General features: G+C 58.8%; 5 protein-coding genes across 5 annotated transcripts; 3 read left to right on the top strand and 2 right to left on the bottom strand.

Annotated features, from left to right (window-relative positions):
• Positions 1 to 2,754: 2,754 nt before the first annotated feature.
• Positions 2,755 to 25,820, bottom strand: PCP4L1 (Purkinje cell protein 4 like 1). Its single transcript, XM_084614057.1, has 3 exons — positions 25,674 to 25,820; positions 9,754 to 9,808; positions 2,755 to 5,125 (listed from the first exon to the last, which is right to left on the bottom strand). The coding sequence occupies exons 1-3, from the start codon at positions 25,680 to 25,682 to the stop codon at positions 4,980 to 4,982; spliced, it is 210 nt and encodes a 69-aa protein (XP_084470183.1). The 5' UTR covers positions 25,683 to 25,820; the 3' UTR covers positions 2,755 to 4,979.
• Positions 25,821 to 32,642: 6,822 nt separating this feature from the next.
• Positions 32,643 to 54,606, top strand: NR1I3 (nuclear receptor subfamily 1 group I member 3). The gene is made up of 9 exons (XM_084614130.1): positions 32,643 to 32,725; positions 36,951 to 37,148; positions 40,146 to 40,276; positions 42,049 to 42,230; positions 44,512 to 44,747; positions 46,179 to 46,324; positions 47,088 to 47,204; positions 47,548 to 47,653; positions 52,547 to 54,606. Exons 2-9 carry the CDS (start codon positions 36,964 to 36,966, stop codon positions 52,674 to 52,676), a joined length of 1,233 nt encoding a protein of 410 aa, XP_084470256.1. The 5' UTR covers positions 32,643 to 32,725; positions 36,951 to 36,963; the 3' UTR covers positions 52,677 to 54,606.
• A 10,228-nt stretch (positions 54,607 to 64,834) lies between these two features.
• On the bottom strand, positions 64,835 to 74,864 carry TOMM40L (translocase of outer mitochondrial membrane 40 like). Its single transcript, XM_084613336.1, has 9 exons — positions 73,304 to 74,864; positions 72,789 to 72,856; positions 72,116 to 72,208; positions 70,373 to 70,474; positions 68,298 to 68,403; positions 67,716 to 67,838; positions 67,292 to 67,368; positions 67,106 to 67,208; positions 64,835 to 65,379 (listed from the first exon to the last, which is right to left on the bottom strand). The coding sequence occupies exons 1-9, from the start codon at positions 73,407 to 73,409 to the stop codon at positions 65,240 to 65,242; spliced, it is 918 nt and encodes a 305-aa protein (XP_084469462.1). The 5' UTR covers positions 73,410 to 74,864; the 3' UTR covers positions 64,835 to 65,239.
• Positions 74,865 to 81,394: 6,530 nt separating this feature from the next.
• APOA2 (apolipoprotein A2) lies at positions 81,395 to 84,785 on the top strand. The gene is made up of 4 exons (XM_084613097.1): positions 81,395 to 81,543; positions 83,290 to 83,366; positions 83,854 to 83,995; positions 84,513 to 84,785. The coding sequence occupies exons 2-4, from the start codon at positions 83,315 to 83,317 to the stop codon at positions 84,628 to 84,630; spliced, it is 312 nt and encodes a 103-aa protein (XP_084469223.1). The 5' UTR covers positions 81,395 to 81,543; positions 83,290 to 83,314; the 3' UTR covers positions 84,631 to 84,785.
• Positions 84,786 to 92,355: 7,570 nt separating this feature from the next.
• Positions 92,356 to 97,847, top strand: UFC1 (ubiquitin-fold modifier conjugating enzyme 1). Its single transcript, XM_084614129.1, has 6 exons — positions 92,356 to 92,514; positions 93,551 to 93,618; positions 96,018 to 96,081; positions 96,761 to 96,837; positions 97,357 to 97,447; positions 97,529 to 97,847. Exons 1-6 carry the CDS (start codon positions 92,392 to 92,394, stop codon positions 97,598 to 97,600), a joined length of 495 nt encoding a protein of 164 aa, XP_084470255.1. The 5' UTR covers positions 92,356 to 92,391; the 3' UTR covers positions 97,601 to 97,847.
• The last annotated feature ends 12,221 nt before the right edge of the window (positions 97,848 to 110,068 follow it).

Genomic DNA, 110,068 nt, shown 5'->3' with positions numbered 1-110,068 from the left:
TTGGGCTGCCTCACCCCCACCCCCCAGCACCCTGCCAGCCCAGGGCTGGACATTCGCTCAGGGTAGCATCCCCTTTGGGCAGTGCAGGGGCACCCTTAGTGGTTCTACTCGTTGAGCTGGTGGGCCGGTGCCCAGTGGAGCACCTCTCCCCCTGTGCAGAATGAGTCTGGTATGGGCCAGGGGAGCAGGGGCGGGGTGACTCTTGCAGCTGGCTCGTTTGCATCAGGGGGGTGCGTGCGCAGAAGCATGTGGCTGGGGGAGAGGTCTGTGCAGTGCGTGTGGTGAGAGGGGTGTGTGCATGAGTGTCCATGTACAGGGCTGTCCAGGCATGCGTGTGTGCAGAAACGTGGCTGGGGGGAGGTGTGTGCATGCACATATATGGGTGCAGTGTGTGTGCTAGGAGGTACGTGTCCATGTACAGGGATGGGGGGTTCATAGCAGGGAGTACGGGGGGGGGGGTGCGCGCACATGTGCTCCAGGCGGGGGTTGCATGTAGAGGTGGGCATGTGCATGGTGAAATACATGGGGGGGGGGTAAGGAGGGGGAGGTGCAGCATGTGCCCGGGGAGACATGTGACACGCAGGGCGCTGGCTCCAGCCCCAGGAAGGCTTTGGCTCAGACACACTCTGGCCAGGGCTAGGCTAGGCAAACAGGCCGAGCGTTGAACAAACACGACGTTAAGCAGGACGTGGCACCGTGGCTGGGCCATGCAGAGCGGTTTTCCCAGGTCATACTCTCTGCCCCCGGAGGAGCCTAGACTCGGGGGCATTTCTCAGGGGATTTCCCCTGGTCTCCCCCCAGTACTAAGGGCCACCCAGTCAATGCAGTGCAATTGGCACCATTGCAGAGCCCCAGGGCCGGGCACGCCCTGGCCCCATGAGCCTTACACCAGTTGGGCAGAGGGGCAGGCTGCAGGAGCAGAGCCATCCCCAGTGACACAGGACCCAGCCTCCAGGCAGGAGCTGCCACCTCATGGCCCGTACTGAAGCTAGCTGTGCAGCTCAGCAAGCGTGTAGGACAAATCGGGCACCCTGGGATGCTACGGCTGCACAGGGAACCACTGGCTAGACTGTCCATTCTCTTGTCCCTCCAGGGGCTCCTGCTACTGGAACTAAAGGAGACTCTCCCCCAGGTGTTAACAGTATAGGGCCTATGACACAGCTGAGCACCCAACCCAGCCTTCTTTTTCATTCTGCCACAGAAGCATCTCCTCCTCCACCTCATCTGTAGCTCAGGAGCGTGGTGTGTTCCACACAGACACGCCTTTGGGGCCATGGGGCCTTCACTGCGAGGGCCAGCCAGCCTCCTGGCCTGCATGAAACAAACTGACAGAAAGCACCTGAAATGTTCACCCAGGCCACCAGCTGGGGTGGTGGGCCACAGCGGGAAGAAGGCATCTGACTGCTATGCCGGGCATTGGGAGAAAGTAGCTGCATATGGCCTGGCTCAACCGCTGAGGCTTTGAAAGTGGCTTATAAATGGGGGCACATGTAACAAAGGGGCAAACTGCGATCAGGCTGGATCACGACCTGCCCAGCGAGTCAAGCGCAGTCAGCCCTGGAACCCAGGAACCCTGCTGCTGAGTCCTGTGATTCACAAGACACCATGTCAGGCAGGCAGCTCCTGCGACATGTTTGGAGGATAAGGAAGTAGGAGCTTGGATGTTAATCCCATGAGGAGCAAGAGCACAGGCCAGGAGTTGCATGGCCCAGGGCAGCTTCTGTGACTGTCCCGGTCTGTGCCTCAGTTTCCCCTTTGGTGCACTGGGGTAACACAGTGCTCACAGCACAGCTAGTTCAAACCATTGCCCTCCACAGGTGCACCATGCTGGGGCTCAGCCTCCCTACAGGGGCACCTGGCTCCCCCGCACAGGCTTGTGGGCGTTGTGTGTGCGCTATGCGGCACATCAGTCCTGGGGTGGTGACAGCCCCGTCATAAGAGCAGAGATGCTCGTCCCAGCTGCTACACCCCAGGGACGGCCCAAGGGACGATGGGACTGTGGGGCTCGTCTGCCCACAGGCCAGAGAAACCCTCAGCATGCGCAATGTCCCAGGGCTGCCTGCCCAGCCGGGCGAAGGGCCCTGGGCCACCCTGTGCCTAGCTCAGGCGATGGGCCTGCAGCGCGACACAGGTGGGCCGTGCCCCAGGAACCAATGCGGAGGGGTGCGCCCGGCCCCAGAGAGCTGGGAGTGTGGCCCTGGGCCATGGCAGCAGAGCACCGCTACGGGCAGCACCGAGGGGGTCTGTTCAGCCCTGGGTTGCGTGGCCCGAGGCTGGGTGGTTCTGGGGACACGGTGCCCCTGGTCACTAGGGGGACGTCTACTTGGCAACAAAACCCACCCGGCAGCGGCGCCTCTGAGTGCCTGGCTCTGCTGCTGGGCTCGCGCAAGGGCACTTAAGCTGGCAGGGTAGCTGTGCCTGGCGGGGTGGCAAAGGGGGTGCTCCAGACAGAGCAGCAGAGTCTATACCTGTGTCAGTGGCCTAGCGTGAGCCCCAGGCTGGGCTCTGAGACCCGCCACCACCGCAGGGGTTTTGTGGTGTTGACGTCCCCTCAGTGGCTGGGTCCCATCCAGAGCCCGGGTCCACCTGTGGGTTTTACTTTGCATGGCCACAGCCCAGACCAGCAGCGACTGGGCCCCTTGCTGGGGTCCCAGCATGGCCAGGACAATCCGGCTGGCCCAGGCGCTGCACCCTGCCACTGCCCGGCCTGTCTGAGCCAGCCCCAGCACCACACGAAGCACACGCCGGGCCGGCCACTGTTCCCAGGCGTTTTATTACGTAAACATGCTAAAAGAGCCAGTCCTCGCAGCAGCTGTGTCCGCACTGCGGGCCACATCGTCTCCCCAGGCAGGAGCTCTCCCCGCAGCGCTGCGGCCAGGGCACGGTGCAGCCTGGCCCCTCCGATCGCTCACAGCTGCACGGCGCTCCCTGGTGCTCGGGCTGCAGCTCCCGGTGGGCTGGGGTGGAGGCGGGTTGAATTCAATGCTGGGGAACGCCGAGGGCTTACAGTGCTGGGGTGGCTGTGCCAGCAGCAGGGGGCACAGCGGTGGGACGGTGTCAGCCCAAGGCTTGAGAAGGGCATGGGTGGAGGGGGACAAGCGGCTGAGATGCTGCATGGACTGGGGCCCTGGAAGGGAGAGAGGGGAGCCCCTAGGGTTCCTGCCTAGGCTGGGAGGGACTTGGTGCCTCTCTTAATTTTTTTTTGGGGGGTGGGGGGGTGCACCATGGGCTCCCAGTCCCTGGAGCTCCCCTCTGCTATCCCCCCTGGGGAATGCCACCCCCTCCAGCTCTGGCTCACTCGTTCCTTTCTCCCTACCCAGCCCTCATCTCCCGTCAATCCCAGCCACCTTCTGGTACCTCCTCTTGCTCACAGCTGTGCCCCGCTGGCGGCCTCTCCCCAATCCCTAGCGCCCCCAGGGCCCTCCCTCCCCACACCTTGGCACCCAGCCACACCCACTGTGCTCAAGGTGGGAGTCCCCACTGTTTGCAGTGGGGGAGGAAGGGTCCCCATTGTTCGCAGTGAGGGCAGGGGGCTGCATTCTTCCCAGTCCAGGGTGGGGAGTCCCCATTTTTCTCAATGGGGGAGAGGGGTCTCCATTGTTCCCACTCAGGGGGGAGTCCCCATTGTTCGCAGTAGGAGAGGAGGGGTCTCCATTGTTCCCAGTTGGGGAGGAGAAGGGAGTCCCCATTGTTCCCAGTGGGGGGTGGGGGTTTCCCATTGTTCTCATTGGGGGACAGGGGGTCGCCATTGTTCGCAGTGGAGGATGGGGGTCTCCACTGTTCCTAGTCGGGGGGGTTCCCCTTGTTTATAGTGGGGGAGGGGTTTCCATTGTTCCCAGTCGGGGTGGGGGGGAGTCCCCATTGTTCGCATCGCGAGAGGGTTCTCCAGGGAGCCGGGCGCCAATACACCCTGTGCTCGCTACGTGGGGCTCAGAACAGGAGCTCCCCACCCGACCGGAACAGATCAAACCCTGGCTCCTGCTCCCCCACAGGGCCTGGATATTCCCTCCTTTCCCCCCGCCCCACCTCTGTCCATGGCCCCAGGCAACACCAGCCCAGGGGAGGGGTCACCAGCTGCCTCCGGCCCCCATGCTGCCTAAGAAAATCCTGGAGGGAAAGGTGACCTTGTCCCGCTCCCCAATCCTGGCCCCAGACCCCCTCCCCTGCCTGACCCCAGAGGGACCCCGGAAATTGAGTGGGGCCTGACCTGTTTAGCTGCAAGTCAGACCTAGTCTCATGGGATTGGGGGCACCCTGCAGCACTCCCCATAGCCTAGGGCCCTTCCCCCTCCTGGCCTGGCCATAGGCCCTGTTCCCCCACCAGCCTTGCCTGCCCCTCGTGGTCCTGGGCCCACACTCCCCACTTGGCTCTGATACCCGCCCCCATTTGGCTTTAGGGCCCTTCTCCTCCCCCTGCCTGGCTCTGGACCCCTTCCTGACCCTCTCCTTGGCTCTGCAGCCCTGCCCCCCATCTGGCCCTGAGCCTCTGACTGTCCCGGTCAGGGTCCCTGGGGAATGGGCCGGGGTTGATGGGAAGCCCCTTAGGATGGTGGGTGCTCAAGAGCAGACCCCATCGTGCCAGCAGTCGGATTGGCCTGGGCTGATGGGCAGTTATGCCTGACTGGTGCTGAATTCCAGCCCAGGACTCTCCCAGGGCTGCCCCCATGCTGGCCTCCGGCCCGAGGCCCCCAAGAGACACTGTCCATCCTAGGGCCCATGGCCCCTTCATGGCTTTGTGAGGATGGCACCAGGATCCTGCTGTGCCGACATCATGGCTATAAGAGGATGCCCTGCTTTCCCAGACAGGAGCTTGGCATGTGGGTGCAGCTGGGTCTGGGGAGCCCCTCGTCCCCCGAAACCAGGTACATAGAACGTGCAAAATACCAACAGCCCACACTGGGCTGGGCAGGAGCGAGCAAACACGGGGCTGTGCTGGCAGAAGGGGGATGGGGGACTGTGGGGATGGGGCAGGAGAGCTGCTCAGGGGCTGGGGTCCTTTTTCCGTTTCTGGAAGCGGCGGAACTTGCCCTGGATAGCAAGCGCGGCCTTCTCAGTCTCGGGAGCGTTCAGGTCGATGTCTATCTCCTCCTCCTCCTCCTCCACCTTCTTGGCGTTCCCGGCTTTGGCTGCAGGGAGAACCAGCTGGCAGTCACCCCTGCGACTCCGCAGGGGCCCACACCGCTCAGGGCAGCAAGGGGTGCTAGCCTGCAACTCCTGCCAGCATCCAGCCCCCCACAGGACCAGCCCCCCACTGCCCAGGGTCCCCCAAAACTCTGGGTGCAATAGAAAGTACCCCACCCCACTCCCATGGGCTTTGCCTCCCCTATCAGCATCCTTGATTTTGCTCAGTTAATGCTGATGAATGCCAAGTAATGCACATTGGGAAAGTCAACGTATACACTGGCGGGGTCTAAATTAGCTACTTCCACCCCCAAACGAGGTCTTGGCATCCCCTCAGACAGTTCTCTGGAAATGTCCACTCCACGTGCAGCAGCATTCCCGTGGCTAGGGAGGTTGGGACCTACCGCAGCCAGGCTGCTCCCTGGAGGTTAGAGAGGCAGCGTGGGCCAGGTGATAGCTTTTCTTGCACCCACTTCTGCTGGCGAAAGAGACAAGCTGCCAGCTCCACAGAGCTCTTCTTCAGGGCTGGGAAAGGTCCTAGGAGCTTGGCTTTCCTCTCTCCCCAGCAGCAGTGGGTCCAACAACAGATATTACCTCAGCCCCCTTGTCTCTCTAGAAAAGGGACAGAAAATATCAGAACGCCACTACAGCAATCCAGGGGGTCCCCACCCTTGAATACTGTGTCCAGTTCCAGTCACCCCATCTCCACAAGGAAATAGTGCAACTGGGAAAGGTTCAGAGAAGGGCAGCAAAGGTGACCAAGGGTCTGGAACGGTTTCCAGCTGAGGAGAGACTACAAAGATTAGCACTGTTCAGCTCAGTAAAGAGACAACTAAGGGGGACCTGATAGAGTCTATAAAATCTGACTGCTCTCTAGGGAAGTGTTATTTTACTCCTTCACACAATGAACAGGCAGAAGGTTTTATACAAACGAGGGAACAACACACAACTAACCTGTGGAACTCATTGCCAGGGGATGTTGTGACAGCCAGAAGTATAGCTGGAGTTCAAAAACAACTGGCTAAGATCCTGGATGATAGGTCCATCAATGGCTAGAAGCCCACACGGTCGGGGACACAACCCTTTGCTTGGGGCGACCCAACCCCCTGACTGCCAGAAGGGGAAGATGGGGTGGATCACTTAATAATTGCCCTGTTCTGTGCATACCCCCTGAAGCTCTGGTACTGGCCATGTGTACAGACAGGAAACTGGGCTAGATGGACCACGGTGTCATCCAGTATGGCCGTTCTCACTGTCCCCCAGGAGAGGCACTCCAGTCCCCCAACCCAACCTTTTCCAGCAGCTGCCTGTGCCCAGAGGGCGTGGGCAGTGTCCCCCTCCCAGGCTCCTGGATGTGTAGGGGAGAGGCCCAGCGGGGACCCAGGACACAGCCATGGCCCCAGCAGCCAGGGATGGCGTGGCATGCAGGCCGGGTGAAGGGACGCTGGGGGCAGCTCCCCATGGTGTGTGGGGGAGGGCATGCTGCAGGCTGGCACAGAGAGGAGAGAGAGTGCAAAAATGGCAGCTACATGCCCCACACATAGGCGCCGACTTCTACTGGCGTCGGTGGGAGTTCGATCCCACTCTGCCCCTGGCTCAACCCCGCCCCCTCCCACCCCTGCCCTGCCCCCATTCCAACCCCTTCCCCAAAGTCCCTGCCCCAACTCCGCTCCCTCCCTGCCCCTATTGGACTCCTTCCCCAAATCCCCACCTCGGCCCCACCTCCTCCCCTGAGCGTTCCGCATTCCCACTCCTCCCCCCTCCCTCTTGGAGCTTGTTACACTGCAAAACAGCTGTTTGGCGGCGGCAAGCGCTGGGAGGTAGGCAGAGGAGTGGGGACCTGGCGCACTCAGGGGAGGAGGCAGAGGTGGGGTGGGGTAGGGAGGGGAGGGGAGCTTGACTGCCAGTGGGTGCAGAGCACCCACCAATTTTTCCCTCAATAGTCATGTGCTCGTCACAGCGATTTCCCTGTGCGGCGCTGAGGGCCCGGGTCAGGCTTGGCATTCTGCGTGCGCCTCGTTAGTGCCAAGCACTTAACGAGGTGCAACGGTGGTGGGGCAGCTCCAGCACTCAGAGGCTGCAGCCAGGAAAGAGGGTTCTTCCCCAGGGTGAAAGAAAACCAGGGGAGACCCGGGGCTGTAAGTCCCCCCTTTCCATCCCGCCTGTGCCTGCCTCCAGTCCAAGCCGGGTGCAGCTGGCAGGGAGGCTGCGCTGGTGCCAACCTACAGCATATGCCCACTGGATGGCAAATGGACTCAATGTTCCCCATGGCAAGTGCACGGAGTCAGGGGGAGGGGACGACTCTGCCCCTTTGCCCCATGGTTGGATCTGCTAGGCACGTGCCATGAAGGGCAGGGCCATGCTCTGCTGAGCTCTCATGCCACCAGTACCAACGCCCGGGCAGGGCTGGTGAGGCGCAGTGACTTGGCTGGCTTAGATGAGAAAGCAGTAAGACCGGCTGATCCCTGTCCCGCTGCCGCACCATGGGGAGCTGCTCGCTGGCCCCCTGCAGACGCGGGCTGGGGAAGCCAGGGGCAGCTCTGTCTCCCCCCAGGGAACGGGAGTCCCTGCACAACTACGCTGGGAATTAGCTTCCTCTTTCAAACCAGCTTTGCCCCAGGCCAATCAGATGAGAGTCCTGGGGTGTTTGCAGGGGGGTGTCCCTCTTTCTGCTGTATTGGATCCCCTGAGCCCTGCCTCTGGAAACACCCTGTGACATTGCACTCTATATGATTTTATGAAAATATGCTAATGAGTGTGAATATAATGTAACTGGAATATGTTTCATGCAAAAGGTCTCTTGTAAGGTATCATTACAAAGCTTATAATCCACTGAGTGTGGTCATCCTATTTGTGTGTATGTATCTTTTTGTATCTGAAACTAGAAATATGAAACATAACTGATGCCCTATTGTAATTATGCAAAGGGTGGGCCATTAACGGTGGTTTGGAATCTCGATGGCTCCCATCAATCAGGACAATTGACTGGATGGCTCTGGTTGCAGGCAGGCCTTCCTGTGAGTCAGGCTCTGAGGAATGAAGGCTTTGGGGTCTCGCAGTGCCATGTGATCATGTCACCTGAACTGGAATCCATCTTTAACCTGGTGCTTTTCCATTGAGAAGGAGGAGTGGGAACCCAGAGAGGGAAAAAGGATTCCCGCCTTATGCAAAGGATATATAAGGGAGTAGAACAGAATAAAGGGGGCTGCAGCCAGGAGAAATCCCCTAGCTACCCCCTGAGCTGGAACAAAGACTGTCAGGAGAAAGGATTGTTCTCAGACTAGGAAGGCGTCCAGTCTGTGATAGAAGCTGATTGAAACATCTGTGGGTGAGGTTTTATCTGTATTCAGTTTTCTTACTGTACTAGGCTTAGACTTGTGTGTTTTATTTTATTTTGCTTGGTAATTCACTTTGTTCTGTCTGTTATCACTTGGAACCACTTAAATCCTACTTTTTGTATTTAATAAAATCACTTTTTACTTATGAATTAACCCAGAGTATGTATTCATACCAGGGGAGGGGGGCAAACAGCTGTGCATATCTCTCTCTCAGTGTTATAAAGGGCAAACAATTTAAGAGTTTACCCTGAATAAGCTTTATACAGGGTAAAACAGATTTATTTGGGGTTTGGACCCCACTGGAAGTTGGACATCTGAGAGTTAGAGACAGGAACACTTCTTAAGCTGTTTTCAGTTAAGCCTGCAGCTGTTTGGGGATATGGTTCAGACCTGGGTCTGGGTGTGCAGCAGGCTAGCGGGTCTGGCTCAAACAGGCAGGGCACTGAAGTCCCAAGCTGCCAGAGGGAAAATGGGCTCAGAGGTAGTCTCAGCCCACCAGGTGGCAATTCTTAAGGGGGTTTCTGTAACCCAACCTGTCACACACCCGCTGGGGCACAGGGCTTGAGGGATGGGAGCAGCCAGAGGAGCTGAAAGCCTGTGTGGGTCTATGCAGTTTGGCTGCACATGCCGTGGTGTGGGGACATCGCATCCAGTGGCAGCCGTGCAGCGCTGAGCTGTGCTGAGGGACACCATGACACGGGAAGGAGGGCAAGGCGACTCCAACGTGGAGCTGGACGGGTCCAAGCACAGCTCCAAAGTTGTTGCTCTGGGAATTTCCTTAGTCTTGGAGAAAGCATTTGTCAGAGCCCTGCCCCGGGGGAAGCCACCAGATTGTTACATCCACTTATGGGGTCTGTGCCAGGGCAGAGTCTTACCAGTGAGTTTCTAAGCCCTGCCAAGGCCTGCACTTTACAAGGGCGGGGCATCATCTCACCCCCAAGGGCGGTTAACTTCTGCCCAGTGCTTCTCAGCGCCCAGGTGACCGCAGGGCTGATAGGTTTTGGAGGCCTGACCTCGAACAGCTGCTCCCCTGAAATGAAACCGGTTCTGTCCCCAGCTAGGTGCCCTGGGCCAGTCCCTGACATGGACACACCGGCATAGAGCAGTCAAGGTGACGCCCAGCCATGGTGCCAGCGACATGGACCCAGGAATGGGAGAGGGCGCATAGTAACTAGCGCTGGATGTAAGTTGTTCATACACCACACTGCCCCCCTGCTCCCCCCGGGGCCTGGGCACAGCGGCAAGCTCTCCGCCAACCCCCCCATGAGCTGCGGCAGGGCGGCCTCTTCACTCACCTTTCTCCTCGCTGACGGGAGCCTGGCTGGGGGCTGGGGACTCATTGGAGCGGAGCTGCAAGAGGAGAGAAGGCGCCTGTTAGCACATACTGTGCACAGCCAGGCTCTCCGGCACCCTGGCACTACCCGCCCTGGCACACAGCTGCCATGGCTGCCTGCCAGCAGCCCATACCAGGGGGCTTGGGGTAACAGCTGTTGGAGACGGGGCGTGGATCATGCAGCCAGCAAAGAGGGACTGGCACAGGCGGGGAGGGGACCATGGATCACAGCCTGTGGGGGCCACCCCTGTCTCTGTGTTTTCTAATCAGAACCTGAGAGCTCCCTGCCTCTGCTGTGATAATCTTCTAGCAGTCCTGGTCGTGAAGGGCCTCACCCCACGCGTGCCTGGAGGACCCTGCTGGCTTGCCCAAGCAGCAGAGTCTGTGCACACCCAGCAGCCGGACATACTGTGCAGCTGAGGTGCAAACTGGGACCTGCCCCATCAGCTCCCCATACGCAGCCACTCGAATAGCGGGACCAATAGGCAGCATCCTCCAGGCCAGGCAGGTAGCGGGGAGACAGTCCCAGCTGTGGCAGTAGAGGGCGCACTGAGCCAGTCCCAGCCAGGAGCGCCCCCTGGCTGTGCCGGTAGGGAGCGCACAGAGCCAGTCCCAGCCAGGAGCGTCCCCTGGCTGTGCCGGTAGGGAGCACATCAAGTCAGTCACCTCCACCCGATGAAGTGAGCTGTAGCTCACGAAAGCTTACACTCAAATAAATTGGTTAGTCTCTAAGGTGCCACAAGTCCTCCTTTTCTTTTTATGTGAAACTCTGTTATATAGCACACTCGTGCCTCCCCTCCCCCCCGACTGCTCCATCTGGCAGGCAGTTGGGATCCTAGGGGCTCAGCCAGGGAGGCAGCTCTGTCCACTACACGCCTCAACAGCAACTCCCAGGAGTCCTGCAGAGACCTGTCACGCATTCCAGAAGGGATCATTGTGTTCATCTAGTCTAAACCCCTGGGTAACCCAGGCCAGAGACCTGCCCCCAGCTAATTCCTAGAGCAGAGCTGTTAGAGAAACCTCCCAGCTCGATTTTAAACTGACCAGTGACAGAGAATCCACTGCAACCCTCAGTCACTTGTTCCAATGGTTAATTACCGTTCCTTCCAGTCCGGATTGGTCTAGCTTAACTTCCAGCCATTTCAGTGTTAGACCTTCCTTGGCTAGACTGAAGAGCCCATTGTCAAATGTTTGTTCCCCATGCAGGTACTTCTAGACTGATCAACTCACCCCCTAACCTTCTCTTTGTTAAGCTAAATAGATCGAGTTCCTTGAGACTGTCACTATAAGGCCCGTTTTCTATTCCTTTAATCATTCTCGTGGCTCTTCTCTGAGCCCTCTCCCATTTATCAACACCCTCCTTGAATTAGAGACACCAGAACTGGACACAGGATTCCAGCAGAGGTTGCACCAGTGCCAAAGACAGAGATAAAATCACCTCTCTGCTCCTTTCGAGATTCCGATTATGCACCCCATGATCGCTTTCGCTCTCTTGGCCAGCGTCCCACCTGGAGCTCATGCTCAGCTGATTATCCACCACAACCCCCAAATCTTGGGCAGAGTCCCTGCTTCCCAGCATTCCCCCATTCTGTAAGTATGGCTACATTTCTTCTCCTAGATGTGCACATTTAACCATATTAAAAACACATTGTTTGTGCCCAGTTTACCAACCAAAACCCAGATCGCTCTGTATCAGTGACCCACCCTCTTTATTATTTACCACTCCCACAATTGTTGTGTCATCTGCAGATTTTATCAGTGGTGATTTTATGTTTTACTCCAGATGTTAAATAGTGCAGGGCCAACAACTGATCCCTGCAGGACCCAACTGGAAACACCCCTGCACAATGAGAATTCCCCATTGACAGTTACATTTGGAGACCTATCAGGTAGCCAGCTTTTAATCCATTAATATGTGCCATGTTACTTTTATATCCTTCTAGTTTTTTAATCAAAATGTTGAGTGGTACCAAGAGAAAAGCCTTACCAAAGTCTATACATCAACACTGTTACCTTGATCAACCAAATTTATAATCTCATCAAAAAAAGGTATCCACTTAGTTTAACAGGGTCTATTTTATATAAACCCATGTTGATTTGCATTAATTACATTACCCTCCTTCAGTTCTTTATTAACGGAGTCTGGGTATCAGCCACTCCAGCATGTTGCTGAGGATTGCTGTCAGGCCTATAATTATTTGGGTCATCCTATTTGCCCTTTTTAAAAACTGGCACAACATTAGCTTTCTTCCAGTCGTCTGGAATTTCCCCAGTGCTCCAAGACTTACTGAAAATCAGCATTAACAGTCCAGTGAGTTCCTCAGCCAGCTCTTTGAAAACTCTTGGATGCAAATTATCTGGACCCTGCTGCTTTAAAACTGTCTAATTTTAGTGGCTGCTGTTCAGGCCTTGCCCCAGGCAGAGTGCTTCAGGATGTGCGCTGGCAGGGATATCAGCTGCACCATGGATCTTCCACGGATGCTGCTGGACCCAGACAGACCCTGTGCCCAGTGCTTAATTTGTGCCAGGGCTTAGCCACATCACCTCTGGGCTTGGCAGTTCATAGCCCTGGCACCTCTGGGCTTACTACGTCAGGTATGAAAGTTAAAAAAAAAAAATGCTTGAGCCCCGGCCCTTCTTTCATTACACATTAAACATGGTCCTCTGGCTCCCAGCCTGTGGCACGACACAGAGGCTCCCTACGGCCTGGCTTGGAGAGAGCAGTCCCAGCAGGGCTCTAGGCCCCAGCTCAGTCTTTCTGTGCTTCCCCCCCCCCACGCATGGCCCATGTGGTCAGCCAGAGTGTTATGGCACTGCTGGGGCCAAAGATGGGCCTGATCTGCACTCTGTGGAGCTAACGGAGAGTGGGCCATTTCTCCCTCCCTCGGCTTCTGCTGAATCCTCGGCCCTAGTCTAGCCAGCACAGGGCCCAGCACTCCCCAGTAACCTGCAGCTCTCTGCCTCTACCCACATGGTGTGCTGTAGAGTTCGGCTCCTGGTCAATGCCAATGGCCAGAAATCTGGATCCCACTGAGTAACCAGCCCCTCCACCAGTGCCCCAGCTCCTGGCTCCCCTGAGAGTGAGCGCCAACAGCATGATGTCCGGGAGGGATATGCATTGGGGGAACTAGATCCCCACCACCAGGGATGAGCAGCTCAGTGCCCAGTGAGACAGCTTCCACTGCAAACCCCAGCCAGGGAGAATCAACCCATCACCCAGCCTGGGCGGCAGCAGGAGAGGAGAAGCCCAGACACCCCAAGGACCCACCTGGGGCTGGGCGGTGGACGCAAGGCTTGACCCATGACCCCTTCTGCCTGCAGCACTGGAGTGGGGGGCTCTGCTATCCCCAGGGCAAGCAGCAGGGCCAGGCTTTCCCCTCACCCTGCTTTCCACCAACCTGCCTCAGCCCAAAAGTGATCTGGTCTCCCCAGGCCTCGCCCTCTCTGGTGAGGCAGCCAGTTGTGAAGGTGGGAACGGGACAGGGGCCCTGGGCTGCAGCTGGGCTCCTGAGGCCCCACAATGAGATAAACCAGGGGTTTTTGAATGGAGGTACGGCCCCCTTTGGACATCTCCAACATAGTCTGCAGACCACAGGTTGAAAACCACTGCACTAGGACAACAGAACAGACTGCCTGCGGAAGTCATGGAAACTCCTTCACTGGAGGTTTCCAAAAGGTGACTGGAGCCATCTGTCTTGGGTGGTTTACACCAGTGGTTTTCAACCTGTGGTCTACAGCCCCCGGGCGACTGCAGACTATGCTTGAGATTTCCAAAGGCGGCTACACCTCCAATCAAAATATTTTAGGGGTCCACAAATGAAAAAAGGTTGAAAACCACTGCACTACTGTTCTTACCATTAGGAAGTTTTTCCCTGAGATTTCATCTAAATCTGCTATGCTATAGTTTTAGCCCATTGCCTCTTGTCCTGCCCTCCGTGACAAGAGAGCAAATTTTCTCCATCTTTTTTATGACAGCCTTTCAAGTATTTGAATGCCTCTATCATATTCCCCCTTAATCTCCTTTTCCAAACTAAACATACCCAGTTCCTTCAGTCTTTGCTCAGATGGCCTGCATTCCCTCCCTCTGATCATCTTTGTTGCTTGCCTCTGGATCCTTGCCAGCTTTTCTACATCCTTTCTATACAGGGGTGACCAACTCAAAACTGGACTCACTACTCCAGTAGAGGCCTAACCAGCACGGAGTCGAGCAGTTCTATCACTTCCCGTGACTTGCAGGCTTTGCTTCTGTTAACGCAAACTAAAATTACATTTGCTTTTTTTGCAACAGCATCGCATTGTTGACTCATGTTGAATTTGTGATCCACCACCACAACTCTCAGATCCTGCTCAGCAGTGCTGCTGCCAAGCCAGGCATCCCCAAGGCTGTATTTGTGCATTTGGTTTTCCTTCCCTAAGTGTAACACCTGACATTGGTCTTTGTTAAATTTCATTCTCTTGTCTATAGCCCAGTTCTCCAATTTATCAAGATCCCTCTGCATTTTAGCTCTAGCCTCATAAGCGTTTGCCATCCCTGCCAGCTTTGTCTCATCTGCAAATTTGATCAGTGTGCTCTGTATTCCTACAACCAGGTCATTAATACAGATGTTAAACACCAGATCCAGAACAGACCCCTGTGGAACCCCGCTTGAGAGCTCCCTCCCATCTGACACCATTCCAGTAATAGCTGTGCTTTGTTTGCAGTCGCTTAACCAATTATGTATCCACTTAATGGTAGTTCCGCCGAGCCCACATTTCTCCCGTTTACTTCTGAGAATATCACGTGGGACTGTCACCAGCCCTTCTGAGGTCCAGGTATGTTACTTCTACTGCGTTCCCCCATCCACCCTGTGTGGAAAGCTCTGGGGAGGCGGTGGCCCCACTGCCAAGAGACTCACACACACATACAGGGCCGGTGCGAACTAGGCGGTCACCTAGGGCACCAAGTGGTTGGTGGTGGTGGAGGTGGAGGAGAGGTGAGCTGGGTCAAGGGGGCGCGGGGAGGGCCGCCTGCAGCAAGTACTGGGGTGGGGTGGCGCCCAGGGGAACCGCTTCCTGCCCCAGCTCACCTCTGCTCCTCCTCCTCCCCTGAGCACTGCCCCACTCTGCTTCTCTCCCTCCCAGGCTTGCGCGCCAAACAGCTGATTGGGGCCGCGAGGTGGGAGAAGTGGAGCGTGCTCAGGGAGGAGGCAGAGCAGAGGTGAGCTGCGGCGGGGAGCTGCTGCACACGGCTCCCCAAGCTGAAGGGAGGGGGCGGCGGAGAGCTGCCGCGGGGGGCTCCTGAGCCGAGGGGAGGGGGCGGCGGGGAGAGCTGCCCCAGGGCAGTGAGGTGGGGGGGGGCGGTGCAATGTGGAAGTTTCGCCTAGGGCATGAAATCTCCTTGCACCAGCCCTGCACGCACACACACACACACCATTCACAAAAACAGCTTCCCTGGGGTACATAACACCAGCAACAGAGCCAGAAAGAGTGGATGGTCCCATGCACCTCAGTGAGGGGCTCTCTCCCAATCCCCACAGGAGGCACTGGGTGAGGCCAGAGGCAGGAGAACAGTGGCCCCCAGCCGGCCACCCTGGCTACCATCCCTGGAGGCAGGGAGGCCCTGTTGCTGCTCCTAGGGGCCTATATGGCAGCCCCTCCCCCTGACACCGAATGGGGCCATGGAGCTGGGCCCTGGGATCCAGAGTGTCTGGAGCAGAGGGACAGGGATGGGTGGGGTGTGAGCAGAGAGAGCTGCCGGGGGCTGATGGAGAGAGAGGAGGCCAAATGGGCAGGGACATGATCCACAGCCATGCCCAAGAGCAGCGGGCAGCAGTAGCCTGGGGCTGTGGGCCTCCCCTTCCCTGGGGGCTCCTCCCACTCTGCCTGAGACCTGGGCTCCTGCCCTGCCCTACATCAGACACAAGCTTCTCCTGCTAGGGCCCCAAGCTGCTTGCACTGTGTTTACCAGCCTGGTCACTGCCCTCCTCCCAGGACCTGATGTTGCAGCCCCCTGGCCCCGCCCCGCACCCCAGGATGGGATGCTTCAGTGCCCCCAGCCCAGCCCCAGGATGGGATGCTGCAGCCTGGGCCTCCTCCCCCCCCCCCCCCCTGCAGGATGCTGTGTGGCTACAGCAGCTGGTTGTTTATTGCTCCCCTGGGGGGGGGGTATGATAAATGAAGCTGTTAACTCCCACTGTGCAAATGCCAGTGGAGGCAGAGCCAGAGCACAGCCCTGCGTGCAGCACACAGGGTCAGGGCTGGGGGAGCTGCACCGGGGCAGGGAGAAGAGTGGGGGGCACATGGCCCACATGGTCAGAGTGGGGGGAGCCACCCCTGGTGCAGGGAGAGGGGCTCACAGTGGAAGGAGATGCCCCAGGGCAGGCTGCCTCTGTCTGCAGCTCATCCCCCCCACTAAAGGCTGGGGAAGGATCCATCCCGCCCCTCCCTTGTGGCTGACAGGGCTGCCCTGCCTGGGACCGAACCGCTTGCAGGACCAGGGCTGGAAGGGTGGGAGGTGAAATGAGGACGGGGATTAGCCGGAGTCCTGGCATCCTGCCCCAGGGGAAGGCTGGGGCTATGGGTGAGGCTGTGGGGAGGGGTACCCTCTCCCCCACTGCTCTGCCTGGAGCCCAGTGCTCGGGCTCCGCATGCAGGGCCAGGCCCCGCTCCCCATCCCCCTCTCCGGCTCCATTCACCAGGCTCATTTCTAACCCGCTTAGCGATCTCTCTATTGGCTTTGATCTCATTAGAAGCCCGGCTCCCACCTGCCCCACACAGCTTTGGTCACATACCCAGTCACGTGGCAGGAGGTCCGTCTCTGGCTGTTGATCCACCCCCCCACCCGGCCTTGCTCTTGGGAGCACTGACATCACAGCGACCCTCTGATTTCTAAGAGTGCTTAAACCTGCCCTGTGCACCCCTGGGAGCCTGCCCATCCCCCTTTCAGCTCCCCAGAGTGGCACTAGGGTCCCTACATTACCGTCACTGAACGCAAAAGTCTACACTGCTCCCCGCAGTGCCCTCTGCAGGGAGGGGTGGGTGCTGCTGCCTTCTCCCATGAGTTGAGGGAGAGTGTGGCTCCCCTTTGTTTTCAGGGCATGTCCTCCCCCCCCCACCCCAGAAAGCGCTCATGAAGGAGTTTGGTTCCACTCCATTGTGACTCTCCCCCGGGGCACAAGCTGGCAGCTCCGTGCAGCAAACCAGCTCTTTGTTGCCTGTGACAGGCTCCCATTACTCACGCAGCCCCTTGCTGAGATAACTATCAGCCTCTGCACAGCCTGGGGCTCGACTCCACTCCCCTGCCCCACGGCCCAGCGCGGGGGACAGCTGCACCCCAGCACTAGGTGGCACTGGAGCCCTCCCCGCAGGCCGGGCTACTGTGCATTCGCTGCTCCTGGTCCTGCCAGGGAGCAGGGTGGGGTCTGCATGGGGCTCTTACCCCTGGCCAGGGGGTCGTGGAGCAGCACAGCCCCGATGGGCCCCCACTGGCAGCAACAGCCCTGCCTGGGCAGCTGTGGGGATCCCAGCAAGGCTCTGCAGCTACCTGAGCTAAAGGACCACACCTGTTAGCGCTAACTGGAGCGCCTCTCACCCCAGAGGGGCCTGAGCAATACAGGGGCATCGTGTGGGGCCATCCAGGTATATTACTGTGCTACGCACAGCCCCCCCAACTGAGACCAGGGTCCCCCCTGGCATCACATAGACACACCCCTGCCCTAGCTGTGGGTGCCCCAAGGCACGAGACACCCCACCTGCCAAGATCAGGGCCTCTCAGGACACCAGGCCCTGCACAAACACCCAGAGAGAGCCTGTCCCTGTGCTGAAGAGCTCAGAGGCCAATAGACTAAACAGACCTGGGGCCGTTCCCCTCCCATGATACAGCTGAGACAGTGGGGAAGGCGCTGCCCCAGGTCACACTGAAGGCCCAGGTCTCCCACATGCCCATGTGGTGCTGTATCCATTGGAGAACACTGCCGGCCACAGGTGCCACAGACCAGTGGTCCCAGAGATGGGCACCGTGCGCCACATGCATTGCTATCCCTTGGCGAAACCCCCTTCCTGACCGCTGGCTACCCCTGCCCTGAAACCTGTGGCACATGAGCCCTGCTGTCCCTGCAGCCCCCAGCCCAGCCCCCCACGGCATGGATGGATCCAGTGCAGAATTTTCCCCATGCCCGGGGCAGCGGGGGTTGGTTCGCCCCGTGACCACGTGAGATGAGCCCAAGCAGACCCAGTGCTCAGCCTAGTTCCCAGGGACTTGCCTCAGTAGCCCACAGGGAAAGGGCAGGAGCTTGGCCTGTAACGGAGAACCTCGGAGGCAGAGCCAGCCCTGGAGAAGCGCAGCTGAGCTGGGTAGGCTAGCCAGAGGCGGGACGAGCAGAGGAGTCAGCGATGCTGCTCCGGGGCGTAAGAGCCCCCCTCAGCAGCATACCTGGGCTGCCCCAGAAAAAGGGGTCCAACCCTGATGGAAGTCGCAGAGCCCTGAGCTGCTGTGAGCACATGTAAGGGCCGAACGACTGTAACAACCCTTTGCCCAGCTCTGAAGCCTGCCCTGACACGCCCCAGGGTCCAGACATCAAAGCTGCCCTTATATGGGAAAAGGGCCCATGCGTGGCACGGTGGATGCAGCATCCAAGACAAACAGTTCCAGGGAGAAGGGGAGGCCAAAAGGGATGGGGCAGGGGTCCCTCCGCTCTGCTGACGAGCACAGCGGAGAGCCCAGACCTGGAGATGCAGGGGTGTCAGCCTCCTCCCCCTGGGCACCATGCCCATTGCTCCCTGCAGGCTGGGGAAGCTCGACCAATAAGCCGCTCAGCATGAGAAAATCCCCCCTCCCAGGACAGGCTTCCTAATTACCCTAAAAGCCAGAGTGCACCAGGCTGCCAGCTGCTGACAGATAACCAACCCCCCCCCACCCCCCGGCTCCCCACTCCAGGATCCCAGCACTGCATGGCTGGCTCTTCATTATCCCCCTAGCTTCCCCCTCCCGCCCCACTCCAACCTGTCACTCACTGGGCCGGGTTTCACCTCCCCTGGCCCGGATCAGCCTCGCAGCACTGCCCCCAGGTGCTCCCAGCTCAGATGTATTTTTCCGCATGACGGATTGCTGCAGTTAGAGGCTGCCAGTCCCCCCTCCCCCCCACGTGCAGCACAGCCGGCTTCCCCTGCTCTGGGGACATGCTCTGCTACCTGCCTGGGATTTTCCATCTCAGACTCAGCTCAGTCACAGAACCGTTGTCTGGAGCCATTTGTTCTAGGTGATTAAAGACAGCTGTGTGCTTCCCAGTGCGCCTACTACACCAGGCATGCAGTGAGCTCTGCTAGGCCTGGAGTAGCCAGGAGCTCCCCACATGGCCAGTGCTCCTGCCCCACCCCCTACAGCAGCCCCTGCTGGGGGAGAGCTGAGTCTGTCCAGGCAGCCTCCCCCGCAGGCAGGGCCTGGGAACAGGAAGCCCCCGCCCCGGAGTTTGCAGCTGCCCATCACTGATGCTCACACCATCAGGGCCCTGGCCCCTGCTCCAAAGCCCAGGACCTGCCACTTGAACCAGAGGAGAACTCGCTACGCACCTGCTTCGACAAAGCAGAGTGCCATTGCCTACAAATGCCTTGTGCCCAGCAGAGCATGCAGAAGGGGTATTGCCCTGGCAGACAGGAGGGGCACTGGCTTTGGGCACCCCACAATGCCCTCCTATTGCACCCTTGCCAGACTGGGTGCTGCGGGGCTGAGCCAGGGCCAGTGGGCTCATGCCAGGGGCTCACATCCTGCAACAGGCAGCATCTTACCCCGCTTGTCTAACCCCCTGCCCAGGCCCACTACAAACCCCCTTCGGCACCAGCCCCTGGCTGGTGACCGCACGCCACAGAGAAGTTCTGAGCCCTCAGCCAGGGGCAATGGGAACAGACTTGCCAGCCAACATCAGCCCGCAGCTAGAAATGGGCCTCAGGAGCCCCAAGCACCAGGCTCTTGCCCTAATCATGAGACAACATTCCCTCCCTTCCTGATCTGAACAGGGCTTGACCACAGCTAGCCAGGATGAGCAAGGGCTTGCCAAGGGCTTTTCATCCCTGTTCATGGGGAACTGCAGGGAGCAGGGCAGGAGTGCTGGCGGGGGGGCTCCAGGCTACGCCAGTCCCAGCCTTTCCCAGCAGGGGGCAGCGTAAGGGGTGGGGCAGGGGACAATGTCTGTACAGTGTCTCTCCAGTGACAGCCCCAAGAGAGACCAGTGCTGATCAGCATGCAGGACACCACCCCAAACGAGGAGGAAGGTGGTGTGGGAGCAGCAGTGGCTGGCAGTGTTGGGGGAGCCTTTGAACCCCCTTTGTGAGCCCAGCATGGGGGGAGACAGCAACTGTGCATGTGCTGGTTGCCATGGAGATGGGCTCCAGCAGGTAACACCTGGGGCCCCCTCCACTCCTCTCACCAGGGCCTGTATGGGCAGCCCCCTCCCCCCACATGCCCTGTGAAGCCTGGAGAGCCCACCAGTGCTGGGGGGCACCGGGCACTGGAGTCTGAATCTCAGCACTGGATCCGGAGCCATTCCCTGCTGCTCTGCCAGCTCCCAACACTACAGTTCCTGCTCAGCCAGCCCTTCAGACCAGCCCTGCCTGCCCTCCACACATGTCAGCTGGATCCCCGGGGCATGAGCAGGGGCTCTGCACAACATCCTTCCCCCCACCCCACCCCCCGGCCCCACACTGCTGGGCTGTTGCTATGCACTTCTTGGCTGCTCCACCCCAGAGGCAGCTGCGTGCCCATGGTGCTACAGTATGGACAGAGCTGTTGGGACGTAGCATCCCACCCAAAGGCCCCCTTGTCAGTGCTGTAACACTGCCCCAGCCACCCAGCGTGGTCACTAGGCCACTTAGAGCCAGTCAGAACTTCACACAGTGGCAGTGACGGAGCGCCTGTCCTGCTGTCCCAACAGGAGCCAAGGGAGCATCTCTGGCAGCAGCAAGTGGTGCAGGGCCTATGACACACAAGGGATGGTTCTGATTCCATCCATGGCCAGACCCAGATACATGCCACTTCAGGCCCACCAAAGTGAAGTCCTCAGGCTTCGAGTTCAGAGACACCCATCGCCCCAGACTCAGCCCGATGCAAGCTGGCAGAGCCGTTACTGGATCCATTCCCGGCACGTCTTCAACACCACGCCGAGGCCCAGGCAGCACCAGGGCTGCATCGTCAGCAACTCGGCCAGCAGGAGAGAGACCGGCCCCAGCCACAGAGCTCAAGGCTGGAACCATTGAATCCAGTTGACCCCACGTCTCAGGCTGCTTCACCCCTGGAGGTCAGCTCAGGACTTTCCCCAAATAGCTGGGACAGTTGGGAGATTCTCTTCCCTCTGTCCCAGCAAGTGCCTGCCAGCACTCACGGTAGAGGAGCAAGCCTACGGGTGTGCCCATCCTGGAGAGTCCATAGGGGAGAGGACAGACAACCCGTCAGAGCCAGGGACACCACCACAGGGGAAGAATGAGCCAATCACAGCCAGAGTGCGAGACTCCTCTGAGGGAGCGACACTCAGCCCCATGGGGAGCCGCTCAGAGCCCCAGGCACATGCTGTGCTTCCCTGCACTGGGTCTCCCACAGCTTATGGCAGCTTTGGCACCTATGGAGGCGGCTGAGCTGAGCCACAAAGGGGGCAGGAGGCACCGGGCAAGCTCCACCGCTGGCCCGTAATCCCAACCCTCAGCCCCACTCTGCTTGCCTTCCACACCTCCTTCTCTGCCACTGCCCCACACTCCTGACCCACAGTGCCTAGCCTGGGACTCTACACCCCCAGCTCTACCAGTGCCCCTCAATCCCAACCCACAGCCCCGTGGGCTCCTCCAATGAAGGCTGCTGGCTCAGCCATGGCAGAGCAGTTAATGGGGCAGAACAGGTGAGCTGCGGAGGAACATGGCATTCAAACAGGGTTCAAAAAAGAACTAGATAAGTTCCTGGAGGATAGGTCCATCAATGATTATTAGCCAGGATGGGCAGGGATGGTATCCCTAGCCTCTGTTTGCCAGAAGCTGGGAATGGATGACAGGGGATGGATCACTTGATGATTACCTGTTCTGTTCATCCCCTGTGAGGCATCTGGCATTGGCCGCTACCGTAAGACCGGATACTGGGCTAGATGGACCTTTAGTTTGACCCAGTGTGGCCGTTTTTATGTTCTTCCTCCTTGCGCCATCCCAGAGCAGCAGCTCCCCCAGACACACACTGCCTCAGACAGGAGGAGGGAGGCCCCACCTGTTCCCTTCAGGGCTGTGGCTGTGATCAGAGCAGCTGTGGTCCAGAAGCAAGTGGGGCCAGGAGGCACATGGTATGGCAGGGTTCACCCATCAAGCCATGGGGACCATGCTCTGAGCAACCCAGGGATCAGCAGGTTAGGGTTGGGGGGGAGGGGGGGAGCATCCCATCTGTGAGGGAGGGGGTGTCTGCCCTGTAGCAGGGAGCGGGAGGAGCTGGAATTGCTGGGGTCAGAGCTGGAGCCCATCTGTAGCCAGGAGACATATCATGTGACTGGGGCCTCTGATCAGGGGGATCTCTGTGATTGGGAGACCTACATAGGCAGTTGCTCCAAACCCAGCCCTCCAGTGCCCTCACCCCCCCCCATGCACACACACCTCTCCCTCACCACACACCCCCCTCACTGCCAGGGCCTCCCCTTGGGCAATGCCAGCTCCTGCACATGTTACCACTGCCCTCTCTTAGATGGGCTCAGCCCTGCCAACCCAGGTCACCAGCTCTGCACTGCTAATGGTTGATGGGGATTCTCCTGCTCAGACGTCAGGGCCTGGGCTTTTGGAGCAGGGTGGTGGCGCTCTGGGCCCCTCTCACTGTGCCGCACAGCTCATAGGGAGGGCGCACGTACAGGCAGCTGGGAAGTCCCTGTGGCCAACACAGGAAAGAAAACCCCTGAGACACAGGAGGAAGAGAGTGAACTTGCTGCCCACCCACAGCACCTGCCACGCAGGGCATGGCGGGGAGTCTGAGAGTTTCTTGGGCAAAGCTTCAGCTTGCAGGGAGGCACCGCGCCCCACCCCCCAGCAGAGAAGGAGCAGCCCAGCAAGGGAGCTCACACAGTGCAAGGGACAGAGAACCCAGGTGTCCTAACAACCCTTGCTTGAGCCCCTCCCTGCTGCATGACCATGCAGGGACCGGCCCCAGGGTCAGCCTGGAGGGATCCAGGCATTTTGGGACACCCCTGTTTTTTTCTAGCCAGCTGTCAGAGGCAGGAGTGCTCCGTCCCCCAGGAGGCGCCGTTGTGCTGCTCCCTCCTTTACAGTGACAGGTACCTGGGATTTGGTGAACACACAGCCGGGAAGCAGCCTGTGGCCACTGGAGGAGCTGTTGCTAGTGGGGCTGGAGCAGGCAGCTGGTGAAGGAGAGCCTGGCGCATTGGGGTCAGGTACTGCAAGTGGGTCAGGCAGACTTTGGCACCAGAGAATCAGCCAAGCAGCCACCCTCTGCCCCACATGCTAAGAGGCCCAGGTGGGTCCACACTGCAGCCACACTTCGTTCCACCTCTGCATCACCCCACAGGCTCAAAGCTGCTACTTGACTTCAGCAGGACCCTACACAAGCTTCCTATAGGAAAAGCTTAATACCCTTGTGTGATGAAGTGGGACTGTTCTTAATGTTTCCTCTGAATAGTGTGGGGGTGCCTCCGTTTCCCCTATGCAGTTCTTAAGTATCTAGGTGGTGGGGTAATGGTGTATGATCATTGCAGAGCCCTAAAGGACAGGTGTGTGCAGGGGTCTGGACACAGACAATGGCTGACACCCTGTTTCCTGTCAACTGATGGCCTGGGCCCTTCCCCCCTGCAAGGTGAGAGCTAAAGGGTTGGAGAACAAAGGAATCAGGTGACCTCCTGGCCCAGGAAAGGGGAAAGCTCAGAGGAGGAGGGGCTGGAGGGAGTTTCAGTCTGGGGCTGTCTGGGACATGGAGTGAAGTGCAGACGTGGTTGTCTGGCTCACTGCCCCCCATAATGAACCCAGCTGAGGGGTCCTGTTCTCTGCACCTACAAGCTCTGTTTTAGACCATGTTCCTGTCGTCTAATAAACCTCTGTTTTACTGGCTGGCTGAGAGTCTGACTGCAAAGTTGGGGTGCAGGACCCTCTGGCTTCCCCAGGAGCCCCGCCTGAGCGGACTTGCTGTGGGAAGCGCACGGAGAGGCAGAGGATGCTGAATTCTCCGAGGTCAGACCCAGGAAGGTGGAAGCTTTGTGTCGTGAAGACAGGCTGCTCACAGGAAGGCGACTGCCCCAGAGTCCTGACTGGCTTCATGGGGAGCAGTTCCAGAGCATCACCCAGGGACTCCGTGACACCTTGTCTGCAAAGAGCTTCTGGGGGTTCCATGCCAACGGGCAGAGCTGGGTCAGAAAGCCCAACCCTGGGGCTTGCACTCCAGGTGCATGTCTCTCTCTCCATCTGTCCATCCCTATCCCTTGCTCTGATGGTCTCCCTTTAGAGACGCACCACAGCCTGGAACTCTCACTTCGTGTTTTGTTGCCTCATCTCCACAGGGAGACGCTCTGAGAACAGAGCCAGGAACAGACTCAGACCCGCTTCCATTCAGGGCCCCGGAGACCTGGTGTCACTGCAGGGTGCTCTTTGCCAGGCCCTCCGGCTGTGCCTGGGTCATGACGGCTCCCAAAACCACTGGCACTAACTGGCTGCACTTGCTGCCCAGGGCTGTATGAGCCATGCAGACAGAAGCCTCCTCTGCCCCTAGGACAGGATGTAGGGATCCTGAGCACTGCCCACCTGCTCTCGCCTCCCCAGGGGAGGGAGCCCCGTGCCCCATCAAGACCCCTCTCTCTGTATCTTCCTATCACCTGCACATTTACCTGCCCCTCGCCTGGCGCTGGCAGGACAGCATCGCAGGGCGGAGGCCGGCTAGCCCAGGGCTGCCTCTGCAGTTACTGCCCTCAAGGGAGCCCTGCAGAGTGACGTCAGCCTTATGTTCACCCCCCAACAAGTGTCAGCCCAGAAGTGTTCAGCTGCGGCTGGGAGAGCCCAGCTGGGGTGGGTCCAGGTTAGGGTGCCAGGGCATCCCCAGCAGCTCTGGGCTGGTGCTAAACTTCGACTTAAGCTGGAGTGGAGCTGTCCCAAGAGTGACCAAGCCTGGGACCAGCAGGACTTTCACACTGAGCACCAGAGCCATGCACACAGAGCCCAGGGCCGGCTCCACCTGGACCAAGCACTCTGGTCGCCAGGATACCACTAATCACACTTGCCGCTGTGTAGGTGGGGGAGGGGCGTTACCTGCCGAGGGTGTAGCTGGGATGGGAGGTCACCTCCCCACCACATGCAGCGTTGCCTAGTCAGGCAGGTGGACTCGGGACACAGCAGGCTTTGGGTGCTGGATTCCCCTGGCCCCCAGCCACCCACAGGGACTCATCCATCAGGGGACAGAGCCCAGGCAGTGATGGGAGGGGCACCCCAGGGTCTCAGAAGGGCTGCCCTCTGCCCAGCCGGTTTCTGACTGCTCCACGTCCAGCCATATGATCAGCAGCCTTTCCCCAGGGCTTCGCTGTCACCAGGTAGGGAAGACCTGGGGCCAGCCACCCCCCAGTGCCCACCTCTATTCCCCCTAGGGCACACTCAGCCCCTGCAAGGGGGCAGAGACACCAGCTAGGGAGGATCCTGTCTCCAATGGTGGGGCCAGAGCCCCAGAGCCACGGGGCTCACTGATGGTGATGCTAAGGGGGTGGGGGCTGAGCCGGGGGGCCCAGCCCTCTGGAAGCGGCTCCCCCACCCCCTCGACCAGCCAGGGGTGAAGGGGTCACCAGCCCCCGACGCCAGCATCTCTCGAGCCAACCCACGGAGCTGAGCGCGGGTGCCCGTTGGGGGGCAGAGGGTCCCCCGGGTTCCCCGCAGCCCCTCCGCCCATCGCCCGGCCCAGACCCTCACCTGGCTCATGGCGCTGCGCGGGGCGGGCCTGGCGGAGACGCTGCGCGACGATCGCGGCTCCGCGGGTCTAGAGCCGGCTGAGACCTCGCCGCCTTTATAGCATATGGCCGGACCCCGCGCGGCGCCCGACTGACAGCCCCGGGCAGCCAATGGGGGAGCGCAGCGCTCTGCTGCATTTCCAAACTAGGCTAAGGCGGGCCGAGAGTAAACAGGAGCCGGGAGGAAGGGGGGCTGGGGACCGAGAGGGGGCTGCGCTGCGTCCAGGTAGCTGGGGGGTGGGCGGGGGGTCTGTGCTGTGTCCAGGCAGCTCATGGGGGTGGGCAGGGGTCTGGGCTGTGTCCAGGAAGCTCATGGGGGTGGACAGGGGGTCTGGGCTGTGTCCAGACAGCTGGGGGGGTCTGGGCTGTGTCCAAGCAGCTGGGGAGAGGCTGAGAACTGGGGGGGGCTGTGTCCAGGCAACTGGGGGGGTGGGCAGGGCGTCTGGGCTGTGTCCAGGCAGCTGGGGAGAGGCTGAGAACTGTGGGGTGGGGGGCTGCGTCCAGGCAGGGGTTCTGGGCTGTGTCTAGGCAGCTGGGGGGGTGGGCAGGGGGTCTGGGCTGTGTCTAGGCAGCTGGGGGGGTGGGCAGGGGGTCTGGGCTGTGTCTAGGCAGCTGGGGAGAGGCTGAGAACTGGGGGGGGGGGCTGTGTCCGGGAAGCTGGGGAGAGGCTGAGAACTGTGAGGTGGGGGGCTGTGTCCAGGCAGGTGGGGGAAGGGGGCTGGGGATGGGAGGGAGCGGCTGCGCCCGGGCAGCGGGAGGGGGGGAACGGAGGGGGGCTGCCCAGGCAGGTGCCTCTCGGCTGGGTCAGCCCTCCCCACTCCCCTCTCCATAGACGGCCTGAGCCCCCATTCCCGGGCTGTGGCCGTGCCCTGTCCCCGCACGGGATCCCTTCCCCTGGGCTGCGGCCGGGCTGCCCCCAGCACAGCCCTCGGGCTCCCGGGAGCTCAAGCTCCGGAGCGACCCAGCTGGGGGGCTCCGGGAGCGGCTGTCGCAGTTACATAACCCTTGGGTACCAGCCCCTGGCTGGGGCGCCCCGGCCCGGATCCGCAGGAGGCGACTGAGCGGAGACGGAGAGCACCGCAGGGGCTTTTCCAGCCCGCGCAGGGTCCCTCTGCGCCTCCCCTTCCTTCCTGCTTCTTGGCACCGCCCAGAACCCGCCGATCTCCTCTGTGCAGGCAGCCCCGAGGGCAGACACCCTCTAACCGCCCCCGTGCAGCCCCCATCTACCAACGGGGCGCCCCTCTAGCTCCCCGGGGCTCCCCAGCGCTGCGGTGAACCAACCCCCCCAGCCCCTGCGCTCTGGGCCGGGTTGTCGGCCCTGTGCAGGCGGAAATGGAGCTGTGTGACTTGTTCAAGGTCAAGCACCCAGTGAGAGCTGGGAATTGAACCCAGGAGTCCTGGTGCCCCCTCCCCGCACTCCTTTCTGTCAGACTCGTTCCCAGAGCTGGGCATGGAACTCAGGAGTCCCTTGCTCGGGAGGGGCACCAGGACTCCTGGGTTCAATTCCCAGCTCTCACTGGCTGCCTGACCTTGAGCAGATTATACTGATTATATATTATATTGAACAAGTTACTAGATTAGATTATAGCACCTGCCAAGGAGGTTGGGGGATGCCAGGGGCTCTGTGGGCCCCCCCTGGGTAACACGTGGCTCCTGTTTGTCTTTCCAGCTGTTCCCTGGGACTCCCATGGGTGCTGGGACTGGAAATCACACTGCACCTCTGGGCTTCCCCAAGACAGTGATGAAACCTAGTGAAATCCAGAGGCTCTGACCAGCCCATCTCACCAGCTTCAATGCCAGCTCTCAGGCAGCAGCCACTGATCCTGTCCTTCTGCACAGATCCCGCTCCAAATCAATTAACTCTGCACAGGTGCCAGCTAGAACCTCAGTTGCAACCGTGTATCATCCTCAGGCACTTCTCGCCAATAGGAGCTCAGGCCCCAAAAGAATCCAGCACCCACCCACGGGCATACGTAATGCACCGGCTTAATATGTGAGAGCGTGGCGCCCCCTAGCGGCCAGTACCGATAACAGCTTCTGCTAACAGAGTTCGCCCTTTAGCTCAAGCTATAGGGCCAGCGCTCTGGGGACTGCAGGTTCAATCCCTGCTCCTGTCAGGCCCAGTTTCATATGTGCTCTGTGAGGTAATTAACCTCCTAGTTACTGAGCTCAATTATAATACTAAAGAAAACAAAGTGTGTCACTCTGGAGCACAGGACCCAGATGTCCCAGATGGGATGATTTAACTGGGAATTGGTCCTGCTTTGAGCAGGGGGTTGGACTAGATGACCTTCTGGGGTCCCTTCCAACCCTGATATTCTATGATTCTATGATTCTATGACCCTTTCCAGGGGTGCTCCAGAGAGTGGGGAGCCAAAATTAGAGCCCCATGCTACACTGCCAGGGTTGCTGTCCTGAGGTGGGAATCTCATCTCTGACAGCAGGGGCTGCCCTTCAGCAAGAGGGGGAAGCAATGGAGTCCTGCTGCTATGACATCCCCTGTCCTGAGACAGCCCTGCTTTGGATCCCCTGGGAGGGGGGTCTGGATCACATGGCTGGCATAAACCCCACAAAGAGGAGCCAGGAACCTCAGAGAGGTTGGAGCCTGAGCTGAGCTCTGTAGGCTGAATTGAGTGGAGTTGCCCTCAGGGGGATCCTGATCTCCCCTACTGCCCAGCAAACTTGCTCCCATGGCCCCTGCGTGGGCTGTCTAGGGCTGAGCCTGGCAGTGCTCTGCTGGCTCCTGCTCCCAGGTAGCACTCGCTCACCCATTTGGATGTGGCTAAGTGGTGTCTGGCTTTGGCTGCTGCTTTTGCCTCATGTTTAATTTAAGGCAGAAGCTGCAGCTGATAAAGAATTCATGCAGTGGCACCGAGGTCAGGGAAGGTGCCAAGGTTCCCACTGGCAGCAGCAGGCCACAGGGCTCCCTGCTATTGCCAGTGCCACACGCCCTGTCTCCTCCCTGCCTTGCTCCTCTGCTGTGCTCTAGCCTGGAGCTGCCGGGCAGAGGTATTCGGCCTGGTGGACACCCAGCCCTGGTCCCACCACTTCTGCTGGGGTATTGGGCTTGTCCATAGACAACAGGCTTTGTGCTGCTCGTCCAAGCCACTTGCCCTTCCCCTCCCCTCTGAGCTCACTGCAGTCACAGCTTCAATCCCGGCTCCCCCAGGCCTGGGCAGGTCCCAGTGCCCAGACTGACTTCCCCTGCCCTAGGCAGGCCCCAGTACCCAGCCCAGCCCCCCTAGCCCTGGGCAGGCCCCAGTGCCCAGCCTGGCTCCCCTAGCCCTGGGCAGGCCCCAGTGCCCAGCCTGGCTCCCCTTGCCCTGGGCAGGCCCCAGTGCCCAGCCCAGCCCAGCCCCCCTAGCCCTGGGCAGGCCCCAGTGCCCAGCCTGGCTCCCCTTGCCCTGGGCAGGCCCCAGTACCCAGCCTGGCTCCCCTTGCCCTGGGCAGGCCCTAATGCTCAACCCCAGCCTGGGCCTGGTGGGAGCTGACCCGCAGCACAGACTCACCCCATGGTACAAACAGCACAGTGGCTTCAAACTGACCATCACATTCACACTTGGATCGACATTCAACACTGACTGTCCTCCTACAAAGTGACACACATGGGCTCACTCTGGGGCTGACACACTCACTGGGGCTGACACACATGCTCTGGGGCTGGCACACACACTCACTAGGGCTGACACACACACAGAGGAAAAGACCAACTCACTCTGGGGTCTCCTACAGGCAGCGCTGTCTGCCCTCCGGCAGCTGCACGCCCCATCCAGGTGAACCTGGGGACAGACACATTGGCCACCAAGACCAGCAGGGCCGAACCTCCCCATGAGCCAGCTCTCTGAGCCACTGGAGGCCCAGCCCTGCCCCAAAGCTGGAGGGGTTTGGTCCTGCCCACTCTGCCAGCAGCTCCCCAGTCCCTCTCCAGTCAGGCATGCTCATTCTTGGCACTGCCTGCACACACACACACACGCACGCTGCACCTCTGTATTCATACACACGCTGCACTTGAACACACCTTCATACCACACACCCCCCCCAACACACTCATTCATCCAACAATCACTTAGTGTCTCTGCTTATCAGGCCTTCACACTCCTATGCAGCATCTCCCTCCCCTGAGGGTCTCAGAGCACTGGGCAGGCAAATGCTAATGAGCTGTGTGCCTCATCCTCTTGGCTCGATGTGGGAACCCCTCTGTGCCTCAGTTTCCCCTCTGTGGTGGGGATAATGCCCCGAGGGCTGGGAAGGTAAATCCATTCATGTCTGCAGAGGCACTGAGCTCCCCACATGGAGATGCCAGTGTCCCATGCCTGCTGGGTGTGGGGTCTACGTGGCTCTGGGCTGGCTCTGACAGATGCCCCTGCATCTTCACCACGGTGCCCCACCACCGCCGCCCAGGCAGGTAGTGCCCACTGTGTGCCCGGCCTTAACCATTCCGGGGGGGCTGGCTGCCCCTGTTAAAAGCTGGCCAGCGGCTCCTTTGCTGCTGCAGCGATCCAGGCTTCATGGCCTTTTCCCAGCAAAAGCGGAGTCCCGGGGGCCCATGGGGCAGGGGTGGGGGCAGGACAGAATGGGACTGTCATGGGAAAATAAAGACATCCTGTTCCAAACAAACTGTGGTCCTGGCCTGAGCCATTGCATCAAGGACGGGGGGAGCTAGGCAGAGTGGAACGGCCCTGAGCTGCTCGGTGCAGATTAATGAAGCTTTTCAAAGTTTCATTAGCAGGAAATTGGTCTTGATCGCCCAGGGATTGGAGCATTAATCAGGGCAGCCAGAGTTTGCTCTGCGCAGTTCTCCCCAGTGCCAGCAGAGCACTGGGCGGGAGCTGGAGCCAGGCCCTTCTCGGGGATGCTTATCTCCTGATGCAAATTGTAGCTGGAACATGGCTTGTGGGGGTGTCTCCACCACCAGGATGGGGCAGCTCCACCCCTACTGTTCCTCCAGCCTGGGGAGGGAGAGCTCAGTCCATGTAGTGGTGCATCTCTGGTGCAAGCACCAGGAGCCAGACTGGCCGCCCCCAGATCATTCCGAATGGGCTCCCAACGAGCCCATGCCGGGTGCTTTCATCACAACTGCCCCGGCCTGGGTTCAAAAAGGGAAATGAGAGGGGAAGGGCTCCGTACTCACAGGGATTGTCAGGAGATCCCAGCAGACACCTAGTGTGCTGAGCGCCTTTGGAAATCTGCCCACTCCCTCTCCCTCCTTCATTCCCTGGTCTAGATGACAATGGAGTGTCTGGGGTGGGTGTATGTGAGACAGACAGAGTGCTGCCCCCTAGTGAATGGAGTTGGAATTGCCCCCACCTTGTATCATGGCCCCACACTGATTCTCCATAGCCCAGGGCAGGGCCTGTGCTAGGGGAGCAGGAGTGTCTGTTCTCCAGCCCTGTTGCAGCTGCGACATTCCCCTTGCCTTGCTGTGCCACACCGGGACAGCCCTGAGGGCCACAGATTGGTTCCAGTCTCTCCGTGTTCCTGCATGGCCAGGACCTAAGCACCATGGCCCATTCCCACCCCCTGAGCCTGAAGCCCTTGGTGTAAACCTGAGATTCCTCAGAGCATGGAGTTCACATTGCGGACCCAGAGAGCAGGGCTTCAGCTCAGAGATCTCTGGGGGAGCACCAGTGCCCAGCCTCAGCCTGGCTCCCCCTACCCTGTGTAGGCCCCGGTGCCTGGCCACAGCCTGGCTTCCCTGTCCTGGGCAGGCCCTGATGACCAACCCCAGCCTGGCTCCCCCTTCCCTGGGCAGGCCCCAGTGCCCGGCCCAGCCTGGTCTGGTGGAACTGAACCAGTCTATCCTCATTCCTGAGCGGCAAAGGGAGTTCCTGGAGCTTCACACTCTCTGAGCTGAGAGCAATGGAAGGGCAGTGCCAGTGGATGCTGGGGTCTGCCAGGGGCAGGAGGCTGGGTCTAGCCTGCTGGGATGGGGGCACTGAAAACCCATGAGTGGAGACAGCCAAACACCTCCCTCTCAGACTGCCAGCATTGGCCTGGCACTTCCCCCAGTCCAGCTTCCCACAAGGGTCTGTGACTGGGGAGTGCCCAGGGGACAGGCAGGGCTGACTTCTCAGCCCTAGGACATTAAGGTAATGGGTGTCGGGCAAGGGTTTCCACCCGTCAGGCTGGGCTGAGTGTGAGTGGGAGGCTGCAAGCCCCAGAGAGTGTGTGTCAGCCCCAGAGAGTGTGTGAGTGAGCCCCAGTATGTGTGTCAGCCCCAGAGAGTGTGTGAGCCCCAGAGAGTGTGTGTCAGCCCCAGAGAGTGTGTGAGCCCCAGTGTGTGTGTCAGCCCCAGAGAGTGTGTGTCAGCCCCAGAGAGTGTGTGAGCCCCAGTGTGTGTGTGTCAGTCCCAGAGAGTGTGTGTCAGCCCCTGTGTGTGTCAGCCCCAGAGAGTGTGTGAGCCCCGGTGTGTGTGTGTCAGTCCCAGAGAGTGTGTGTCAGCCCCAGAGAGTGTGTGAGCCCCGGTGTGTGTGTGTCAGTCCCAGAGTGTGTGTGTGAGCCCCGGTGTGTGTGTGTCAACCCCAGAGAGTGTGTGTCATCCCCGTGTGTGTCTGAGCCCCAGAGAGCATGTCAGTTTCAGAGTGTGTATGTGTGTGTGAGTATCAGCCCCAGAGAGTAGTGCGTGTGTGTGTGAATCCCAGAGTGTCTGTTTCAGTCCCAGAGAGAGTGCGTGTGTCAGTGTCAACCCCAGTGTGTTACCTCTCAGGGGCCAGCGAGGTCACATACTGTCCCCATGTGCCCAAGGTCCTCTCCCTGGCTGCTCCCACTTCCCTTACCCTCCAGCTGCTCCCCCCTCCCTTTACCCCACAGCTACTCCCTGCCACCCTTCCCTGCTGCTCCTGGCCTCCACTCCTTGAAGTTCAAAGTTCAAATTCCACCCAGGCTGTGAAATAAATCAATCCGAATCTGTCTGTGTGAATGCCATTGGGGAGGGAGCAGAGTCCCGGCCTGCGGGGAGCCTGGGAGACAGCCCCCCACCCGCTCCCAGCCACACACCCGCAACCCACACCGTCGGTGAGCGGGCACCCGGGATGGGAGGGAGGGGCGGGGGGCAGCTAGGCTGAGGGGCTGGGATGGCACAGGGTCTCCGCCTGTGTTTCCATGCGTCAAGAAGGGACAGAGACAGGGAGTTGAAGTTAATGCCCCTCTTGATTCAGGGCCAGCCAGGCGAGGTCCCCGGGTCTTTGCACCAATGGGGGTCCCAGGCGAGCCAGGGCCCCCTGGCTGGGCTCAGCCCTGCTCAGGAGAGTGAGAGGGACTGGGGCCAATGTGAGTGAACAGCGGGGAGACTGACAAGGCAGGTCTCTGGTCGGGAAAGGGGGCTTTGAACAAGTGATTTCTGGGGAATCATGAGAGCTCCGCAGCTACCCCTGCCCCACCACAACTGGGGGAGCCACCCAGCCCAGGCCTTCAGCCTCCTCCCTGCCCCCTCTGTCCCCCTCTGGGTGCCGATCTCTGCCTGGTGCTCCCAGCCCTGGACAGCTGCCCATTTCTAATGAACTTTGCCTTCTCCAGGCTGGCTAATCTCCCCCACGCTGGGTTAACATTCCCCGCATGGGCCCCAGACTAACCCGGTCGGGGAGGGGACTGTGGGGACAGCTCCCCACAGCCAGGCAGGTCACCTTGGCTCCCAGAGCAGCCTGCTTCACCTTGACGAGGGGGACCAAGCACAACAGGCACCAAGAGGTTGGGCTCCTCCTGACTCCAGCAGGGCAGGGCAGGTCCAGCCCGAGAAGCAAAAACTGCCCCTGCTGGGTGGGCACAGAGCGTTGCACACACATTGCAGTGATGCTTGGCTTGGTCTAGGACGGGACTTGAAGCCAGGTCAGCCAGGCGAGTGCTCTACCCACTGGGCTAGTATGAATAAAGCAGCTGCTGCTGCCCCTCCTCCTTGGACAGTTTGCTGTGGAGCGAGACACCTGCCTCTCTCATTCTCACCAGAAAGGCCTGAGGTGCCAGACGCCATGTGCGGGGCTCCCAGGTGACTGGCTAGCAGAGCTGGGCAGCTCCCTGCAGCCAGGGCTTAGGTGCCTAGCTTGGTGAGGGGGCATGGCTTAGCTCACACCCCTTCGGTTGGCATCTCCCATTGACTGGCGTAGGTGGCTCTCCCCAGCATGTTGGAGTGTGGGTCGCAACAGTGTCAGGCGCCCCTCCCCCCCTTCAGTGTATGGGAGCCCTGGGCCCTAGCCCTGGCTGTGTGGGTCGCAACAGTGTCAGGCGCCCCTCCCCCCCTTCAGTGTATGGGAGCCCAGACCCCTAGCTCTGGCTGTGTGGGTCGCAACAGTGTCAGGCGCCCCTCCCCCCCTTCAGTGTATGGCAGCCCAGACCCCTAGCTCTGGCTGTGTGGGTCGCAACAGTGTCAGGCGCCCCTTCCCCCCTTCAGTGTATGGGAGCCCAGACCCCTAGCTCTGGCTGTGTGGGTTGCAACAGTGTCAGGCGCCCCTCCCCCCCTTCAGTGTATGGGAGCCCAGACCCCTAGCTCTGGCTGTGTGGGTTGCAACAGTGTCAGGCGCCCCTCCCCCCCTTCAGTGTATGGGAGCCCAGACCCCTAGCTCTGGCTGTGTGGGTCGCAACAGTGTCAGGCGCCCCTCCCCCCCTTCAGTGTATTGCAGCCCAGACCCCTAGCTCCGGCTGTGTGGGTTGCAACAGTGTCAGGCACCCCTCCCCCCCTTCAGTGTATGGGAGCCCAGACCCCTAGCTCTGGCTGTGTGGGTCGCAACAGTGTCAGGCGCCCCTCCCCCCCTTCAGTGTATTGCAGCCCAGACCCCTAGCTCTGGCTGTGTGGGTCGCAACAGTGTCAGGCGCCCCTCCCCCCCTTCAGTGTATGGCAGCCCAGACCCCTAGCTCTGGCTGTGTGGGTCGCAGTATCAGCCGGCTCTCCCCTGCATTCAGTGTATGAAGAACAGGAGTACTTGTGGCACCTTAGAGACTAACAAATTTATTAGAGACACAAGTACTCCTGTTCTTTTTGCAGATACAGACTAACATGGCTGCTACTCTGAAACCAACCATTCAGTGTATGGGAGCCCAGACCCCTAGCTCTGGCTGGGTGGGTCGCAGGGTGTTCCTGTGATTTGCTAGGTCCTTAAAAGTGAGTACTGTCCCAGCTCAGCATCACAGCATCTCAGGCCCTCTGTGAAGCCAGCCCCTGCTCTCTTGGGGCTTCCTGCCCATCTGTAAAGTGGGGAGCAAATGTCCCTACTCCCCAGGGGCTGAGAGGAGACAACCCATAAACCATTGTGATGGGGCTTGGATATAGCAGTGAGCAGGACCAGCTATGTACTGAGAAAGCTAGATCACTAGGTAGATAGAGGGGTGTATGGGGACAGAAGGGGGTGTGTGTGGCGGGGGGGGATAGATGGGTGGGTATGGGGACAGAAGGGGGTGTATGGGGATAGCCAGAGGGGTGTATGGGGATAGATAGATGGGTGTATGGGGATAGCCAGAGGGGTGTATGGGGATAGAAGGGGGGGTATAGGGATAGCCAGAGGGGTGTATGGGGATAGATAGATGGGTGTATGGGGATAGATGGGGTTGTATGGGGATAGGCAGAGGGGTGTATGGGGGTAGATGGGGGTGTATGGGGATAGCCAGAGGGGTGTATGGGGATAGATGAGGGTATCTGGGGATAGGCAGAGGGGTGTATGGGGATAGCCAGAGGGGTGTATGGGGATAGAAGGGGGAGTATGGGGATAGCCAGAGGGGTGTATGGGAATAGATAGATGGGTGTATGGGGATAGATGGGGTTGTATGGGGATAGGCAGAGGGGTGTATGGGGATAGAAGGGGGGGTATAGGGATAGCCAGAGTGGTGTATGGGGATAGATGAGGGTATCTGGGGATAGAAGGGAGTGTCTGGGGATAGCCAGAGGGGTGTCTGGGGATAGAAGGAGGTGTATGGGGGTAGATGGGGGTGTATGGGGATAGAAGGGGGGTATGGGGATAGCTAGAGGGGTGTATGGGGATAGAAGGGGGGGTATAGGGATAACCAGAGGGGTGTATGGGGATAGATGAGGGTATCTGGGGATAGAAGGGAGTGTCTGGGGATAGCCAGAGGGGTGTCTGGGGATAGAAGGGGGTATGGGGATAGTCAGAGGGGTGTATGGGGATAGAAGGGGGGTATGGGGATAGCCAGAGGGGTGTCTGGGGATAGAAGGAGGTGTATGGGGGTAGATGGGGATGTATGGGGATAGAAGGGGGGTATGGGGATAGCTAGAGGGGTGTATGGGGATAGAAGGGGGGGTATAGGGATAGCCAGAGGGGTTTATGGGGATAGAAGGGGGGTATGAGGATAGCCAGAGGGGTGTATGGGGATAGAAGGGGGGTATGGGGATAGCCAGAGGGGTGTATGGGGGTAGTTGGGGGATAAAAGATGGATTCCCTGCAGAGCGTGCTCAGCTGTGGGAGGGGGAGCTGGCCGCTAGCCACGTTCATGCATTGGCAGCAGCGTTCCAGAGGCAGCAACACACTGTGCACTGGGGCTGCACTGCAGAGGTGGAGGCAGAATGTGGGGCCAGTGCGGCTGCCAGAGGGTAACTGGGGGCAGAGAAATGCTGTAGCTGAGAGTGCTGCCCCCTGCTGGCAGGTCCTGCCTGTTCCGTAGCCCCCGTGGCGCGAGATGGCCCCCGAGAGGCCCAGTTCACTTGGTAGAAGATCCCCCATGGGTAGGTGACAGGCAGTGGGGCCATCTGACCGCTGCCATCTGCTGCCTCCCTCGCTGGCGTTAGCACAGTTCTGGTTACTCCCGGCCCAGCGGCCCAGAGAAAAGCTCCCCCTAAGGCTCTTTGGAGCGTGGGGGATGGGCTCCGTGGCCGATGAAGGCTGGGATGATACAGGCTCTCCCCAAACCCACTCGACCAGGCTTTGAGAGAAACAGCATCTGTGTGTGTGTGTCTGCATGAATCAGGAGTTTTCCCACCACCCACTGCCGCAGTATCTGGGCACCTGCCACGTACAACCGACAGCAACAGCTAAGTTGTCATGTGACTGCACAATGCCTGCAGGAGCATAAACAAAGGGGAGTGGGGGGCTCTGTGACTGGGATCCACGGGGGGCCTGTTCCTGGGGAAGGGAGGGTGGAGGAGAAATGGGGCCCCAAGGATGGGGAGCCGTCTCCTGGGGGAGGGCCAGGAGAGCAGGCTGGACTGGCCTCTATGGAAGGACCACATGGCATGGTCTGACCTGGGTCATGTGGGGTCTGCTGGAGCCTAGGCCTGTCGCTGACTCTCCTCTCCCCACAGCAGCTTCCCCGCCATGCTCAGCCCCTCTGATAGGGAGAACAGCAGCAGCAGCAGCCCCAGCATGCTGAGCCTTGGGGCTGGGAGCAGCGAGGACAGGGAGCCAGAGGGAGAGGAGAAAATCTGCGCCGTGTGCGGCGACCGAGCCACCGGCTACCACTTCCATGTCATGACCTGCGAGGGCTGCAAGGGCTTCTTCAGGTGAGGGCCCCCCTGGTGCCATCGCCCTGCCAACTCCAACTCCCTGGGCCTGAGTCTTTCCACCCCATGGGGCTGGCGAGGGTAAACACTGCCCCCTATTGGCGCTGCGCAGGCAGGGCACTGCCCTGGGTCACACCCAACACCCCTCAGAACAGGGAGGGTTAGGGTGTGGGGGTGCAGTGGTGTGTATACATGTGTGCATAGGGTATGTGTAGTGTGTAATGGTTTTCTTATGTGCTTGTATGTGAGGAGGTTTGCAGTGAGATGTGCGTGTTTGTAGGGGTTTGACTGGTATTGCGACCGCATGCAGCATCTCAGGGGACCGTGCTGTATCCAGTTTATGAATGGTTGCTGTATCTTTGTGACCTGGGATTGGAGCAGCTCCATGGGAGAGGGTTACCACAGCTCTGCCAGGACCTAAAAACAGCAACAGGGGGAGGTGATTCCTACAGCCCTGGTGATTGTAAACAGCTCTGGAGAGGTACCACCCTGGGGTGGTTTGCAGAGACTGCTTTAGGGCAGGGCAGTCACAGAGGACAAAGGAAGAGGGTGCGTTACAAAGGCTGAGTTTGAACAGATTCAGGTCTGAACCTTGCTGAAAGGTTGGAAAGGCGGCGGGGCCGGGCCTGTCTGGTTAGTGCATGTGCACAGCTTTCTCACCGTTACCCTTCCTCTGGGATGCTTTTGTCCTTCAAATACATGTGCTCTGCTGGGGAAGGGCTGGGGGGTCCCTGGTAACAGCCCAGGCACTGTCTTTGGCGAGAAGGCGTGATGCAGGTGCTGGCCTTGCTGGGAATGTCATAGTGTAACGCAGGGGGCTGTGCAGCCTTAAAGTGCTGCTCAGGAGGGAGCGAGACGTGGGTCTTGGCCCAAGTGAGGTGATGGCTGGGAGCTGGAAGCCTCAAGAAGGGGCTCTCAAGAGACCACAGAGCGGGAATACAGGTGCAGTTACCCTCAGCTGTGAGGGGGTGTAGTGTACAAGGTGTATGTGTAAACTGGTGTTTCTCTAAGGGATGTGTATGTTGTGGATGTGTATGGGTGTGTGTGTGTGTTGATGTGCACATTTGGGGTGTGCACTGGGATGTTTATGTGGGTGTGTCTGTGCGGGGGGTATATGAGTGTGTATTGGGATGTGTCTGTATATTGGGGTGTGCAGGAGTGTGTTATGCACTGGCGTGTGTATATCAGGAGTGCACATTGGGATATATATCTGGGTGTGTACCCAGGTATGCGTATGCATTGGGATGGGCATGTGTGCATAGCATGTCTGTGCGTTGGGGGAGGGTGCGGTATGTGTTTGTGTGCACACAGGCAATGCCCTGGCTCAGTGTCTGTTGTGTCCAGCCCTCATGGCAGCTGCCCTGTGGCTGTGTTGTCCTGTGGCTCACAGCCGGCCATGTGCTCGTCTCCACGAGCCTTTGCTGCTGCTGACCCCAGGTTTATCTCAGCTGATGCCCAGGCAAGTACAGCCGTGCCAGTGACGCAGGGTGCTGCTGGGACACTCTGCTGGGCATGACTGTCCAGGCCTGTCCCTCCCTGCAGGGCTCAGCTGGCACTGGCTCAGCTTGGATCCCAGGCCCTTGTCCACTTGCCCAGCCCCCCAGATTCACCCAGGTCAGCTCTGGCTCCAGCCAGGCTGCGTTTCGGCAGCACTCAGCAAGGTCCCTGCTCTAGGCCACTGTGCAGATTCCGGTCATGTAATGGGATGTGCTGACTGAACTGGGCCTCACCGGCTGCCTCCTGCAGCTGCCAGCCTGAGACACGTGCCAGCCCAAGCCACATGCCAGCCCTGATGGGCAGCAGCATCCCTGCATGGCTAACCAGGGTAACTACCCACTGCACAGTACTGCCGGCGACCTGACACCCATACAGCACTCCCTACTGTGCCTCCACCCCGATCCCTGCGGCCCAGTGCCCCCTAGTGCCAGTCTGGGGCACTGAGGTCATCGCTGGCTGTGCAGGGCGAGTGCCCCTTCTGCTCCCCCACCCTGCTCCCTGCAGCACCGTGCCCCAGTGCCACGCTGAGCCACATGCACCACTTCCTGCGGCATGCTGCATGTTCCTTTGAGGTCTCCCATCCCCCTGCCCCAGAGTGACTCTGTTTCATTGTGAGGCTTATTCTCAGGGAAAGGTGTTGAGGTTTCAGGACTTTGGGGCAGCTTTAATGCTTGTGGCTTCTCCTCCACTCAGGGAAGAAACAGTTCTAGACTCCCTGGTTGATCCAAATGGGCTTGTTCCAGGCATTGCAACTGACTACTGCGGGCAGGGCCCAAAGCCTCTTCCCCATGGCTTCTTGCAGCACCATTTACCATTCTGTGTGTGTGTGCACACACGGTGGCATAGCCATCTGTCTGTTTGTGTGTGCTGGAATAACCATCTGTGTGTGTGAGAGCAAGCATAGGAAGTGTGGGCCTACCCATCTGCATAGGGGGCAGATCTCGGGGGAGCAGAGAGCTGGCACACCCCAACGTGTTGGCATGTTACATGTCTGTGTTGCTCAATACCTGTGCCAGCACCCCCCGCCCCCCTGCCCAGACACACAGACATGGCGACCCTGCGTCAGGGAAAGCGTAGCTGGGACGGTTTGATGGAGAGGAAGCTAGGAGCCGGCTCCCCCAGCTCTATCCCACAAAGCAGTGCCTTGCAGCTGGAAATGACCCAGAAGCCCCTGCTCCTAGCAAGGATGCTGCACGTTGGTTTGGGCATCCGAGTGCCTGGATGGGAGGGGAGCACGAGCAGCAGGCTGTGCTGTGCCCGGCAGGGATGCAGTGCTGCATGGAGCAGGCTGGGGATGAAGCCAGCAGAAGGCTGGGAGGGGATGGCGGGTCGCTGAGGAGTGCCGGGGCTGCCTGCCTGAGTTGCTCTGAGCCTTGCAGTGCCAGGTCCAACAGGATGCCCACTTGGGGTTCTCACTGTGAGGGGCAGGGAGGGCTCCCTGACCCTCTCCCAGGGCAGGGGGAGTCTCTCCTGTCCCCCAAGCCCTCCCCTCTTTTACAGGCGGTCCATCAGCAAGGGCGTCTGCTTCACCTGCCCCTTCACCCACAACTGCACCATCACCAAAGCCAAGCGCCGGCAGTGCCAAGCCTGCCGCCTCCAGAAGTGCCTGGCCGTTGGCATGAGGAAGGACAGTAAGTCGGGGCTCGGCTCCCTGCCCTCCTGCAGCTGGTGTCTGGCCCTGGGGAGGTTGGCAGGGGAGGTGCAAGGGCCACTTTCCCCAGGACATTGGCACTCAGGGAGTATCTGTGCTGCAGCCTTGTCAGCCTGGGGGTGCTCCCCTCTGGGCTCAGGCACCTTCCGTTAACGAATGCCCCGGTGGGGGGATGCCAGGCTAGAGGAGTGCAGGGCTGATGCTGTGTGGGAATCCCAGCACAGCACAGCCATGCGGGGGGTTGGCTAGCAGGGTGCTGGGCTGGTGCCATGCGGGGGGTCCTGGCTCGCAAGGCGATGGGCTGGTGCCATGCGATATGTTCCAGGTCACTGTTGCCTAGTACTCACCCCTTGTTGCCCCCCAGCAACACCCCTGCTGGTGACAGCAGAGCCACCCAGCCACTCTCTGCTGCATCTGCTCTGTCCCCATCCCCATCGAGCAGCTGGCAGGGAGGGAGAAGAGGATCAAGCCATCAGCAGTGTCGGGGCACGCAGGGGCCTTGGAGCGTCACCCAGAGGAGTAGCCCCTGCAACACTGGGTGCTGGGCAGATAACTCGCTGGGGGGACTGGGCAGATAGGTTGTTGGGGGGCTGTGGGGATAGCTCACGGGGAGGCTAGGTCCTGAATGCATAGTTGGCTGGGCAGACAGTTCGCTGGGGGGGCTGGGGGATCTGCTTGGATAGCTCGCTGGGGGGGGCTGGGGAATCTGCTTGGATAGCTCGCTGGGTGCTGCGTGGATAGCTCTCTGGGGGGGGGGCTGGGTGCTGCATGGATCACTCACTACGGGGGCTGCATGGATAGCTCACTTGGGGGACTAGGGGTTGTGTGGATAGCTCACTGGGCTGCTTTGTGCTTCCCCTGTGGAGCAGCCAAGGTCTCTGATTTGCAGCATGTATCTGCTATCTGACTCCAGTACTGGCTCTGGAGAGTCTGCCTGCCCGGCCCCGAGTCCCCCCATCCTCTGCCGGTGCAGCCCCAGCTCAGAGAAGGGTGGCTAGTGCCCCTGATGCGTTAAAAGCAACCCTGTCTGGCAGGGGCTGCATTGGCCCCCTGGAGAACTGTCCCATAACACTGGGGGTGAGGGGGAGGCTCTCCTGGTGGAAGTGACTCTCCTGTCTTTACTACCATTACTGCTGAGCGTCCAGCTAACACACGCTGCCATGTCCCTGGCAAATGCCAGGAGCACCCAGGCTTATAGGGCCACGAGGCCATACTCCTTCCTCCAGGACTCACAGCACTCCATCATGCTGCCGTGGAGCAGGCAGACTCGCCCAAGGGCACTGGTGAGCCCCCTTGAGAGCTGGAACCCAGGAGTCTGGAATCCCAGGCACCTGCTCTGCCCACTAGACCCCTCTCCGTCCCACAGCCAGGAAGAGAACCCTTGCAGCCTAGTTTCAGCCTCCCTTTTTACCCACTAGACTCCTGTCCTTTTCTGGCTGGGGTTTCTTCCTAGCTCTAGGATGAACCCAGGAGTCCTGACTCAGCCCTGCTCCTCCACCACTCTCCCCAGCCCAGAGCTGGGATTAGAATGCAGGAGCCCTGGCTCCCAGTCCCTACTCTCCCACTAGGCCCCGCTCCCTCCAGCTGGTTTGCCAGGAGGGCCATGGAACCCATGGCTGGGGCAGCACCATGCTGAGCTCCCCAGGCTCTCGGGCAGGGCTGAGGGAGAGGAAGCTGGGAGGCATCTGTCAGCGTGGGCCTGGGGAGTTGTTGCTGGGGCAAGCCCCTCACCCCTGCCCCATGGCCTGGCAGTGATCATGTCAGAGGAGGCTCTGCAGATGCGCCGGGTCCTGCGGAAGCAGAAGCAGCAGGAGCAGGAGCTGGCGGGGGAGCCAGCAGAGCTGACAGAGGAGCAGGAGCAGCTCATCAGCATCCTCATCGAGGCCCACAAGAAGCACTTCGACTCCGGCTTCTCCCAGTTCATGCATTGCCGGGTAAGAGCCCCAGCCCCCCTGTAGCACCAGGGCAGCCACACCCCCGCTGGAACCAGCCCCCCCATACACCAACCCAGCTCCCCCCGCAAGCAATGCGGCAGCCACTGCCTCGAAAGCCACCCCCCCGCAAGAACCAGCCCCCCATACACCAACCCAGCTCCCCCCGCAAGCAATGGGGCAGCCACTGCCCGGAGAGCCACCCCCTCATGGGAACCAGCCCCCCCATACACCAACCCAGCTCCCCCCGCAAGCAATGCGGCAGCCACTGCCCGGAGAGCCACCCCCTCATGGGAACCAGCCCCCCCATACACCAACCCAGCTCCCCCCGCAAGCAATGGGGCAGCCACTGCCCGGAGAGCCACCCCCTCATGGGAACCAGCCCCCCATACACCAACCCAGCTCCCCCCGCAAGCAATGGGGCAGCCACTGCCCGGAGAGCCACCCCCCCATGGGAACCAGCCCCGGGCACACGGATCCAGCTCGACCGCGGTCTCGGCCCGGCCAGCAGGGCCTGGGGCCGCGGGGGCTGCTCAGAGCCTTCCCCCTTCGCTGGGGCTGGAAGCAAAACAGCTGCTGCGGCAGCCTCACGCCCCACGGTTGAGCCCAGCTGCCATTGGCTACCTGAGTCACATGCTGGGATTCCTGCTCCCTGATTGGATCGGGCTGGTTACTGGGCCACGTGCTGGCACGGGGCAACTTTCACATCTGCCAGGGTTGGAGTCTGTTCTCCCCCCAGGGTGTCCTCCTGCCCCCCTTCCCCACACCTCTGCACCCCCTCCCTCCTGCCCCCACCCCCCTCCCACCCGTCGGTCCCCCCAACCCCCACTCCCCTGCCCTCCCTCCCTCCCTCCTACCCCCAGGTCCCTCCTGCCCCCACCTCTGTCACCCCCCACCCCCACCCCCACCCCTTGTCATGGAGTCCCTGGGCGATGCTCTGGAACTGCTCCCTACGAAGCCAGGCAGGACTCTGGGGAAGTCTCCTCTCTGGGAGCAGATTGTCTGCAGGACACACAGCTTCCACCTTCCTGGGTCTGACCTTGGAGCGTTCAGCATCCTCTGCCCCTCCGTGCGCTTCCCCCAGCACGTCCGCCCAGGCAGGCTCCTGGGGAAGCCAGAGGGTCCTGCACCCCAACTTCGCAGTCAGACGTGACTCTCAGCCAGCCAGTAAAACAGATTAAACGACAGGAACATGGTCTAACACAGAGCTTGTAGGTGCAGAGATCAGGACCCCTCAGCCGGGTCCATTTTGGGGGGCAGTGAGCCAGACAACCACGTCTGCACTTCACTCCATGTCCCAGCCAGCCTCAAACTGCAACTCTCTCCAGCCCCCCCTCCTCTGGGCTTTGTCCCTTTCCCGGGCCAGGAGGTCCTTAGGGCTCTGCAATGATCATACACCCTTATCCCACCACCTAGGTACTTAAGAACTGCCTAGGGGAAACTGAGGCACCCCCACACTATTCAGAGGAAACATTAAGAACAGTTCCGCTTCGTCACATCCCTCTGCCCCACCCCTCCCTCCTGCCCCTCACCCCCATCCCTCTGTCCCCTCTGCCCCTCCCAGCCGCCTCTCCCTCCAGCCCCACCCCCACCCCTCTGCTCTTTCTGCCCCTCCCAGCCGCCTCTCCCTCCACTCTGCCCCCTGCCTCCCACCCCCACCTCTCCCTCCAGCCCCACCCCCCCTTCCTCCTGCCCCTCCCAGCTGCCTCTCTATCCCCTCTGTCCCCCCTCCCTCCTGCCTCTCACCCCCACCTCTTCCTCCCTCCTGTCCACATCCCCTCCCCCATCCTAGCCAGGGGTGGGCTCAGGCTGCCCTGGGCAGAGCCCACCTGCAATTCCTGTGGGAAGGGGCATTCAGGGAAGGTGAACAGAGACACCACCTGGGCTGATCCCAGCAGAGCTCCCGAGCCGGCCAGAGCAGCCACGCGTCTGCACCCTCCTCACTCAGGCCCAACTGCAGCTGCAGCGTCTGTACTTGCGGATCCTGTGCACGAAGTTCTGACCCCCAGGTCCCAGCTTCTCCCCGAGATTGGCCTCGGCAGAGGACCCGCAGCCACGGTGTGGAAGCGGCGCTGGGGTTCGTAAACCATGGCGCCTGCAGGGCTGCACCCCACCGGGCCATGGGAAATTGGAGCAGGTGCACCCAGCAGTCCAAGGCTCAGCTGTATCACAGGGCAATGCACCAGGGGGCTCGCCACACCCCAGAGTCAGCCGCCTCTCCACAGGGCCAGTTCCACTGACAGCAGCAGCACTAAGGCGCTGACTGGGGCTTCTGTCTCCCCAGCCCCCGGTGCGATTGTACATCCACAGCCTGAGCCCTCAGAGCACCCAGGAGCCCAGGGTTCCCCAGGTCCTGCAGGGGGTCTTCCAGCCTGAGGAGGGCGGCCCCCTGGCCCCCTTGCAGAGCCTGCCGGAGGACATGCTGCCTGACAGCTTCTCCATGCTGCCCCACTTCGCCGACCTCAGTACCGTCCTCATCCAGCAAGCGATTAAATTCGCCAAGGAGATCCCAGCCTTCAGGTCAGCACGGCTGGGCTCCCGCACCCCGAGGAGCGGGGAGGGGGGCAGCTGGGGGCAGACGGCTCAAACTGCCTGGCTGGAGGGGGAGTGGGAAACAGGAACTGAGACCCTGAGAGTCTGACAGGCCCAGCTCAGCACGGCTAGCATCTGCTTTACCCCGCTCCTACCCCCTGCATCTCCCTCAGCCCCGCCCTGCCGCATCCCTGCTCCCCAGCCCCACCCTGCTGCCTCCCTAATCCCCCCCTGCACCCTTCAGCCCCGCCCCGCCGCATCCCTGCTCCCCCACCCCCCTTGGCCACACCCTGCTGACTCCCTGTTCCCCCCACCACAATGCCCCCTGCACCCCTCCCTGCCACATCCCTGCTCCCCCACTGCCCCTCAGCCCCACCCTGCCACATTCCTGTTCCTTCCACCCCGACCCCTGCCCTGCTGCATCCCAACTCCCCGCCTCGCAACCCCCTCAGCCCTGCCCTGCCACGCCATATTCCTGGGTCCCCTGCCCCCCGCTGCTCTGCACCTTATTCACCCAGGCCATGTCCCTGGGCCCCCTCCCACCTGCTCCCCCTCAGCCCCACCCTGCCGCATCCCTAATCCCCCCCTGCACCCTTCAGCCCTACCCTGCAACATCCCTGCTCCCCCATCCCCCTCAGCCCTACCCTGCTGCATCCCTACTCCGCATCCTCACCCCTTCAGACCTGCCCTGCCGAATCTGTTTCCCCCACCCCAACGCCCTGCCACATCCCTACTCCCCCCTGCACCCCTCCCTGCCACATCCCTGCTCCCCCACTGCACCTCAGCCCCACCCTGCCACATTCCTGTTCCTCCCACCCCGAGCCCTGCCCTGCTGCATCCCAACTCCCCGCCCCACAACCCACTCAGCCCACTCTGCTGCATCCCTGGTCCCACCCCCGAGCCCTGCCCTACCTCATCCCTGAGGTCCCCAGTCCCTGCTACCCCACCCCCTTAACCTCCCCCCCCCCAGGCCTGCTTCATTCTTGGGCCATTCCCCACTCCCCTATTGCCCTGTATCCCACTCAGCCCTGCCCTACTACATCCCTGGGACCCGCAAATCCTGCTCCCCCATCTCCCTGCTCAGCCAAGTCCCCAGGCTCCCCGACCCTGCTCCACCAGTCCCCTCAGCCCTGCCCTGCCACTTTCCTGGGTCTCCCACCCCCTGCGCCCCACGGCTCTGCACCTTATTCACCCAGGCATGTCCCTGGGCCCCCTCCCACCTGCTCCCCCTCAGCCCTACATTTCCACATGCCTGGGCCCCCATCCCCTGCTGCCCCAGTGTACCCCCACCCTCCTGAACCTCCTCAGCTCAGCCCCCACAGGGTCCCTACCCCCCGCCCTCAGCGCCTATGGCCCTGGGCTGCTCTGTGCAGCTGCTCCCGGCCTGCTCTCATGCTCTCTCTCACTCTCTCTGGGAAGGAGTTTGCGGATTGATGACCAGATCTCACTTCTCAAAGGCGCCACTTTGGAGATCTGCCAGATCCAGTTCAACACGGTCTTCAACGAGGAGACCAAGGCCTGGGAGTGCGGCCAGCACTGCTACACCATCCAAGACGGTGCCCTGGGTGAGTCCCTCTGGCGCAAGGGGCAGGGGCTGGGCTGGCCCAACTCCCCCGGGTTCTCTCTGCTTCTAGCTCCCTGCCAGTGGGCCCCAGTGTCCCCCACAGGGGCTCCCACGGCCTGGGCTAGGGGAGCCCTGGAAGGGAATGTGGGCTGCCCTGCCTAGAATTCCCTGACAAGAACCGTGGTTCCCCCTGCACCCCGCCACAGCACTGTGCCCTGCCCTATGGGGGACTCACCCCCGGGCTGGCAGGAGGGGCTGGAATAGTGACTGACACAGCTACAACCCTGCACCTCATGCCGCACAGTGCCAAGCAGTGAGTGGCTGAGCACTGACACTGTGGAAATGCTGCACGTGCTGCCCCCGAGGGACTCGCTGCCGCAGGGCATACGGGACACAGGATCGCTGCCCGCTGTGACATGGGTGAGATCAGGTGGGCCGAGGACATTTCCCAGGGCAGGGCCAGGCTAGGTGCCCTGGGGCCCAGCTCCCGGGCAGGGGTGGCAGAGCCGCGGCCTGCTTCTCTCTGCGCTTCCAGGGCTGGAAGGCTGCAGTCCCCAAGGAGCAGGCCCTTCCCCACCCTGTCCTGTCCTGCAGTGCAGTGCACCTCTCCTAGCCACCCCCCAGCTCTGCACAGGCCCTGGCTCCAAACAGCCCGACTTCCCCGGGCTGTGGCATGCTGGCAGCTGAGCTCGGAGCCCCGGCCCCACTGGGGAGCCCTGGGCCAGCTAGCGCAGCTCCCCAATCACCCCCATCTCTGTCTCCAGCCGGGTTCCAGCAGATCTACCTGGAGCCGCTGCTCAAGTTCCACATTAGCCTGAAGAAGCTGAGGCTGCACGAGGCTGAGTATGTCCTGCTGCTGGCCATCGTCCTGTTCTCGCCTGGTAAGCCCCACTCCCGGCCCTCAGGATGAGCCCCGAGCCCCCCCAACCATGGGCCCTGAGCCACCTCCCACCCTGCACCACCCCAATGGGCATGGTACTGGACAGTGTGATGGTACATGAGGGCATATCCGTGGCCCCATCATTTGACCGGTGGAACTCACTGTGCCCTGTGAGCAGGGGGTGGGCACTGAGCCCCCGGGGCTTGCTCTGTCTGCACAACAGGATAACTCTCGCCCCTGTGCTTCCTGCATTGAGCCCTCCACATACATGCAGGTGCCCCCGACCCCAGGGTACATGGCCCCTGCTCTGCCTGCACGCTCATGCCAGGGCTGCCTTCTCCCAGACCACCCTGGCATCACCCAGCGCCACACCATCGACCAGCTGCAGGAGAAGATGGCCCTCACACTGAAGAGCTACATTGACCGATGGCATCCGCTGCCAGAAGGCAGGTGAGCAAGGGACTTCCTGTCCCGGGTCCACAGACTTGGTGCCACATTCTGGCTTTTTACCAGTCCTTGACAGTGCCAGTCAGTGTGCCAGACCCCCCAGGGGCCCCGATTTTCCACAAGGGCAGGCCATGTGGCCTCTCCGCCTCTGAGACTGAGCCCTGGGCCCCCTGCTCCACCCTGTGAGCTCTGCTCAGCCAGTCCAGCGTAGCCAGGCTCCTGGGCAGAGACTTGTTCCCTCTTCCTCAAGGACCTGGGCACCTCAGCAACACAAAGAGCCGCTTCCAGCCAGAGCAGGTTTATTGATGCCCTGGAGCATGGAACGGGGAGGCCTTAGGTAGCCCAGAGCAGCAAAGGGGAAGAGACGAGCCACCCGTCCAACACCAGGCTCTGCTCCCTGTGCCTGTGTGTGACCCTGGCCCAGTTCTTCTTCCCAGCCACCTCCTGCTGTCTCCCCCATTGTCTTCCTGCTGAGTTCACGCCTCCACTGCCCGCTGGGACCCCCACACTGAAAATGGCAGGTGTGGAGCCTTTAGTCCTTGGGGTTTCCATTGTCTCTCCAGGCTCCCAGCCAGCCCTTAATTATCCATCTGTGTCACCCCAGGCAGCTTCCTCATGGCTCCTGCTCTTTACACTCAGGGCAGAACAACACAATGCCTGGGCACTGAGGCACATAGCGGAATTATAAAAATATTACCAAAATTCCCACATTCTTCCCCTCCTGGCCCCACACGGGCAGGTGAGTGAGGGTCCCCCACTAGCTTGAATAGCAAAGCTGGGGCAGGAGGAAGCTCCTGGCAGGAACAGGGCCCAAGACACTGAGCAGCCCAGCAGGGGACGCTCACTACCATGGCCCAGCCTGCGTGGCCTCACAGAAAAGGGCAGGGAGAGCCCTTCCTGGAGCTCAGGTGTGTACCCGGCCTATCTCTGAGGTGTCTGGGCCTGTTACTTATGGGTGGGCTTTATCCTCACCCAGCCCCGGGAGAGATCTTCCCCCTGTAGGGCTGGGGACTGAGAGATTGGAGGGCAGATGAAGGGTGTCAGGCCCTGACGCAGGGTCACGTGGCTGAGTTGGGAATTGAACCCAGCTGTCCTGGGGCCCAGCCACGTGCCCCACTGGTGGGGTGGGATCAAGTGAGCGCTGTGTGTCCTGGGCCTAGCGGGTGCAGCAAGCAGCCCAGGGAAGGAGGCCAGAGGCAAAGGCCATCAGATGGGGACTGGTGGGGGGACGCAGCTGTTCGGGGCCTCTGCCCATTGCCTGGACGTCCAGGCTTTCCCAGGAGCTGGGGGAAGCTGGCTCCTGCAGGGGTCACACTGACATGTGCGGGAGGAGGGAGCTGAGCACTGGCCCATGGGAGCCCTGATGGGGGCTCCAGGGTGTGGCGAGGCCAAGGGCCAAGGGCTAGGGACTGATTGCCACTGTGCCATCGGCACCATGTTCCCCAGGGACCCTGGCCCCGGCAGTGACACCCACCCATTCAGCGGGCTGGGAGGCAACAGGCAGCCAGAGATGGCTGGGGCCAGGGCAGAGGGTCCCACTGTGCCCTCTGGGACTAGGGAGCAGAGCTGAGCACTCGGGAGATCCAGGCAGAGAGGATTGTAGGAACCGTCCCTGTGAGGTGGCTGGGTTCACAGCACCGCCGATGGCTCCAGTCTCCCCAAGTGCCTGCACCCCCAGGGGTCCAGCCTCATTACCTTTCCCTCTTGGGGGGATCCCCCACGTCCTCAACCCCAGCCCAAGCCCTGGGTCCCAGCAGGCCCCACTGGGGACGGCCCTGCTGCCACTCCCCTCTGGGACTGTGACCAGGGCTCACTATGACCACCAGAGCTTCCTTAGCAGAACCGAGCAGAGAAATGGACCCTCAACCATGGAACAGTCTGTGTGGGCCTGTGTTGCATGGAGAGCTGGGGCAGGTGTAGCGTGTCTCCCCTCCCCGAGTCTGGGGGAGCAGGGTCAGGCCTGGCTTGTCTCCACCGCCCTGAGTCTAGGGGAGCTGGGGCAGGCCCAGCTTGTCCCCCGACCCCAAGGCTGTGGGAGCTTGTTCCTATGCAGTCCCTCACAAGGTCCTGTCTCTGTGCTCTGAGCCACTCCAAAGCGCTGGGGTTGGTTCTCGTGTCCAGCTCTGGAGTTCTCTCCCGGGAGTCAGCCCCCCCAGTTGCTCCCCCAGGACAGGGAGAACTTTGACCCCCCTGTGATCGCTCACATGACCGCACGCATGGACACTGCGCACCGATGCAGCCACATACATCCATGCCCAGCACCCAGAAATCACACACACACAAATCGCACAGCTACTTATACTTGCACTCATGCCTTAACACAACTGTAGACACACGCATCACAGCCATTTAAGTGTACGTCTCCCATGGCCATCTGTGTGCACCTGCTCACATGACATCCTGCAGCACACATACTTGTGTAACCCTTCTGCTAGGTGGAGCCAGCAGCAACCAGGGCCAGGTTCAACATCTAGGGGTTCGTTTTCAACAATATAACACAGAACCAGTTCGAGGCCCCACCCAGTGACCTGGGGAAATTACATACCACCCCTGGGCTCCTCTGAGAGGCAATACTTCCCCTCTCCAAGCACAGAGTCTGTGTGTAGAAAAGAAACTTTTAATGAGAGGAGGGAAGTCACCCAGCATTAGTTAGGGAAAATGCCACAAGCAGGATTCATAACCATAAAACTTTGAGCAGGACACCAGCGTGCGTGGGGCAGACCCTTCCGCCTCATGTTCTTGAGTTCTACAATCAAACGTTCCTATACTGTGCCCCCCTCTGCTCCCTCACCACACCCCACTCACAGCGATTGTCCTTGGTCAGTGAGGACCCAGGGTTCAGAGGTGCAGCTTGCTGCTCTGCCATCTGAGCACTTGTGCGGGCCAGCTGCCCCGCCAGCCGTTCGTTCCTCTCCACCTAGCCCCACCAGATAACTGGTTGCCACTTTCGCTGGCTGCTCCTGCCAGCCACCCACCTTCTGCTGCCATCTGCCTCTCTGCTGTGACCTCTGTGGGTCAGTCTCTTGGTAATTCTTGTTAGCCCTCAGCAGGCTGGGCAGAAACACTGCCCCACCACAAGGGATTTCAGCTCTTCTTGGGTACCTACAATAACAAAAGGCTCTGAATGAAGCCTATTGAGCTTTGTTTTGAATCATAGAATCATAGAATAACAGAGTTGGAAGGGACCTCTGGAGGCCATCTAGTCCAACCTCCTGCCCAGAGCAGGACCAATCCCAACTAAATCATCCCAGCCAGGGCTTTGTCAAGCCTGACTTTAAAAACTTCTAAGGAAGGGGATTCCACCACCTCCCTAGGTAACGCATTCCAGTGTTTCACCACCCTCCTAGTGAAAGAGTTTTTCCTAATATCCAACCTAAACCTCCCCCACTGCAACTTGAGACCATTACTCCTTGTCCTGTCATCTGCTATCACTGAGAATAGTCTAGATCCATCCTCTTTGGATCCACCTTTCAGGTAGTTGAAAGCAGCTATCAAATCCCCCCTCATTCTTCTCTTCCGTAGACTAAACAATCCCAGTTCCCTCAGCCTCTCCTCATAACTCATGTGTTCCAGTCCCCTAATAATTTTTGTTGCCCTTCGCTGGACTCTCTCCAATTTCTCCACATCCTTCTTGTAGTGTGGGGCCCAAAACTGGACATAGTACTCCAGATGAGGCCTCACCAATGTCGAATAGAGGGGAATGATCACATCCCTCGATCTGCTGGCAATGCCCCTACTTATACACCCCAAAATGCCATTGGCCTTCTTGGCAACAAGGGCATACTGTAGACTCATATCCAGCTTCTCATCCACTGTCACCCCTAGGTCCTTCTCTGCAGAACTGCTGCCTAGCCATTCGGTCCCTAGTCTGTAGCGGTATATTGGATTCTTCCATCCTAAGTGCAGGACAGTGGGGAGAACCAGGTTAAACCAGACCAAGAGCCCTTAGGAAGAGGCCACATCTCCTGACTGGAACACTTATCTCTACCCCTCTGACTTTCACAGGGCTCTGGCCTTCCAGCCCTGGCTTAGCGAGTTGCTTTCAGCTGAGGGTGACCCCCTCAATTGGGGCAAGTTCAGTACAGTTCTGCTCCCCTTTAGTCATACAATGAAGATAACATTTCACTAGGTGATTTGTAACCCAACACCAGCCAAGCTGATCACTTGGAGCTACACAACTGTCTGCTGGCTACCTCGGGCAGAGTAGGTATGTTCACGGAAATACAGTTTGCTCCTGAAGTCCCTCCCCCTCCCCCACTAGCTGTCAGGGGAGAGCTCATTCAGACCCTGCTCACACTTGTATGCACAAGGCCTTATCACTAATATGCAGCCCTCTCCAGCACCCCCTCTGCCCCAGCCAGCCAGAGGTTGGTTTGCCTTTGGGCAGCTGGAAGCGAAAGGGCCTTTGTCGCGGGTGGGGGCGGTACAACACTGGGGTCACTCTCCCAAGCCAGGGAAGGGGTGGGCTCAGCCTGGGAGCCCCTCTCCCCAGTGGGACCCAGCCACCTCCTACCCAAGGGGCAGCTGCTTAGCCCAAAGGTTTTCAGTCTAGCCCCCCCGCCCCTGTGTGTTCCAGCCACATGCACCTCCTGTGAAACAGCCAGTTGGGGCTGGGGGGATGGGAGTTGGGACAGGACTCCCGGGCTCTAGTTCCAGCTCTGGAGGGGAGTGGGGTCTAGTGGGTTCATAGCCAAGGGGCTGGGACTCAGGACTCCTGGGTTCTGTCCCTGACCCTGTGCATAGATAGGTCCCTTCCCCCTCATGTGCTTCAGTTTCCCCTGTCTCTTACCCAGACTGTGTGGAATAGAGTCCTGGCAGGGGGGACGGGGCTGTTCGCCATGGTGCAGAGTGACCACTGGGGCAGGCGGGGCTGACACTTGGCTCCCTCTGCCCCAGGCTCCTCTATGCAAAGCTGCTCTTGCTGCTGACCGAGCTGCGGACGCTCAAGGTGGAGAACACACGGCAGATCCTGCACATCCAGGACCTGACCATCATGACACCGCTGCTCTCCGAGATCATCAGCTAGAGCCCAGGGACAGGACCTGCTGGCCAGCCCCCCTGGCTGGGGCCAGGATCCCACTGGACCGGGGTCCCTCTCGCTGAGGCCAGAACCTCACTGGACCAGGGCCCCTCTCGCTGGGGCCAGGACTCCACTGGACAGGGTCTGCCTCACTGGGGCCAGGACCCCACTGGACCGGGCCCACCCCGCTACTTTCCAGGCCCATCTGCTGCCCCCCAGTAGCTCAGGGACTCCTCGACTGAGCCCCGCAGCCAGACCCTGCTGCCCAAACTTGTTGATCCTCTCCCCTCCGCTCAGTGAATCCGACCTGCTCTCAGCTCCGGGAGCCTGGGTCGGCTGTGGCTCTGAGGAATCAAAACTGACCCCTCGGCTCAGCTGCGCCCCTGCCTGGCCAGTACCGCTTGTACAGAGCAGCCCAGGGACACGGCTGAAACAGGCCAGAACCAGCCTGCATCTGGACCAGACCCGAGCCTGACGCTTGAGCCCAGGCAGGCCCAGATGCTAGATGCTGCAGCTGGGCAGGGGTGGGACTGGGCATGTGGCCATTTGGCTGGACCTGCAGCTTTGGGGGCTCTCGCCTGTCTGCCCAGTGTCACCTCGAGCCAGTGTCTGCACCAGAGCCTAGCCAGGCCCAGCGCTGGGAGCAGGAGTGCTGCGCGTGGCAGACAGTAAGACACCAGGGCAGGAAGGGGAGTCCTACCCACAAGTGTGGCAGGCCCTGTGACTCCCCATGGCCTGCTCTGGGCCCAGCAGGCACGGTGGGGCTGCCCACTGCAGCTCACATGCCTGGAGGAGGGCCCTGCCCAGTATGTGCCAGCACCTGCAGCCAGCCTGGCAAGAGAGCCTGGCACGAGGCCTGCATCCCTCAGCCCTCCCCTCCATACAGTGCACCCCCAACCCTGACCCCTGCCTGCCGCGCCATTCCAGAACCTGTGTCTCGGCACTGCCCCACCCCACAGGGAATGAGCCCCCTGCCCCATACAGAGCCTGTCCCGCTCCATACAGGGCCTGGCCCTCAGCCCTGCCCCATCCCACAGGGAATGAGCCCCTCAACTCTGATCCCCCACCCCAGTGTGGGGCCTGCCCCTCAGCTCTGCCCCACCCCAGCACAGGGGCTGCCCCTGTATGGGGCCTGCCCCTTGGTCCTGCCACACCTTCCCACCCCAGCATAGGACATACCCCCCTCAGTCCTACCCACCCCAGTTCACGGCCTGCCCCTTGACCCTGCCCCACCCTAGCACAGGATCAGCGCCCTCCAAGCCCGCTGGCCTGCACAGGATTGACCATTTTAAACAGGGAAACTGAGGCACCGAGCAGTGCTGTGACTTGAGCCTCTGGCTATTCGTTTCTCAGCCTGGCGCTCCCAAGCGCCATGGCTCTAGCTGCCATGAGCCCAAAAGTGCAGCCAGTGAAGCCGAGAGGGGCCCAGCTGGGGGCCAAGGAGATCAGCTGCCCTTGTAGGGTGCGCATGGTCTTATTGACTGGGTCCCTCCTGCCCCGTGGCCCTGGACATGGGGAGGGTGTTTGGTTGAGGGCTGTCGCTGGAGTTGTGAGTCCTCAGTATAGGCCAGTGCCCAGAAGCCCTGGGGTCAGTGGGCAAAGGACCCAGGTGTCCTACCTGTCCTGGGTGCGGCCGTTTACTCCAGCGAAACACTCCCAGTGTAGAGCGGGGGGGGGTGTCGGGCACCAGCTTTACCCAGGCCCCAATAACCCCCCCTTCACCATGCAGGGTGATGTGTCACCCCCTGCCCTAAGCACTTTTCCCTCCATCAGCCATGGGCCTGGCCCACACCTGGGACATCGCCCATGGCCACCCTACAGCTCCAGGTCATGCCACCATGCCAGCTCCATGGCTGTGTTTGGGGGCTCATGAGGGGCTGGGCTGCTGGCAGCGTGGGCAGGGATGTGGCACTGTGACTCCTGGGGGCATAGCTTGGGGGGGGACACATGACAGGCTGGGCTGCTGGGGAGGGTAGGGGTAGGGCCATGGTGCCTGGGACATGTCTGGCACTAGCATACTTTAGGGGCCAAATTAAAGCCTCATTTATTTATTCACTCTCCTTGTGCCTCTAACGGGGGGCAGCCCCCCCACCCAGCTCCCAGAGCCCACCTACACCTGAGAGCTATTCCTCTGGGACAGTGACTTGGTGCAAGCCAGGCACCTGCTTGGGGGGCACAGGTGGGGGAGGCATTGAAAACATAGTCTACTCCTGGCACCCCTCATTCACCCCACTCTCTGGCAGGCCCCCCACGCAGTGCAGGGCCATTCTCCCCATTGTACACAGGGAGAAACTGAGGCACGGGGATGGGACCTGCCCCAGGGCACCCACAGAAACAGTGGGAGGTGAACCCAGGAGCCCTGGCTCCCTGGCTCAGCATTCAATTGGTCTGTTAGTGTCACTCAGTCTCCCCCAACACCCTCTCCCAGTCAAATGGCCCGCTCAGGTAGCTGGGAGACCCTGCCCCCTCCCCAATTCTGTCTCCTCCCCTCCCCCAGTTCCAAGGCCTCCCTCTCCCTAAGCACCTTTCCCAGGCAGCCTCCCCACCCCCACTGGCTCTCTGTCCTTGGTCACTGCCCTCCTGGCTTCTGTCCCTGACCCCGGCCCTCCCATCACTGCCCCTGCTCCCCCCCCCCGCCATTACTGCTTCCCACTCCCCTCCAGTCACTGACGCCCACCTGGCTCCACTCTGCTCAGCCAAGGCTGCCTTGCTGAGGTGCCCCCTCAGGGCGTGACGCAGCCGGATGCTAGTCCCAGAGCCAGGCCTGGCCTGCGGGGGCTGCCGTTTGGCCCTGGGCAATGGTGGAAGGACGCCCAAGACACTGAGCAGAGCCCAGCCCTGCCCATGGGCAGCTCTCGAGCCAGTGTGGGGGCATCAGAGACGCTGCAGGAGGGAGGGCAGCCCAAGTAGTGCCCAGCTGGGCAGGGGTGCACACTGGGCACTGTGGGGCTGAGCAGTGGGGTGGGGTTGTGGGTGTGTGGCGCTCTGCAGCTGTGGGGGGAGGGCATGGGGCTGCGTGTGGCTGAGGGGGGTTATGCTGGGGGGGGGGGCTGGCACTGCCCCTGCCATGCCCTGCTCCTTCCCAGCCTGGGCACTGGCTGGCTGCACGTGGCAGCTTCTCCCCAGGGCAGGCATGCTGCCAGGAGTTGGGCCCAGCTCCCTCCGTAGGGATGGGCTCGCAGCAGCCGCTGGTTTGGCTCTGTCTGCTGCCCTGGGATGTGCCGTTCCCCACCCACGTGCACAGCTGGGCACTTGCCCAGCAATCGCCCTTGGGGACATGCACCAGGGCCCTGGTCCTGTTGCCCCTGGGTTAACTGCCCCCCCCACACACACACAGTGGGCACACAGCCCTGGCTGGAGGGAGCCAAAGCCGCTGCCTGCCACTGAGGGCCAGCCGTGCCAGCTGAGCCACGGTGCCCAGTGCAGTCGGAGGGGGATGTGCAGACGAGGCCTTCCCCAGCGTCCAGTGGGGATGCAGGAGGCCGCGCAGATGAGAGCTGGGGCACGTGGCCAGGCATGACCAACACGTGGCCAGGAGCAAGGGTCAGAGTGAGTGAGTCCATGTGCACAGCAGGTGTGAGGGGTGTGTGTCTGTGTGTGAGGGTGGGTGGGTGTGCTAGTGGCAAGATGTGTGTGTCTCTGTGTGTGTGATAGTGGCAGGGGGTGTGTGGGTGGGTGTTAATGGCAGTGTGTGCGTCTGTGTTAGTGGCAGGGGGTGTCTGTGGGTATGGGTTAATTGCAGGCTGTCTGTGTGTGTGATAGTGGGGGGAGGGTGTTGGAATCACAGAATCCGGAACTATGGGGGTTGGAAGGGGCCACAGGAGGTCATCTAGTCCAACCCCCTGCTCAGAGCAGGACCAATCCCAACTAAATCATCCCAGCCAGGGCTTTGTCAAGCCTGAGCTTAAAAACCTCTAAGGATGGAGATCCCACCACCTCCCTAGGTAACGCATTCCAGTGTTTCACCACCCCCCTAGTGAAAAAGTTTTTCCCAATATCCAACCTAAACCTCCCCCACTGCAACTTGAGACCACTACTCCTTGTTCTGTCATCTGCTACCACTGAGAACAGCCTAGATCCATCCTCTGTGGAACCCCCTTTCAGGTAGTTGAAAGCAGCTATCAAATCCCCCCTCATTCTTCTCTTCTGTAGACTAAACATCCCCAGTTCCCTCAGCCTCTGATCATAACTCATGTGTTCCAGTCCCCTAATCATTTTTGTTGCCCTCCAATGGATGTTTTCCAATTTTTCCACATCCTTCTTGTAGTGTGGGGCCTGTCACCGAGTCCCCGGGCGATGCTCTGGAACTGCTCCCTACGAAGCCAGGCAGGACTCTGGGGAAGTCTCCTTTCTGTGAGCAGACTGTCTGCAGGACACACAGCTCACACAGCTTCCACCTTCCTGGGTCTGACCTTGGAGCGTTCAGCATCCTCTGCCCCTCCCTGCGCTTCCCCCAGCACGTCCGCCCAGGCGGGCTCCTGGGGAAGCCAGAGGGTCCTGCACCCCAACTTCGCAGTCAGACGTGACTCTCAGCCAGCCAGTAAAACAGAAGGTTTATTAGATGACAGGAACATGGTCTAACACAGAGCTTGTAGGTGCAGAGAACAGGACCCCTCAGCCGGGTCCGTTTTGGGGGGCAGTGAGTAACCACGTCTGCCCTTCACTCTATGTCCCCAGCCAGCCCCAAACTGAAACTCTCTCCAGCCCCCCGTCCTCTGGTCTTTGTCCCTTCCCCTCCCCCCGCACCCAGGCCAGGCCATCAGATGCCAGGAAACAGGGTGTTGGCCATTGTCTGTGTCCAGACCCCTGCACACACCTGCCCTCTAGGGCTCTGCAACGACCATACACCCTTATCCCACCACCTAGATACTTAAGAACTGCATAGGGGAAACTGAGGCACCCCCACAATATTCAGAGGAAACATTAAGAACAGTCCCGCTTCGTCACAGGGCCCAAAACTGGACACAGTACTCCAGATGAGGCCTCACCAATGCCAAATAGAGGGGAACGATCACGTCCCTCAATCTGCTGGCAATGCCCCTACGTATACACCCCAAAATGCCATTGGTCTTCTTGGCAACAAGGGCACACTGTTGACTTATATCCAGCTTCTCGTCCATTGTAACCCCTAGGTCCTTCTCCGCAGAACTGCTGCCGAGCCATTCGGTCCCTAGTCTGTAGCGGTGCATGGGATTCTTCCATCCTAAGTGCAGGACTCTGCACTTGTCCTTGTTGAACCTAAACAGATTTCTTTTGGCCCAATCCTCTAATTTGTCTAGGGCCCTCTGTATCCTATCCAGAAGACAAAACCGGCCCGAGGACCAACCCTTGGGGCACTCCACTTGATACCAGCTGCCAACTAGACATGGAGCCATTGATCACTACCCGTTGAGCCCGACAATCTAGCCAGCTTTCTACCCACCTTATAGTCCATTCATCCAGCTCATACTTCTTTAACTTACTACCAAGAATACTGTGGGAGACCACGTCAAAGGCTTTGCTAAAGTCAAGGAACAACACGTCCACTGCTTCATCAACAGAGCCAGTTATCTCGTCATAGAAGGCAATTAGATTAGTCAGGCATGACTTGCCCTTGGTGAATCCATGCTGACTGTTCCTGATCACTTTCCTCTCCTCTAAGTGCTTCAGAATTGATTCTTTGAGGACCTGCACCATGATTTTCCCAGGGACTAAGGTGAGGCTGACTGGCCTGTAGTTCCCAGGATCCTCCTTCTTCCCTTTTTTTAAAGATGGGCACTACATTAGCCTTTTTCCAGTCATCCGGGACTCCCCCGATTGCCATGAGTTTTCAAAGATAATGGCCAATGGCTCTACAATCACATCCGCCAACTCCTTTGGCACTCTCGGATGCAGCGCATCCGGCCCCATGGACTTGTGCTCGTCCAGATTTTCTAAATAAAGAATTCCACTTCTTTCTCCACAGAGGGCTGGTCACCTCCTCCCCATGCTGTGCTGCCCAGTGCAGCAGTCTTAGAGCTGACCTTGTTCGTGAAGACAGAGGCAAAAAAAGCATTGAGTACATTAGCTTTTTCCACATCCTCTGTCACTAGGTTGCCTCCCTCATTCAGTAAGGGGCCCACACTTTCCTTGACTTTCTTCTTGTTGCCAACATACCTGAAGAAACCCTTCTTGTTACTCTTAACATCTCTTGCTAGCTGCAACTCCAGGTGTGATTTGGCCTTCCTGATTTCACTCCTGCATGCCTGAGCAATATTTTTATACTCTTCCCTGGTCATTTGTCCAATCTTCCACTTCTTGTAAGCCTCTTTTTTGTGTTTAAGATCAGCAAGGATTTCACTGTTAAGCCAAGCTGGTCGCCTGCATATTTACTATTCTTTTTACACATTGGGATGGTTTGTCCCTGTAACCTCAACAAGGATTCTTTAAAATACAGCCAGCTCTCCTGGACTCCTTTCCCACTCATGTTATTCTCCCAGGTGATCCTGCCCATCAGTTCCCTGAGGGACTCAAAGTCTGCTTTTCTGAAGTCCAGGGTCCGTATTCTGCTGCTCTCTTTTCTTCCCTGTGTCAGGATCCTGAACTCGACCATCTCATGGTCATTGCCTCCCAGGTTCCCATCCACTTTAGCTTCCCCTACTAATTCTTCCCGGTTTGTGAGCAGCAGGTCAAGAAGAGCTCTGCCCCTAGTTGGTTCCTCCAGCACTTGCACCAAGAAATTGTCCCCTACATTTTCCAAAAACTTCCTGGATTGTCTGTGCACCGCTGTATTGCTCTCCCAGCAGATATCAGGATGATTAAAGTCTCCCATGAGAATCAGGGCCTGCAATCTAGTAACTTCCGTTCGTTGCCGGAGTGTTAATGGCAGGGTTTGTGTGTGCTACTGGCAGGCTGTGTGTGTGTGTGTCAGGGTGTGTCTGTGGGTGGGTGTTAATTGCAGGGTGTGTGTATGTGTGTGTTACTGGCAGGCTGTGTCTGTGGGTGGGTGTTAATGGCAGGGTTTGTGTGTGTTACTGGCAGGTGTGTGTGTGTGTGTGTGTGTGTGTGAGGGTGTGTGTCTGTGGGTGGGTGTTAATTGCGGGGGGGTGTTACTGGCAGGCTGTGTCTGTGCGTGTGTGTTAATGGCAGGGTTTGTGCACGTGTCAATATCTCTGTGTGTCACTTAGCACTGGGTGCATTTTTTCAGCTGACAAGTTGAGTTGCTGAAAAGTGCCGTGTCAGCTGACCTGTCTGCCTGACAATTCGCCGGGACCTCACCAGCCAGTTCTGGCTAAAACACTTTGGTGGTGACTTGAGGGCTAGTTGTACACCGGGGTGGAGGTGGCACCTCCCTTACAGCCGGGGGTTAGTGCGCTCGCCTGGGGGAGCCTGGTTCAATCCCCCTGCCTGGTGGGGAGAAGGGCGTTGGGTTTCGCCCCTCCCCGGCGAAGGCTCCCAAGCTCAGCTCCCGCTGCGGTAAGAGTCGCTGGGCCAGGGAGTGCCGGTGATGCTGTGGCCGGGGGGGTGTCGTGTGGGCACCGGGAGACTAATTTTGTGTTTGTGTCTATGGGCAGTGTGTGCTGCGTGTCTGTGCGCAATGCGTGTTGTGTGGTCGAGTTCAGTGTGTGTTGTGCTGGGTGCAGTGTTGTGTTCTATGTGCCGTGCGTCCACGTGCGCGGCGTGTGGCCCGTGCTGCTGTTTGCTGTGCCTGTCCCGGGGGCACCTGGTATGTCACCAGTGAGTACTGGCCATGGGGAGCACCAGCCTTCCTGGCAGCTGCCTCCCACATGGGTGAGTCCCTGCCAGCCCACAGGTGCTGGGACAAGAGGCCTGGCACCTTCTCCCTCATGCGGCCCCTCCCTGCCCCCTGCGCACTGGCTGCTGCCTGGGAGCGAGGCTGCAAGCTGGGGTGGTTTCCCTGGTCTCCAGTGTGTGGAGCTGGGCAAGTCCCGGGGGATGCACTGCAGGCACTGGGGGAACATGTTCACCCCCAGCCCCCGCTGGCTCGTCGCCAGTCGTGGTGCCAGGCCAGCCGCTGCTTGCTCATCATCAGTTGTGGCTCCAAACAGCCAACTTCTGGGCCGAGATCAGCTGGGGCCCGAGGGGGCAGAGTCTCTGTCAACCCGACGGAGGCCTATCAGTGAGGTCCCAGCCCTGGTGCCTGCTGCACCCAGGTGCCACAGGGAGCCAGGCCCTGCCCTACGGCTGCACGCGCACATGGGAGCAGAGCACGGCGCTGCCCCTGCAGGTCACAGGAGCTGCCACGGGGGCAGATGCTGGAGCTTAATGCTCCTTTGCAGGGCAAGGACCCCGGAGCAAACACTGAAACAGGGATGCCTGGTCTGGGACGCTCCGGGGCGAGAACCGTGCCACAGCCGCAGGGCACATAAAGGGGGGGGGGGGTTGACTGGGGCTAAAGATGGAAACAAGGGAGCCAACCCGCTCCCTCCTCCCAGAGCAACCTGCCTGTTGGGATGGAGGGGTCTGGTTTCAGGGGAGAGGAGAGGAACGTGGAGGGAGGTGGGGGGGTGTTGGTCCCTGGGGCAGGAATTTGGGCTTATGAGAGTACTGCTAAAATGAACAGTGCTGAGAGAGTTAGCAGCGCTGCTGGCATTTGAACGGACATCAGAGTTAATGCCTCTTCGCCATGAATAGGGCAGTTTGCACCAGCCCCAGCGCCCTGCATTCAGGCTCCCAGTGGACCTAGGCAGCCATCTCTGCAGCCATTACCCTCGCGGCACATTTCCAAATTCGGGGGGGGGGGGAGCAGCTTCTGAGGCGAGGGGTGGATTCTGGGGAGGCGGGAGCAGCTTCTGGAGCTAGGGGTGGATTCTGGGGCAGGCCACGGAGCAGCTTCTGGGGCGAGAGGTAGATTCCAGGGGGGGTGCAGTTTCTAGGGTGAGGGGTGGATTCTGGGGAGAGCAGATTCTGGGGTGAGGGGTGGATTCCAGGGGAGGGGGGAGCAGCTTCTGGGGCAAGGGTGGATTCTGTGGGGGGGGGGAGCAGATTCTGGGGCGATGGGTGGATTCTGTAGCTGCACAGCGCCTGGCATCTTGGCGATGGCTCCACGGCGGAGCCAGGGGGATGTGAAGTGACACCGGAAACATCAAGTTCATTGAAATGTGTGAGAGCCGCTGGGAGCCAAGGGGAGACCTGCCCCCTGGGCCCACAGGGAACCTCATGGACATGAACAACCCTGCAGCTGCCCGGGCAGAGTCTATACCCATCTCATCGCCCCACCGCTGGCCAGGGCCCTGCAGCTTCTGTCCCCAGCACCGCCAGACACTGTGATGCCACCACAAGGCCCCAGGCATGCCCCCCCACCCATGCATGCCACTTGGCCACTGTCCCACCCAGCTGGTGAGGTGTCCAAAGAGCCCAGCTCCACCAGTACCCAGGGACCCGGGGGGGCTGAGCCGCACACAAGGGCTAGATCCTCAGAGGGATTTATGCCCCAAACCCCGCTCACCTGCCACCTAACCCTGGTGGTGCTGCTGGGACACAAGCCAGCAACACACAGCACCTCACTGCTGCTGAAGCCCAGGCAGGACTCACATGCTAGGCGCTCCCCTGCCGAGCCCCGGCAGTGCACAATCAGGCAGGGTCATTGGCGCAGGGCCTACACCCACAGCCCGGGTCAATGCCTCATGCTCTCCCAGCCCCAAGAGTTAATTATTGATACACTGTGGAACAGCTCTAAAGAGCTGGTGAGAACCCTGGCCCAGGATCCGCTGCAGCCTGATGGTTCGGGCACTTGTCGGGGCATGGGGAAGACCTGCTTTCACCTCCCTGCTCTGAATCAGGTCGAGGGAGGATTTGCCCTTATTAGCAAAGGCCTCAGATCTCAAAGGAAACCGTCTGCCACGTGCCCTGCCTACCACATGCTAATTGAACGAGCATGAGTCCATAACTGCAGCTTACAGTCAACATCCAGCTTCCCTGGGGCAGGGCCCAGAGCTGCAATTGTGGGTAGGGCGCCCTTGAGGCAGGTGAGTGCTGGGGCTGGCTGGCTGCAGTAGCCTGGGGGCAGTCATGTGCCCTTCCTCTCCGCATTGCAGCCATCCTGAAAGCAGAGGGAAAGAGGCCAGGAGCAGGTGCATGGAGCTTGGCCCCTCCCCCCTGCTTTGGGGGTGGGGGCACAGGGTGCTGCTCTGGGGCAGAGACCAACTGTCCATCAGCACCTGGAGCAGCTCTGCTCAGCCAGGGCCAAACAGCAGGAGCCTCCCCGAGCTGCCAGTGCTGTACTGGGGCTCACACCTCCGAGTCCTGCCCCCAGCTCTGCCGCTGAGCTGTGACCCACAGGCAGCACCTGCACCTCCCTTCACAGGCTGCTGCACGGAGGGGATAACAACCTACTTATGCTGCCAGCAACTGCTTTAGGGGCAGAGGGCCGGGCCTTGGGTCTGCAGCTCCTGAGAGCCACGCAGGAAAATGCAGTACATGACCTTATTATTAAAGATGCAGCATGGGGGAGCCTTTGTATGTGAGCCTGGGGCATGGGGAGACCTCACTGCATCAACCCCCACCCCCCCGCCAGCATTTCCACTGCTACATTCCAGCCCCAGCTGATAGGGCCTGATGCACTGCCTTTCCCTTGCAGCTCCCCAGTGCAAATCCAGCCCAGCCGGGATCAGAGCTGCTTCTCTCCCATGGCTGGCTGGTGGCCACAGTATGCAATGAGTTTGGTGGGTCTCAGAGCCACACCATGCAACATCCCTGCCCCCCCGCCCCCCGGGCAGGAAGGCTGCACCCTCCTGGCCCAGAAGCCTGGCAGCATTTTGGGGACTGGCTGCAGATGTGAGCGTTAGGCCAGAGGTGCAGGATTTGTGAGGCCATAAGCCACCAGGGGCTGCACCTGGGGAAACCTCCTCCTGCCCCGGGGGCAACTGGTTCCTTACAGAGGGTGGCTCTCTGGGCCTCTCCAACCCAGGTCCTGTGAGATCAGCCAAGGAACCAGGTGCTCTGCCCCACAGGCAGCGCTCCCAGCTTGGGGGGCAGGGAGCAAACCTACAGTATGGGGAGGACGGGGGAGTGTGAGAATCAGAGTGTCTGCTCCAGCCTGGGGGGAAATGTACAACCCCACTGTTCTATGAATGGGTTCAGCAGAGGAACATTAGTGGGGCTGGGCTCCATTGCACCTGTTATCCTGGCTCCGTGGGTTGGGCTGTGCCAGGGAGGGGGCGCCCCCAGCCAGATGAGGCTGGAAGAAACAGAAATCAAATGAGGAGTGGGAGAGAGGACTACACGGCTCCTCCTGCCCATGCAGGGGCGGGGGGGGGGGGGGGAGCTCTCATGGTCAGCATGGGCAGGTGTGGGCAGAGGGGACGTTCTAGGCCCAAGAGGGAGTTAATGTGAGCTGTGGGGGGAGCTCCTGCACCATGCCCAGCCTGCCTGGCACCCCAAGCACATTGTCCCCACTCACATCCTCCCCCCAGGCATTGCCATCCTCCCCCTCAGCCTGCCTGGCCTTGCCAGCTCTCTGGGAAATCACCACGCTTCTTCAGGCTCCTGCCCTTCCATGAATGGGGGCACATCCCTGTGCCCCCAGCCCTACCCCTAGCAAGGGGGCTGAGGGCAGGCCTTGCTGGGACAAAAGCCCCTTCTCCTGTGCGGGTCCCTCTGCCCCAGCCCAGTGAGCAGGGTGGTGCAGCAGCCACCCTCGGGGAGTGGGGGTAGGGGCGGGCAGAGGCCCCTGCATGCCCAGCCAGCCAAGGAGCTCTGTGCGGCCCCAGCCCAGAGATGCCTTGCATGGGCTGGAGCCCATGTGGCGTAGTGCTGCTGCCCTCTAGGGGTTGGCTCAGGGCAGCCAGCTGTGTATCCAAGGTCCCATCCTGCCCACAGCTTAGGGGGACTCCCCCTCACTTTCAAAGGTGCTTTGTGCAACAACGCCCTGAGCAATGGGGCAGACCCAGGCATGGAGAGGGTCCCCCCCATATGTACTTTCCCCACTGAACCTCTCCCAACCTGCAGCAATGGCTCCTACGGGAGCAGAGAGCTCCCAGGCCTGGCTCTAAACAGCCTTATAGAACTACCTTGAGGAGCGAGATCGCAGGGAGCAGCCAGCCCAGCCAAGCCCCAGCAGAAGCCAAGGGACAGAGTGGGGGTAGCAGGATGGACCAAGTATTGTCCTCTGGCCCAGGGAGCAGCCAGGGTGGGGTGGTGGGGTGTCCAAGTCCTACCCCCGAGTCACTGACTCCAGCCGCCCCTCAGCTCAAACACTTTAATCGGGTTCCAAGTCATCGTACACGGAGTGAGAACATCACACAAAGCGGCGGCCCCCCGAACCGCCTCACAGAACAGGGCCCCCCACCCAGGGCACCAGGCATCAGATGCCCTCTCGACACAAGAGCAGCCACTCAGGGCAGGACCAGCTGCAGGCCGGCCCCAGCAGGGTGCTGGCTCCATGGCACAAAGGCTCCCTGAGGCAGGAAGGCGGTGGGCAGGCCCCCGCCCCCTCCAGGTTCTGGCGAGCAGCCCCATCCCACGCACATGGCCAGGATCCTGCTCCCGCCGGAGCAAACCAGTCAGAATCCACTTGGCGCCAGGCTCTGCTCTGCCCTGCCCCCACCGGCTGGGCCGAGAGCCGGGAGCCCCGCGACGGCACTGCCCCCTCAGCCCACGATGACGCTGAAGCCGCAATGGAAGCGGTTCTTCCAGTGGTTGAGGAAGGCGCCCAGGGCCAGGGTGACGGGCAGAGGTGGTAGCTTCTTCTCCAGGACGCCCCCCACGCACCAGTTACTGTCCAGGAGGCCTGCAGGGGAGGGGACAGGAGCCAGTGGACAGCTGGGCGTATCCCCATCCCCAACAGCCGAGACACCATGCCCCGGAGCCCAGCCCCCACAGCTCAGACCCCCCATTCCCAGCTGGAGAAACCTCGGTTGAGTCCCAGACTCCAGGTCATAGAATCATAGAATATCAGGGTGGGAAGGGACCTCAGGAGGTCATCTAGTCCAACCCCCTGCTCAAAGCAGGACCAACACCAACTAAATCCCATCCTGCTCTGCCCCAGAGCCCAGCACAGGGCTGCTCCTGGGGCCTTGGGGCCATGAGCAGACCCCCAGCATGCCATCTGCCTGAGCCTTGGGGACCAGGTCACCAGCTCCTCCTCCCTGGCCCCAGCTCCTCTAGAGCTGTTGCTGAATCAGGGGAGCGAAGGGCCAGGAGCCCCAGGCCAGAGGAGCTGCCAATGGAGCAGGAGCCACCAGCCAGAGTGGGAGAGGGGGGAGCAGCCAGGCAGCCCTGAGCGCACTCGGGGGGGACACAGACAGAGGGCTCTCCCAGGGCGAGGCTGAGCGTCGATCAGCTCCTGCCCCCTGGCAGCCCCCGGGACAAGTCACAGGGCACGCTGGCTGCTGTCTCCACCCCTTGTGTTCCCAGCACTCAATGCGGTTGGGGGTTGGCCCCACACAGCCAGATTGGTGCCCCGCTCCTGCAGAACAAGCAGCAGAGGCAGGAGAAAGCCCTGCCTCAGGAACAGGGCCTTTCCTCTCTAGGGGACGCCAGCTCCAATCCAGCCCAAGGGCGAATGGATTGACATGGGGGATATGGGGCCTTTCTCCGCTAGGGGGTGCCAGCTCTGATCTGGCCCCAGGGAAAGGGAAGCGACTGGCTTGGGGTAAATGGGTCACAGGGCTTTTCCCCTCTACGGGGCACTGGCTCTGATCTGGCCAAAGGGCGAAGGAACTGACCTGGGGGATGTGGGGCCTTTCCCCTCCAGGGGGCGACAGCTATGGTCCGGCCCCGAAGTAGGGGGTGCTTACTGGCTCGGGGGAGATGGGATATGGGGCTTTTCCGCTCTAGGAGATGCTGGCTCTGGTCCAGTCCCGGGGTCAGGGGACTGGCTGGCTCAGTGAGGGGATGGGAGATTTCACAAAACCCTGGGCAGAGGCTTCTAGCCCTTTTCACTAATACAGCCTTACACACAATGAACAGGCAGGTGGTTCGCCTCTGCCCCCTACTGGATGGGATGCGAACAGCTCTGCTGTGTGTAATAGGCCCTATACTGCTCAGAACAGGGAGATTCCCCTGTAGCTCAGGGACTCTAGGCCTGCACTGTGGTAGCCGGGGTGTCCTGCTTCCATGCTCACTGCTGCAAAGCCCCAAGATGGTGCTGGGAGCTGGACAGGGCAGCTGGGACGTTCCCGCATGGCACAGAGGAGCGAGGGGAGAGCAGGTACGGGACAGGCTCCAGGCTCGGGTCAGCCCTCAGCAAGTGGGCAGAGGGAATCAGAGGCCAAAAGCCCAGAGTGGAGTTGGGAAGACTCCAGCTGTGAACATCCTCAGTCCAAGTCCCAGTAGGCTCCCGCCAAGACCATGCAGCCATGTTGGAGGAGGCGTGATTTTGCACCTTCTGGCACTGTGAGGGCAGGGCGTTTGTGGGTCCAATGGCCCTGGAGAAGCCCTGCCCCCTGGGAGACGCTGGCACAGCCCTGGCCAGCCCCCTGCACAAGTGGGGGCTGGCCCGGCTCCACACTCACCTCGGAAGACCATGTTGGCCTTGGGCAGGTTGAGCTGGTAGCCAAAGGCGAAGGCCGTGTCCTGTAGCCGGGTGTTGGCCTCCAACTCCACCCCGACCTGCACCTGCAGGGGAGAAAGCGCAAGGTGAGAGGTGCCCCACGGCTGCCCTGGAGGATGGGGGCAGTCCCCAGGGGGACTGGGCTCACCTGCTCATTGGCTCTGTGATAGTAGCTGGCATGGGCCCCGCCATAACCAATGTTCAGCGTCGCCACCCACTTGAGAGCTGCAGAGATACAGAGGGAGTGAAGCTGGCAAGGGGCTGGGAACGGCCTTTAACTCACTCAGAAGCGTGCTGGGGTGGAAGCCTGGCCAGGAGGGGACAGCTCGAGTAGGCGCTGAACAGGCTTCCCCTGCGATGCCCCTCTGTGCTGACCCACAGCCCCTGCTATCCCAGCCAATGCTCCCCAGTCCCATCCCTGCCCCCCACGCCCTGGGTCTCTAAGCAGGGGTACTAGCTGTGCCAACCCATGACATTTCTGTGCTCCAGGACTGGGACAGCCTCCCCACCTTTCCCCAAGGCTCAGCTCTGGCGCAGTCAGGGCTGGAGCAGTGACGAAGCCAAGCTCATACCCGTGTACTTCCCTGCCAAGGTGACGATGGCGCCCTCCTCGCCCGGGCGCCGGTGATACACCATCTCCCCGCCCAGCACCAGCCGCGAGGTCACGCTCTGCAGGAAGTGAGCCACCACAATGACTGCAGGGAGGGAGAAACCGTTAGCGCCGGACCCCGCAACCATCACCCCTTCGCTATGACGACAGCGTCCGGCATTGTGTGGTGCCTTCCAGTGCCACCTCCCGGGGCCAGCCAACGGGAAACTGAGTCACTGAGCAGGGAGGGGCCTGCCCAAGGTCACAGCGACTCGGTGCCAGAACCCAGGAGTCCTGACTCCCAGCCCTGCACACTAGCCCACGCTCCCCACTCCATCTGACATGGGGGGGCTCATCAGCCCCACAGCACAGAGCTAGCTGCCCCACTGCTAGCACCAGAGCAGCATGCCCATGGGGCTAGGCGCCAGGCTGTCCACACCCGGTAGGGGTTGCAGGGGCTGCTCCATGCCGAGCCCTGGGCTGCGGGCGGTGGAAGGAGCCAGTGGCAGGACAGTTTAGGACAGGAAGTGAGGCAGGACAACGGGGCCCACAGGGTGGGGCCCACCTGATTGGCTGAGCACGTCGGGGTTGCCCAGCGTTAGCGTGGCCGTGTAGTCGTCGCCACGGAGCTCCCCGTCGAACTGCCACGTCACGAACCGGGCCTGCTGCGTCTGCAGGGAGCGGCGGGGGCTTAGCCGGGGGCGCAGCACCCCCTTCCCCACACCCCACCCCAGACTCCCCATGCCCTTCCCAACATGCCCCTGCCCCATGCCTCCCCCCAGCCCCACTGTCCACCCTGCCCCATCTCCATCACAGCCTCACACTCTGCCCTGTCCCACACCTCACCCATTGGCCCCATTTCATCCCAACCCCATACCTCGCCTCACAGCCCCACCACAAACCCTGCCCCAACCCTTGCCCAATGCCCCACGCTGCCCCATGACCCAATCCTGCCCCACACCTTACCCCATGTCCTCATGCCATCACGAGGGCTCACTGGGGAGCAGCCAGTAAATCTCACCTCTATCCACTCTCCTTCCCTCAGCAGCTGGGGCCATGACCTGACTGTGTCCTCCCCTCAAGCCCCTTGGAGGGCCCTTGCTAGGGCTCCAGGTACAGCTTGGCACCGGGGAAAGCAGAGCCAGGCCCTGGCAGAGAAGAGCAAACCCAAAGCAGGTCCCCACCCAACCCAGGGCAGCTCCCCCCGGCTCACTATGATCATGGGGGGCATTCCTGCTCCACCCAGCCTTCCCTGCCCCCACCCTTCAGTCCTGGGGTTCTCTGTCCCCAACCGGTGCTCCACCCAGATTTCCCCCCAACTACTCCTGCATTTACAGCCTCCCCAGGGAGTTCCAATTAGCAGGGATTAAGCCCCGCATGACTGGTGCATACTGGGACACACCCAGTAACCAGGGGTGCGTTGGGTAGACTGTGCTCAAGGGGGTGGGGAAGCTGCGCACCAGAGGGGATTTCATCCCTTCCCAAGCACAGTGCTCCCATGACGGGTGCGGGGTCTGGCTACAGCCACAGCTGGAATCACACAACCTGCAGCACCACATAGGGGCTGCGAGGGGCCCAGCAGGCACTGGGAGAGAACACTTGGCCCCTCCCCTGCAGACTGCCCGGGGGGCAGGGGGGGCAGGCACTGAGGGAGCAGTCCCCATATGCCCCCCAGGGGACAGGGGCTGAGCCGTGTCGCTGTCCCCACTGCACAGAGGGGGAAACTGAGGCACAGCAACTGCCGGGCAGTATTAGAACAGGCAAGGGGAACCCAGCGTCCTGGTTCCCACTCCTGCTCTAGACACTAGTCCATGCTGCCCTCATTGCTCCAGTGCTTCTGCATGGAGCTGAGAAACTGGAGCCCCTCCCCGAGCCTCAGCCCTCTCCTTTCCAGCCCAAGGCAGCACAGGGACTGGCTGGGCTCCAGCCCCCCACAGCTCTAGGGGGTCAGCGTGGCCAGATTAGCAGCTGGGAGAGTGCAGCAACCACCAAGGTCCTAGCGCTTAACTTGCAGAGTCAGCACTTCGAACACCCCACATGCGGCCAGCCTCCCCGACTCTGCACCATGCCCTGCTCCCCCCACTCCACACACACACCAAGACCCCCTCCTCCCCACACATGCTTAGACCCCACCACCTTCACAACCCCTCAGTTCCCCCACCTCCAGACACATGCCCAGCCCCCACCACACATGCCCAGCCCCCACCACCTTCACAACCCCTCAGTTCCCCCACCTCCATGCACATGCCCAGCCCCCTCCTCTCCACGCCCTGCTCCCCCCACCTCCACAACTCCCCCACACCCTATTCCCACCTCCACACACCCCCAGCCATCCCCCTCCCCACACCCTCAGCCATCCCCCTCCCCACACCCTGCTTCCCCCACCTACACAACCCCCCAGCTCCACCTTCACACACATGCCCAGCCCCTAATGCCACACCCTCTCTCCCACACCATGCCCCCCACGCCTCCAACACACCCTGGCCCCCTAATGCCACACCTCCCCCTGACACATAGTCCCCCACTCCACCCACACCACCTCCTGCCTCCCCATGCCACACCCACATGCCATTCCTTTTACATGCCCTGCCCCACACCCGGCCTCCACCGCTCCCCTGCAGGCCCAGGGCGGGGCCTCACCTGGAAGACGGCCTTGGTGCGGATCCGCTCCGCCACCAGGTGCAGCACCTGAGCGTTGAGGCTCCCACCACTGTCGATGTCCCCGACGAGCATGGGGAAGGTCTGCAGGGAGAAGAGGCACGGCGCTGGGATGGGACTATGCCGGGAGGTGCTGGGTCCCCTCGGGGGAGCCCCACACCAGGTGCACGCACCCCAGGGATGGTGCAGTCAGCAGCCCCGGCGGCCCCAGGCTGCAGCAGGGGAGCCACCTGCCTAGGGCGCCTTCCCTCCTGCCCAGCTGCCGTGTTCCCACTCTGCTCGGGGGCAGGGGGCAGCAAGTCTGCCGGGTCTCCTCAGCCTGGCTCCTGGGAGCACGAGCTGTGCTGGGGGCCTCCACACCCCTCCCCCCCAGCTGGAGCTCTGTCCCCATCCCATGCCTCACACACGCCTCCCTCGCACAGGGGCTCCAGACTGAGCACAGGCTGGGCTCTCCTGCTCCCCCTGGTGGCACCTTCCAAGCTAAGCACTTCCAAAAGGAGAGAGCGGACTGGGGGCTAAGCCCCAACACTTCAGCCTGACCCCCATTCCCACCCCTAGGACCGACACACAAACACACACAGCCCAGGCCCAGCCTCCAAGCCAGAGCCCTGGCCCACACACATGGCCATGCCAATCCCGTCAGGGTGGCTGCCGTGCCAGTGGGCTGCTGTTCAAGTATCCTGAGTCAGGCTCCAAAGCACCCTGCGATGGCTTCAGAACGAGGGGAGAACTGGCTCCTTTCCCTCTCCTGACGGTGCTGGGGCCTTCGGGGCGCACTCAGGTGCCAGGTTCTCTCACTGGGCGGGGGGGACAGGAAGCCCATTCAGCACTGGGCCCTGGAGGCAGCTTGGCTGGGGGGCCCTGCAGCATCCAGCCCTCCTCCACCACACTGCAGCGTGACCACAAGGAGCTCACCCACCACACAAGGAGGGGCACTCAGAGCCAGCTTGTGGCCCCAGGCCCGCTCTGAAGGGGACGGGGGGGAAGAGCGCTGCTGCTGCCATGGGTCATAAGTCCCTCAGGCGTCTGGTTTGCTCAGCACTCCCTGTAAGAACCTGGCAAGATGGTGCCAGCTGGATGCCCACATGAGCAGGATCCAGGGATTCTAACCCAGATGGGGGGTGAGTGGCAGGGCTGGCTCCCAGTGGCTGCTGGTGGCAGGTCACACGTCCATCTAGCAGGCAGAGGGAATCTTCCACTGGGGCTCAGTCACTCACCTGCCACGGACCACAGCCTGTGTGGGGATCCCATACATCCCTCAGGAGGGGACCCCTCGCACTGCTGGGGCAGAAACACCAGGGTCCCAACCCTGACCCAGCTCCCTGTGAAGAGGCTCAGGCCTTGACCAACACTAGCATCTCTCCTGGATCTGCTCCTCCCTAGCACTAGGGCGAGCCACCAGCATTCGTGGACATGCTTCATACACCCTCTGCCCGCTCGCTCGGGGAGCTCCGGGTCAAACCTGCTGCAGAGACGGGGGAAGGGATCCAAGTAAGTCACAGAGGCAGGGATAGAACCCAGGAGTCCTGGTCACAGCCCCCTGCTTTCATGGGCAGATTTTCAAGCATGCTCAGTTACCACCAAGTACACTGGAGGATCCCCCGGCCCCCACTGAGAACAAGGGGAGCTGTGGGGTGCTGAGATCTGTGCGTCTCAGACCCCACTCCATGCTGGCCTGGCTCCCAGCACCTGCTCCAGCCCCCTGCACTTTGGGTCCCAGCTCACCTCGGTGGGACTGAGCTGCCGGTCCCCTACGTAGGTGGTGTTGAAGTGGTAGCTGGACTGGCCGACTGTGCTCATGTGAATGGTGTGGGTGACCTGGGGAGGACACAAGGGGATCAGGCTGTGCTGGGGTAGGATGCCGTGTGCAACCCTCAAGGGCTCCAGCTCCTTCCAGCCCAGCCAGCGTGGACAGTGCCACCTGATCACTGCCCCCCACAGCCCAGCTGTGGCTCCCCTTCTCCAGAGAGTACAGCGCCCTCCGTTGGCGACCCAGTGTGAACCACCTGGTTGCACTGCACACTGGGATGTGTAGTCTCCACAGGCCGCACCTCCAGAGGAAACATTAGGGGGCGCGTGTCCTTACAGAAGAGGGGTGGGTGAGGTGACAAAGCCCCCGCTCATTGCGCCAACCCCCTGCCCAGATCTTCACCTCAACACCCAAGCCAATCCAGGCACCTGTCGGTGGGTACTCAGTTGGTGGGTTTGAGCCCAGCTCCGAGAGGGAACATGTCCACACCCCCCATCTCCTTCCCCCCAGGCTTTCTTCGCTGCAGAGGGGCCAAGGCATGCACTGGAAGGGGCCCTCCAGCTCCACAGGGGGAAGCAGGTGCTAAGTTAAGGCCTGGAGGGTCCTAGGGAGGAGGGAAAGCAGTTGGAGGCACGAGCCTCAACTGACCTGGAAGTGGCTGCTCAGGGCCTTGTTGATGATCAGCTTCACCCCTTCCATCTGCTGGGGGAAGACTTCTGTAAGGAGATGTGACAGAGAGGGGCTTAGACACACAACGCAAGGACCCACGGAGCCAGAGACAGGGCAGCTGGCTCCTCTGTGCTCCAGGCCCCACAGCTGGGGCCGAGCTCAACAAGGACAATGAGTCGGAGGAAAGGCAACTTGGGTCCTCACCGCCATCCTCCCTCAACCCTTACTAGTCCAGGGCTCAGACCATCCCCAGCCATCTAACACAAATTAACTCCCTCCCATCTGCACACAGTCACTTGTAGCGCTGCCAATCACAGAACACGATCCCACAGTAGAGCTGAGTACCACAGCAGTCTTGCTATGGGACACTAGAACAGCTGTGAGCTCCCCCACAGCCATCGCCCCTGCCCTGGTCCCTGCAACACCCCCGCTGGCAGAAGCGCACTCTCCAATTCCCTCAGCATGCCTCTGTCCCAGGGGTGGCCAAGACTCACCTTTGCATTTCCGGTGGAGCTCATCGAAGCTACCCGGGTTGGTAAGCGGCTCCTCCCGGCGCAGCGGTCTGTGCAAGTCGAGCACTGGTCCCAGCACGTTCCCCATCACCCCTCACACCGCCTGGCCTTGGGACACAGGAGTGTAACCGCCCTCCAACCCACCCTCAAATCCCTGCCTCCAGTCTGAGGAGGGAAGGCCCGGAGAGTTTGGGATCAACAGGCGCCACGGGTTCCCCAGTCAGAGCACACCCAGCTGCCCCTAGCCCCTGGGATCCTATGCACATGACACCCAGCGGGGTCTGACACCTGCACGGAGCTGGGCTGAGATCGTGTCCCCACTCCCCCGGCCCTTGGGCCTGCACAACTCAGAGCCCGGGACGGAGGGTGGCTGCCCACAGGAGCTGGGATGCACGAGGTGCCCTGAGGTGGAGAGAGGGGATAACTGCCCACAAGACAAGGGGGAAGAGGGAACGGGGGGCTAGTTGTTGGGGGGGAAGCCCTAGGTGGGGGATGGAGAGCTAGTTGGCAGGGGGCAGTGGGGTTGCAAGGGAGGGGATGTAGGGATTTGGGGGGCTGGTATAGAAGGATCTCCCTGGGCAGGGGTTGGGGGACCCGCTAGGGTTTGGGGGCTCCCCGGGCAGGGGTTGGGGGGCTGGATGCTGGGGTTTCCCCAGGCAAGGGTTGGAGGACTCACTGGGGTTGGGGGGCTGGATGCTGGGGGCTCCCCAGGCAGGGGTTGGGGGACTCTCTGGGGTTTGGCAGCTCCCCGGGCAGGGGTTGGGGGGCTGGATGCTGGGGGCTCCCTAGGCAGGGGTTGGGGGACTCTCTGGGGTTTGGGAGCTCCCCGGGCAGGGGTTGGGGGGCTTGCTAGGGTTTGGGGGTTTTCCAGGCAGGGGTTGGGGGGCTGGATGCTGGGGGCTCCCTAGGCAGGGGTTGGGGGACTCTCTGGGGTTTGGCAGCTCCCCGGGCAGGGGTTGGGGGGCTGGATGCTGGGGGCTCCCCAGGCAGGGGTTGGGGGGCTGGATGCTGGGGGCTCCCTAGGCAGGGGTTGGGGGACTCTCTGGGGTTTGGGAGCTCCCCGGGCAGGGGTTGGGGGGCTTGCTAGGGTTTGGGGGTTTTCCAGGCAGGGGTTGGGGGGCTGGATGCTGGGGGCTCCCTAGGCAGGGGTTGGGGGACTCTCTGGGGTTTGGCAGCTCCCCGGGCAGGGGTTGGGGGGCTGGATGCTGGGGGCTCCCCAGGCAGGGGTTGGGGGGCTGGATGCTGGGGGCTCCCTAGGCAGGGGTTGGGGGACTCTCTGGGGTTTGGCAGCTCCCCGGGCAGGGGTTGGGGGGCTGGATGCTGGGGGCTCCCCAGGCAGAGGTTGGGGGGCTCCCAGGCCGGGGGTCTGCCCCGCACGGTGCCTCTAGGTGTTGCCGCCCCCTGCTGCCCCGCGCCCGGCGCTCACACGGCCCGGCCCCCGCGCTCAGCTCCGCTCACCCTGAGCTCGCTGGGCGCGGCCATGTTGCGCCCGGGCGCGGCCCGCGCAGGAAGTGGCTTCACGGGAGCGACCGCCGCCTCGGACGCCATGTTGGAAGCGGGCACCCCGCCCCCCACGTGCCTTCGGGCCGCGCGGGTCAGTGGGGCGGGGCCTTGGGGGGCATAGGGTGAGCGGAGCAGCTGCTGACTGAGGCCGCGGGTGCTTTGCAGGGTCACTCCTTTGTACCGCCTGTTCTCGTTAATTATCCCTTGTGTTGCCAAGCGCCCGTCACCCTGGATCCGGGCCTTGGGGTTTGCCCCCCTCTGACCCATTGCCGTGCTTCAGCAGGCCCAGACCGGCCACGGAGGGACCAGCTGCCAGAGCCGGGCTTGGGTGTCAGGGGTACTTGTGGCTCCTGTGACTCTGGACAGCTCCCATTGCAGCTCCCTGCCTCAGTTTCCCCATCTGCACAATGGGACAGTGATACCGACCCCCAACCCCTGGCTGTTGGGGGGCCGAGGTCACTAGTGTCTGTGAAGCGCCTGATGGTCATTAGCCCTCCCGCACTGTTTTTGGTTAAGGGGGGAGGGGCCCCTGGAGGCCTGCACAAACCCCAGCCCAGGCAGCCTCCCCTCTCCCCCCCTGCACTTTCTTTAGGGCACTCCCTCTTCCCAGCCATTGGCACCGTTGCTATGCGCTGTTAGCCCTCACCCCCAGGTGGCTGCATTTTCAGAGGGGCAGAGTGATCCCTCTCTGTTTGGGTTGATGACTGTGCCTGGCTGGGACCCCCCCAGGCAGGGCCGGCTCCAGGCACCAGCGTTCCAAGAAAGGGGCGGCAGAGTCTCCGCGGGGGCGGCAATTTGGCTCTCTCCTGCCGCTGGCGGCGAAAGTTTTTTTCACTGCTTGGGGCAGCAAAAACGGTAGAGCCTGCAAGAGGGCGGAGGCTCATCAATGTGTATTAAAGCTGAATGTCCAGTCGGAGCAGGGTCTATGACCGGACAATGGTTCTGCCTCACTCCCGATCTCTGGCTTCTTCTCCCTGCCGCAGCTGGGGTCTGGGAGCCACGCTGAGCTCTGTCCACCTCCCCCACATTGACAGGCTGCAGGACCCTGTCAGAAGGGACCATCATGATCATCTAGTCTGATCTGCACATTATGGGTCACAGAACCTCTCCCACCCACTCCTGTAATAGATCCCTAACCTCTGGCTGAGTTACTGACGTCCTCAAATCATGAGTTAAAGACTTCAGATTACAGAGAATCCATGGCCATGGGGCTTCCCAGCAATGGATCTGAGCAGCTGCAGTTTCCTGCCCCGGGCTGGGTTTGGGGGTGTTTCCAAGCTGGGGGTCTACAACTGGCTGGAGCACAGCATTGCAGGAGCTGGCTGCTGAATGAGGGAGCAGGTGAACTGGGGGGCAGGGGAAGTTGTAGGGTGCCGTACATCAGCAAGGGTAAGGGGGACCTGTTTTCTCCCTGCTCCAGCTCTTTGTTCTGATGGGAGAGGGAGCCCCTTTCTCCCCAGAACCTCCTCCCATGACCCCTGATCACAGGGCCCTAGGTTGACCAGGTGGTCCCCCTCCAGAGTGGGGTCCTGGCCATGTCGCCTCAGGCCAGGCTGTTAGTGAACCCCCCACACCACATAAAGGAGAGGAACCCTCTGCACCCTGTGACCCAGCTGGAGCAGGGCCCTCGCTGGCCAGCTCCCAGCCCCTGCTCGCTCTCCATGGCCCACTGCCTCCCCACAGTCAACACAGGGCTTTCCTGGAAACAGAATCAAACAAACAAAGTGACCAAGCTGGAGAAGCCTGGCAGGGCCTCTGAGCTGCCCTTGTTTTTATCTGGCTTTGAGGGAAGGAGCCCAGCAGGGCCTGCCCCCTTGTATCCCCCTAGGGCCTGCGATCTGCTGTCCTGGGTGTGTTCCCAGCTGTGGGGAAGGAGTCTAGAAAAGGTCTGCCCTGGTGCTGCCTGTGTGGGGTTGGCACTTATATAACTGGCCCTTTGCACAGAGGAACATGAGGCCTCTCTCAACATGGGGCCTCTCCCTGTGTCAGGGAAGCAGCCAGGCGTGGGAGCAGCCACACAGCCCTTTGGAGGTGCCCCTGACCAGGATGGTTTGTGCTGGACTGCAGGAAATGGGATGAGCCCAAACTGGGCCCTGGACACCTCTGGGCTTTAGGAGAGTTCCTGCCTGGGCCCCGTTTTGGTGGGGCAGGTGGAGTAGGCCTATCTATGTTGAAAGGTGGCCCTAATGTAGAATTGATCAATGAAATTGATTTTAATTGTTCACTTTATTAATATAACTTCATAAGCAAAGTTTTATGAATGAAACTACATTCATTCATGAACCAGGTACCCCAATAACTGGCTAATTGAGTTTCACTTTCAATCCAATTGCTGCTGAAATTTGCACTGCTTCAACGTTGTAACTTCTGCTCACTGTTTGTCATTCATTATACTTGTTCGTATTGGAACTTCTGTTCTCTGTCTGCTATTCCTTACACTTGTCCATGTTGTAGCCCAAACTCCATTTTAACTTGTCCCAAACTCCATTTTAAAATGCTCACTTCATTTTTGCAAAACCCTGCTATAATCTGATTTGTGTAATTTAGATGTGTGAATGAGGGATGTGTGGATGATGGAATCAACCTCCAGCCCCGGCCCGTCCTGGTGAAATAAAGTGTAAACACCAACGGCTGAAGATGCAGACAACAGCCCTGACAAAGTAAGAGGAGTCCAACCTCAAAAGAAAAGAACAAAAGTACAACTGAAGGAACATCAAAGCCAAGTCCCAGGCTGAAAGTCATGTCTGCAATTGACGGGTGATCAATCACACCGGACCCAGAGGCAGCGTGACACAGCAAGACCTATAGACTCTGGATCCAAACTCAACCCTACAAAAAGGACGGGTGAGAGGGAAGACTTTGGAGAGTAACATTCCGCTGCCAACATGGAAGGGCATGGGGGCATGCCCCACAGAGACCCAGCCCTTCCTTGTGCCCGGCTTTCCTGGCCAGTTAGCCGCCACAAGCTATGAAAAATGGGGGATTGGTCCTGCTTCGAGCAGGGGGTTGGACTCGATGACCTCCTGAGGTCCCTTCCAACCCTGATATTCTATGATTCTATGATAACCCAAGCCACAAACTCAAGCTACATTCAGGACTGGTAACTATCTAGCAGCTGCAGAACATTTGGGTGTGTGTGTGTGTGTAGGTAATTAGATATTAGTTATTGGTCTTAAATCAAATTGTGTTATTATAATAAACGTGACATCCTGTCTTGTCCCCTGAAATGATCCTGTGCAGTTTTGTCTGTATAACACTAACCCAGAGGGCAGGGAGAGGGGCTGTGCCAACACAGAGTAGAGCTGGTATGGAATAGAGCTGTTTGCGACCACATTCTGTATGAGATACCAAACCTGTCCCCAGGGCAATGCTTGGGTTACAGGCGCCAGGGGTTAAGTCAGGAAATGCTGGTGCTAAGTTGATCTGGGTAACTCTAACTGGGCCCTATGGGACAGGGGCGGGGAATGCTGCAGGCTCTTTCTTTGACTGGGACTCCTCTATACATAAGGAGTGAGCAGTAGATTTTCACCCACCAATGATTTTCATTTTAAAATGAAGGAAAACCAGAGCAAGAAAGATGCAACACGTAGGTGAGAACACAGTGTGCGTCTCCTCTAACATTCTGCAACACGTCTGAGCAAATGGCTGGAGGAGAGGGATGAGGAACATGATGGTGCCACCCACAGAGGCCACGAGGCTGCCCAGTTAGGCGCTCCAGACACTGCAGTGAGCATCTCCCAGGGGTTTGTCTATACACACATCCTCCGGGCCTGGATGGGATCCTGGCCTGGCCTCTGCTCATGGTTACAGCTGGGGGAATCCCCAGGAGCTGTATCAGTGCCAGAAGGTGACTCCAGCTTCACACAGACGTCAGCGAGATCCTGATCTGGGCAGGTGACCCTGTGTGCATCCCCCAAGCGCCCAGTCATCCTGCCAACATCGGGCCAAACCCAGGCAGTGAGCCAAACCCATGGCCATCGCAAGCTCCAGTGGAAAAGCAAACAGTTCAGCACCTCTGGGTTGGGGTCTGTGCATCTGTAGGCAAAGTGGCATGGGGGGCTCAACTTGTGCCCTAGCGCTGTCCACCAGGCCAGGCGCAGAACCCCAGGCCACACCCGACCTGAAGGGGGGCTGCCAAACTAGGCCATTCCCCCCCTCCAAGGCCCCACACCAGCCGAGCCTTCCCCCCGCCCGGGCTGCCCTGGCACATGCCAAGTGTAGCACTGCACTTCGAGGGCTCTGGGCTCCACCCAGCCCCCGCAGAGGGCCGCACGCTTGGGAAAGTGAGGGCTGCGCATCTGCCTTGCCCTTCTGGGCTCAGGGATTTGCTAGCCCTGTTGCTGGCTGACCCAAGGTCTTGTCTCCCCATAATCCCGTGGCCGGGAAAGCCCCAGGGCCCCTAGTACTGGGCCAGCTCCAGGGACCTGCCATGTGACAACAGGAGAGAGCCAGCAAGCCACTTTCTGCTGCTACTGACTGAGGAGCTTTGTCTGAGTCAGGGAAACCTTACAGCTGCCTCCCGCTCCGCTGGCTGCACCGGGGAGCATCTGCCATGGGCCCGCCCAGCCTGGCTCCTCACGTGGCTGGGCACTGGCCTGTGGCAGGGGCAGGTGAAAGCCCCTCCTAGGTGCTCTGTGGAGTGGTTAGGCACAGGAGGGGGAGTGCTGCTCCTGGTCCTCTCGGGCAGGTCACATCTTGGCTCTGTGCCTCAGTTTCCCCAGGGGCTGTGGGCTGGATAAATAAATGCTGCTCGAGGGCTTTGAGATCCTCCAAGGACAGGAGCTGGAGAGCAATGAGTGCTCTTACACCCTCCTGCACTGTGCAGCTTAACCTGGAATGTCCCATGGGGCCAATCCTCCCCCCTCTTCCTCCCCCCCACCCCGGCCGCCCCCGCTGACTCATCCTGACATGTTGGAGGTTAACAGTCAGTGAATGATAAGATTAAGCCACACTGGCCTTCACCCTGTGGCTCAGAACTGCCCCTGGGCGCACAGATAGTGGGGGTGCGCTGGACTAGTCCAGGCAGGACAGCTCTGAGGGAGAGCAGGGGCTTGTGGCATGCAGGGAGCAGGAGACTTCTCCCCGCAGCCTGCACCCAGCTTTCCCCTACAGGGCTCCAGGTCAGCTAGCAAACCTTGGCCACCAGCAGCCACAGCCCCACAGATCAGACACCCCCGGGGGGGCTCCAGCCCCGTGCTCTCCTGCTAAGCACTGGGACCCTTTCCCATGGCAAATGCTGGCTAAGCCCCTAGGAGCTGGCTGACCCTGTGGTCTGGTGGCTCTGGTAGGAGGTGCTAGTGAGGGTTAGGGAGGCAGGCTGGCTCCAGCCTCCTTCCTGGATCGAGGCCCCAGCAGCTGGAATCCCTCCCTGCTCGCTGGCCTGTGTGCCCCACACAGGCTGTAAGGGTTAATGCTCTCCTTGTGGGGCACATGACAGGCAGGGCTGAGTCACTGCCCTGTCCAGCTCCACTAGCCCCACACTTGCCCTCTCCAGGACCCCCATTCACAGGGGAATAGGAGATAGCAGTGAGTCTTACCAGCTCGGCCCTGGGTCCCACCCAGCCTGCCCCATCTGCTTCCTGGGGCAGCCCATCTGCTCCAGCTAATCTAGAGCTTTTACCCGTGATGGCCAATTCCTCCCCTAGCACCGAGTACACCTGGCCAGATGTATAGTGTTACCTGGGGCGGGGGGGAAGAGGAGGGGGGAGCAGGTCAGAGATTCCTTCCTGACCCTTGCAGTGACCTGTCCTGAAGCCTGATACCTGCTCCACCTTATGGTGAGGCCAGCCCCAGAACTCACTCTTGGTCAGACACATCCAGGGCTGTGCTCAACTCCGACTCCCTGCAGCAGATCCACTGTGCAATCCCCTTTACTAATGTGTAGGCACTATGGGGGGAAGAGACAATGCCAGCGAAGTGGGTACCCCCCCAGAGCACGTCCTTTGTGGCACAGCCTGGCATGCCACTGCCTTGCTCCTGCCCTGTATCTCATTCACAGCCACCTTCCTAGCACGTTCCCCTGCCTGGGGCCCAATTTATCAAGTCTGTATAAAGATACCATCTCCTTTGTCCCCCGCCCCTCCAGGCCCAAACCCTTCCCCCTGTGCCAGGATTTCACCACCCTGGGCCTGTGCAATGGGTCTGCTTCCCCAGCCCACCCACAGCCAGGCTCCAGACCTGCTTCCAGGGGCTCCCTGCTCCTAGGGTCACCCCACAGCCAAGCTTTAACCAGCTCCCTGATTAACACCTGGCCCCATTCCCCAGCTAGTCTGCTGCTCCCCTAAACATGTTTCCTTAAAGCAGGGATTTAGCGGGACAGTGACTGCTGGCTCCGGGCACCACTACCCCTTAAAGGGGCAGAGCGTGCTGCTTCAGTGCCCATAGCAGCACTGCCCAAGGCGCCCAGCAGACCCTAGCCAGTGCCTCAGACCCTGCCTGGTGACACCGGTGTTTGTCCGGCTGGCCCCATGCACCGTGCACTGGCCAGCACACCCCCACAGCGCGACCCTTAGCCCCGGCCTGTTTACCAGGGATTTGCCAGTTAGTGATTGTACAGCACGGCATCAGCACATTCCCCACCCCAGCACAGCAGCGAACCCCCGGCCAGAGGACCAATAAGTGGGCAGCGCAGGCTGGCCCAGCGGGACGGGGGATATAAGCACCTGCAGCCCCAGCCAAGGCACCCGCTGTTCCTGACCAGTTTCTAGCCCAGGCCTCAGGTGAGCAGCCCGGCAGTCTGTCTGCAGAGCCAGGCGGGGGCGGGGCGGGGGCGGGGTTACACAGAAAGAATGAGCTTGCTTGAGATTTTGAATTAATGTTGGATTTTTTAACTGAGATTCACCCGCCCTGTGTGGTTGAGAGCTGCCTCCTGCCTGCCTTGTCAGAGCCCGGCTGGCTCATGGACATGAGAGATCCTCTACCCCAGGGCGCTGGTTCTGATCCTGCCCCAGGACTGGATTGGTTGGGTGGTTGGTGCCACTTCTTTCACCCAACAGCGAGAGCCACCCTGGAGCTGGCCCAGGGGTGGGGAGGCACAAGATGAGGCTGAGATACTCATGCCCCTCTCTAGGCCTCTCAGAGGACTCAGATCCCCTGCCCCCAACCACCCCAGCTGCACGGCTGCAGCCAACAAGGGCTCCGCAGGCTGCAGGGCAGAGCCTGAGCCAGGGATCCATTCCAAGGCAGGGGAAGCCAGACAAATCCCACCCTCCTGTCCAGGGGGCCCAGGGGAGCAAGAGTCAGAGACATCCCCTGTTGGAGCCCTTCCTGCCCTCTGGAAATGCATGGGGGCCTAGCCCAAAGGTTGGTGGGGGAAGAGATGGGGGCAGTGGGGAGCTGAGAAATGGGGTGGAAGCATAGGAGACCAGGGACATGGCAGAGCAGGACAGTGGGGTGCTTGGGGATATGCAGGGCTGCAGCCGAGCTGACCAGGGAAGAAGAGGGCAGCAGGGGGAAGGGGCAGGGAGAGCGGACCAGGGAGGGACGTGCCTGGGCAGGGCAGCTGACATCACAGATCCTTGAATTATTTCCTTCCTCTTCCTAGTGTCTTTCCATGTGCTGCTCCCTGGGCCGCTGGCACTGATCACGGGGCACGCAGCTCCTTTGCCTCCCCTTCCCCAAGGCTGCTCAGCTCCCCTGGGTCTAGCTCCCCTAGCTCCGCGCTGGCCCCACCCGGCCATGGCAGGGCAGCAGTGGCAGTGGGAGAAGGGAATTAGTGATTTATTTTATGAACACAAATTGCCCTGGAAATGTTCCTTAGGGGGCGGGGAGACTCAGGAGTGTGTTCAACCCACCCCCTTGGGAGCATTGATGGGGTTAGGGACACTTACACCATCCAGGCTCTGGCCCAGTGCCCTCCCCTGGCAGAGGTGGGAATGCTGTCCCTCATGAGCACAGGTGGGCACTGTAGTGTGGACAGGACCCGGTCGGACGGGGCTGGCTGGCAGGGTGGGGTAAGTGCCCGCTTGCCCTCTGCTTCCCCCAGGGACTCGGCCTAGGCAGGTGGGGAGGCAGGGATCGGCTGTGCAGAGCCCCCCAAGGCCTGGCCAAGCTGAGTTCCAGGGCAGAGGGCCAGTGTCACGCTAGAGGAGTCGGCAGCCTGTCCCCCTCCCCTACAGCTCTCAGCGGTGCCCGTGTGAGGGGGTTCCCCTGCACACAGCCTACTCAGAGCCCTTCTGCCTGGCCGTTACGCCCCGCATTCCCCTCCGCCTCGCACTCCACAGTACCTGTGCGGCCAGCCAGCGTTCCTGGCTTTTCCTTAAAGGGGGTGTGCCTCCCTGCCCCCACCCCCTCGCATGGCCTTCCTGGGCTCCTGTGACTAGTCTCCTTGTTAATGGGGTAATTAGCCACGATCGGCCCCTATCCTTAATCAGGCCCTTCCTGGGGGCATGACTGGCAACTGGTGAGCCAGAGACAAGGGGACTGGCTGGGGCAGTTGCTGATTCCCAGCCCCCTCTGCCCTGCAGGTCCCGGAGTGCAGCGCCTGTCACAATGAAGGTCTTGGTCTTGGCCATGGTGCTGCTCTGTGTGTGCAGCTTGGAAGGTAAGAGCCTCGCCAGGGCTTTGCTCCCCACCCCCGGCATGGTCTGGCCGCACTGGCCCCGGGATCATTGTGGGCTGGTCCCGCACCTCCAGCCCTCAGCAGCTCCCTATGGGCCATACCGCGTGCTCCGCAGGAGCCAGATTCGCTGGCGAGTGAGGCTCTTCCCTGTATGCTCCCGATCTCATCCCTCTTGCCACCCAGTGCCAGCCTCTTCAGCGAGGGAGGGGCTAGCTTAGAGGGTAGCAGAGAGAGTCAGGACTCCTGGGCTCCATTCCCAGCTCTGGGAATGGGTGTGGCCTAGTGGGTTAACGCAGGGAACTGGGCACAATCTTTGGGGCCCTTCCCCCTGGGGCTGAGGGAATCTCCTCACTCCCCGCCCACCATGGGGCTTACGGATTACCTCCTGGACTCCATGGGGCTGACGGATCGCCCCAGCCCCACAGTTTGCATGAGGCAGGGGCCTAACCCAGCTCTCCGGGCCGCCCAGGTGCTGTGGTGATGCACGACGCAGAAACCCCAAGCTCCAGCCTCTCGGATGTCTTCTCCCAGTATTTCCAGACGGTGTCTGAATACTTGAGCAAACAGTTGCCAGAGAAGGTGAAGGCCGAGGAGATAAAGACCCAGGCAAAGTATGGGCTGCCATGGGGAGTGTGGAGGGGGGTGCTACCGCCCGGGGGTGGGAGGACCTGGAGGAAGAGGGGCAGTGGGGAGTGCAGAACGGGCAGAGTCTGCTGGGTGCACACACGCAGCCGGGGAGCCTCAGTACTGAGACGCTACAGTGCTGGGAGAACAGATTGCCCCTGCTCCTGCTCCAGAGCCTCTGACATGCCACCCCAGCCCATAGTAGCAAGGCAGGGCAGGTGGGATGGGAAGGAGAGAAAAGCCGCAGTGGCAGAGTCCAAGGCTGCAGTGAGGATCACTTCCAGCCCAGTCCGCTGCACACAGCATGGTCTGAGGCTGAGCAGGGGGCCAGGAGCTAATGAGTCCTGTGTGAACCTGAGCAGAACACAGGCCCCCTCTGTGCCTCAGTTTCCCCACATGGAATAGAGTGCAGTCCCCATGCCCAGTAGGCAGGCAGGGCCCCAGCTGCTGCGTCTCCCCAGCCAAGTCCTGCCTGTCTAAGGAATCGGGTGTCTTCAACCCTAGGGCTTATCTGGAGCAGGCCAATGAGCAGTTTTCGCCTATCGCCAAGCGGCTGCACACCGAATTCATGGACCTCCTCACCCAGCTGGTGGAGACCGGGAAGAAGGCTGTGCAGCAGTGAGTGAGTGGCCGGCTCCCAACAGCCCCAGGGTAGCTGCCGAGCAGGGCTGGGCACTTTCCATGGCAACGAGAGGAGACGCGTGGGCCGATTATGGTGCTAAAGAGCTGATGGGGGGTGGGAAGGGGGTCCCAGGAGCAATAAATCTGATGAGACAACTCACAGAGGCACGTGTGGTGCAAAGCCTGGAGCAGAGGTTGAGTGTGTGAGCATGCAGCCGCTGGGGTGGGTGTGCAAGGTGTGTGCGATGCAGGCAGAGCAGGATCCTTGTCTCTCAAGCTCCCAGTCAGCCCCACCTGGTGTGTTTGGATCAGCATGTGTGTCAGGGGGTGTCCCCTGCTGGAGGGGACTGAACTCATCAGCTGTGTGGTTATATTGCCCTCTAGTGACTGGACGTTTGGAAAGGACCAAAGTGCTCAGCAGTCCCCACAGAGAGTCTCCCTCCCTCCACAGAGAACAATTAAGGGCCCCCCTTCCCTCCCCTGTGGAGGACAACGGAGAGGCTCCCTCATCCGCATCACAGCTGTAGTTGAGCGCCCCGTCTTGGCCACTGCTTGGTGTGTTTTACACACACACAACCCCAGTCTGAACAGAGTCCAGGGATTGCCCCAGTCTCAGGGCACACTCCTGGGGCACAAATCTTCTATCTAGCACCCGCTCCTGAGAGCTGCAACCACATGGCCCCTGCCAGCCCAGGGCTGGATCCTCAGATGAACCCCTGTTGCTTAAACACACCTGTGATGGGGTTTGGGAGCAATCCAGATCAGTGTGGGGCTGTGTCACCACTTGCTGTGCAACCTTGGGTGCCTCACAGTGCTTTGCTGAGATATCTCCCAACCTGGGACAGTCACAACTAGCCAAACAGCATGCAGGTCACACCCTGAGCCAGCGTCTGTGTACTAGACAGTCCTAGGTCAGCTGCTCTGACCCCCGCAGCCTGTCTATAGCGCCACTCTGGCTTCCACCAGCTTTGGTTACACCCTGCAAGGGGACCCCAGTGCTGAATTTTCCCCAAACCATGTGCTCTGTAATGTCCTGCCCTCTCCTGTACAGTTCAGAGATATAATAAGGTTCATTTGTTCCTGTAAAGACACAAAACCCACCGGCTTGTTAACTTAACTGGGGTAACTACACCTTTCTCTTTACATGCAGCACTGCGATGGCTTATAGTAAAAACAGAACAAATATATGAACAACTGGACACAGGTTAAGTGATGCCAAATTAAAGGAGTAAAGATATAAGGCGTTACAAGCAAATAACAATGAAACAGCATTTAAGAGTCTAAAACTTAATCTAGTAAGATACAGGCTTGGTTCCAGGTGGTTTCTCACCAATATTAAGATCCCAGAGACTTTAAACACCCCTCCTTGGTTGAAGGACCCCTCTTTCTCAACTTGTTGGAGCTCCTTGTTTGTCTCGGTCTAATGATGGATGCCAAAGATGGCTTCTGTCCTTGCTTATATCTTCCTAAGTTCAATGAGCTTGTTTCAAGACACAGGCTGACCTCATGTGGGCTCCCCGTTCCCCCCTGTATGTAAATGGGGCTTCCATTGCTTTGAGTCCACCATGCTTAATTAACATAGGAGACAGGTAAATAGCTGGTTTCAGAGTAGCAGCCGTGTTAGTCTGTATTCGCAAAAAGAAAAGGAGGACTTGTGGCACCTTAGAGACTAACCAATTTATTAGAGCATAAGCTTTTGTGAGCTACAGCGTGACATTCCCTCCTGTCTCCCCATTTGTTCACAGACCTGAAAACATAATATCATGAAGTATCTGTATTTCCTCCTATGGTGTTTACTACAGATACTTCACGATAGTAATCACCAGTGTGTCATTGGCTTTCAGAAAAGACCTCATGCTGTGCACTTCTGCAATACAATATCATTGATTCAATTGCTTATCACTTGAGGTTCACACACACACACACCCCATCCCCGTCTTTATAGACCCGTAAACTTTTGCAGTGGATTCTTTGAAAAGTAAAACCTAGACCAAGCTTCTCTCTCCTGCTGGGTGTAGACGCCATGCTGTCTCCTCCACCCCTTGTTAGCTTGAAGGGTCTGTTTACATGACATGTGAATACATTCTCATTGTCTTTCAAAGTACTTAGGAAATAACTCCCAGATGGGGACAACACATTCCTTTGTCTACTGCAGCTCCCCGACATGCCTAGTTTAAACACGCTTTAGTCATAATTCTAGTATATATCCATAACTCTTACTACCCACCATGTATATACATCACACAAGAATATTGATGATCAATGTGTTATTAATTTTCAAATGACACCTCACAAGGCATATTCTGTACAAAGATTATTACAATAGTGTGTAGAGTGTGACTACAGAGGTGCTTCGGTGACACAACACCCTCTCCCAGAACTCCACCCGCAGGTATGAGCCTGCTGGGTCATCTCTTCAAGGGGCATGTGACTGCTGTAACACACAGACATTTGCACAGGATTCTAACCCCATTGCTCTGTACTTAATCACATGAGAAATACACAGATCTAGACAAAAGGAACAAACCCTCTATGTATTTTCCTGTCTCCGTTTCCACGGCACTCCAGAGCATTCTTTGGGGGCAGAGTCCTCTGGGGCATCCAGGGACCTTCTGCTGCAGTGCACAGCTTGGGTTCTGAAACACACAGCCTGCTCCCCCAGCTCCTTCCTTCTCCTGTGAGTCCTTTTTTTACAGGCTAGCATCACTACCTAGGTGTCCTTGTTCTTCTGCTGGGACCTTTCCACTCTGCAAACCCTCGGCTCCCTGTTGAAGGAAGTTAGAGAAAACTGGTTCCATCCCTAAGGTGCCACAAGTACTCCTTTTCTTTTTTCTGATGTAATTACTCTTTCTAGCATATCTACTGTCCAGTCAAAGCACAGTCATTAATCTCCCTTGTCCCTAGTTTAGGAGGTATGGGCTAGGTCCTGTCAGCCCAAGGTGAATACACATTGTCAGCAGGCCAGTCCACAATACAGCATTATTCATAGCAACAATGTAACCATGTCACCCAGAATTAATAAACTGTACAGATTTCCCAGCTCATCACCATGATCCTTTCAGGGTTACATGGTGAATTGCTACCGGTCCTTTTAGCACCAGGGAGCCTTGTCTCTCCCGACCAGGGAAAATTTGCCCAAAACTACCAACTGCTGGCACCACAAGTGCCCCACTTCAGACTCTGCAAGCCCAGCTCTTCCCTCCTCAGGCTGGCAATTTGCACCCCCAGCCTTTTGGCTCCCTGAGCGAGTCCTTGGGGCAGAGCAGAGAGAATGTGTGGCTAAATCTCTGGCAAGAGTTATCCCAGAGTTTTGCTCTTTCCCCATGCACTGGTCCCTCTAACCTGTCTATACACCCCACTTCATCACACCCAGCCCCTTGACTTCTGGTCAGTCCATACAGACCTTGTCTAGTTGAGAGAGCTGGATCCACTTTTCACAAGACATCCCCGCTGGCAGAGGGTTGCCTCCATAAGAATCCCCTCTTGTGCCTTTCTTTCTCCTTTCATACAGTTCCAGCCCTTTTGTCTCTTGTCATAACTAGGACGTTTCGTTGACTTCAGCTCACCCCGATGCTCCCCAATGTCCAATGGCTGCTTGGGCTTTTCTGTGTTTTGCATCAGCCTGAGCCCGTGCCTTGTCTAAACTATAAATACTGGGTGGGGCTGGGGCAAAAGCTGTCAATTGTTTTCCCCCCTCATGAGCTCTGAGAACCACCCTGTGTGCCCTGCTTCCCCTCCAGCAGCTTTGTACACAAAATCCTGCATGTTACATAACTCTGACATCCCGAACATCCATCCCGCAATAACCGTGGCACCCAGCAGAGACTGCTCATCATAGCCCCCTTCGGTGAAATACTGTGAAGATGGTGACAGGAGCACTGGAACGGGGTGGCCAGCAGGACATGGCTATGCCCTCCCGCTTCTTAAGGGCGAGCGACGGGAGGGAGGGGGCAGCGACGGGAGGGAGGGGGCAGAGAGGAGCAAGCAGGGAGTGGGGTCTCAGGGGGAAGAGGTGGCACGGGGGCAGGGCCTCAGGGAGAAGGGGGTGGCATGAAGGCGAGGCCACAAGGGGAATGGGTGGTGCAAGGGCAGGGGCTTGGTAGAAGGGGTGGGGCCTCAGGGGGAAGGGGTGCCATGGGGGTGGGGCCACAGTTTGGGCACTTGTGCCCCCCACCTCCCACCCCAGCCTTCTAGGGACCTTCCATCATCCCTGGATGGCTATCACAGGGGAAATATGCCTGTCTGGGCATGTCTAGGCATGTGCCTGGGGATAGACTTGGAACTGTGTACCCATCTGCTGCCAACATAGGGCACCTGGGTCACACTCATCCCCAGCCACAGGGAACAATGGAGAATCCCCTCCTCCATCAAGAACAATGGGGAATCCTGCTTTGCCTACATAGAGAGCTGTAGGAGGTAAACTGCACCAAACTGCCCAGCAAATGGGGATTCTCCTGGAGATCTAGGGTGAGACTCCTGGGCTTTGGGCACTCTGGGCCTGGCTCTGAGTCCCTGTGCTGCAGCCAAGCTGGCCCGGAGACCCCTTACGCTGGCCTAGTGAGTGAGCGTGGAGCATCGGGGAGGAGCTAACACTCAGCCCCAGCTGGCCTCGTTCATGATGCCACTAAAGCGAGTTAGGGGCCGAATCTCTGCTCACCCACACATGTGTTAACCCCAAGGTAGTGCACTGAGCTCTGGGCTCCACCTCACAGATGTCAGTCATAGAATCATAGAATCATAGAATATCAGGGTTGGAAGGGACCCCAGAAGGTCATCTAGTCCAACCCCCTGCTCAAAGCAGGACCAATTCCCAGTTAAATAATCCCAGCCAGGGCTTTGTCAAGCCTGACCTTAAAAACCTCTAAGGAAGGAGATTCTACCACCTCCCTAGGTAACGCATTCCAGTGTTTCACCACCCTCTTAGTGAAAAAGTTTTTCCTAATATCCAATCTAAACCTCCCCCACTGCAACTTGAGACCATTACTCCTCGTTCTGTCATCTGCTACCATTGAGAACAGTCTAGAGCCATCCTTTTTGGAACCCCCTTTCAGGTAGTTGAAAGCAGCTATCAAATCCCCCCTCATTCTTCTCTTCTGCAGGCTAAACAATCCCAGCTCCCTCAGCCTCTCCTCATAACTCATGTGTTCCAGTCCCCTAATCATTTTTGTTGCCCTTCGCTGGACTCTCTCCAATTTATCCACAACTCTCTCCAATTTATCCACATGTTGCCCAGTGCATGACTGGAAGGTGCTCAGATGCTCTGGTGACAAGCGCGGGATAAGAACTTTTAGAACAGGCTAGACTCCCTGCCTGGGCTCTCTCTTGTCATTCACCCTGGGCAGAGTGGGGTGAAATGCTACCAGGCCAGCATAGCTTTGTAAATGACAGCAGGAGGTGCCAGGCTGGGGAGACACACCCAGGACTTGTGGGGTCTTCTCCTGCCTTTGCCTCAGTCTCCACAGCTGTCCAGGGGAATACAGCTCTGTGTCCCCTCCCCAGGAGGCTGTGTAGACTCATTAGCTCATGTCCATAGAGTGCACTGACAATGAAAAGTGCTATCCAATGGCCCAGCGCCCACTGAAGCCAGCACTGACCTAAGTGCATTTCCTGAATAAGCAGCAGATGCAGCCCAGTCTAAGCAGCAGATTCGGCCCACAGGCTGCCCTGGACCAGAGCTATATTCACCCAAAGAAATTAGAGTCCTGAGATGGCGCAGCCCCAGGTACCGAGAGAGGGAGAGCTGGATGCAGTCTGCACGGTTACAGAGCAGCTCAGCCACATAGGAACTTGTAGGATCTCATCAGCAGAGCTGAGCTGGATCAATCATAGAACCATAGAATATTAGGGTTGGAAGAGATCTCAGGAGGCCATCTAGTCCAACCCCCTGATCAAAGCAGGACCAATCCCCAACTAAATCATCCCAGCCAGGGCTTTGTCAAGCTGGAGCTTAAAAACCTCTAAGGAAGGAGATTCTACCACCGCCCTAGGTAACCCATTCCAGTGCTTCACCACCCTCCTAGTGAAATAATATCCAACCTAGACCTCCACCACTGCAACTTGAGACCATTGCTCCTTGTTCTGTCATCTGCCACCACTGAGAACAGTCTAGATCCATCCTCTTTGGAACCCCCCTTCACGTAATTGAAGGCTGCTATCAAATCCCCCCTCACCTTTCTCTTCTGCAGATTAAATAACCCCAGTTCCCTCAGCCTCTCCTCATAAGTCATGGGCCCCGCCGCCTAATCATTTTAATTGCCCTCCACTGGACTCTCTCCAATTTGTCCATATCCCTTCTGTAGTGGGGGACCAAAATGGGGTACAATACTCCAGGGGTGGCCTCACCAGTGCCAAATAGAGGGGAATAATCACTTCCCTCGATCTGCTGGCAATGCCCCTACTAATACAGCCCAATATGCCGTTGGCCTTCTTGGCAACAAGGGCACACTGCTGACTCATATCCAGCTTCTCATTCACTGTAATCCCCAGGTCCTTTTCTGCAGAAATGCTGCTTAGCCAGTCGGTACGAGGCTGCAGCAGTGTACTGGATTCTTCCTTCCTAAGTCCAGAACTCTGCACTTATCCTTGTCGAACCTCATCAGATTTCTTTTGGCCCAAACCTCCAATTTGTCTAGGTCACTCCAGACCCTATCCCTACTCTCCAGTGTATCTACCTCTCCCCCCAGTTTAGTGTCATCTGTGAACTTGCTGAGGGTGCAATTAATGCCATCATCCAGATCATTAATAAAGATGTTGGACAAAACCGGCTCCAGGACCGACCTCTGGGGCACTCCACTTGACACCGGCTGCCAACTAGACATGGAGCCATTGATCACTACCTGTTGAGCCTGACAATCTAGCCAACTTTCTATCCACCTTATAGTGCATTCATCCAGCCCATACTTCTTTAACTTGATGGCAAAAACACTGTGGGAGACCACATCAAAAGCTTTGGTAAAGTCAAGATATATCACATTCACTGCTTTCCCCTTATCGACAGAGCCCGTTATCTCATCGTAGAAGGCAATCAGGTTGGTCAGGCAGGACTTGCCCTTGGTGAATCCATGCTGACGGTTCCTGATCACCTTCCTCTCCTCCAAGTGCTTCAGGATGGATTCCTCGAGGCCCTGCTCCCTGATTTTGTTTTGCTATGGATGAGGGTGAGATGGACACGTCTGGCGACGTGCTTGGCCGGCTATCTGAGGGCTACCCATTGCTGTGAGGCAGGCAGCGATGCTGCCATCGGGAGCGAGTTTAATAAAACCCCAGTTTTAAAACGGTTCCCGGTCTGGGAGCGTAACGGGGGCGGCAGCGGCAGCGGGCGGGGGAAGCTGCAGAGCCCAGCGCGCGGGGCGCTCGCGGCAGCATGGGGCTGGCCGGGGGGCGGGGGGGGGCTGGCCGGGGGGCGGGGGGCGCCTGCCCAGCACACCAGAGGGGCGGGGCAGCATCGGGGGGAACGACGGGGCTCGCGCGGGTTTCCCGGCAATGACGAGTTACTGCGGGCCGCCGGCAGCGCTGGGCATTGAGGGGGCGGGGCGCGGCTGGGTCCCGGGGAGCTCAGCACGGATTGGTCACGGCTTCCGCAGCCCCGCCCCCTCCAGCGCTGCCATCAACAAACATGGCACCTCTGCCCAGCCCGTGCGCGCGGCCACTTCCGGTACCCTCCGGAAACATGGCACCTCGGCCCAGCCCGAGCCTTGTTGTGACACCACTTCCGGTCCTTCCCCCCCCCCCCCCACCCCACCCCACCCCACCCCCAGTAAAGATGGCGGACGAGGCGACCCGGCGCGTGGTGGCGGAGCTGCCGCTGCTGAGGACGAACGCCGGGCCCCGAGACCGGGAGCTGTGGGTGCAGCGGCTGAAGGAGGAATACCAGGCGCTCATCAAGGTCAGGCTCTTCCGCTTCCGGGGAGGGTGTCACCGGCCAAGGGGCCGGGCGGAAACCTCTTCCTGTCAGCGCTCTGCCCCCGGGGTCTCTGGTTGGGGGAACGGGTCGCCCCTTCCTGTGGGGCCACCCGGTGTCCGGGCTAAGAGCCCTCACTGTGGGGAGCACGCGCCCCTCTCGTGCTGACGTGGCCTTTCCCAGACGGTGGCCAGAGAGAGTTACACTCAAATGTGCCCCCCCCATCTCTCTACAGGGGACATGGGCTGCCTGTCCTCCTCCCTTTGGGGCTGCCCCTCCCCCATCTTTGCAGAGGACCTGGGGCTGCCCCCTCCACCCCATCTCTGTAGAGGACCTGTGGTTGCCCCCCATGTCTCTGGTTTATTAGCCAGGCCCCAGTGAGATTCCCTGTGCTCCATGGGGTGCAGACTCTGACCCACTCCTAAGGCATCTGGGGGCTGCAGTGGTCCCACAGTGCAGGGATCTGTGGGGGGAGCATAGCTGGCACTCGGGCCCAGAGTGAAGCACATCTCCTGGAGGGATATTGGGGTGCCACAGGGCACCTACCTTGCTCTAAACTCTCCAGTTAGTGTAGCTCAAAGGACAGGTCACCTGGAAACCAGCAACGTTTTCTCCCTGTGGTGCCTGGCCAGGCCTGTGTACTAAGGGCATCTCATGGGCAGTAACTGTACCCAGGAATCCTACAGTCTGCCCCATGTCCAGTACCTTAGGGCTTGATAGAGTCTGCTTTTGATGGCTCTGTGTGATGCTAGTGCCAGTCTCATGTTGCTGGCTGCAGGACTTTTACAGTTGGTGTTCACCACAGCAGCAACAGACCTTTCTGCCTCGCAAGGAACATGGCTACACAGTAAACATGTCCAGAGAGATCTCCATTATCTACATAGATTTTGGGAACAGGAATTTTGATTTCTGTGCAAGCTTCTAGGGGATTGGGAGGCTAGTCACAAACTGCATGGTATGGGGGTTTTGATTTCATGGGGTTGCCTGTACCCACTCACTGCCTTAGTCTTTCCCTTCCCAGTATGTGGAAAACAACAAGAACGCTGACAACGACTGGTTCAGGTTGGAGTCTAACAAGGAAGGGACGAGGTAGGCATGGATAGGTTGCAGGGCGTGTTTGTGGCTGCCATGGCTCCAGGCCCTCCCGTCTCTCTGATGGGCTTCCTCTGCTATAGCCCCTCTCTAGGCTTTGAGTAATTGTGAGCATACCAAGTCCCAGTCCTGTGGGAGCCCTTGTGTCTGCACTGGGAGTTGTTGTGGCCCTTCACTGAAAAAGGAGCAGGGGGCTGAGTCTCTGGCAAACAGGTCTTGCCTTCTGATAGTTGCTGGACTGGAGTTAGAGGCATGAAAAAGAAAAGGAATTCTGAACAGTCTTTTCTCACCCCAGTGTCACATCCTTCCTATCCTAATCCTGCTAGCGCTCTGGTTGGCCAGAGACCCCTCTGGGGTTGAGGGAATCTGAATGTCTACTGTGCAAAGCATGCAGAGACCTGCCCCTCCCCCAGCTTTCCCTCCATCCACAAGGAGCAGGAAGGCCACAAGTCCCTTTTGCAGCTCCCCCAGGTTGTGCCCTAATCTATTATACTTTATTCCACCAAAAAATAATCTCAGTCCCCTTGGCCCCTGGGGGCCATTTAACATCCCTACATAATAAATATGAACATGTTCCCATTACAGAGAACACAAGGTGATTAGTGATCCAATCTGCACTGTGCTTCCTGTGGCAGGAGGCACTGAAATGCCACCTGTCCCTGGGCTGTGTGGCACTTCGCCAGGAGCTCAAGGGCCACCCCGCAATGTGTATACAAGGGAACAGGCTGCAGCTGCCCTCTTCAGTAGCAGGGAGATGTGGCCTTTGGAAGCTAGGGACCTCCAGGCAATGTGGCTTGACTGCATGGGTCAGGATGGAGCACTGCATGCTGGGAGCTGTAGTCTCCATTTGGCTGCATCCACTACAAGAGTGTTGGGGGTCAAGCAGTTGGGGTTGGTACTGCCCAGCGAGAGGGAGTACAGTGCAGCTGGGTGCCCCACATGTCCATGGGCTGCCAGTCGTAGCTTGTCCGTCTGCTCCTCTTGGAGTTGTGACCTAGTGCCAGGTGAGCTAATGACTTCATGGTGCTCCCTGTGACGCCCCCGCGTTCGACCCAGGGCTCCTCAGGGGCTAGGATAGACATCAGTCCCCTATGTGCCACTCTGCCATTCTCTTAGCGGGGCTTGGCTTCGGCCCAGCTGTTAGTGACGCTGCAGAGAGACGCCTGCCCCTGTGCTCTCACTACCAGCCACCAACCCCGGGGCTGTGAATGGACCCCCGCTTGCCTGCCTGCCTGCCTCCTGTGGTGCTGCCACGTCCCAGGCTTTGTCAACGTCAGAGAAGCCTTGGCCTGCAGTGTTGCTCTGTTGGCTTCAGTGCCCCATGTGCACCCACACGAAGGGACTCATTAGTTTGATGGGATGGAGCCTGGATCAACTGAGTGCCATCAAGAACGGGGCCAGGCTGCAGCAGCGATGCAGAGAGCTCCCTCGCCATCCAGCTAGTTAGCTCCCCCTCTGCCACCTTCAACTCCTGGAAACCCTGCCTGGGAGCCCTCATTGTAGATTAAGGTCCAGCAGGGCCTCCCCCAAGCGTCTTAGTTGCTCTTTATGTCTCAGGTACATCACAGCATAGCAGCAGTTTTGTAGAACCCCTTTTCTGCCCCCTGGCTCAGCCTTTGTACTACTTGCTTTCTTCCCAGAGCTATCCAGCTGGTGAGCTAATTACCTCCTCAGCTTCCCAGGCTCCCTGCAGGTGCAAGTGGTCCATTCTGCTCTTCCAAACCCACACTACCTAACTCCCTCCTACGCTAACTCCACCTGGGTCTTGTAAGGGGCCAGGGTGCTGGCTTCCAAAGGGCTCGGTTTATAGCTGCTAACCCCCAAGAGTGGATCAGGGGTCTGTTCCCCCGGTACAGATGGGGAAGCTACATGCGCCCGCTCACACAGCAAATCTCTGGCAGAGCCAGGAATAGAACCCAGGAGTCCTGGCTCCCAGTCTTTGTAACCAGTGGCCGCACTCGTTCCCTTCCAACTGCACATGGGGCCTGTTCCCATGAGAGCAGGTGGAGTTGGTGGGTGCCAGCCCACAATGGTGCTGGCAGGCGTCATAGATGCTAAGGCCAGACAGGACCATGATGACCATGTCATCTGAACTCCTGCAAAGCATGGCCCATGAGACTTCCCGGAATTCATTCCTGTTTGAGCCAGAGCAGAGCTTTTAACAAAACATCCCATCTTGAGTCTGACATGGCCAGTGATTGAGAATCCCTCACTACCTTGGTTCCAACAGTTGAACTTCAGCTTCCAGCCACTGGGTCTAATTAGACCTTTGTCTGCTGCACTGAAGAGCCTTCACTTGTCAGATTTCTGTTCCCCATGTCACCTCTTACGCGCCTCTGTCAAGCTGAACAGACGGAGCTCCCTGCCCCTCCTTCCCGTCTCTCTCTCTCTCGCAGGTGGTTCGGGAAGTGCTGGTACATCCATGACCTGCTCAAGTACGAGTTTGCCCTCGAGTTCGACGTGAGTGTCCCTGGGGCAGGGGCATCTGAGGGAAGAGGGCCCCCCTGCCCTGCTCCGAGGCTGGGGAAGGGAGGGGTTTCTTGTCCACTCCCTGCGGCACCAGAGGGAGCAGGTGGGAGCTGGCCCTGGCTAGGTTCACAGCATCACTGTCCCCCTGGGCCACAGGCACCAGGGGCTGAGGAAGAGAACACACCAAGGATGCTAACCGGGAAGGGGCAGAGAATCGCCCACCACGCAGGGCGAGAGCGAGCAGGAAGTGCTATGGGACTTGGCTAGTGCAGCCCAGCCCCTGAGCAAGCCGGGAGCTGAGAGCAGGGAGCCCTTTACACAGAGCTTTGCAATGGGATGCACCACGAATCAGGCCAATGGGATTGTGTCAGGGAACTTTGTGTAATGTGGGGCTAGCAAAGGGCTCTGCCTCAATGGGGTCCTGCCCCTCCCAAACTAGGACATCCCCCTCCCGCCTACCCACGAGCTTCCACTTCAGCATCTGGAATGCAGACTCACTGGGGAGCTCACAAGGGGCCTAGGCTCCGTGCTCCCAGCTGTGGCTGAGCAGAGAGAGCAGCAGCTGGGAACTCAGGGTACGCATACTGCTCCCTGTTCACAGGGGCGGGGGGGACGGGTGGAGGGGGCTGGCGTGACCATGGGCACACTGAACGGGTTTTTGTGTTTGCAGATTCCAGTCACATACCCATCCACCGCCCCTGAAATCGCCATTCCAGAGCTGGATGGGAAAACCGCCAAGATGTACAGGTCAGGCAGCCCTGCCCGCTTCCACCTCCACTTTCTGCAGGCCTTAGGGACCAGAGCTTCTAGCTCAGATCCTAGGCTTTGGTTGGGTCTGTCTTTATATCGCTTCTTCCATCTCACTGATGTGTATAGGCTATGGGAGGAGTCTCAGCTGTTGGTAAATGCAGCTGCCTCTGGGGTGGAACATGGCAGCTGTTGCTCAAAGGACAGGAAAGCAGCCCCTTGATGCAGGACAGGAAGTGGAGGAGATGCCATGTCTGAGTGGAACCCCGGGCGTCCTGGTGAGGCAGAGGAAGCTTCCCTGTGTTGGGATGGGGCCAGGCTTATGAGAGCTGCAGCTCCGTTCTGGGGTTGAGTGGGCTTGACACCCCTATGGCAGTGTCTCCTGTGGTCCCACGAGGCCAGGCTCTGGGCTCTGTCTCCCCTCCGCGTCTCCTGTGGTCCCACGAGGCCAGGCTCTGTCTCCCTTCAGTGCCTTCCGTGGCTGGGGCTTCTCCCTCACATCTCTTTTGTCTCTTGCAGGGGAGGGAAGATCTGCCTGACTGACCACTTCAAGCCCCTGTGGGCCAGGAACGTGCCCAAGTTTGGGCTGGCCCATCTCATGGCCCTGGGGGTGCGTTTCCGTCAGTGGGGGGGATGGGGGGAGTCTGTGTCTGAGCTACACTCACGTCCCCCTGTGCTCTTTGCCTTGCAGCTGGGCCCATGGCTGGCAGTGGAGATCCCGGACCTGATCGCCAAGGGGCTCATCGAGCACAAGGAGAAGTGAGGGGTCCAGGCTGGTGGAGGCCTGCATGGTGGCTCCAGATGCTTCGGTGCTCAGACCTTGTCCTTCCATGCAGACACAGCAGCCAGCTGGCCCCGCGGCCCTGCCTTCAGTGCAGGGCACTGCACCTACTGTGCTGGGGACTCACAATTCCTGTCTGCTCCCATTCCATGTAACCCCTGCCCAGTTCCTGTAAGGGGGAGCTGCCCAATCTCCCCCCAAACATCCCCCAATAAAAACTGTAGCCTGACTAAGGCCTCCCTGGCTGCTGCCACGCCTGGGGGCTCTTGCCAGGGGTTTGCATCCTGCTGAGGTAGCGTGCTTTAGCCAGCTCCACTGAGTCCCTGCTGCTGCTGCACCAGCTGCAACATCCTGATGCTTCCTGGTCCCTCCTGCTTAAAGAGATGGCTTGTAACTGAACCGGTTTCCAATTCACCATACTGGTGAGTGGAGGGCTGTGCTAGCCAGGCCTGCAGTGCCGCCCCCAGCAATGCATAGCCCAACTGGCCCCTGCGTGTGAGACTCCGTCCAGTTCTTCTAAAGGACTTCTTAACTCGGCCCCCCTGGGTGTACGAGCTCCCCTCCCTGGATGTGCCACCCTGGGCCTCTCCTATGCAAGGGTGGGAGCCCTCAGTAACTTCATCAGGAGGCTACTGGGCATCAGTTGCACCGATCTGCGGGGCGGATGGGGGACGTGCCCCTAAGTGGGAGGAGGCAGCCTGTGACCCAGACCATGGAATCCAGAGCAGGCCATTTGCTCCCCCTCCCCTTGCGGTTGCCTGGTCGTGTGGAGCATTGTTCAGTGACAGCTTGTATGGGCAGCGGCATCAACAGGATGAGAATTCTGGGCGCTTGCTGCTGCAATATGACTCCCAGCACTGGGCACCCCCCCAGCAGAGACCCGGCCAGAACTCCCTCGCTTCATAACATGTCACTGGGCCACCTAGCTTTTACCTGCACAGAATCGCACAAGGGGGTGTCAGCTGGGGGCTAGATCAATGGTTTGTGCAGCACCTAGCATGGGGAGTAGGGGAGGGAGCAGTCCATGGCTGAGGGGCCTAGGTGCTACCGTAATACACCTAATAAATAACGTGTAGCACCTGGCACAGTGAGGCCCTGGTCCATGCCTGGGGTTCCTCAGTGCTACCGTAATACACCTGCATACACACATAAGAACAGCCGTACTGGGTCAGCCCAATGGTCCATCTAGCCCAGTATCCTGTCTTCTGACTGTGGCCAGTGCTAGATGCTTCTGAGGGAACAAACAGATCAAGACAATTTCAAGTGACCATTTCCTGTCGTCCAGTGCCAGCTTCTGACAGTTGGAGGTTTAGGGGCACCTGGAGCACGGAGTTGCATCTCTGATCATGGCTAATAGCCATTGAATGATCTATCCTCTATGAACCGATCTAATTCTCTTTTGAACCCAGTTATGCTGTTGGCCTTCACAACATCCCATAGCAAGGAGTTCCACAGGTTGACTCTGTGTTGTGTGAAGAAGTACTTCTTTTTGTTTGTTTTAAACCTGCCTGTTAATTTCATTGGGTGTTATTAGAATAGGGTAAGTAACACTTTGTATTCAATTTTGCCACCCCAGGCATGATTTTATAGACCTCCATCGTATCCTCCTTCAGTCATCTTTCTTCCAAACTGAACACTCTCAGTCTTTTTAATCTCTCCTCCTGTGGAAGCTGTTCCATCCCCCGAATCATTTTTGTTGCGTTTCTCTGTACTTTTTCTAGTTCTAATGCATCTTTTATGAGATGAGGTGATCAGAACTGCACGCAGTATTCCAGGTGTGGGCGTACCATGGATTTATATAGAGGCAACATGATCTTTTCTGTCTTCTTATCTATCCCTTTCTTAATGATGCCCAGCATTCAGTTCGCTTTTCTGACTGCTGCTGCACATCGAGCAGATGTTTTCAGAGAACTGTCCACAGTGACTCCAGGATTGTTCTTGAGTGCTAACTTCTAATTTAGATCCTATCATTTTATATGTATAATTGCAGTGGTTCTCCAACTTTTTTACTGGTGACCCTTTTCAAGTAGTAAGCCTCTGAATGTGACCCCCCTTATCAATTAAAAACACTTTTTCTATGTTTAACACCATTATAAATGCTGGATGCAAAGCGGGGTTTGGGGTGGAGGCTGACAGCTCGTGACCCCCTGTGTAATAACCCTGAGGGATCCCGACCCCCAGTTTGAGAACCCCTATATAATTGGAATTAGTTTTTCCAATGCACATTACTTTGTATTTATCAACATTGAATTTCAGCTGCCATTTGGTTGCCCAGTCACCCGGTTCTGTGAGATCCCTTTGTAGGTCTTGGCTGCCGGCTTTAGACTTAACTCTCTTGAGTCATTTTGTGTTGTCTGCAAATGTTGCCACCTCCCAGTTTACCTCTTTTTCTGGGTCATTAATGAATATGTTGAACAGCCCTGGTCCCCATGCAGATCCTTGGGGGACCCCGGTATTCACCTCTCTTCATTGCGAAAACTGACCATTTATTCTACCCTTTGTTTCCTGTCTTTTAACCAGTTACTGATCCATGGGAGGACCTTCCCTCTTATCCCATGACTGCTTACTTTGCATAAGAGCCTTTGGTGGGGGAACTTGTCAAAGGCTTCCTGAAAATCCAAGTATACTGTATCCCCTGGATCATCCTTGTCTCCCTGCTCATCGACACCCTCAAAGCATTCTAACACTGTAGATTGGTGAGGTACGATTGCCTTTTACAAAAGCCATGTTGACTCTTCCTCTGCTTGACTCAGATTGTGTTCATGTGTGTGTCTGATAATTCTGTTCTTTCTTGTAGTTTCTACCAGTTTGCCTGGTACTGAAGTTAGGCTTGTAGGCAGTGGTGAGCTGGAGCCGGTTCGCACCAGTTCACCCGAACCAGTTGTTAAATTTTGAAGCAGTTTTAGAACTGGTTGTTAACCCGCTTCCCTGCAGGGGGCGCTGAGGCTTTGATGGGCTCCGGCCAGGAAGTGATGTAATTCCTCCTCCGGCCGCCGGGGGCGCTGCACTGCGGGAGCCATATGGGCTGCTGCCAGGCCCTGGGCACGAGCCCTGTTGCTGCTGCTCCCCTGGCCCTGGGGCTCCCGATGCTGCCTGGTGGGTCCCCGGCTGCTCTGCTGGGCCTGGGCTGTGTCCTGCTGCTCGGGCTGCTCCGAGCCACTCCCCCAGCGAGCACCCACCACCCTGCCCGCAGCCAGCCCTGCCGCACCCCCTGCCCGCAGCCAGCCCCTGCCCGCAGCCAGTCCCGCACCCCCTGCCTGCAGCCACCCCCTGCCTGCAGCCAGCCCTTGCCGCACCCCCTGCCCTGCCCGCAGCCAGCCCCTGCCTCCAGCCACCCCCACACCCCCTGCCTGCAGCCAGCCCCTGCCTTCAGCCACCCCTGCACCCCCGGCTGCAGCCGCCCCTGCCGCACCCCCTGCCCTGCCCGCAGCCAGCCCCTGCCTCCAGCCACCCCCTGCACCCTCTGCCTGTAGCCAGCCCCTGCCTCCAGCCAGCCCCTGCCATACGCACCCCCTGCCTGCAGCCAGCCCCTGCCCTGCCCGCAGCCAGCCCCTGCCTCCAGCAACCTCTGCACCCCGTGCCAGCAGCCAGCCCCTGCCGTACCCCCTGCCCGCAGCCAGCCCCTGTCTCAAGCCACCCCCTGCACCCCCTGCCTGCAGCCAGCCCCTGCCTCCAGCCACCCCCATGCCTGCAGCTGCAGAAAATACGGACGTATGGTAACCCTACTGGTACAAAAAATACATACTGGGGCACAGCCCTTAAACCAGAACTTTGTATAGGGAACCGGTTGTTAAGATTTTGGCAGCTCATCACTGCTTATAGGCTTGTGATTGCCATCTGGTCCTGGTGACTGTTTAATTTATCTACCTAACAAATAACAATACACAATGCCTGGCACGGGCTGGGGCTCCTAGGAGTTACTGTAATACCCCTAATAATCCTGGCTGCTAGCCAAGGCTGTAGAGCAGACTCATTTTATCTCTCTCTCTAAGTGGTCTTGGAGCCACTGGATGGGACAGAGCACCTCACCCAGGGGGTGTGTAGGTTACGGTAGCACCATACCAGCACAAATGCTGTGTGCGGAGCAGGCCGTCAGCTGCTTTGCAAACATCCGTAATACCTCTAGCCTCTGTCGAAAGGAGGCCAATGGACGAGACAAGAAACTGAGCGAGAGAGGGGGATGATGACGTCTTTGGAGTGATGATGTCACTGGACGTGATGTCACCAGACACAATGACATCCCGACTGCGATGTTACAACCTCATCCTTTCCCTCCTGGGGCCTGACCTAACCTTTGTGCCCCGAGTGGGCGGCTCACCTTGCCTAGGGAGAGAGGTGATTACAGTTACAGTGAGGCCCAGGACTGCAAAACCAATGGCTGGTAAGTAGCACCAGCGCTGAGGAGGGTAAAGAAACACGGGGGGAAGGGTGAGAAAATTAAAATAGAGAGAGAGAGAGAAATGTGTTTTAAATGATGTGCAAAGAAACATATTATGGGGAGAAATGCCTGTTTGTAAACAGTAACAAATCTCTCCAGTGTATGTTCCCTCATGAATAACTGGAGACGGGCCTGATCCAATCCTCTTGCTCTGAGGTCCTCTAGGGCAGTGGTCTCCAAAGTGGGATGCGCGCAAGACCATCCATGGGGGTGCGCGGCAGGAGGAGCGCTGCCAGTACATCGGCAGCAGCGCTCCTGGACCTTTCATTCTTCGGCGGCAGGTCAGCTTTCCCCGCTTTGTCTTTGGCGGCATGCCGGCAGCCGCTCAGCTCTCTCCGCTCTGTCTTCGGTGGCACACTGGCTGCTGCGCAGCTCTCCCCGCTCCGTCTTCGGCCGCTCGGCTCTCCCCGCTCCGTCTTCGGCCACACGCCGGCGGCCGGTTGGCTGTCCCCATTCCGTCTTTGGTTGAACGCCGGCGACTGCTCGGCTCTCTCCGCTCCGTCTTTGGTGGCACGCCGGCGGCCGCTTGGCTCTCCCCGCTCCGTCTTCAGCCGCTTGGCTCTCCCCGCTCCGTCTTCGGCCGCTTGGCTCTCCCCACTCCGTCTTCGGCCGCGCGGCTCTCCCCGCTCCGTCTTCGGCCACACGCCGGCGGCCGGTTGGCTGTCCCCGTTCCGTCTTTGGTTGAACGCCGGCGACCGCTCGGCTCTCCCCTCTCCGTCTTCGGTGGCACGCCGGCGGCCGCGCGGCTCTCCCCTCTCCGTCTTCGGTGGTACGCCGGCGGCCGCGCGGCTCTCCCCGCTCCATCTTCGGCCGCTCGGCTCTCCCCGCTCCATCTTTGGCGGCACGCCGGCAGTAGCTCTTCTTTTTTTTTTTTTTCGCTTCCCCAGAGCTGGCCGTGAGGGTGCACGATTCAAAAAGTTTGGAGACCCCTGCTCCAGTGTGTCTCAAGCTGTGGGTCGTGACTCCATTTTAATGGGGTCACCAGGGCTGGCGTTAGACTTGCTGGGGCTGGGGGCCGGAGTCCAAACCTCACCGCCTGGGGCTGGAGGTGAAGCCTGAGGGCCTTATCCCTGGGCGGCGGGGCTCAGGTTACAGGCCCCCTGTGTGGGGCTGAAGTCCTAGCGCTTCAGCCCCTCCCCCACCTGGGGCTGGGGGGCTTGGGCAGGTTCAGGCTTCGGTCCCCCCTCTAGGGGTTGTGTAGTAATTTTTGTTGTCAGAAGGGGGTCGGGGTGCAATGAAGTTTGAGAACCCCTGTTCTAGAGTCTACCCTCCCTACCTAGAGAGGCATTTGGGGCATGGCCCCAATGAGTGATACATGGCACTGTCCCTAGAAAGGACAGAGAACTGCAGAGAAAACAATGAGAAAAGTGCCAGTGTACAAAGAGAGGGGAGGAAGCCTTAAAATACTTGCAAAGAGCCGGATAAAGGGAAAAGGGACAGGGGTAGGTCTAGGCATTACTAAAACCTCCCAGGATGATTCTCCACGTGAATATTTGAAAAGCAAGTAAAAGGCTGCCCTGGGATGTTGTAAAGGGGATTTTTAATAATCTGTGAGATCAGTGATATATTTTTATTACACAGTTTTTCTTAGAAAGCAAAGGGTAGGCTTTGTATTTAAAGGTAAACAGAAATGTTGGTATTCTTAAGTATTAAAAGAGAGGAAACTAATATAACAAGTAGGGACTATGGCAGCACAGAGGCACTGTATGTATGTGTTCACATAGATATTCATAGGGGTTTGTAAAAGTTCTGTCAATCAACTTTTAAAATCAGATCATCCCATTTTCCCCATCTTTCCTCAAACAGGGCAATTGCTCATCTAATACAGGCAGTAGGTCACCCCATTTCTTTTGAGTCTTGTAGTCTCTTGAGTCTTGTATTCTGCCTCTGTAGATGGTTTATGTTTTTGCAATCAAAGTGATAACGTGCATGTGTTGGGTGCAGCCACAAATATTCCAAATAGATGCCCGTCTTTAGTTCACTTCAGACACAGCAGGACGATGTTCCTAGCCCTTTGGCTACAGAACTTGGGGGTTGTGGGTCCTGAAAGGACTTTTGCAAAAATTTTCTCACATCAGACTAGTGCTTTATACCTGATTTTAAAGCCAAAAAGAAAGCACATGTATTGGCAATGTATATATGCTTTTTTATGTTCTGATTAACCCTTTATACTCATGAATGGAGAAAGCACTTGTAATACAGCTACATCTTAAATTGTTACAGTTAAAAGCCACGCAAACAGGATAATTTTATTAAAATCATTTTATTAATTCTTAATGGTGCTGTCAAGGTTCCTTCCCCACTCTGAACTCTAGGGTACAGATGTGGGGACCTGCATGAAAACCTCCTAAGCTTACTTTTACCAGCTTAGGTTAAAACCTCCCCAAGGTACAAACTATTTTACCCTTTGCCCTTGGACTTCCACTGCCACCACCAAACGTTTATCTGGGTTTATTTATTAGGAAAGCGTTGTTTGGAAACATCTTTTCCCCCCAAAATTCTCCCAACCCTTGCAGCCCACTTCCTGGGGAAGGTTTGGTAAAAATCCTCACCAATTTGCATAGGTGGCCACAGACCCAAACCCTTGGATCTTAAGAACAATGAAAAAGCATTCAGTTTTTGAAAAGAAGGATTTTAATAGAAGTAAAAAGTAAAAAAGAATCACCTCTGTAAAATCAGGATGGTAAATACCTTACAGGGTAACTAGATTCAAAACATAGAGAATCCCTCTAGGCAAAACCTTAAATTACAAAAAGACACAGAGACAGGAATATCCATTCTATTCAGCACAGCTTAATTTCTCAGCCATTTAAAGAAATCAGAATCTAACGCATATCTAGCTAGATGACTTACTAAGTTCTAAGACTCCATTCCTGTTCTGTCTCCGGCAAAAGCATCACACAGACAGACCCTTTGTTTTTCCCTCCCCCCAGCTTTTGAAAGTATCTTGTCTCCTCATTGGTCATTTTGGTCAGGTGCCAGCGAGGTTATCCTAGCTTCTTAACCCTTTACAGGTGAGAGGGTTTTTCCTCTCGCCAGGAGGGATTTTAAAGGGGTTTACCCTTCCCTTTATATTTATGACAGGTGCATAGTAAACATCACTAAGTGTATGCAGGGGCTCACCCTGTCCTTAATGGGGAGGGAATCGGGGAAAATGTCCAGGTTTTACATGACACTAGTTATTTTACTTTTAAAGACATAAACACACACACACATGCCACCAACCCATACCCCAGTGGTTCTCAACCTGGCATCCGCAGAGGTCTTCCAGGGGGCACATCAACTCATCTAGATATTTGCCTAGTTTTACAACAGGTGACATTTAATTTCATACAGACAATGACTTGTTTATACTGCTCTGTATTTCTGTACACTGAAATGTAAGTACAATATTTATATTCCAATTGATTTATAATGATATGGTAGAAATGGTAGAAAGTTGGCAATTTTTCAGTAATAGTGGGGCTGTGACTCTTTTGTATTTTTATGTCTGATTTTGTAAGCAAGTAGTTTTAAAGTCAGGTGAAACTTGGGGATATGCAAGACAAATCAGACTCCTGAAAGGGGGACAGTAATCAGGAAAAGTTGAGAGCTACTGCCGTACCCCATTCTTCTCCCTTCCCAAAACAGCTAAACAGATATTCAAAGTAACTGAGATTCATAGCTTAAGTCCAGAAGGGACCATTGTTAATTGATCATCTAGTCTGACCTCCAGCACCAGCAGAACGCAGGAAGAGAACTTCCCTGAACATGGATCCTATTACACGGATAAGCCACTTGAAGCATAGATACATTCAAAAGAGCCATTGTTTTATTGCATAGCTACGTCACGCACCCAAACATCCTGAAAATACACAAACAGGTTTCCAGTTGTGGTTGCAAACTAACAAATGGGAAAGAGAATTGCAGATTATTAGTTTATTTAACTGTCCCAAACTCCTAAGAAAAGTTCCTTGAAGAAGCAGTTGCTTTCTCTCTGGCATCTTCAGCTGTATCTGGGATCACCAAGCAGCAGTTCTCCATGGTAACATACAGACCTGTTTTCATGGATTTATAGATTCCAAGGCCAGAAGGGACCACTGCGATCATCTAGTCTGCCCTCCTGGATCACCCAGCCCAGAGAACTCCTCCAAAATAATGTATTTTGAACTAGAGCACGTGTTTTTTTAAAAATCCAATCTTCATTTTAAAATGGCCAGTGATGGAGAATCCACCACAACTCTTGGTACGCTGTTCCAACGGTTAATTACTCACACTGTTAAGTGAGCTGTAGCTCACGAAAGCTCATGCTCAAATAAATTGGTTAGTCTCTAAGGTGCCACAAGTACTCCTTTTCTTTTTGCAAATACAGACTAACACGGCTGTTACTCTGAAAACTGTTAAAAATGCATTGCTTATTTCCATCTGGATTTGTCTAGCTTCAGCTTCCAGCCACTGAAGTTTTGTGTATAAAACACAGACAAAAAGTGCTAAATCCATTCTGAATTACTGCTAGCAAGACTGTATAATGGATCACCTCCTCTCTCCCAATACCTCCCCCCTTCCCACAGCACACCCCCTCCTCCTTGTTACAGACAGTGCTGATAGTGTTAAGATCTCACAATAAGGGGGATAACTGTCTGCAATGCAGTGTTTGCAGAGTGGGGGAAAGGCTTCTCACCCATTTCACAGCCCCCATATCCTGCTGTTTCAGTGTGGTACAAAGGGATATTGACATGTGTGTGGGGCCAGCAGCATGAGCTCTTCAGAATTATAACACACAGATATATCAAACAGGTGTTTGTTGAAACTATAAATATCCATTGATCAATGTCACAGACTCACAGGTCCTGCCCACTCTTGGCTGGGTGCGGTCCCTGGGGAGAATCCCCTTCAGTTCGACAGCCCTTCTCGGTGGTCCACTGTCTCTTGGGGGTTAAGCCCCTCCACCTCCTGGAACCACACCTCTCTGAGCCTTAGCACACCTGTCTCTCGCGGTGGGTCCCCTCAGGGACTCCACCCGCGCTGGATCCCTGGGGCCTCCACTTCCAGAGGGAATAATGCAACCCTGATCTCTAGATCAGAGCAACTCTCAGCCAGCATAAAACAGGAGTGTTTATTGAATGTCTGAACCCAGCATAGGAAACTCTCAGGGCCCTCAGGCCTGGCCTCCCTCAGCACAGCACATCTAACTCTCTCCCGCATACAGGTGGGCTCTGCCTGCTGTCTCTCTCCAGTCCAGAGACCCTGCTCTTTCCAGCTCAGCATCCGATATCATCGGCCCCAACAGCTCCTCCCCTGTCCTTTGTCCTCTGTCCCAGGTAAACAGGTTGCTGGGGCCCTCTCTCTTCAGTCTTTTGTTCCCCTCTGGTTGGAACTGGTTGGTCAGGTCGCTGGGGTCCTCTCTCCTCAGCCCATTGTCATCCCACTGGCCAGAACCAGCTGACTGCAAAGCTGGGGTGAGCCTCTTAGTCACCAGGTCACTGGTTGTTAAGGTTCCCCATCTCCAGGCTGTTCTCTGGGGGTCCAGGCTGCTAGGTGAGGTCACACCTGGTCCTGTGCAACAACAAACCCTCTCCCACCACCTTGTTAAACATGCAGCACACAGGGAAACTGAGGAGCGCACACACTATTCATGTAAAACTCTACAAAAATCCCCAACTTCTTCACAATCAGCACCAGAAGTTCTCTTCTCTATAGGATTTTATACTTCATTCATCACTGTACTAGCTGAGCATCTGCCAGTCATGCAGTAAGCACCGTAACTGACATGTGTGACCTGTTGCTTGGTCTTTCCTTCTCTGCCCAGAAGAAGCATGTGCAGAGGAGTCTTGTTTTGATAGGCTTTCTTTTAAATGTTATTTGATGGCTACTACTATTACCATTTATAACTATACCTGTTGCCATGTGTTTCTGTTAGAGAAGGTGGGGCAAAGAAATATGCCTTGCACTTGGAATGGAAAGTGACATGGTTTGTGACAGTTCTTAGTTCTCGGGGGAATTCATTCACAGTCTTGGACCACCCCTGGAGAAAGTTCTGTCTCCTGCCCAGACAAGCTTTACTCTTATAGTTGAGATTTCCACTGAGCCAGAGGAGTGAAGTTGTTGACCATGGTCTTTGTCCTGGAGCTCTAAACGGTCTTTAAGTATCCTGGGCCCAGGGCATGGAGATCTTTGAAGATAAAGACCGCAAACTCTAACTTGGTCTGATATTCTGTGGCAGCCGGCATAGGGAGCAGAGGACAGATCTGATGTGCTTGTGGCAGTCTGTGTCGCTGAAGAGACGTGGCTGCAATGTTCTGTACCAGTTGGAGTTTCCTGAGTGCCAAGCCTTCATGCCCAGCCTACCACATGGCTGCCATCCAGCTGAGAGGTGATGAAGGCATGAATAATTTAGGCCAGGTCATCATCTGCCAAGGTGGGACGGAGTCTCCCAGCCAACCAGAGATGGTGGAAAGTTTTACTTGGGCAGTTGCTATGTGAGCGCTCAGCATCACCAAGGAACCCAAAAGTACTCCTAAACTGACAAATGGAATTAGCCAATTACGGATGTGACCCTTCAGTCGAAGGAGACTGCACTGTGGCTGCAAACTCTGCAAAGTACTGTCCTCTGCACCAGCATCACCTCTCTCCTGCTCAAATTCAGCTTCAGCCAGCTCTTCTTCAGCCATGAGTGGATCTCAGCCATGCACAAGTTTAGTGTAATATTTCCCTGCAGTATCCCTGGGGACCCCTGCATTTGGGAAGGGGTATGGGACATGCTAGTGTACCCTCAGGTATGCCAAGAGACATGTCCTCAGTGGGCAGGGTGGCCCACAGTTGGGTCTTATCCCTTTTATTTACACATCTAATGCTGCATCTCCCCACCCTGGTAGCATAGACATGGTGTGTCCCGTACCCCCCAGCACAGGGGCCCCCACGGGATGTGGTATGTCCCATACCACCCCCCGCAGCACAGGGGTCCCCCCAGGGGATGTAGTATGTCCCATACCACCCCCCCGCAGCACAGGGGTCCCCCCAGGGGATGTGGTATGTCCCATACCCTCTCCCACGCAGCACAGGGGTCCCCCCCAGGGGATGTGGTATGTCCCATACCCTCCCCCACGCAGCACAGGGGTCCCCCCCAGGGGATGTGGTATGTCCCATACCCCGTCCCCCGCAGCACAGGGGTCCCCCCCAGGGGATGTGGTATGTCCCATATCCCCCCACCCGCAGCATAGGGGTCCCCCCACGGGATGTGGTATGTCACATACCCTCCCCCCCCCGCAGCACAGGGGTCCCCCCCAGGGGATGTGGTATGTCCCATACCCTCCCCCACGCAGCACAGGGGTCCCCCCCAGGGGATGTGGTATGTCCCATATCCCCCCCCCGCAGCACAGGGGTCCCCCCCAGAGGATGTGGTATGTCCCATATCCCCCCACCCGCAGCATAGGGGTCCCCCCACGGGATGTGGTATGTCACATACCCTCCCCCCCGCAGCACAGGGGTCCCCCCCAGGGGATGTGGTATGTCCCATACCCTCCCCCGCGCAGCACAGGGGTCCCCCCCAGGGGATGTGGTATGTCCCATTCCCCCCCCCAGCACAGGGGTTCCCCCAGGCCCAGGGGATGTGGTATATCCCGTTCCCCCCCCCCCCCGCAGCACAGGGGTCCCCCCCAGGGGATGTGGTATGTCCCATTCCCCTCACAGCACATGGGTCCCTCCCAGGGGATGTGGTATATCCCATTCCCCCCCCCAGCACAGGGGTCCCCCCAGGGGATGTGGTATGTACCATTTCCCCCCCCCCCCACAGCACAGGGTTCCCCCCAGGGGATGTGGTATGTCCCATCCCCCCCCAGCACAGGGGTCCCCCCAGGCCCAGGGGATGTGGTATATCCCGTTCCCCGCCCCCAGCACAGGGGTCCCCCCCAGGGGATGTGGTATGTCTCGTTCCCCCCCAGCACAGGGATCCCCCCCAGGGGATGTGGTATATCCCGTGCCCCCCAGCATAGGTGCTCCCCTCGTATGTCTCAGCCTAGGGGGGTGCTTTTGAC

The sequence above is a fragment of the Lepidochelys olivacea genome, assembly GCF_965140295.1.
Source record: "Lepidochelys olivacea isolate rLepOli2 genome assembly, chromosome: 24".
NCBI lineage: Eukaryota > Metazoa > Chordata > Testudines > Cheloniidae > Lepidochelys > Lepidochelys olivacea.
This window is presented reverse-complemented; position numbering and strand designations above follow the sequence as displayed.

Excerpts from the sequence above, each read along its gene's own strand:
- PCP4L1 (XM_084614057.1), bottom strand. Across the intron at positions 5,126-9,753 it reads TCCCGTCAGCGAGGAGAAAG|CCAAAGCCGGGAACGCCAAG; the intron begins GTGAGTGAAGAG and ends TTCTCCCTGCAG.
- NR1I3 (XM_084614130.1), top strand. The coding sequence starts at position 36,964 with ATGCTCAGCCCCTCTGATAGGGAGAACAGCAGCAGCAGCAGCCCCAGC. Across the intron at positions 47,205-47,547 it reads CATCGTCCTGTTCTCGCCTG|ACCACCCTGGCATCACCCAG; the intron begins GTAAGCCCCACT and ends GCCTTCTCCCAG. Across the intron at positions 47,654-52,546 it reads CATCCGCTGCCAGAAGGCAG|GCTCCTCTATGCAAAGCTGC; the intron begins GTGAGCAAGGGA and ends CCTCTGCCCCAG.
- TOMM40L (XM_084613336.1), bottom strand. The coding sequence starts at position 73,409 with ATGGGGAACGTGCTGGGACCAGTGCTCGACTTGCACAGACCGCTGCGC. Across the intron at positions 67,839-68,297 it reads CGACGTGCTCAGCCAATCAG|TCATTGTGGTGGCTCACTTC; the intron begins GTGGGCCCCACC and ends CCCTCCCTGCAG. Across the intron at positions 67,369-67,715 it reads CTTGGCAGGGAAGTACACGG|CTCTCAAGTGGGTGGCGACG; the intron begins GTATGAGCTTGG and ends GTATCTCTGCAG.
- APOA2 (XM_084613097.1), top strand. The coding sequence starts at position 83,315 with ATGAAGGTCTTGGTCTTGGCCATGGTGCTGCTCTGTGTGTGCAGCTTG. Across the intron at positions 83,367-83,853 it reads CTGTGTGTGCAGCTTGGAAG|GTGCTGTGGTGATGCACGAC; the intron begins GTAAGAGCCTCG and ends CGGGCCGCCCAG. Across the intron at positions 83,996-84,512 it reads GAGATAAAGACCCAGGCAAA|GGCTTATCTGGAGCAGGCCA; the intron begins GTATGGGCTGCC and ends CTTCAACCCTAG.
- UFC1 (XM_084614129.1), top strand. The coding sequence starts at position 92,392 with ATGGCGGACGAGGCGACCCGGCGCGTGGTGGCGGAGCTGCCGCTGCTG. Across the intron at positions 93,619-96,017 it reads TCTAACAAGGAAGGGACGAG|GTGGTTCGGGAAGTGCTGGT; the intron begins GTAGGCATGGAT and ends TCTCTCTCGCAG. Across the intron at positions 97,448-97,528 it reads CCCATCTCATGGCCCTGGGG|CTGGGCCCATGGCTGGCAGT; the intron begins GTGCGTTTCCGT and ends TTTGCCTTGCAG.